This window comes from Carassius auratus, chromosome 17 (assembly GCF_003368295.1).
Source record: "Carassius auratus strain Wakin chromosome 17, ASM336829v1, whole genome shotgun sequence".
NCBI lineage: Eukaryota > Metazoa > Chordata > Actinopteri > Cypriniformes > Cyprinidae > Carassius > Carassius auratus.
The window spans coordinates 16222130-16366308 of NC_039259.1; the positions used below are offsets into that span (position 1 = coordinate 16222130).

Sequence of the window (144179 nt, forward strand, 5' to 3'; positions counted from 1 at the left end):
GGCTCGTTGCAAAATAGCCAATGCGTTTAACAGACTAGAAATGAGAAGATCCCCCAATAACCAACAGGTCTGGTGTTTGGGTGCACTTTGGATTCCCTTTAAGCTATAATGGTGATGGCAAGAGAGTGGTGGATAAAAAAACAACGGTATGTCGCATCTGCAACATGACAGGGTACACCAGCGGGAATAAAAAAAAAAAAAAAAAAAAAATCTGGGATATATGCGTCAGTACTATCTGGGAAAAGACGAAAAAAAGGAGAAACATGCACGCAGCAAACTATCCCTGCAGCATTTAGAGACTATAGCTTACAGGGAATCCAACCCAAACACCAGACCTGTTGGTTATTTTAGGATCTTATATTTCTGGTCTGTTAAAGGCATTCGACATTTTGCAACGAGCCTTCAGCGCGTGCTGAGTGAGCGAGCGCCTTAGGGGCCGTTCACATATCGTGCCTAAAAACGCATGGAAAACGCTAAGCACGTCTTTCTCCTTTCCAAAGCGCTTGGGCAGAAGCGCTCATGAGGCGTCTGTCTTTGCTAAGCAACAATGACGTGCTCTCTCCATGAGACGCGGAAATTTCAGCGAAGGATAAATGGATTTGCAGCTCTAAAAATCGCTTGCAGTAGCTCTGCTACTAAATTTATTTCAAAATTGCAATCCATATACAACTATGATCAGCTGATCCTTCATCTTGGCTGAGCTCTCAACGTTGTTACGGGAAAGGATGAAGCTGATTGGTTAGTTCTTGTCACATGACCCGCGGTGCGCTTGCGGCATTCTGAAAAGTTGAGATGTTTTTACATTTTGCTGTATCTAAAACGTATCGAACCGAACCGAACCGAACCGTGACATCAGTGTATCGTATCGAACCGAACCGTGAATTTTGTGAACCGTTACACCCCTAATATATATATATATATATATATATATATATATACAGTACAGAATATAAATATGACGTATTTTCAGTTGTTTCATACTTTTTTGTTATGTACAGTACAGACCAAAAGTTTGGACACACCTTCTCATTCAAAGAGTTTTCTTTATTTTCATGAATATGAAAATTGTAGAGTCACACTGAAGGCATCAAAGGCTATTTGACCAAGAAGGAGAGTGATGGGGTGCTGCGCCAGATGACCTGGCCTCCACAGTCACCGGACCTGAACCCAATCCAGATGGTTTAGGGGTGAGCTGGACCGCAGACTGAAGGCAAAAGGGCCAACAAGTGCTAAGCATCTCTCGGGGAACTCCTTCAAGACTGTTGGAAGACCATTTCAGGTGACTACCTCTTGAAGCTCATCAAGAGAATGCCAAGAGTGTGCAAAGCAGCAATCAAAGCAGAAGGTGCCTACTTTGAAGAACCAAGAATATTACATATTTTTGGTTGTTTCACACTTTTTTGTTATGTATATAATTCCATATATAATTCCACATGTGTTAATTCATAGTTTTGATGCCTTCAGTGTGAATCTACAATTTTCATAGTCATGAAAATAAAGAAAACTCTTTGAATGAGAAGGTGTGTCCAAACTTTTGGTCTGTACTGTACATAACAAAAAAGTGAAACAACTGAAAATACGTCATATTTATATTCTATACTCTGAGAGAGAGAGAGAGAGAGAGAGAGAGAGAGAGAGAGAGAGAGAGAGAGTGTGTGTGTGTGTGTGTGTGTGTGAGAGAGAGAGAGAGAGAGAGAGAGAGGTGTTCAGAGAGGAGTCTGTTGGATGTTTAGCTGTTATTTGTTTTATGGACTCAATGTTGAAAATGTAAAACATTTCAAACACTGTTGGCAGAAGTGAAAAATAAATAATTTTAGGAAGTTACAATTTTGTTTGATTCCATGATGTATTTTACTGAACATGAGTATTTACAATGCAAATCCAAATTATTTTAATTTACTGACAGTTACTTATATCTTGTCTTTTAACTTTATTAAGATCAGATTCTGCAGGTAAAATAACAATATTAAGGTGACTTGACTTGGACTTGACTTGACATAGCTTGTGACTTGACTTGACTTGACTTGCCAAAGAAAAAAATACTTGGGACTTACTTGAGACTTGAAGGTTAAGACTTGAGACTTACTTGAGACTTGCACATGTGTGACTTGGTCCCATCTCTGGTTTAAGGTACCAGAGGAGGCCATACACATGCGTATTTTGAGGATTTATGGGATATATATATATATATATATATATATATATATATATATATATATATATATATATATATATATATATATATATATATACATATATATATATATGTGTGTGTGTGTGTGTGTGTGTGTGTATATATATACTTTTTAGTGTTCTGAGAATTCAAAATGCTGTTTTTAAACACTCAAATGGGCATCGATAAACAAATACCTAAAGAATTTGAGTCCTATATACTGTATACAATCCAATAATTCCAATAATTATATTTGAATACTCAATACAGACAAATGGGTTTAGATAAACACTTTTCAAATAGTCTTCTGAATATCTCAACATGTTCAAATGTGTATGGATAAACAGCTCTTAAAATAAACAAAAAAATCTTAATACTTTTATCACAATGCATTAAATTAAACAAAAGTGACAATAAAGACATCTAAAGGTAACATATATATATATATATATATATATATATATATATATATATATATATATATATATATAAAATTATATTAAATGTTATATTAAATTATACCAATATTTTACAGTACTACTTCTTTTTAGTACCAATAGTTGTATTGCATCTATCTTTAAAAACACTCTATAGATGTTTAAAACAGTCTTTAAATACTTATAAATTCAAACAAGTATATATGGATAAATACTTTTAAAACAGTCCTTTGGGTAAACACTCAAATGTGAATAGATTACACAGATTAATAACAGTTCTTTGAATCCTCAAAAGCATTTGATATATCTAAAATATATAATCAGAGTGTTTTTGTTTTGTTCTCCACCTTCCTTTCTCTCCAGAAACACTTTCACCATCTCCCACTGGCCTAAGCACATTGGATTCAGTAGTTTATTTTTCATTCAGTAATAGTCCTAAAGATAGCCACTCATTCTGTGTTTTCTGATGGCAAGGACTCCCAAGAGATTGATTTTTCAAACATACACTAAATGAAGCAGGCATGATGACGGCATAAAGGTGTGAAGTGAGAGCTTTTAGAGAGGTGCGAATCATTGTCCGGCTCCAACTACACCATTGAGATATTGGTGTGACTCTAAAACTACACGCTTCCCTGGGGATTAACACATGTTGGTGCATTAAAACCTGTAATGACAACACCCTCAGAAGAAAGTAGTAGTGTCTGAATGTGCTGAACATGACAGAATTACCATAGCAAAACTGACATACAAAAATATAAGATAGTTTATACAAAAAAAGCTAATTATGAGTTCTCACAATTATTATTATTTTTTTGTTGTGAGCTTGTATCAGTCCTAAAATTCTAAATGTTTGCTCAGAGAGATATAAACTCTTGAATTGTGCACTAAAAAGTCACAAATAGTTTTGCACTTTGTCCTACTATTAACCTTTAATTCTGTAGCTATCAATTCTGAATGTCACTGCATGTGACTTACATCTAAATTACTATTTAAATTAAAATTACTATTTTCTTAAGTCAGCAAACCAAGACAAGTCTGTCTATTTTCTACATCATCTCTAAACTTTTTCACAAAAACCATGTACATCTAGAGGTTAATTCAAATGAAATTTCCAAAGGCTGAACCAGTGAAAAAGTGCTTTTCCCTCAAGAGAGCCCAAATTCTCTTACATAAGACAACATTGGCATGTTTTTGAAGCAGGGCACAATTCTTCGCTGCCTGTTTATTGAAACGGTCTGAGCTTAGCCTGAATCAGTAAGATTAGTATTGATCCTTGCGAGGCAGAGTGGCAGTTAACTAAGAGTGTTCTGACTCGCCTCAAGACTAACTGCACTTTTGTTGTCGCTGGACTAATCTCAAGAGCAACTCACAGACAATGTGTTTCATCTAAGCCTAATTAATGATTGTGTGCTCCATTTACAAGTCTTTGCATAAGCAAGCTCTTCTTTAATTACACCAAGTGATCAATGCAGGAACCAGAAGAGGCCTGACAAGACCAGCACCTGCTAACGATTGTCATGTCATGCCGCTCGCTGTATTCTCTAGTCTATATCTTGTTCATTACATGAATAACTATGAATATTATTTGAAGTCAAGCCAGTTCATTGCAGCAGTCTGAACAAAGCATAAAATGGCTAAAAATAAAAAAATGCCCTGAATCCTTTAACTTGCGCAATATCATATTTAACAGAGTCAGAAAGGTGCTGAACCTTTAATACTGTTGTCGCTGCCCTAATATTTGTTTCACTTCCAAATGCTTGAAAATTGGTTTGAACTTTACACATTTAAACAGGAGGTGAACACATGCATGCACAATAAGGTCATTCACTTCTGGTCTATTTCCAAAGCAATAGTAAAGCCATTTTTTTTGTGATTACAGAGATTAAATCTCTGAATAAATGTGTTTTGGCCGTTTCATCAGAGTTGGTCTTATGGGAGAATTATGAGTGTCTAAGAGGGCCTTCAAACGGCATGCTTGCTGTACAAAATCGTCATGTTCTCTTCTAATGGAATTTCACAGTATTAAATGAACTCATTCCCCACTGCAGCCTGAGAACGCAGAGGAGCGGCATACATGCCCACTGGATTTATTGTTCTTTGGTCATGCACACTTTTTCTGCTGTCTTTGGTCTTTTTTTATCCCTTCTCTTCATCTACAGTATTTTCTGTCTTCCTTGAACTATATCTCGAGATGCTGGTAAGCCAGAATGCCTGAGCTGTTGTAACTGTTCCTCTTATCATGTTAATATGATCAAATAATGCTATAGGTAAAAAACAAAAACAAAAGTTGTCTGGTAACAAAAGGTTTTAGGCTCAAACCCCAATACATGCATAATATTTACAGGGTGGGTTTCAGTGATTTGCTATAATAAATAACATTTATTATAAATAATAAAAAAAAAAAATAAAAAAAATTATATATATATATATATATATATATATATATATATATATATTTATAAACACACAACATACATTATGAAAACATATAGAGACGGATAAAAAAAAAAAAAGGTCGGATAAATGCGGTAAGCAGTGTTTTCTTTACCCTCAGATGTGGCTGGAAGGATTACATGAATATCATCCTCCCAGAGTTTCCTTGGGAACACCATATACAGATACCAGACATCTGAAACATTCACAGGGACTCTGGATCCCCTCGGGTAACCTCACCTGATGGAATAATAGGTTGCGATGAGAAAAGTCACGGCTGCAAAAGACCAAATGAAGATAATCCCAGGGGAAAATTATTCTTTGGGAGAGCAGTAATCTCCATCTCAAATGCTGGGTTTTACCATGCGGAGAGCCAAAAGAAAAGTGGCTCCATCCAAGCCTGTGCTGCAATCCAGAATCTATGATATTGCACTAACAGAAGAGCCAAATTGGAGGGGGAAATGTAATGTGATTTCCCATTAGCAGATTAAAAGGTCTTTTATGGCTGCCGTTGCTCTTAAATCTATAGCTACGCTTAAACCACAGCATCTCAACACAACCTAAAAACGTCAGCAAAATGCCATACGAATGTGGTTTCCTTTTCCACTGCGATGCAGATGGTTTAAAAGTGATTTTCACACGTAAGCACCACCCTCTCTGAAACACAGAATATATATTTTCAAATAATAAGGATGATTTAAAAAGAAAAATAATAATACAATGTTACAAAGTACATTTGACACTTTGTCATAAATGCACTAAGAACAATACTATACAATGGATTTAAAGGAATAGTCAACGTAAAAAATTGAAAATTTGCTGAAAATTTAATCACCCTCAGGCCATCCAAGATTTAGTTTGTTCAACAGAACAGATCTGGAGGAAATTTGCTCACCACTGGATCATCTGCAGTGAATGGGTGCCGTCAGAATGAGAGTCCAAACAGCTGATAAAAACATCACAACGATCCACAAGTAATCAACACCACTCCAGTCCAATATTTAATGTCTTGAGTAAGGCAAACATTTTTAATGGATTTCAATGTGAGAAGATAATAGGGGATTCACTTTTCCGTAGTGTTAGTATAAATTATAGGTTCAAATTTTAGCTAAAAACATACGTATTGAAGAATTTGAGTCACTTGAAAGAATGATATATATATATATATATATATATATATATATATATATATATATATATATATATATATAGCTTTATTGTGTATTGGTGTACACCCAAAGCACTTTACAATGCTATGGGGTTGTCTCTCTCACTTACTTTATTATTGATTATTATTATTGATTATTGTGATGTTTTTATCAGCTTTTTTATCAGTGCCAAATACCATTTGAGAACAGTTATGGACGTCCCACTTCTGTTTGGGGCTAATTCAAGACTGAACAGGGATTTGAGCAGATGAACAGCAGAGAAAGCAGTGATACAAGCATTTGAGCATTTAGTAGCAGTATATATTCTGCCTTATGTGAGTGTATGGTCAAGGTAAAAATATTGGTATAATAAAAGATTTGTAATTAGTCACAAATACAGTGCACCATGATATACACACACACACATACAAGAATTATTACACCACTACACAAAACTGGAAAACTGGATAGATAAAAGCGACATGAAGTATAGTACAGTGGCATAAATGGTGTACTCCCCTTCATTCATCCGTAGGGAAGTAAAGTGATTACATTCTGCTATGTGGGGCAATTGATTGTGACATTTAATTTACTTTCCATGCCTTATTTCTTCCCCTCACTAAACCACAGCAACAAAGCCATTGATAATATAATGACTGGACAAATCACATACATCAAAAACAGCACATTCTTATTTTTTTTTTAAAGAAACATTGCTATAAACAAGTATGCTATTGTTGATTTGCACAAGCTTTTTTTGTGGTGGGGGGGGGGTGATTTCAGCAAAAAAGCACAGCAAGCAGCATCAAAGTTCACATGGTTTGAGTGCTTTTTAAGCTTTGCATGATAACAGATTCAATTGTATGTTGATATTCTCTGAATTTTTTTTTTTTTTTTTTATGTGCATATTTAAATTCAGTGCATTTGTGATAGGTTACAAATCAAGGACCATCAACATTTGGAATTATACATTATAGTCATATCAGCAGAACATTTACAATGATTTTTCTCAGAGTCTTTAAAGTTTATTGAAGATGGATATTCTTAAATATTGTGGTTCTCACTGTTACACAATTCAAGAAAAATTATCTTAGGTAAAATAAGATATCTTGTGATTAATAGAGTTGTCTGCCGCTTAAGGGTTTCGTTTTAGAAACAATAGAGCATAAGTCACACAATGTGGAGAACCATAAAATAATAGAGTGTAGTTAATTGGGGAAAACATATCGTATGTATAAAGTTCACTCAATGGTCATATTTTAAGTGATCTCTAAGTGATTAGCTAATTAAATACCAGTGCTTTGCTTGCACAGTAATAGCAAACTGTCCGAAAACAAACCAAAGAACACACCTGAAGCTGAACTTCTACTTCATCGGTCACCTTACAGCAGCGCTGAGCATCTTTTTGTACCCACTGGAGGCTTCAGACCTATTATCAGGGTGATTACATTTGGCAGCTCCAGCCTCAGCTTTTTGATCAAGATGGATGGATGCATTTTATTATTTTTTTTTATTCTGGGCAGACACAGGCTTAACGTTGGCTCTGGGTTTGCTCACAGAGGTCGAGTCTAATTAAGAGATGGAAAGAAAGTGATAAGGAAAAAGCAGCCATTGTCCTTTTCTGACTCAGCAGAGAAAGATGGAGAGAAACTTCTGACTCATCAAGAGAAGGAAAGACAAAGCAGACGAGGAGGGATTGAGACAAAAGTACATAATTGAAGTGAATATGATAGCAGTAGCAATAGTAGTATCATTTAATCAAAAAGCACATTTATTAAAACATAAAACTAAATTTATGCGCTAATCATAATGTGTAATTCACATTAAGATTTTATTTAATTAATAAACTAAAAAAAGAATGCACAAAATGTCATACTGACTACATATAAAGGTTATTTTTAATAGACATTTTGGGCCTCACCCTTCAGCTCAGCTGTTGCTAACCAAGGCAATTTTCCTGACATGACACACAATAGCACATCAGATAAAAGGATAACACAACAGAGATTGTAAAGAGCAAATATCAAGGGGACAGGAAAAAAATGTAATAATGCACTTACACAATTTGAGTGCATCCCATCCACAGAAATTATTAATTACAAGTTTGCACAGTCCCTGGAAACACACTATAGCTGCAATTGGAGCCTGACAGGATTAACTGTGGACACAGTAAATGACACATTATTGTGGATGCTGAAGCTGGGATTCAGCAATTTAGTTTCAGCTGTGAGCTGAGCAGAGAATGACGTAGAAGAGACTTGTTGAGCAGATAACGTCAATCATCTGATGCTTGGCAGCTAAAATCTGCTCTCTAGCCTGAGGGCATTAGTGTGGTGGGGTTTGGACTTCCTGACTGCTGGCTGTTGCCTTCAGCCTGGGGGAAGTGAGGGCTTTTCTGTGGTGCTCTGCTCCTGTGGCCCTTCGACTGGGGTCTAACCTGAAAAAGCTGGCCTGGGAGGGAAGAACAGGGTGTAATTGATCCAAAACTTGCCCTATGGATAAAAAAAATAAAAATAAATAAAAAACGACTTGCTGTGATGTACTCTTTAACACCTGATACAGGTCTAGCTTAGAACATTTATCCCATTACAAGCTCTTGATTGTACTGCATACCATGCATTCAGATAAAACCACTTGTAAATATAATTAAGAAAAAAATCTGTAGAGTTATTTTTATTATTATTTTTATTTGTAGACTGTTATGCATTTCATTTACATTTACACATATTCAAACTTCATACATTGTGATCAGATCAGCATGATCAATGTCAATGCAATTTTTATTTAAAATGTCGGAGCATTTTCTGGAAATATTGACTTAAATTCAAGTTAACACAGGATCATCATTTGAGTTTGAATGATCTATAGAATCAGGGATATTATTTTTATACCGAACATTATAAGAAAAAAAATCTATATAGATACATATATATATATATATAAAAAAAGACAACACCACAACAAAATTACTAATGGAAAAATAAAACAGAAAATATACAAATAAAGTCTAATATTTCAAAGTATTAAAACCATAAGTGTATAAATGGTACTAAAATAACACTGACCAGAATACAGAAAACAAGTCATAAATGACTTTATTTTCCTTTGAAGCTTGACAGCTCCTAGTCACCATACACTTATCTGTCCAGAACTGAGAAGCGTTAACGTTATTCAAACTTTCATCTGTTGTGCTCCACATAAAAATGTTTTCATTCCCTGATTAATTAATTCAGTGTGACTCAAAATTGGCACAAAAAAACATAAGATAAAAAATGAAACCCACAAACAAACACGAAAAGTAAAAACACTCAAATTTATTGATCTGGCATGACATATAAACCACAGTTTCAATCAAAAAAAAAAAAAAGAAAAAAAGGCCCAAAATAAATAACTTATATTTTTTATTTAATTTTGAAACTGCTCTATTAAAATGTTTAATATGTTCAGAAATCCAAAGGAATGTAAAATGAAGACTTTCCATAAAATTCCGCACAGAGGTGAAGTGCACATGGCAGCTGTTCACATGCAAAAGTCTGGGATGCTGCATGATGCAAACATACTTACAGTACTGTGAAAAATATCATTTGGTTACTTTAAAAGAAACTAAACATGCATGAAGCATTTGCTCACACATACTGATCACATGAATAATTAATCACATGATCAGTCAACTTTCATGACTATGGCTGTTAAGTATGGCTGCCTGTTAAGTAAAAAAAAAAAAAAAAAAAAAAAAGAAGAAGACTTTTACTTTCAGCTCTTACTAAAAACAGTCCATGGTCAACCCACAATGCACTTGGTAGTGTGTTGAGTTCAGTACAGAGGGGGTAATGGCTTGGTTACGGCTCTCAGGTTGTGTTGGGTAGGCAGTTGAGGAGGTAACAGACCCATCTGGCCAGCGCGGAGCTGCGGAGCCACTGCACAAGTTCATACAGATCTATCTGAAACAGAGACCAACGCTCAGACAGAGAGATCTGCAGTCGCCTGGTCCGAGATTTGGTTTTACTCCTCTTGTGTCTAAAAGAAAGGCACAGAGACACAGAGAAAGATAAGAAAGACTAAGATCCAGTAGACGATAGGTGAGATTACACTGGTTAAAGTAAATGATTCAGATTGTGTTGGCTCAGGCTTCGTGGTATAATTGAGGACTTTAGAAAGACCACACTAGGTCATGTAATATTAACAGTGTGTGTGTGTGTGTGTGTGTGTGTGTGTGTGTGTGAGAGAGAGCAGTGTCAAGGCCGTAGTAAGTGGGATGTCCTTGGGGGGAAAACAATGAGTCCTCCACTCTCCTGAATGCATCTCACACTGTCAAGGCGAACAGCTTTGAACGGACAAACAGTAAGTGAAATCACATTAATTTCCTTACACGTTCCTTCGGGAATAAGAAAGACGAGGTGAGTGAAAAATAAGGAGAGGGCAATGGTGAAATGCGCTCTAATTTCTGAGTATACAAACTGTACAAATCTTTTTGAGGTGGACAAGTTTGACTTTTCATACAATAGGTGCAGTGTCAGGTTGGAGATGTCACGCTGATATCATTTCCACTATCTGACAGGAGCACAGCGACAGCATGAACAGAATACAGGCTGAAAACAGAAAGCAGGGACTGATGGGAACCCAGGAGTCAGTAACGAATCGACACCCGTCCTATTTGGCCAGAAATCTTGCAAAAATGTCAACAGTGACTTGTTGCATGCTCGGCACACAGGGTCTAAAGGTTTTTGCCAGACCTGCCAAATCTAGAAGAATTGAGCTGAGAAAATGTAGCACAAAATATTTCTTACTAGTCATAGATCTAGTATTATTTAAAAAATATCCATATAATACACACACACACACACCTTTAGGTTGAAAGGCTGCATTATTTGAGTAAAAATACAGTAAAACTATAGTCTGTTCCCACCTTGGGATTAAAAACAAATTGTAATTGCAGTCTGTGGCGAGTGGGGCGGGGCCGAGAGGCGTGGGAACGAGGAGTGAGGCCAGGTGTAGTGATTGGAGATGAGCTACACCTGAGCCCCACCGCCGTATTGAGTCCCACGTAGGAGATGGAAGGATATAAAACTGGAGCGACGACCGTGAAGGACGAGAGAGGACCAGGCCTGGGACATTACTTTATGTGTTTGCTTTTAATTTATGCGCGTCAGTCGCCGTGAGGGGCTGACGCGCTGTTTTGTGTTTATTTTTGGATATTAAAATGAGTTTTGATTGTGCGCCGGTTCCCGCCTCCTTCTTCCCGATGTATATGGAGATGTAATCATTACACAGTCTTTTATCTCACATTTCTGCAATCCCAACTCCCCATCTGAATTTCCCCTTTGCAATTCTAAAATATAAACTCGGAAATGTGAGATATACTCATAATTCTGTGATAGAGTCAGAATCACAATTAGGGCTGGGCGATATATCTAACGATATGATCATGCACATTTAGTCAGTAAATCTGGTTCCTTGATTACCGCTAAATCGCCATCACCTGCTTTCAAATGGAGCAGAATTTAATAGACAGAGCCGTAGATCACTGACCAGCTACGCAATATCGCTTTTATTATCGAAGACGATTCATCTGCAATAATAAACGCAATATTGCGTAGCTTGTCAGTTAGATATATCACCCAGCCCTAATCACAATTACCATTTTTTATTTAATGGCAGTAACTGAACTGTAAACTCAGAATTAAAAGAAAAATTCAGCATTATAACATACAAACTCACAATTATGAGAAATGTCAGAAATGTGAGATAAAAAGTCACAATTTATTTTACTCCATGGTGGAAACAAACTTCCAATAATAAAAAAATATTGTGAAATATTATTACAATGTAAACCTGCTTTCTATTTTATTTATTTTTTAACTTAACTTATTCTTTGAACTTATTCAAAGCCAAGTATGCATGTATACATTTCTATTTATTCATTCATTCATGGATTTTATTATTAAGATTTTTTTTTTTTCGTAAACAGACATTATTTTTTTCAGGATTCTATTATAAATATAAAGCATAAACAGCATTTATTTGAAATGTAAATCTTTTACAACATTATAATGTCTCTACTTTTACTTTTGATCAACTTAATCCATCCTTCCTTGTATACATTTTTTCCAAAAAATATCTTACTGACCCCAAACGTTTGAAAAGTAGTGCGATGTAAGTAATTCCATAACCAAATTTCACATGTGGCACTATAGTTAATTTTAATTCCTGCAAGTATATATTTAGAGAATATATTTAGAAAGAATCTTGTGAATTAACATATTTAATATATCAAAATGAGATATAGTGGATGTTGTCACAGCTGAGCGGGAGATGAATTATTAACCCTGCTCAGCAAGAGGCCTTTCAGTTTGTCTGTCCCTGCCAGCAGACAGAGAATGACAGAAAGAGTGAACCCAGCATGCACCTCCAGTCCTCCTCATTTCTCATTACCATGGATGTGCCCGAAACCTGAAAACGACTACTTTTACAGGATGCAGAGGCATTAATGCACATTTAAAACTGATATATCATAACATCCTCCCTTCATCGGGTGGATTTTCGAGAGCCGCATAAATGCTTCTTCACTGCGTATGATATCCAGCAATCCTATGTGGGCAGCTCAGTGGTCGGTAGAAAGAATAAAAATGGAGTCTGATGGAGGGGTCGAAAAAACTTAACATCAATCGTCTAAACCTAGAAATAAGTCTTGAGTAGTCTTAAACTATTTGCTTGGTTATGGCTAAAGCTCACTCGAAGTTGCATTGATATTGTGTCAGATTTACAGCAATTATAGAACCGCAAATCAGAGATTTTCCTTCTGTTCAAATACTCTTTCTTGGAAAGTATTTATTTCTAGGGAAGCGATCACATTGCCAAAGTACATCACAGATAGATTAAAAAAAAAAAAAAAAAAAAAAAAATCCTTTCAAGTGGGTCACTGTTTACTTAAAAAAAAAATAATAAAAAAAAAAAATAAAAAAAATAGGAAGCAAGCAAATTCTGAGCTTATAATAACTTTAAATAAGAATGCCAAAAATCATTAAATTAAATGTTTAAAAGATTGGTAATGCAAATACAGTAGTTAGAATTGTCATTAAACTCCTATTATATTTTAATAAACATGCAATTCAGATCTGTTAATCAATAGACAGGCTAATATTTGGAATTATTAAATGGAAGATATTACAAAATGTCGAAATGCTAAAATGTAGGACTTTTGTGAATTGTAATTGTGAATTCTGCTTTAAAGTGGCTTACTGCATATGACCCGTCACCAAATGCACGCACTGATTAAAAAAAGGGTAATCAGACATGCAAAAGGAAAAGAAAAGAAAAGATGCTTTTTTTCTTTCTAATTTTCTCCAGACACCATTAAGTATTCTGAAAAGCGCAGGCACACCTCCAGAACCGTGATCACATGGATTGCATTAGTCACTTGTACAGTTAGGCTGAATATAATACTTAACAGTGTGAGGCTACAGAATGACTGCTAATGTCACTTTGCTTTCATGGGGAGACTAAGAAAAATATCCTCATTTCTTCATGACGTTATTTCAGTGTCTGTTTCAAAGAAAAGTGAGTGGGTTGTGTAGACTACAAAGAAAGAACAAGACTCGTGTTTCTGTTCTTTAAAGGAATAGTTCATTTAAAAATTCAAATTCTGTCATTACTTACTCATCTTCATATCGTTCCAAACAATAACACTGTTAGTTTTATCCACGAGACAAAAAAGCATTAAGTTTAAGTCATTTTATAGAGAGTTCATCGTCAGCAGAGCTCCAGAAAATGATAAAAACACCATAAAAGCACTGTTTTCCAAGCCATCTTACAGATTTTTAGCATGCCATTTTTGAATTCTGGATGCAGACACAGGTTAGATGCAAGCTTGTTTTATTTTTACTTTTTTATTAAGTTTATATATATATATATATATATATAGCAGAGCTCCAGAAAATGATAAAAACACCATAAAAGCACTGTTTTCCAAGCCATCTTACAGATTTTTAGCATGCCATTTTTGAATTCTGGATGCAGACACAGGTTAGATGCAAGCTTGTTTTATTTTTACTTTTTTATTAAGTTTATATATATATATATATATATAACCTTAGGCCTTACAGGTCTAAGGTTGAGTAAATGAATGCAGAATTTTCATTTTTGGTTGAACTATTCCTACATCTTTAAAAACCTAACTCGTCGTAATAGATGATACTGCAAACATTTCAGCTCACATCAAACTAAATCAGTGTGTGATGGTCCGGTTACTTCTCTAGGTCTGTCTTTCTCTTTCTGCTGTTTCTGTGAGCACAGCAATTGGTAATGGATTTTAGATTCTGCATTCTGCACTTTGCTGCCATTTGGTTTTAATAAAGAGGCGCTGAGGCAGACGACATTGAGTTTCATGTCTGGGTGCTTCTCTCTTTCTGTATCGTGCTGAAATCCTTTACGAGCAGACGTGAGTGTCTTTGCGCTGACAACCGTCAGGAGCCCTCCTTCAAATCTGAACGATTTTCTCCTCCAATCATCGTGTTCTTCATTAGAATGGTGAGAACAAATCAATTTGATCACTGCTCAATGCTGTGGAAAGTACAATGTAGTACAATATAGTGACATTCCTTTCAGGGTGGGGGAGGCTGTGTGTCTGAGTGCATTTAAATGCTCTGTGAGGTCCCACAGAGTCCGCTTAAATGAACGAGAGTTCCTGCGGCGCATGGGATAGTGTCTGTGGGTTACTGGTGTGAGAGAGATGACACTGTCTTTGAGCATTGAGATTACATCAGGGACTTTAGCTCCACAGCAGATCATGCAGAGATGAGCCAATGAGAGCCCACTGAACAGAGAGAATGAGGCATTTAAGAGCAGACACACTCCTAATGTGTGGGAACCGGTTCGTTCGCCTGCTGCAACTCTAACCTTGTGACTATTCAAGAAATGTGGCATTGAATATGGCAGAACCTTACTATTGTAGAGAAGAGACTTAAAAGAAAGAAAGGATTAATATATATGTGAATAGTTCATTTGCAAAATGAATATTTTTTTTTCATTGTGCCTTCCAATTTATCTTAATCAAACTGCAGTTAGGTTATTTTAATTAGGTTAACAAAATAACAAAAAATACAGATAACGAACACACAAAAAAACATGATAATAATAAAAAACATGATTTTTAAAAATGTTTAAAAACATATCTGCTTTTGCAAATAAACTCCTCTATAAATGTAATTTATATTATCAATATTTCAAATCAGTATTAAATAATTATTAGACATTTATTTGAAAAAAAAAAAATGTCATTTTATGAGTATAATTATTATTCATTTAAAAATAAAAAAACTAATCCTTGAGATGCTAAAACTAAGTTTTCAGAATCATTACAGTCTTTAGTGCCATATGATCCTTTAGAAATCATTCTAATAAGCTAATTTGGCTTCTCAAGAAACATTTCCTATCACTACCACAGTTGTGCTGCTTAATATTTTTTGTGAAAATCATAATAAATGGTTTTTTTATCTATCTATCTATCTATCTATCTATCTATCTATCTATCTATCTATCTATCTATCTATCTATCTATCTATCTATCTATCTATCTATCTATCTATCTTATCTTGAGAAATGAAATGGCAACCACTTTATTGTCGCTGATGTCTTACCTGGCAATAGCACGAGTACAGCAGCGGGACATGTTGATGAAGGAGCTGGAGCTGGCTCTAGTCTGCAGGATAGTCTCGATGCCTCTCAGCAGGTCGTTGGTTTTCAGAAGCAGCAGCATCTGTCGGGGAACCCGGTTCAGCAGCTCACTGATCTGAGGGAGGTACAGCGCTGCATTCGTTCGGATCTCCACATCCTGGGAGGCAAAACAAAACAGTGCTGTTAGAAAGTTACACTATTTTAAGACAATATTAATTTGATTATACTAAACAGAATGAACAGGATATTCTTAAAAAATGTGCCTTGATGAAAGTCACTCAAAGGGGTTTGTAATGATATTTAAATAAATAATGAGAGAATTTAATTTTGGTGCTAGTCTTTTAAGCAGCCTACATAAGAGATGATCTCTAGCCTTGCTTTTCTAAAGGTATGCCCACCTAAATAAGTTATTAAAATATTCAGTATTAGGGGGCAGAGTGCAGAGAAGTGTGTGTGTGTGTGTGTGTGTGTGTGTGTGTGTGTGTGTGTGAGAGAGAGAGAGAGAGAGAGAGAGAGAGAGAGAGAGAGAGAGAGAAAGCAGGGTGCAGGGAAATGGAGTAGCTTATTTCACAGACAACTGAGAAACTAAGTGCTTGAAACTGCGACTGTGAAGATTAGCTATTTTGGCTCTGTCACTTCGGCAACATCAGCCCCCTGAGTTGCTACTCCCGGCAAATTTTTATTAGTAATCAGGCATGAAAACCTCCCTTCCTTCTCCTGCTCGATTGGAAAAATAAGATTCCACAAGATGTAAACAGTAGCCACATTCAAGTCCAGTCTGTAAGCAGATCTTTATACATGTGCAGTCTCTGACTAAGCAGTATGCTGTAATTTACCTTACTCGATGCATTATATATATATATATATATATATATATATATATATATATATATATATATATATATATATATATATATATATATATATATATATATATATATATATATATATATATACACTGTATATATACACACACACACACACACACACACAAGCATTGATAATAAAAAATGTTTCTGGAAAGACAATTCAGCATATTAGAATTATTTCTATGTGACACTGAACACTGGGTTAATGGCTACCAAAAATTCAGATCTACCATTACAAAAATCAATCACATTTTACAAGATATTGATACAGAAAACTTGTAATAATATTCAACAATATAGTATTTTTGGTCAAATAAATTCTGCTTTAGTGAGCGTAATAAAAAAAATATATATTTTCCAAAAATTGACCACAGATGTAACATATGTATATAAAATGGCACATGCTACATGGAAAATAGCTGAAAATGAATAATAATGGACAACTCAACATACACACCGACAGTACAGACAAAAAATACTTACTGTTATGAAAATCTGTGGACTTTTTCTGTGGAGGTTTGACAACAGCGTTAATTTGCATTAACAGCTATTAAATCCACTGTCCAGCAGACCAAGTGATTAAAAATCACAATTAACAATCACAAACCTCGATTAAGGCAATTAAACTTCATTTAGTCTTTGCAAAAGCACAAGCCTATAGTACCACAAAGTGACAACGTTGTAGAACACGAAGAACAAAGAGCTGTATGACTGCAAGATTTGATTTAGATTTACCCAGAATGCAAAATGTGCTTCATTTTAAAAGGCCCACTGACATAAATTCCAATAATGTCTTACTTTAATTTAAAGAGCCTATGAGCAAAAACAAAAAAGTGATACTTTGTTGTACGAATCAGCATCCTAGTGGTTAAATATCTTGACTAGTAACTAAATGGCTGCATGTTGAAACCCCACAAGAACCCGGGGTTGTTCCAGATAATGTTCTTTTGAAACATGTTTGAAGTCTCTATAAACCAAAATGATAGGGTTACACTACATATGGGTTGTGATGGCACTGAAGTATTTTTTGCTCTCGGCTGTGCTGGGGTGTGGTGTGAAGAGCAGCCGAAATGAATGTGACAGTAGGTGGGTTCGACTGAACATTTCAGACACCCTTTGTCCTGTCCTGAAACAACCCCACTTCTCAGAGTATACACATACTCGAAAGAATCACAAGGATGGAAGGGACCAACAACCCGAGTGCAAAACTCATAGGGCCCTATTTTAATGATTTAAACGCAAAGTGTAAAGTGCATAGCAGGTGCACTCAGGGCATGTCCAAATCCACTTTTGCCATTTTAGCGATGGAAAAACGGTCCATGTGCTGGGGTGCATTTTTAGAAGGGGTTGTCCCTGTTCTGTTAAAGAGTAATGGGCGTAACATTCAATACACCGCTAAGAATGTCATCTCCCATTCCCTTTAAGAGTGAGATGTGATCGCGCCAGTGCAGATCGCTATTCACATGGCAGAATTTGTTGGCGGAAAAGCTGAACGCTTCTCAAGCGAAGAAACTTCTCAGCTCGTGCGCGAAGTTAAAAGCGCGCGAGCAGATCATGTTCGGGACAAGCAGGAATCCACCAAAGCTCGGTGCGATGAGTCAGTTAATATATATGTGTGTGTATTGGCACGATTGTTCAATTAAGCCAATTTCATTCATCATTATAAGTAGTAATATGCTGAATTGCAAATAGGTAGCCTAATTCTAATACACGCAATGACTATCCATCATTACATTTTTATATTTATGTAGCCTACACAATAATATTCTTTTACACTGTAATCCTTTTGTTTTTAATATTTGGCATGTTTGTGTGATGCGCATCCCTGTGTGTGATAAGCAAAGTCAACACGCACTGTGGACCCGCCCAGAGGCGCATTTTCTACCAACGCGCTCTTTAAATAACAAAAAAAATATATATATTGCACCATTGACTTTAGACCAGGTTTGAGTTGGTCTATGGCGCAGTCTGCTTTCAGGTCCTTAGAATAGCAATGCACCAGCGATGCTCCTGAACACACCACTTTTTTAGACCAGCACGCCCAAGGGCACACAAATGGGCGCAAACGCATTTGCTAATTAAACGACGTGACGCTGGATGGGAAAATGCGAACGTTGCCAGACTGAAACTAGCAAATAAAATTGCGCTGCGCCTTGCGCCGGGTGTATGATAGGGCCCTTAGTGTTCTTCAAAATTAGATCATACTACCAATATATAATAATAATGTATTATATTAAGATCTAATTGTTTATGCAAGCAGCCCCTGATGGTATCACATGGGCATGGCTCCCAATTTGGCATCGACCTGGTTGTATCTGGCTCTATTTTACCTCAGGGCTAATCTATCCTGAGAGGGCCAGGAGCCAAGAGACATGTCTGGGGCCTGCAGAGACCCATGAAGACCCCCAGCAGTCCAGGACCCACAACAAGCTGCTGCAACAGCCAGGACAGGTGTAGAGCTGCCTCAATGCCAAACACATGTCTCTGGAATAATGGAAGTGTACCAGCAAGATGAGAAAACAGGCCCAGAGGAACAAAATGATCAAGACATAATAAAGGATAGATAACACATAAAATCCACCCAGACCAAATATAGAATCAAAGCTGAAAACCAAGTCATTCTGGACCATAAGTGCATTTACACATCACCGCCCATATTTATATATGAGCCTATCAGGAATGGAAACCATAATTTAATAATTGTAGTTCCTTTTAGCCAAATAAGTTTATTTCAGTAATAAATACACAAAAAGTCTTGCAAAATTTGTGTTGATGCTATTGAGACAACATAAAGGAAATGCAATAATTGGCCTTAACTACTGACTATATTAGACACCAATACTAAAACATAAATGTGAACACTATTCATTCATTTTTATGTAAAAACTTTAGCTACACAAAGCCATACAAACAATCCCTCAAATAAAAATAACTCACAATATGTGCAGCATCATTGTAAATTGTATGCGCTTTGGTTTTAATTCACTCAAAAGAACCAACTTGGAGTCATATGCTCAGAAATTGGAATGCACTGATTTCACTGTATGGTTTTGATTCACTAAATCAAACCGATTCATAAGTGTCACTTGTTTGGGAATTGGGCTAAACTGTTCAGACTGTATGTTTTTTATTAACCAAAAAGATCTGTGGATTCTAGTTCAGCTGAGGTTTGACAACAGCAGTTAAACTAATTTGCATTAACAGCTATTAATTCCACTGTCCAGCAGACCAAGTGATTAAAATCACAGTTCACAATTAACAATCACAAACCTCGATTAAGGCAATTAAACTTCATTTACTCTTTGCAAAAGTATAAGCTTATAGTACCACAAAGTGACAACATTGTAGGACACAAAGCACAAAGAACTGTATGACTGCAAGTTTAGATTTAGATTTACACAGAACGTATGTTTTGGTCACACTGATTCCCTAAAAAGAACAGATTCATAACAGACACTTGTTTGGGAACCGGATTGCATTGTTCGCACTAAATAGTTTTTGATAGACTAAAAAGAACTGGTTCCTAGAAGTCATTAATTTAGGGATCATTTGGACTATACTAGCTGCACTTGATGGTTTTGAATCACTAAAGAAACCATCTCAGAGTCTATAAAGAGTCTGACCACACTAGGCAGCGCCTGCTCTACACTGTAGATTCAGTACCGGCTAAACACTATTTTACAGTGTTTTGTCCAAACTTAATGCATGAATGAGAACAATTAATGAACACATGCTGGTCTGATAAACAACAGCAACAAGAACACTAGAACAGAATGTAAGCTTATCACAACAGAAGCTGTTTATATCTAGAAGAACATTACACCGATAATATAAACTGGTCATGCAAATATTGATTCAGACCACTTTGGGCATTAGAAACTAATGTATTAAGTGGATATCAAGCATAAACTGCTATGAAAGTGTATAATGTAGCCTCTTTCAGAAAATAAATTGAGCATTTTTATATCAAGGAACATGTGCCATGACTCAATCTTTGGATTAAGTTCAGACGGAAGCCTGACATAAAGGTTAAATCCTTTTCTAGAAAATCAAAATGAGTGATGAAGTGCAAACTGTACAACCACAGTCTAGATACACAGCCATTGGTCAGAGTCAGAACATCTGAAAGGATTTTCATCACACATTGGCAATCACCTAAAGTAAGCAGCAAAGCAGGTCAGGGTGTCAAAATCCCAAACATGTTCTGTTATAAAAGGGAAGTCAATGCAAAGACAATTTCCCAAAAGAGAGTTCCCAGAAATTACTTTGGTTCCTTGGCAGGATAAAAAGTATGGTCATCCAAGTGCACTCCAGCAGCAACAGCATTTTAATAACTGATTGCTGTGCTATGACTTGAGCTTTGAAAAACATGTGCAAGCTCCATTTTCCTGTCCATTTATCTGCTAATCCTTAAATCTCAATCTCTACAATTTCGTCGGAGGGGTGGGGGGATTAGGTGCTAAATTAAGTGGATTTAAATTTGCTATCGCTTGGGTGGGATTTACAGGCGCCGGCAGCAGAAGCCGGCAGAAGTGAGGGGTTCGGATTAAAATAGGACACTGAACACTTGGTCTATGACCTCAAGCTACTGCTCCAACATCCAACCCATATGCCCCCACATCTCTCTGCATATATAACCCACCACTTGCAGCAACAATAAGACAGCGACACATGCGCTCCATCCATGTGCACACATTCTCTTTAAAGAAAGACTAACTTGACAGACTCACTGCTTTGTTTCCTGTGGTGCAGTATAGCTGGTTATAGTCCAAGACTGACTATGAGCCTGTTCCAATGTTCCCCATCTCTGGACTGAGTCAGTTCGGATTAAAAGTCTTCTATGAGATTGCCACCCCTCATTTTTTTGGACAAATGTAAAGCCCATACCCTAGAGTTTACTTTGAACTGTGCAGATTTTGTTCATTTTACATGAATAAATAATTACATATTGAAGAATTAATAAAAAATGACATTTTCAACTAGCGTTCTCTATTTATTTTCTATTCTTTCAACTTGTTTATATATTTAAAAAAATGTTAACCCTCTAACACTAGCGTTATCTACTTTATCTCGATTCTATCTTCTTGTTTTAAAAAAAATTTACAAAAAAATTGCTACAAGACTTATCACATAACTTGGTTTTAATTGCTTCTATTGTCATCATTTGTAAGTAGCTTTGCTAAATGTAATTATATATATATATATATATATATATATATATATATATATATATATATATATATATATATATATATATATATATATATATACATACATACATACATACATACACATACACACACACACACACACACACACACACACATATTATATTTATAAATTCATTATTTATTTATTTATTTATTAATGTTTAACATACTGGCTTGCAAGTAAATTTTTATATTTACAAAAGCAACTAGAAGTATTTTTTTTATTACTATAAAACTTTCCATTACTTCTGCAGACCATTTTACAATTTTCCTATATTTCCAGGTTTTTCATGACCGTGAAATGCATGGTAATTGTGTTGCGTGTGAAGGTTCACAATAATTTTGCAAATTCAAAAATGAGTCAGCCAAAAAAAATCTGCCATAAAGCTTAATCTTCATGCCTTTCAACCTAAGTTTTACATTTTATAATTTTATTAGTTTAATTTACTTGAAGAGTAACTCAGTGTAACATCACACATTATACTTCTTGTCCGTATTTTTCACATGCCTGATGACGCATTCTGCCTTTCAGCAGCCGTGCACAATATCTCTGCTTTCGTCTTCTGCTTTTGAAGTTAGTCTGCACATCAAAATTCAACTACAAGGCATCTCTCCACTTTAAAGACGAGGGGTAATCATGAGGTAAGTCACCCTGCTGCTCAGTTCATGCGCCATTGTCCCCTGATGACTCTTGGGTGGACGTGGTGCACTGCATAAAAGGGTCAATCGCTCAATGTGGACATGAATTGGACAAAATCAGAGAGAGATTGACTGTGTTGTTCTACCAGCTCAGACAGCTGGAGAGAGACAGTCCTGATTAGCCATGCCTTTCTCTATCCCTGCCTGTTCTGTACAAGCAGAAGTTGAGAATATGGTCATGTCCTAGCGGCCCTCCCTCTGGGGATCTTGGTGAGCAGTAAGAGAAGGCCCAGGACTGCACATAACTAACCGGCCAACGGAGTCACTACCCATCAAATCAGTCAGAATTCAGGAGCATTGAGATTGATAGTCAGGCCTCAGTCGAATACTTAATGAAGAAAAATTCACAGCTGGCCCTAGGAGGAAATAAGGCAGAGGACGTTAAAATAACAATGCAACAGTCCTTCTGCATATTCAAGAGTGCTTCAAATACACATTCCATTTCATCCCCATGAGGAGTCAAAATCACTACATAAAAGGATTAACCGCTTAGTGCTCTCAGCTCTGCAGCTTTCTGTATCAAGGCACTGAGGAAATGGGTCAGTCTGATCAAGAGAATGGAGGGCCATTGGGAGATTTGGAGAAATGTTGGCGAAGCCACCTTCTGATCTGAGTAAAGGCCTATATGCGGTACAAATAAGCAAGAAACATGCACAAAAAGATTTTAAAACAATGCATTTCTATCAATCTTTTAAAAATATTGCATTAAGGATTATCAGTTATTCAGACATTACGTTGATATTTAAGAGAGAAGTAAAGGTTCAGGGAATCTAAACTTTTTCAAAAGAATGCCAAAGATCTGAAAAGTTAATAGTTTGTAAATATAATACATTAATGCGTTTACATCAACTAAATCAACATAGTACCAGAACTGTTTATTGTAAAGTAGTAACAAATATACCACATAAAAAAAATTTGGCATACTTACAAAAAACAAAATTGAACTTTTGAAATAAATAGTGCAAATATGCAAAACGACATTTCTGAGATATATAAAAATGTAAATGTTTATTGACATTTATAAATGCAAAACTGCATAAACACTGGGCCGCTAACATATACAATAACTGGATGATGCAGAAACAACACATTTTTAATGACTTCAAAGTAGTAACTGTGTCTGAATGCTTTAAAGAATAGAAAAAAAGAAGAAGAAATTACTCAAAAGTTTGAAGAGAGACGAGGTACAGTACTTTTCTATTTTGCAAAATGGCCCAGAGGTACAATAAATACCAAGCTGACTTGGCAAATGTGACACTGGTTTCTTGTGGCCAAATGCTGATAAGTGCAAACAGACCCTGTTCACTTTTAAAAAATAAAATACATTTCCAAACAAAAGGCTAAACCAACAAACCTTGAAGTAAATTTGTTCCACATTGAGACAATATGCCTGAGACCTTTCAAGCATTAATACCAAGAAAAGCTATGGAAAATATCTGGGTTATGATTTGATATAACTGTGACCATCCGACTTCACAGACCATAGAAGAAACCTCTACTGTAAATGGAATTAAAATGTCACGTCTTTACTCATCCACTGAGAACGTACGCAAGCATGATGCTTTTAATGCATGTTTACGAAAGCTGCGGCTTTTAATAACGTCAGTGGGGTTAGTAGTAGTCAAGATTTATGATTTACTGCGTACATGAAGGGAGGCTGGTAACTATTACATTTTTTACACATCAAAAAATTATTTAACTGCTTAAATGCAAGCTCGCTGGATGGAGGGCTATTTAGAACTCAGCTTTCTGACAGTAAGCCACCCCAGGACAACCCAACTTTCTACAGCTGTCCGCCAAATAAAAAGGCCCGAGCCACTCAGAGGAGAGCTTAAGCTCTTTCTTTTAGCTGAGTGTGTGCCCCTGTCACAAAGCCTGAAGCTCAACATTAGCTACTGAAGGGTACTTCAGAAACAGAGGCCCAGACTGAAACAAGCACACTCAGGATTTTGTTTGTTTGTTTGTTTGTTTTCCCACTCTTTCTCTAAAGCGGGAAAAAAGGTGAGACTGGCAGGTCTGAAACCATGTAGGGATAGACTTTCAGAACTCACCCTTCTGTTAACTCTGACTCTCCTCCTCTCTGATGGACAAATAAAAACAACTGACCACGGGAGACCTGGACATGCTAGCATATAGGTTTATATAGCAGACAGGTCAAACACTCTCTCCCTCAACCATATGCCGCTGCGGGGCAGACATTATGAGACACGGGTCTGATCAGCGAGGACAGTGCTATGAACAGCCAAAAAAACTCTCCCCTGGGATAAACACAAAACCAATTGCACTGGAGGGAGGCTATTCGTCCTGCCACCACAATTCATCATTCACATATAGGACTTTAAGGGCTCTATGCATACAGAGTATTATTAGCAGGGGGTAAGAGTCCATGCTTTCCAAAAAAAAGCTTAAACTTACTACAAAACAAAACACACATATATATGATTATGTAATTTTTTTATTGTATGTAGGTCTATGTGTTATATATATATATATATACACACACACACAACTAAAATTATATTACATATATATATATATATATACATATACATATATATATATACATATACATATATATATATACATATACATATATATATATATATATATATATATATATATATATATATATATATATATATATATATATATATAACATACATTTATTTTTATGAAATTAAATGTTTAATCAATGTGTTTCTATAAAATTTCCTTAAGGTTTAATATTCTTATCTTTCCATTTGTATGTCTTCTCTGTCTGTCTATCTGTCTTCGCTTTAAGGAAAATTAAAAAATTTAGCCGAGATGATAAATCTTGGCTAAATATATTAATATACAGTATTAATATAAATTAGACATGTCTCATCTTCTTTCCATCTTAGCACTTACAGTTAAATACTTGAAATAAGTGATGCACATGAACATAAATTGTCAAAATAAAAACTTTTGGATTTCTTACAATTTTTTTTATTTATTATTAGTTTTAATATTTCTTTTGATTGACAGTTCATGCATGTATAAAGCTCATTGCCCTGACCCTCCTAATTTCTGAGCTCTATAGATGTCCTGAGCTGAGAGATTTCAAGGAAACAGTCGTTTTACATTTTAAGAACATGCTGCTTTTCTCTGCTGTCAAGAACTGAAAAACACAGTCAGACAAAACAATCCATTTAAAGATGGAGAAAGAATGTCAGAAAAGACGAAGACTTTAGCACATACTAGATGAACAATGCAGGAACTTGCATTTAGGCGGTCATATCGTTTCTGAGAAGTTTAAAGGGCAAAGCTATTATGTTCAATTCCATGTTCTCAGCAACATTTGAGAGGGTCAACTTTGTCAGACACATTTTCCATCACATACAACTCATCGCTCATTCTACAAAATGACTGTCACACAAAGAAAAAAAAAACTAAATAAATATGTTTCTTGGATATTGGAAAAGTGATCATGATATTTAATATAATCATTATTAAAATAAATTATTAAAAAAATAAATATAAAAAAATCTAAATATATAATAAAAATAAACTATCTATAGAGTTAGAAAGGCAAGCAGTGTGATGCCAGGCAGACAGGTAGTGCACTCACATTCACTGCTCAAGATGCCCTCTGGGTCTTTGTTTTCACTTAGAATTCTCTGGTTCAAAGCTCAGTAGTTACTTTTCCATTTTAGCATAAACCCAATTTCAGATAACAGACCCAAAGCCAACAAAAAACTTTGATTAGGACTGAGGAGAAACCTCTGGAGACAGAGGTGTTTGCAGAGGAGGCCTCTCTTCATCCGCCGGAGGAGATCGATTCAAAGGAGATTTTTTTTGTTTCACCTCACTAAGCAAAATCGTAGGTCACCCCGACTACATTCACGCGATAAGCTTCATGTTTACGTACAGAAAAATGCTTCACTCATCACAAAGCATCTATAGAAAAGTCCTTCCATGCTCATGCTTTTTTTTTTGATAACTCCTTCACTCATCCCTCTTCCTATGGCTCTATTCAGCCCATATCTATGATCTACAGACAGGTTATGTCTCTAGCTCTCACTTCCTCTCAATCTTTTCCATCTCTTCGCCCCTCCTTGCCGTCTTTCTCCAGAAATGATTTGAGCTCTCAATTCATCCACAAAGCGAGCATTTCACCAGCACAATGAATGTAAATTGCATTCATTTCAATTTCAGCACTAATGTTCTTGATGTTTGTTCCAGTTTCACGGCAAAACAAACAAAATGGAATACAGTTCCGTTTGGTGAATTGCAAGATTAGGATTTAGAGCATATTTGTAGCCAAGTCGTTCTGCCATCGCTGAGAGAAACTCTAGTTCATTTGGCTGAGGTCCCAAATATTATTATGCTCTGTCTAATCAGGCATGTAATTAGACCACAACAAGTATAAAAATATGAAAAGAAAGACATTGAAAAATGCATATATGAACATGATCCCAATATCTTTAGGTAATTGCATCTATAATTTCAGCATGTGGTGTCAAAGACATGGTCTAGCTGAACCTCCTTGCATTTGTGCATGTTACACATCAGTTCTAGCACCTGTGCATTCTTTATGTTTGTATAATGAGTTAAATATCAATATATAAACCTGTGTTCAGACATAACACACACACACACACACACACACACACAGTATATTCAATCAGTATATATATATATATATATATATATATATATATATATATATATATATATATATATATATATATATATATATATATAAAAATCAAGGACTTACAGTACAGGAAGTCAAATAAAGACAGTGAATGCATAACAGCATATTGTAGGTACAACATGCTGAAATAAAAAAAAAATATATATATACATGTGTAGTTAATAGGACTGTGGTTTCTGTGGGCAGTGGCAGTGCTGGGTAGCAGGTAATTGCTGAGGCAGACCTATGAGAGGCTGATGGAGAGAGAGAGAGAAGCCTTTTATCTGTGGAGGTCTGGCAGACGAGGAATGCAGGTCCTCTAATGAGGGGGCAGGCCCATATTGACCAGCACTCCACTTCACTTGCAACACTAATGGTGTGTGTTTATCAAAATGTTTGAGTGGTTTTGCCTTTACTGCACTTCAAATACAGAAACCTGTAGCTCCAGTTGAGTTTTTGTGCTTGTGTGTGCGTTTTCTTTTCATGTGGACTGTTGGAATGAATGTTGCTGTCGAGAGGGAAACAACAAAGCTGAACAACAGAAGTGGTGGTTTTTGATATTGATCTGATATTGTGGTTGGTTATACAGAAATATCTGGAAACACTTGAATGAATTTAGGTTTCTCATGATCTTAACAATCTTTTGATCTGAAGACTAAGACTTAAATGCTTAAAATTAGTGTTGCTGTCAAACATAAATAGTGCCTACATATAAATGTATTTTACAAAATTAAAAAGCTATAATCTATATATATAAACTAATAGGAATAGCAACAATAGTACTAATAGTAAATTTATTACAGAATATTATAAAATGTATAATACAAAAAAAATTATCAAAAATATTATATATATATATATATATATATATATATATATATATATATATATATGTAATTATAAGTACACACACACCTTCATATATACATACATACAGACTTACATAAACACACACACACACACACATTTGTTTTGGTGAAAAATGGGGACATCCCAGAGGTGTAATGGTTTTTATACTGTACAAACTGTATATTCTATTGCTCTTCACCAACCCTACACCTAACCCTAACCCTCACAGGAAACTTTGTGAATTTTTAATTTCTCAAAAAAAAAAAACTAATTCTGTATGATATATAAGCGTTTTGAAAAACGGGGACATGGGTTATGTCCTCATAAGTCATAAGCCATTACATAAATGTCACAGACAAAACACACTGCATGCATCAAAGCAATGAATTTGATTAACTGACAACATGCTGGATTCTAAAGCAGTAAATATTCCTAGGGTATTCATATTATTTTAGCATTTAATGACCACGTGTCAAGCTGAATGCTGATTGGAGATTTAATGAAAGTGCATCTCTATTCAGTGTGAGAATGACAGAAAGGAGCTTCTCTGGTGCTACCGCTGGTTTCTGTAGAGACAACTGCATTAATATTGATAGCTCTGTACAAAGCAGGCTGGCTGTGAATAGGAAACGCACTGCACTGGACACAAATACTTAAATACTGAGGGCCCTTCAGATGGTCCGGAGGCACCTGTGATCCAGAGCTCAAAGCACTGTTACTAAAACAGACACCAGCTCACACACAAACATATGCACTTATACTTTTGAGGATTTCTCATTGACTTACGTAAGACACACCTCTGGAAAAGCTGACCCTACAAAATGAAAATCTGTTAATGAATTGAATCACTCACAAGCATATACTATTGACTCTCTTCCTAAGAAAAGGAAAATGTTCTGTTCTACTCATGCTGTCAATCAAAACATCTCAGAAGCAACAGATGCCCAATAAGAATTCTGAGAAAAATGACAACAGTGGCAATACACATATCTGAAGAAAAAAATGAATGGTTTAATGCACATGGCTGAGTTATATAACAATTCAAACCTTTATAATTTATTTTGGTATCTTAAATACTTAGTATTTCTAGACATTTGTGGAGTGCAGAAATGTCCACCCTGCTAAAACCGATGACAAGTCTGCTTCCTGTCAATCAAAATCACAGCAAGTGCTCATCAAGTGCTCATTTTAGTATATCAAAAATGATATACTAAAATATAAAGAAGTAATTTGGTCTCAGAAAAACAACTGCTGCAAGAAAGCGGAGAAGGACGTTTTTTTTCTTTCTTTTTTTCTACTTCATAGCTACACCAGTAAACAGCTTTAATAACTCTAAACTTAAACAGAATACTGACTTAGTGTCCAGCTCTGCAGTCTAAGTGAAAAACTCTTTCAGTCAAGAATGAAAAAGATTACCTTCACCTGTCTGAAAAGTACATACTGTCCATGAACACTAAAAACTAAATCTACAAGCACACTAGAATTTTCTCTTAAGTGTAAGGTCCAATTCTTGCCATTAACAAACCATGACATTAAGTCAAGTCAAGTCACCTTTATTCATATAGCGCTTTAAACAAAATACATCAAAGCGTCAAAGCAACTGAACAAGATTCATTAGGAAAATAGTGTGTGTTAATAATGCAAAATGACAGTTAAAGGCAGTTCATCATTGAATTCAGTGATTTCATCTCTGTTCAGTTTAAAAGGTGTCTGTGCATTTATTTTCAATCAAGTCAACGATATCGCTGTAGATGAAGTGTTAACATTAACTATGATTTTTACCTTAAACTTCTAATTTGTTGCTTCATTTGCTGTAAGGTAGATGTTGAGTTTAGGTATTGGGTAGGATTAGGGATGCAGAATAAAGTATATGCTTAATAAGTACTAATAAACGGCCAACATAATAACAGCATGCTAATAAGCAACTCTTTTACTAGTTAGTGAGAACTGGACCCTATACAAAAGTGTTACCACATTTTTTTGTACTACATGGTATCTTAGAACTATACTATATACTAGTGTATATCCCACTTTAAAGAACCTTTTTAGAGAGGAACCTCTTCCTCTCTATCTTGTCTTCTAATCTGTCTAATAAACTTGGTACTGTGTATTATGAATATTATATGAATATATATGTTTTTCTTTGTTAGAAATTACAATACACAAATAAAACAAAAGCATCCACTAAATGCATAAATGTAAATGAAAGGTTCCATGGATGATAAAGAAAATTCATTAAACCATAAATGTCAATAAGTCCTTTATTTTTAAGAGTATATTTCAATACAATCTGATCCATTATACGTGCACATGAACTAATTATTGAACTGAATACTTGGGTACATATTTCCTGGTAATCTGATAAATTACTGATAAACCACTGGTAATGAGTTAGGACAACAGCAAAGGTAAAATAAAACAAAAATATGGCACAAAGGAAACTTTTTAAAAAGTGCATGGGCCAGTGACACCATGGGGGATTGAAATCAATCATGATTCATTCTATAAAATAGATCACAGACTTCTTTAACATCATCTGCTAAATCAGACAATTTAAGAAAAACCTCAAAAATGGACAAAGGAAGCAAATTAGCACATGTCTCGCACTGTACAGAATTGCTCGATTTCATTCTTGATATCGATAAATGTTATTAATCTTTTAGGTTTAACTATGTCACATAATAAAGTGAAAAACTTTTTTTGAAAACATGCACCGTTTACAAAATACAAAGAAATAAGATATCACCAAAGGCCCAGTCGATTTGTAAATAACCCAGTGGAGAAGCAGTCAGTGGATGGAAACAGAGTGTGAGGTCAGATGAGGCGAGTGTGAGGTGTGTGTTTGCATCTGCTCACTCTGACCTGTGAGGTGAGCCATGCGGACAGCTCTCCAACACTCAATAAACCTCGACCATAAATATGTTCCTGAGCATTGCTTTAGACCGGCTGAATTTCGAATTATTATTCACATTGAAAACAGATGTGCTGCTTAATTCTTTTGTGGAAAAAAAATATTTAAATAAAAAAATCTTACTGATCCCGAACTTTTGAATGGCAGTGTACAGTTTATATATATTTATGTTAATTTATACATGAAAAACTAAATAATGTCTACTTGACAAATGGTGGCGATTTTGCTCTCTCTGATTTCACTATCTGAATTAACAATAAAACCCTTGCACAAAGTATATTAAGAATTCGTTGTCTTCTCTTCTGGAACATAAAGCATGAAGCTCTGTTGTTGTAGTTTTTTTAACGCCCATTATTCTGTGCTGGCAATACAATGTGTTCTTATCTCTCCATTCTTATGCAGATGAGACAGCCTCCCTTTCTGCAAATGCCACAGCTGTACATGTGGAATCCGCCTTTATAACTGCCTGTAATTATGGCAGACCAGACTACTTCAAAACATCCTGGTAATTTGATGATGTTGGGGGGAGGAATGGCTGCGGCTTGGAGAATCAGACGCTTTCAGAGGGCTAGGGAGAAGGGAAGAGGTACTACGCCCCGCTAAAAAAGCACACCCAACACGAGTGGCCATGGCCATAATTATCCTCGCAAAGGCTTTTGGGTAATTAATCTACAAAGAAAAGCCACCTGCAGGAAAGTGCACTCCAATGCCGCACGCTGAGATGACTGACTAAATAGGCCTAAGTGGAACGCTCCTAAAACTGATGGGGATCAGAAAACAAGCAAGCAGCAAATCAGCTAATAGTTGAGTCAAACACTGGTACTGTATCCTGTTTGGTTTTGTCAAATTAAATAGAGCAAAATAAATCAAGTTTCACATATGTATTCATGTAGATTTGAATTCAAATGGCTTACTTATAGATGACTATAGAACAGAATTCATTATTCATCATTAGTATATAAACACTTTATATAACTTTAGATAAATGTAAAAATGTTAATGAATACACATTGAATGGTTTACTTAGAGATGACTATGCATCATACACTAGAACAGACGGAATTATTCAGTACTATAAAAACACCAAGCTTTTATGATATTTTACACAATGATTTAAACATAATACGTGCTAATAAATACAATTTAAATGGCTTAGTGATATATAATAAGCTACAGAATTTATATTAAGAAACTGTATACATTTTTAGTACTATAGAAAGAAAAATATTATAGTTTTTTAAACAGTATTTAATAGTTTTTTCTAAAGAGTATTTAAGTTATAGTAACAGATTGCATCGACAAAAAGTATTTTAAAAATAAAAGATTTACATTTATATGTTTAAACCTTGATATGCATAGTCAACTAACAAAACCAACACACATTTTATTATTATTTATTAAACTTATATTTAAGTCTATATGAAAAACAAAATCATAATATAAAGCTTAGTGTGTATTTTATACTAATGCTAAACATTTCCGTTCTAATATGCATACTGAAAGCTTAATATTTAACTATTCGTTATATGTTAAGCCTATACTAATATGATAGCTTTAATGTGGTAACAAATAGTGTGTAAGTGAAGACATCTCTGATATTATATGCTTGTGCGGCCCAAACTGTTATACGTCCCGTAAAAGGTTATGCAATAAAAGTATAAATAAATGTCCCTGACACCCTCCAGATGGTCAAACGTCCCCCACAGAGGCCAGCTCCGGCCAGGCCTGGCCTTCAGAAACCCTCTACTATCATCACACCGACCCAACAGCACTACTCTGGCCACGGGGCCACCAGGCCGGCCACCTGGACAGTAAGTTATGCAGTTTTAATGAGGACAGGTGAACCCTGTTCAGAAAAGTGGTTAACAGGTGTTATTGTGGCCCTTTGCCACCACTAACAATTAAATAGCACTTCAGTTTTCACATCTCTAATGTTGTTCAATATTGCCTGCAGAAGGAGGGGTGTCTTATGTTTTGACCAGTCACTGGTATAGACCCGTTTCTGACAGGAATGGAAATTAGGTTGTGAGGGATAAAAGTACGGTGTATTCAATTGGTTGTTTTGCTGTTTAACAACATAATGATTGTTCAGCTGACAAAAAGTCTTCCTTGGGGGAAAAATATACTTTCAGTAAACAAAAATTCCATTTAGGCTAACACTTTTGAAAGTCCTGAAAATTACATGATCTACGGTTTCTACAGATTTTATGATGGAAACCTGAGGACCTTTTTAAAACCTAATAAAGATAATTTAAGAATTAAATGAAAGGGGGCACAATTTGTCAAGTTCTCTAGATGTAAATGTCTAGGAAGCAAACGATAAGTTGTAACAGGAGTGCTTTAAAGATTGAAAATATACCTTTCAACTGATATCCATTACTTAAAAAAAACAAAAAAACAACAACAACAACTGAGACTAAATAGCTCTGATATCAACCACAGAGAAATAACTTTTACTGTACCTTCTGATCACACTGGAAAAAAAAAAAAAAAAAATTTGATTTTTCCTTGTGCAAATATCTAGATACATTTACTTGAAAAGCTGAAGATAACAACTCGTTTTCATTTAAACTGATCAAAATGAAGTAAGCTTATGATTAGATCAAGAAAAAATAGGGAAAATAGTTTTCATACCCCACTGACATATTTGTTCTTGTTTTAAGCATAAACACTTGCATCTTGATCTAAGGATTTATCTATTTATTCATGATGGGAAAACAAAAGTACTGAGAAATATATTCATTTGCAATTGCTGCAATATTTAAGGCCATGAGTTTATGAATTTAAGACTTTCTGCTCTTATTTAATATACCATATCGATCAAGTAGCAACTGTTCTGGGAATAAATATAAAAAATACACTACCAGTCAAAAGAATGGACAAACCTTTTTTTATCCTAATCTTAAAAAATATTTAAAAGCTCAAACTATTACACTTTAGTGCTTCATATTAGTTTTACAGACAAATATGTATTATGCATATGTATAAATGGCTCTATGCATGTATGAATTATTCAAAAAGGTTGCTACTCTGGTTTAGCTAAACTGTAAAATAATTTTCTTTGGACCACTATATAACATTTGTGTTATTTTATATGGAAAACAGTATTAATAAAGAATAAGTAGGTGTGTCAAAACTGCTTATCAATAGAGTGTATCAAAATACCCTCATACATGCAAAATAAACGGTATCAGTTTTGCTTAAAGATTACCTCAGACTGAGTGACAGGTGTCTGGCTGATGCCAGTGTTTACTGACGTCCAGGAGCGGGCAGTGAGGACACAAGCGAACAGAGGATAGAGATCCCCTGAGCCCAGACGCCTGCTGTAACGCTCGATGCCTTTCAAGTCTCCCTTTATCAAACTCTGCCACAGTCTGCAGTAGTCCAGCCTGAAGTCCTGGTTCAGCACCTTGGACAGAGACACAACTTGTTATGTTTGTGTTTGTGGCATCTGAACAAATTCTTCTAAGTAAAAGAGTGACAGTAGAGTTACCAAACGAAACCATACAATTAATGAATGTCCTCAAACTGGTTTCTCTAAGCCCAAAAGATATTTCTACCTCAAATTTAGTGTATTGGTTGAGCTAAAATTAATGGATCAAACTAGTCAGGATGTTCAAACAAACAGAGCAATATTTTGATAACCACGTTTTCACTCTTTAAGAAGGTAAAAAGTTTAATATTTTGAATTATTATAATTTTAATATTTTCAGCTGACATTATCCTTCCTACGTCATTCTTATATACTGACTTGTCCAAACTCCCCCTAACTTCACGTTTGATAAGAGTGAGAGGGCCCCTTCATCTCTGCTTTCAGCTTTAATTTCTTCTTATTATTTATTTTGAAAATGGCGGTGCTGCTTAATATTTTTGTGGAAACAAAACTTTATTAGGACTTTTTGATTAATAGAGAGTTCAAAGGAGCAGCATTTATTTAAAATAGAAATCTTCTGTAAAATTATAAGTCCTTACTGTCAGTTTTGATCAATTTATTGCATCCTTGCTGAATAAAAGTATTAATATCTTACTAAAAAAAAATATCTTACTGACCCCAAACTTTTGAACAGTACATGATGAACAGTCACAAAAACTTCACCATAAACTGATAAATCGAAATATAGATAACTATCAAGAGTCTTAGACGGCTGAGTAAATGGAAACTTGTGTTTCATGAGGTTGTTAGTATTACAGAAAGACAGATTAGATTACTTGATTGCTGTTAATGTGAAATCTTGTGGGCCTCATTAACTGCTTTGGGTTAAATTAAAGGCCAGTAAATCCCTCATTGAGACAAACAGAATTCACTGGAATACCACAAGGACTACATCATTTTGCCACTCCAAATAAATTAACTCCGACACAACCCATGGCTTTCAGCAAACTTAACATGACATGCCATGAATTAGCATTTTGGACCGAGAAAGTAACCAAATGTCATTGCTAGAACGGCTTCCTCATATTTATCACCACATTATCTCCATGGGTTTATTTAGAGCTGCCACATCTTCTGGGAATACAGAAGTTCAGTGAACTGCAGGAGAGTATATTCTGGTGTGTTTGCATATCTGCTTGTAATAAGAGAGAGGTGGAAATGTGCACTTCTTAAAACACACTAGCTTCGGGACCACCTAAATGAAATGCTTTTAGTCTGCTGCGGCCTGAGTGCACAGCTGACCTGGGAGCCAGCGGGTGAATAATGGGGTGTAATATGTGATGAATTTGCTTCTACGTGGAGTTTGTGGAGGCCTTGGCCGATGTCTTACCTGATAAAGGCCATGATCGAGTAACACAATTTCCGTCTTATTGCTTTCAGGACACTTTCGCACCAGCACGTTGCCAGGGTGAGGATCGCAGTGCACGAATCCGTTGACGAATATCATCTCACTGTATATCTTGCCTAGATTCCTGGAGATCTGAGGAAAAGGAAGGAGAAAGTAAAGAAAGAGAGATATAAAAAAAAACTGTTTAGATACTAGATACATGTTAGAGAACACAGATACTCATGCTGTATAGCAGCTTTATGTGACAAAGATTTATTTAAATACTTTGTTGTTTTGTTTAATCCTATAATGCACTATATTTACATATATATATATATATATATATATATATATATATATATATATATATATATATATATATATATATATATATATATATAAATTATTCAAACGGCACACTTATATTTGAATATGCATATAACATTAGAACAGGAGGAAGTATAAAATGTTAGTATACAAATGCACACTAAGTTTTACACACACACACACACACACACACTATTGATTACTAATATTTGATTACTAACTATATTTTATATATAAGTATTTATTCTAAGTAATAAGCAATAAAAATTGTTTAATATATTGCAAATAAAAGCACTTTAAGTACACAAAAATAAGCACTGCTATATAATGCTTACATCTTCATGTAAAGTGAAAAATGTCTGTCATTTTTTTGTTTGTTTATTTTAAATAACAGGCCAGGGGTAGCTTTAATTTCATCTGATTTATAGGTAAAATATAAAAAAGTGGAGTATATAACACTGATTAAAATGATTAAAGCAATCCAAGTAATTGACCTAGAAGCATAAAAAAAAGACTTGCAACTTTTCAAAATAAGAGACCAAAGAAAATTAAGAAATGGCAGAAATTCAACATAGTATAAACGTCCACTTCTATGTAGACATTTAATATTAGATGAAACGTTTTCCCGAAGATGCCGTGGCCCCAACAGATGAGAAAGTATTTATTATAAAACAACCCCCGATGCAATTATTCCACCCACTCTCACTCTTTGAAGATAAGTTGTGATAAGCATCTCCCCTCAGCTGTGTTATAATGCAGAGAGCCAATGTGAAGTAGGATGAGGAAATGTCAGCATGAAGCACAAAGAATAAATCAAGCATCTATTCATACTCCCCTGGCTGGTGTCCATTTACAGTTTACCCCAATAATTGAAATTTATTAATTGTTTAGCTTAATTGTTTCGTTTCTCATTTATTTTCATACAGTAATTACAGGACAGCACAAATTCCTTTGCTGCCTTGCAGGAACTGGTATTTTCTTCTGGAAATGCAAATGTAGCCATTTTTTAAATTTATGCAAATTAAAAAAAAAAATCATTGGAATGTGGTGACGCATAGGGCATTTTATTGTTGTGAGTTGATGTATATGCTGTAGCACGATACATACTGATCATGCCCAGACAAACATGCACGTATAGGAAACATGCACGTATAGGCTGCACACACATGGCTGGGAGTTTATGAAGCCTTTGTGAATTGTTGTGATTCATTGTAAATTGCTTTTCAAGATTGTGTAGCTTGCGAAAGCGTTGATCTAAATCCATTATGCCATCCAAAATGTAAAACAATGACAGTGTGGTGTGACTCAGACACAAGAGCCGCTGCTCTGAGCTGTATGAATGTCCAAACAGAGGCTCTTATGAGAACAGACAGTCGTAGTCAACACTGGTGGTATATCAAAACAGAGATTGCAGATCATTAATTAATTAAAAAGTTGCAAAAATAAAAACAGTTGTAAAACTGTTTATTCTTAAAGGGATAGTTCACCTTAAATTTTAAAAGCTCACCCTTCACTTGTTCCAAACCTGTATGAGTTTCTTTCTCCTATAGAACACAGTAAAGGACATTTTGAAGAATGCTGGTAACCAAACAGTTGATGGTAGCCATTGACTTCCATAGTATTTTTTCCATACTATGGAAGTCAACTGTTGAAGGTAGCCACAGGTTTGGAACATCTTTAGGGTGAGTAAATGACGGAATTTTAATTTAAAAAAATTCTTTAAAACTCTCTCTTGATAAACTTCACCATACTTCAAAATCAACAGATTAGCCCCTGTTATTTGTGCAAAAAACAAAACAAAGTATCAATATTCACTAAAGTGCGTAAAGAATGCTGAAAGGTCAGACAGTCAGACACCTAAGTAACCCAAAGCTTACAATAATAATCACTATACTAAAAGCAAAGCATTCTGGGATGGCAGAGGACCCCTAAAGGCCTGATTGGGCATGCATAGACAGCAAGAGGAGTTTTAGTATGCTAATAAACACTTTAGGATGCAGCAGATGAAAAGCTCATCAACAGTGCCCTTGGAGGGAAGACGCAGACGAATATCCCCAAGGCAGGGCGCGTTGCGAAGGGTATGCAAAAGGCAGATTAAAAGGAGTTGTGTGGACCAAAGTGAACTTGATGCAAGAAAAGCGAAAGTGGGTGAGGCTGTTTAAAGGTGAAGTGAGTAGTTTTATAGGTCATTGCTTGGTGGACTTATCTGATTGTGAACAAATGTGTAATGTCTTATATCTGTTGCTACAAACAAACAAAAAGGTGGCAACAAATGCAGCTTGCAGCTCATGTTCTGCCCATGCAAAAAAAAAAAAAAAAAAAAAAAAAAAACAAAACTACAAATTTGCCATTTTATGCCATTTGCCACTAAGAAAAGTAGAGTTGCCTACACTTTTCTGCCATTAAAAGATCCAGTTATTGTTTAAATGTGTTCAAACTTATACATTCATATATTACAAATTTTTGGTATTTTCTGGCAGTCACATCTCAAAAGGTCAAAAGTCTCTTATGCTCACCAAGGCCTTACTTCATTGACACACACACACAAAAAAACACTTAATATTGTGAAATATTATTACACTCTAAAGTATCAGTTTTCTAATTTAATATATTTTAAAATATAATTTATTCCTGTAATGGCAAAGGTGAATTTTCAGCAGCCATTTCTCCAACCTTCAGTGTCAATCTTAATCTTCTTGATCCTACCTGAAATCATTCTAATATGCGTATCATTTTTAAAATATGTGAAATTATGTAAAGGTTAAAAAAATAACCTTTTGCATTTAAAATGACCAGTGTCATCATTTCACTTTAAAAACAGTGCAAAAATGTAATCAATATCTCACAGAAAGAAAAACAAAATGCCAAAATGATCAATTTCATCCATTGAGGAAATAGCCAGAAAATCAGGAACCGTATAAGGTCACTGTGCCCCGTTAACCCCAAATGTTGGAGGGAGGCCATTGCTACAACAAATATTTGCCAATGATTAAAGAATGCGTCAATGAAGTGCAAAATTAGCTTGCAGCATTGCAAATAAAGGTCCTGTCTATCCTCCAATTCCTGTTCTCTCCATGCCTCTCTGCTGACTTTCCAGGATCCCTCTCCGCTGTCTTCTTCCGCTGGGGTAGAAGTGAGTGCATGCAGAGAATAAATCATATTTTCTGTCCCATTTCACCAAACTGATGAGTCCGTTTCCCTGGCAGCATCAGCGTGCCATCCGTGGGGAGACGACGAGGGTCCAGGCTGCTCTGACAACTTCACCAGCACTGCATATCAAAGAAGCTGAGGGGAAAAAAGGGGGGCATTCCTGCCAGCGGCCAACACGTACACATACCAAATGAATGTGTGTCTGACGTGTGTTTGAAGTTTCAGCAGAAGGGGGGCTGGTGAACCGATCACACGAACATGTGGAATGACTCAGCAAAGGATTCCTTTAATGCTGGAGTCGGTGGTTTAGAAGGATGCCGTCTTCATACGTCTGCTGCTATGTTGCAAAGGGGGGTCCAACCGGCCAGAGATCAGGGACGGGACAGCTTCTTTCAACAGCATGCTAAAAATAGCTAGCGGATGGAAGCGTGAGACGACTCCCACCTTCCTTTTGAACTCGTTTGAAGATGTGGTTCGTGTCACAGGACACAAAGAAATCACCTGCCAGAGAAGCTCTCTTTGGGGACAGAACGATGCAGACGAGAGAGAGAGAGAGAGAAAGGTGTCTTTGTGCGCATTCGTGCGCACGTGTTATTACCTGCGAGGCCAGCCTGAGCGGATGATGTCTACCTGAGCATTACCTGAACACAGCTTGCCTGTCGCGTCGCACTAGATTGAATTTTTTTTCAGAAGGGCCGATGCAATTACTCCTACTGGGGCTCTTGACACCGAATAAAAACGCTCCATATGGACTTCTTCTGCCGGCCGAATGAATATCATGCCATTGTGGCAGTGCAGAACGATGAGAGGGATAAAAAAACATCTGAAAGACTTTCTCTCTTTAAGTGTCTGGAAAAAAAGAAGTGTTACAGACATTTCACACAGTGAAAGCTGTTTTTTGTCTGACACTCTTAAAAATAAAGGTTTCTTATTGGCAGGATGTTTCTATGATTAGATTTCTACATCTGTGGAACCTTTCCATTGCACAAAAGATTCTTTAAAATGGAAAAAGGTTCTTCGGATAGTTCTTAAAAAATGGTTCTTTTAACCATTGGTTCTTTTAAGAACTGCGGCATTGATATGAAAACCCCTTTTTATATCTTTCACATTTCTGAATGAAACCAGATAGATGAGTACAAATATAGAAAATGATTTCATTAAATCCTTCAGGACTATTATAGTTTTTATCATTTGAATATTACTTTGAATCAGTTTTTATTTTCTAATTTTTAACTTCCAATTAAATTTTGTTGCTTGTTTAGTATGCGTGTGTGTATGTGTAAACATTTTATCACTTTTAATTTATTTTTAGTTTGAGTTAATCAATAATCTTGGTATTATAAAGTATTTTCCTAGGCAGAATTACATGCAAATATTTTACTTTTTCATGCAAAATTAGACCTGGAACAGGCATTAAGACAGTAAACGGTGTCAATTTTGATTTCAAGCTGACACACGAAACAGGAGGAGGAAACCATAATGACATGAAGCTCAGATCATAGTTGTTCTAAAATGCATAGGGTATTAAAAACTGGAATGGCTAACCCCAAATGACTTCTGGATAACCAACCAACTATTCACCCTTGTCCCAAGTCCAACCAAAAACCCCAAACACATCCTTATCACTCACATTCTCCATCCTGGGCATCTGAGCTGATTACATCTGCTTATTTATGGAGACAATATAAAGCGAATGTCATTGGATTTAACTCTAAAAAAGCTGATTTATTTAAACCTTCCTGTTGTAATCTTGGCCCTGTGCTGATCAATACAGGGCAAAACAAAGAGAAAGGCTTTTAACGGAGTTCAGCACTAAATCTAATGAGCCGCTCTCCGTGGCTGGCACATGTGCGGCTGAATTGGCAGATCTGTGAGGGAGATAAGAAGGTCTGGGCTTCTGGTATAATCATTCTCTCTCTTTCACAACCCTGCAACACAACATACACAAATGTCTATGACAAAAGCTTTTAATACCGGCAGCTCTAACTGGCCTTTCTAGAATTTATGTATTCTTCAACCTCCAGTCACCACAATTTGATGAGAACAGAAGCTTTGAGAATTTAATAAGGAGTTGGGATAGAAAACAATGCTCAGATATAATATGCATCTAGGGATGCAATAAATATTAATATGTTGGCTGATACAGTCAATAATTATTCTGTTTATTAAAACAAGTAAGTAATCATAATTACACAAAAAAATAAAACAAAATGGATATTAATTTTGAGATTTGCAACAGAATACTTTCAACTATTTATTAAATAGCTAAAAATAATAAAATACATTTATATATTTTTTAATTATACAGATAAAACTTATTTTTATAAAACTTAAAATAAGCAATAACTATTTTCATGGTATGAATACATAGACGATTCTAATTCTATACTAATTTGTCTGAACAACAAACTAAAACTATTGTTTTAAAAGCTTCAAGTGGATTCATGGATTTACAGGCATCATGTCACTATAATACACACTATGGAACAAACAAAACTAAAATGGAAACAAATTGAAACCATTAAACAAAACTTTTTCTTTATTTTAAATAAAATACATGTAGATAATATACTTGTTTTTTTTAATATTTAATTAAATTTTTTATTTCTAGTCGCCAAGGCAGCATTTCCCTATTAAATAACTAAAACTGAAATAAAAACCATTATTAGTCACGTGTTTTTATTTTTATTTTTCATTTCAAATGGCCCCTTTAAAAACAATTATATTTCAACACTTTCTTTTTGTAGCTAAAATTTCATATTTTCTGAAGAAGGTATTGTGAGAGGTTGCTAGGAAGTTGCTTACTGGTACAAAAAAGGCAACAACAACCAAAAAAATCTAATAATAATGCCTCAACATGGCCATAATAAATGCCGTACATTTGTAGTCCTCTACACATTTATGACGTCTGGTCCGGTCTGATTGAGCGTTATGTGCGACTACGATGGTTGAGTGTAGTTCCAGGGCTCAGTTAAAGGCCCGGGCTGAGCGTCAGGTACTGAAAGGAGTGTTTGTTTCAATCTGCAAGCATGTCATCCACTCTAAGACAAGCTGTCTTCTTTAATATCTCACCTCCGCTGCGCTTGTCAGTCGGGATTTCCTGTTAGGACGCCTCTGTTTGACCTAAATACTGACAACCGCGACGCACACATAAACGGAGCCAGAGAACGGCTCGTTCCGGCACCTTGACACTGTCTTCTGCAAAGGGAGGGGAAAAAAAGGAAAAAAAGCATGCGTTCATAATATCAATTATACACTGTATCATTATCCACAAGTCCCTTTCAGCGGGAGGATAAGCCAGCGCAGGCTTTTTGTACTGTCAGCGCCAAGCACTGTCGGCATGTAGAAACACGACTCACAGTCACCTTAAAGAGGACGAGCGGTCTGACAGGCAGAGTGCGGCGGAGCTGGGAAAAAAAAGTCCTCCATTACAAGCCGCTAATGCATAACAACACAGAGCATTACTGAGAGGCCATTTACAGTCCTCCATCCCATTAATCAGTGACCAGTGGGAGAAAGAGTCACCAGCACCGCAAACAGTTGATCTCAAAGGGATGCCGTCGTTCAATTATGGTAATTAATTACGTCTTTTCTATTTGTTATCTGGTGGGTTGGACAGGGGCGACAGTGAAGAGAGAGCTCAAGTGTGTTGCAGCAGGAGACGACCGCTGGAGAACCATTCTTCACTGTCACACGTCAGTGTCACAGTTATTGTGTTTGATTGGACGACGTCAAGCGCGCACTGAAATATGGCGGAGAAACTTCACAGGCTCCTTTTGTGAGGGTGTTGGTAAACAAGTGGATAGTTGTTAAGGGATAGTTCACCCACAAATGAAAATTTACCCTCACCCTCATATTTTTTTACAATGTGTTTTTATTGCATTAAGCAATGTAGTCAATCACATTGACTTTGATAATGTCAAAAACTCGTTTGATGGTTTTGTTTTCACAGCATAGCTATGTTTACTGCAGAAGTATGAGGCAGCTGAGCCGGCCCATAACGCACATCATAACCAAACGTTATGTGATTGGCTTACGGGAATTGGCAGAATTTGGTATTACCAGGCTAACCACATGTATGTCCAAACACATCTTTATAAAACCCACTGCATCACTTGACCGAGCACAAAAACAAGGGCAATGTAGCACAAACTGATCCAACAGTAAGCCTAAAACACTTCTGAGGAGACAAAAAACAAACATGAAGTGGTTCCAAACAGTCAAAGATTTGGTTTGATTCAGAAGATTACAGTCTTTCGCAACTTATTATTGCGGTAATGACTCTTTGAGACAAACCGAATCATTTTAGCGTGCCTCACAACAGCGTCTCTCAAAGGGGACTCAACTTCCGAGGAATATAATCGAGTTTGAGGATTTTAATAGGCGCTGGAAATGAAGGAGCAACACTTGACAAGCGGCTTCACTCCAGCGCTGGCTCTGCTCTGTGTGACAGCTGTGCGTCTTCACCTCCTCATTACATACTTCATAATAATCACATAAATAATATCAACACATGCGCACACACTGCCAGGCTCAGTCGGATCATAAAGAAAAGCGCACTTGTGTGAATGTAGTTTATATGATTCCGCAAAACACACCTCTTAGCAAAGTTTGTTTTTGCCAAGTTTTTACTAACTTAGAACTTATCACAGTTTACACCACCACAAATTGATTCTTTTTTTAAAGACCAATTTTTATGCATCACTGCACACTAGTTTAGACATGTATGATTTGTCAAAAATATTCCATTGATCAAAAGAGATCACTTTTATGTCAAATAAATGCTGATTTTTTTTTTTTTACTTTCTATTCATAAAAATATAAATAAAATAAATCCAGAAAAAATTATCACAGTTTCCACAAAATCATTAAGCAGCACAAATATTTTTAAAATGTATAATGTTTCTTAAATGCCAAATCGTATTACAATGATTTCTAAAGGACATCTGAAGACTAGTAAAGGCTGCAAAAAATTTGGCTTTATCGTCACCGGAATCAATTATATTCTGAAACTGTATTTTAAATTGTAATAATATTTCAGTTTTTGATCAAATAAATGCAGCTTGATTGCACACAAAACTTTTAAAAACTTCACAGTCTTTTCGTGAGGCTGTTGGTAAACAAGTGGATAGTTGTTAAGGGATAGTTCACCCACAAATGAAAATTTCAAAATTTTAAACTTTTCAACGTGAGTGTATATACATTGTACATAATCTTTACTCAAAATTCACTTATAAATGACAAAAAAAGCTCAAAGCCAACACAACACATGTAAGCAACACAGATTTCAGTCTCTCTCATGTGGTTACTCCATCCTGTCCCTTCTTCTCAGCATTTCCTGTCATGTTTCAATCCATTTTAAAAACGAATGCCAAAATTAAAATAAAATAGAAATCATTAATGAATGAAATTAAAGTTGTGACATTTGCCAAGTATGGTAACCCATACTCGGAATTGGTGCTCTGCATTTAACCCATCCAAGTGCACACTCACTGAATGAACACACACCCGGAGCAGTGGGCAGCTATATATCCAGAGCCCGGTGAGCAACTGGGAGTTCAGTGCCTTGCTCAAGGGCACTTCAGCCATGGGTATTGAGGGTGGAAGAGAGCGCTGTTCATTAACTCCCTGCGCCTTCAAATCCTGCCAGCACCGAGACTCGAACCGGCAACCTTCTGGTAACTAGTCAGGCTCTCTAACCGTTAGGCCACAGAATATAGTATATTACTATACATATACTATATTCTGAGAGAGAGAAAAAAAAGAGGCAGAAAATAAGTGGGTAAAGAGAAATACGAACACTACAAATATTTTAAGGCAAAAACATTATCAGGGTTGATTCACCCTCCAGACTCAGTCTCTCTCAGAGCAGCATGGATTCTGTAACAGATCCAGGACCTCCCTGAGACCTCATTGGGCTGAGGAGGACTCTCACAGCAGCCCAAAGGCTCATGTGGCTATTTAAAGAGCATTCAATTCTCTGTGATGTAGGAATCACTGCTAATAGAGATAATTCCTCGCATTGCCTGACCCACGAGGATCGGCCAGATGGGATTTGACTTGCCACACTCACAGGCGCACTACAAACACACTGGTTACTAGTTTACACCCTCTTAGCTACCTGCTAATAGGTGTTTATTTACAAATACAGCCACAACCATGTCTTAATGCACAATACAAATAACATTTCTTACAATTAGAATTTTTGCTGCATCTGGATTGTAAAAATAAAATAAAATAAAACATCCCGTCATTCCATGCACGTTTGCAGAACACAGAGAGAAAAGTCCATTCCAGCCATCATCAATCTTTTGATTACTTACACGCCAGCTCCCACACAGAGGCTCGCAGATGCCTGAGCCAGTTAATAATTCTATCCATTTTCAGGGGTAGACTCCATCATTTATTTTGTTCTGTATCTATCTCATCAGCTGTCTAATAACTCTCATCATCATTGGCTAATGCCAGAGCCAGCATTCGGCCTAGATAAAGCGCTTGGCTACACTGTTTGCTTTATTTACTTTTGTGAGCGTTGTAAAGGCAGATCGGCGGCTAATGAGTACTGCAGGAGGAGCGGTGGAGGTTACGGAGGGCAGGAACATCTGTGATGCTGCTAATATAGCATTGACTTTAATCATTACCGCTTATTCTGGTCGCATCTGTGAGGAACATTCTGCATGCGGCGATTCTATAATGTACTCTCAACCTCTGAGAATATAAAGATTTTAAAGATCAGACTCGGCATATATTATGCGTGTCAGCTGCCAGGTACTCAAAGTCTGCTGCTGTCACTTGAAAAGACTGTCAAAACTTAGCTTCTGTCTGATATTATGAACCTGTGACCTCTGCGCAAGAGAGAAACAGAGCAAAAAAGGATAAAACCGGGTGATGGGGCATTTACACCATGACTGACAGCTTGAGGGGAAGTGAGGGTGTCTAGGGAGGTGAGCTGACTGATCTTGACCTCATTTAGGTCAGTTAAAGAAGCTACAGGACTAATTTACCTTGATGGATGAAATTACTTAACCTGTTAAATGTCACCCCGTCCCGAATACGGGACGCCTACGTTGACTATACTATATTACAATCAAATTTAATCTAATCTTGACAAACTATATATCGTTGGAAAGGTCTAAGACTCCCAAATATATATTTTACCAATATTTTTTGTTAAAAATTATGTAGGAAAAGTAATAGATGACTTTATGACAAGAGTGCACCCTCAGAAATCTACATTACAAAAAGAGCTTTGACCTTTGTTTAAAAAAAAGACTTCCTCGTTGCCTTTTTCTCTATCACATTTTAGAAATCATCAGAAGTTATATATCACTTGAAAACATAAAATCTCAAAATTCATCCTTCAAAACCCATTTTAAAATCAGACATTGCATTACCACGTAAATGGTACATCAAAATCATGTTACAAAATGTTTTCAGTCATGAATTATTCAAATTTATGTTTGTATCATGCACATTCAAGTCTATCTTCAAAAACGTGAGTGACAGTTAACAGGTTAAAGCCACGTTATTTTGCACTTTACTAGGTTTCTTTAAGCTGTGCTTTTTTCAGCAAAAAGAAATTACATTATAGAAAAAAAAATATATACAATCGAAGCCATCTATACACAAAATGTTCATCTGATGTCCTCTATGTGAACACACAACCCTGCTCAGCACCCCAATTTCTCATTCTAACATTTGTCAACATATGTTTTGGGAGCCAAAAAATCCAATGACAGTATGAAATCTAACACTGATTGGAATTTCACACAGCTTATTTCCCAAAGGGTCTTTCCCTATTTGCCAGGATTTCCAACCAACAAACTGAAATTTAATAGAGTTTATAAAATTAGCATGTGCCCAGTTTATTATTCGAATGGATTCATTGATAAACACATGCAAACTGACAGATAATGGAAGTACAGCATCCATCAGTTAAAGCTGAAATACAATGACAATGTGTGTGTGTGTGTGTGTACATTTGTGTATAATATAATATTATAACTAATAAAATAAATTATGGAAACATTAATAAGAAGATACAAATATTTGACTTTTAACATTTTTAACATTTTAACTGTAATAATACACAGAACTACAGTATTCAGTATGGTTCCACTAACATTTCACTAAAAACATAAAAAAAAAAAAAAATATCCATATAATTTAAGGGTGGCTTAAGTGTCTTCTCTACTGTATATACATAAATATTTCATTCAAATGCATTTCTGATTCATTTCTCTGAATATAAAGTAAAGCTTTTCACGCAAAACCTTAACTGTGGGTGCGGTTTAAGGCACCAAAAATATGCTCTTCACTTCAGGTCCCGCTGCTCAAGATGCCCTTCCAGAGAGCAGACTCATTTCCTCATGCTGCCTCCAGCTCTGTTTCCCACCGGCTCTGCTAACCCCCCACAGCTCTGCAATTTCAAAATAAAGTGTCTTTTTAAGCAAGCGGGCTGTACTGCCTTTTCAACCTGTTCCAATGGAGAACGTCTCTTTAGCAAAGCCCCATTGAGCGGCCACGTGGCACGCTTGCTAATACCACGATCACTTTCATTCCCCCGAACCTCTGAAACCCTCTTAAAAGTGCTCAGATGCAGACGCGCACACGCACGCATGCACAACGCCACATTAAAACGAGAGAGGGAAAATATAAGCGGAAGCGTTCGCTAAATTGCTCCACTCCAAATGAGTCTGATGAACCGAGCCCTTTGATTGCATTTTCAAGCTCTGCATAAAATTTGTACGGCATTTTCTTTTAAAACACATCTTCATTTGCCACACTGTACCGGGAACATCAGTTAATCAGTGCCGCCCATAACCCAGTCCGCTATCTCCAAAGAAAAAGAAAAACAGCTTGGCAGAAAAAAAATAATAAATCCAAGCAGTGGTTGTGTGACACCGCGTAAAGGAAAATAAATGTTATGGCACTCGTGTGTACGTGCAAGTGCGAGTGAGAGGGGGTGTGATAAACGCTTGATGTGCCATCCACCCGCCGACCGTTCCCTCCTCCATCTTTCAAAGGTGTGCGTGCCCTTTAAGCACGGCTCGGTGGCTTATGAGACCGGTTTCAGGCCGTGTTTACCCGTCTGTCAGGCTCACTGATGCCTGGGTGTACAACGATAAGGAAAGGTTGCCGTTTAAAGCCTCAGCGAGCTTTGCAAAACAAACTGGCAGCAAATGTGCATATTAATTCAGACAGACAAAACAGGTCGGAGGAAATATAATGACAGAGTGACACAAACAAAGCAGGTGCTAAAATGATCCCATTTAGTCATTTAACAAAAGCCGGTGCGCTTGCACGGCTTTCAGTGGCCGTAGTCTTTCTCCGCTTTTTGAGTTTCTAACCATCTCATCATCTATCACGCTGCCCACTTTCCATATTTCCCTCTCTTCCATGGATGAGCGATGCATCAAATCTGGGAATATGATGAAGGAAGCTGCTAGTGAAATAACTGAAATAGTGAACAACAAGATGAGATATTTCAGTGAACAAGATGGAGCATCCATGTTTATTGAAAGTGTTTTGAAGAGATTAGAGATGTGTATTGTAACTGTGTAAATTTTAAGTGTGTAAATTTGGAACATGTTGGGGTTCAGACATTATATGGACAAAAATTGATATTTTTTAATACGAGAAAGACATAGGTTTTGAACGGTCCCCAAATACGAGAAAGACAAAGGTTTTGAACGGTCCCCAAAAGATTACAATATACAACATTGTGTGTGTGTGTGTGTGTGTGTGTGTGTGTGTGTGTGTGTGTATATATATATATATATATATATATATATATATATATATTACATAACAGCTCAATAGGTGTTTTTTTTTGGCAGTTAGCTTGATAATTGTGTTCAACAAATGTAAACAAAGCTCTGTGCAACATACCTAAGACTATTTATGAACTTATGAAATAATCAATGGATGAAATATTTTAAATATGCACTAGACTACCCAAAACAGACTTTCTTTCTTTTTTGACTGAATTTCCAGCCCAAATTTGTCAATTGTACAAGAGACTGTGTTATAAACATTTGGAAAATGTTATATAAGATTTTGGTCAAACCACCCACCCATGAGCATTGCAATGATGAAAGCATTGCAAAATTTGTGATTTGCATGTTAGGAGGAATGAAGTTCACATAATTCTCTTTTTATGCATTTATCATTTTTTTTAAACTATTTCCAGCTAGCTGACAAAGTGATAACTCTAACAAGAAAATGATAATGCATTGGCAATAGTGTTGTAAAATATCCCCACGTGAACAGACGCTGGTTTAATCAATAATCAATCTGGTTTAATCAATAGTCCATTAGAATTTGCTTCTCCGCTATCGCCTAGTCCTCACAAAAGTCGCATCCTTCAGTTTATTCGTCTCTCTGTCTTCCCCTGGCCCTGCATAACTACAGATTAGCTCACTCAGTAGGGCCTCCATTCTGACCGAAGCCTCTGTGTGCAACTGCATTCACCCTGAGACCAGAGTCACCTTAACGAAAGTGCAAAATTAAAAAGGCGCTCGCTCTCGCGGCGAGTCCTTGTGCTGACAAAAGCGGCGGAGTAGAATAAATTGCAGCCACGACAGAAAAACAGTCTGTGATATAAATATGAAAAAGAGCCTGATTTAATTTAGTGCTCATCTGCTAAGGGCTAGAAAAATGAAATGAAATTTGAGAGGCATAATTCATCAAACCAAGCAGCCTCCAATTCAGCGGTGTCAGAGCCTCACGGAACAGGGCAAAAGAGAAACGTCTTCAAAGCTTCCAGAACACATGGGATCAAACGTAGCAGGGAACGTGACTGCTTCATTAGCATTCCCGAGCACTTTTCCATGCTCAAATTTACATCGGCACGGTGAAATGACTGATTAAGCGATCTTGAGTGGCGGAATTGTAACAAGTGCCGTTTGTTGGGCTGCTGTTCTGAGTGTTTCTGAGGAAGTGGTGCTCTGTTTTAGAGTTACCCAGAGATAAGGGCGTCTCTCTTACCTCGTTGACATTGATGCTGTGCTTCCTCATGTACTCTCGGTCATTGACCTGACCGCCCTCCGCAAAGTCCATGGTTAGAATACGCTTGGTGGAAAGATCCCAGTGAATCTTCGGGATCTGGCAGAAAATAAAACAAAGAAGTCAGTTTTTACAGAAGTGGGGTAAGCTGTGCCACGCCTTATTTCCGTTGTTCCAGCCAAATTAGATATGCATCATTTTAAAGTGCCCCTATCATGCCATTTCGAATATTTACTTTCATGAAGTGTAGTTGTGTGTGAATTTAATTTTATTGGAGGATAACCCCTTGAGAAGAAAACATCTCATTTTCGAGGGGGTCCTCAAGATAATGTAAATAATTTCCATAGCTGTACATGTCACAGGGTAACATATCTGCATAATACTCACCTATGGTTTACAATTGTCGGCATAAAACAACTTGCCCCTGCCCCCAAACACTGTAGCTTTTTTATGTCAAGAAGACGCTGTCTTCTGAGTTCCCATCATTTACTGACAACTGCTTCTCTAATATTGCAGGATTCATGCTCCTGAAAGGTGGCTCAGTACCAAGTTTATTTGGACCAGCTAGCTCCACTGTATAGCCGCGTTTCCACCGCAGGAACTTTACCCAGGAACTAGGGACTTTGGCCTGGTACTTGGTGTGTTTCCACACCAGGAACCAGGAACTAAATAAAGTTACGGGTAAAAAAATCCCCCTCAGAAAGTCCCTGCTGGCGAGGTGGAAGTTTTTCAAAGTTCAGGAACTTTCGAGGGCGGGACTTTGGCGCTAAACATGCTGACTGGTTGAGTTCACGCAGCATTGGTTGAGTTTAACCACCATTTATTCGGATCAACATTTTCAAAATATTACTGTTATTGTGTCATGAAATGTAATTTTAAAAGTATTTCAGGCGAGAATATAGTTGTTTAAAAGTCAAATCTGTGGTTTATTTATAAAGACATGTGTGTTTCGCCGATCTCGTAGACGGTGAGCTCCACTCGATCAGCGGGAGCTCAGTCCTCATGCATCCGCTTGAGGTACTCGCAGAGAGCAGCCTCACTTTGGCTAGACCTTCTGATATGTGCCGCTGGCTCGGATGTCTCTTTTGTGGTTAAACATAAAAATATAATTCAGCTGCGGGGTAAATCTAACAGGTTTTCTTTGGTCTGCATTCAATTTATCTATATGTTAAAATGAAAATAAAAAAGGCAAGTCTATAATATTTCGTTTCATTGTAATGGCTGTATATAACGTTACACATATCCCTGAACTAAGTACATTTCTGTAGCTGTTATTATGTTTAAATGAAAACGAAAGGAGGCAGTGGTATTTTAAATCCTATTTCGTTTTATTGTAAATATACTGAGGGGAAAATTGCAGTAGCCAAAGCGATCTGAGTTCACGCAGCATTGGTTGAGTTCAAACACCATTTATTCGGATCATTTTCAAATATTACTGTTATTGTGTCATGAAATTAAATTTTTAAAGTATTTCAGGCGAGAATGTAGTTCTTTCAAACGCAAATCTGTTGTTTATTTATAAAGACAGCGCCTATTTAAAAATGTGTTTCGCCAATCTCGTAGACGGTGAGCTCCACTCGATCAGCGGGAGCGCAGTCCTCATGTATCCGCAGAGAGCAGCCTCACTTCGGCTAGACCTTCTGATATGTGCCGCTGGCTCTGATGTCTCTTTAGTGGTTAAACATAAAATATAATTCAGCTGCGGGGTCAATCTAACAGGTTTTCTTTGGTCTGTATTCAATTTATCTATATGTTAGAATGAAAATAAAAAAAGGCAAATTTATATAATATTTCGTTTCATTGTAATGGCTGCATAAACACATATCCCTGAACTAAGTACATTTCTGCAGCTGTTATTATGCTTAAATGAAAACCAAAGGAGGCAGTGGTATTTTATATCCTATTTCGTTTTATTGTAAATATACAGAGAGGAAAATTACAGGATTCGCGTCGTCGCTGACATCACACTCCCCAGTCTAATGCACAAAGTCTGAACTAACTACCGATGATGCACGTCCAAAATCAGCGTAATTTTTTTTTTTTTTTTTTTTTTTTTTCAAATCAGCGGTACTTTGTATTGAGAAACGCGAGCAGACCTACGTCACCAGTCTATTTGCCTAATCTTCCCGGTACTTTACACCACGGTGGAAACGCAGAAAGCAACAGGTCTGGGGGGAAAAAAGTTCCTGGGAAAAAAAGTTCCTGGTACAAATGTTCTGGGTAATTTCGGTGGAAACGCGGCATATCACAACCTGTAAGTATGATAGATAATAGATGTTACATTTTCTATCGAGTGTTAAGAATATGGAACTATGGCAATGGGTGTATCATTTCTGACAGTGCTGTATGTATTAGACCAATCACAACAGACTTGGCCAACTGACTAATCGGAGCGGAATAGGCTCATGGAAAGGAAGGGTTTAGGAAGACTGAATCTTTAAACTGCTTCAAATGAATCATATTATGATAATCAATGGAAAATTACCTTGCATATATTGCATGATATTTTCAAAACAATATTAGGAAAATGTCCCAATGCCATTCCCAAGTTCAGACATTCAATATTTTGTAACTTCTATGAACCAGGCAAGAAAAAAACATTATATTCAGAACATTTCAAAGTAGTTGTCGTTGTATTGTATTAGCATTTGATTAGTTCAGAGTGGTTTTTAGAGTGTTGCTATGTGGCTGCTAGGGAGTTGAGTGGTTTTATGCTATGTGTTTCCTTGGGTGTTATGAACAGTTAGAGGGTTGCTATACAGTTTTTAGAGAGTTCTAAATGGTTTTAGAGTGTTGCAGTGTGGTTGATAAAGAGCAGATTATTTTTTTAAGCATGGCTGTTCCTAGGGCACATGTTTTCAAACTCTGGGTTGTCAAGATGGTTTAAGAAAAAAAAATAAAAAAATAAATAAATAAATAAATAAATATATATATACACACATACATACATACATACACACACACACACACACACGCATATATATACACACACACACACACACACACACACACACACACACACACACACACACACACACAGAAACAAGGGGGTGGGAACCAAGCCAGCAAACATAACAATAATATGGACTGCCAGTGCCACATAACGAAACCAACAAGTAAAGTCCAAGGCATGGTCCTCTTTCACCTTTCACTGGTTGCCGGGTCTGTGAAACAAAACCAGCCGAACTGCTAATCAAAACTAGCCTCATCTTGTGTTCATTATTTTCTGTCAAAACGACTGCTTTAACCCATTTTCGATTTTCTAAGTATTTCGTTGTTTGTTTGTTTTTGTTTTTTCACCCTCTGATTTTTAAATAGTTGTATCTCGGCTAAATATTGTCCGATCCAAGACTGTTTTTGTGGTCCAGTGCCACATATTACGCACCAAAGATTTATAAGTTTGCTCAAATGTCTAAATCGGAGTATGAGTGCGAGAAGTAGTTATAATTGACTTATTAAACAGCAGTAATTATCTAAACACTGCAAAACAGTTATAGACCCTACTGTGAGCGAACAAGCATTATTAGCATTACAAAAATTGCCAATTTGTTCCCTGGAATCACTATCTGTACTTCCAGACAATGACATAGAGAAAATACGATTCTCTGTGATGGATAATGCCAGATGCTCAGAATTAGCTATAATCTGCACATAAAGCTCAAAGCAGCAGGCTTTCTTGATGGTTTAGATGACCTTCCTTTTCCATACGAAAGTTTCCTGTTCCTGAACATCACTGCTTATCTGGTGCATCGCTCTACCAACTCGCTACTAATTAAAAACTTTCTCTAGATAATGAGGAAGATTTACGTTTTTTTTTTTTTCTTTGATAATTTTCTTCCACCTGATACCAAGGTCTGGCTTTTGCCACCACCTCCGGCGACACACTTTCAGTATAGTTCTTCTCCGCTCTATTTATCAAACGAACGTCAATGATAAAAAATTCCTCCGTTACCGCCACATAAACAGAGCCATTTTTCAGTTCAGTGTCTGCCTTGTGGAACAGCAAAACACTCTGAACTGCCTGCGACTCCACTGCACCGCCACTGCTGTATAATCACGCTTGTTTTACAGGGCGAGAGGCTGATGCAGAGAGCTGGGGATTTATTCCTGACATGGCGGCTTGTGCTCCGCTGTCAAACATTTTGACAGAGCTAATAGTGTGCATTAGAGGCACAAATCTGTGGGTGTAAACCCAGGCAATTCTCATTACCCTGCAGGACCAACCAGGTCTCTTTGCTATTCATTAAAAATGAAAAGGGGGACTTGCCTGGAAGCATTTGGCAATTGTTATGACAGATTATTTACCTTGCAAAGTCTTCTTGCAGGGGAGAAATGTGAGGGTAGTGTGATTCATGACGGCTAGCCGAAACAGTGTGAAAAAGTACAAATTGAAGTTAGTACAGTGTTTAAGTGGAACTTGTAATGTGACTTGCTTCACTTGAAAGTTGACAAAGTTCTCAGAATAAGATGTTGAAATGCCAAAAAAGTCGGAGATTTTTGTTTTGTAGTGCTGAAGTCTGTTGAAATAGAAGCTTTTACTCATTTTTCATTGCCTTCCTGCAGCTTTGAAGGGCACACTACTCTTAGAGTAGTCACTCATTCCAAATGAAAGTAAGAAACTGAATTGTTTCCTGAAGGCCGTTGACAAAGTAAAAATCATTGGTCACTTCAAGAAAGTAATTTTGCCATTTATAAACCTGTCTGGCAAGTACTCGCAATTTATTTTAAAACCTAAGGCCATTTAAGACACTTAAGCCATTTAAGATCTTCGAATTTAAAAAGGCCAATTGTTGCTGTACACCGAAAGACTGTCAATGGTAAAAAAAAATATTTATGCCACACAGAATAACGCTGTCACAAACCTTCAAAAACGTGAATTGCTTGAGCATTTCTGCTATTTTCTCAGCATTTCGTCCCTCATTGAGGAAGTCCAGCTCTAGAGGCATGTTCTTTTTGGCTTCTTCCACCAGCCACATGAAGGCAAAGTCTGGAAACAACCAGTGGACAACCTGAAGAAGAAACTGAAAACAGACACACATTCAGTTATGCTCACTGACTTACCCTTTTCAGGATCTGATCCATTTTTTATGACATGGATTGATTTATTTTTATTTATGCAATTTATTTTATATTATTTACATATTTTATTTTATTCTTCTGGCCAGATGAAACTATTTCATATAACATTCATGCAAAAGATAAAGTACAATTAATCAAGTCAGTTGCAAAATAAACCACAAAATAGTGATGAAGACTCTGATAGGAAAAAAAAGAAGTCTCTGGAAAGGCAAATGCAAACCTTTATTACTGAAGCCCAGACTCTGAATAAGACCTGGCTGTAATGAAGTAATTATATGTGATACAAATGAAATTGTAGGTGCATGGACAAATAGCTATTTGCAATAAAATGAATTAATAAAACTGTTGGTTGAATGATGGACTCGATTTTTTAAACACTAATGGGAGGTGAACAGGCCCCTAGACAGATCGAGCTATACATGGGTGTGTGACAATGACAGAGCGTGTGAATTAGGCATCAGAAGCCAGGCATCGGCAGCCCTGCTCCCTCGGTAATTACCTCCATCACAACAATGTCCTTGGAGCTTTGGCGCTGGACCTTGGGATGTTGTACCTTCACTGCCACCGTCCTCCCATCCGGAAGTACCGCTTTGTGGACCTGAGCAAGGGAGGCGGCCCCTTGAGGCTTTTCCTCAAACTGGATGAAAAGATCGCTGAGCTGAGGAGAGAATTTTATTTAAAGGTTAGAAAACTGGAAAGAGGCAGGAACTCAGGATACACAGAGTACATGGTACAGGAATGCTATAGGTGTTCTGACACTGGAAAACAAGCAGGCAGTCATTTAAATGGCACGTTTATCCGAAGAAAGTTGCAGTACACTCATGGGTGAATTCAATAAGCTAAGAAATTATACACACACAGACACACACACACACAATGCAAAATAATATAATAACCAAGGAAAGCCTGTACCAAGAACAACAGTACAAAATCCTTCACCATCCAAAGTCAAAGCTGACACTTGCACAAGCCCAGTTTCTTCACTTCAATCTAAAATTTTCAAAAATTAAATGTATTGGATGGTTCTCTTTCCAACAATTCCCCCAAAAATGTGTTATACTAAATGTAAATACTGCCTACAAAGAAATGTGATATTCAAAAAGGAACAAATAATTTAATTGCCAGTTCAGTTATAACAGCGGGGGAAATTATGTTGAGCAGGGTGTAAGCAGGGCATCTTGTAAATGCAGTTGGTGAAAAATAGCATGACTGATCAGTATGCCACATTTTCCTGCGATGCCAACTGCAATGAATATTCAACACAGACACAACAGGGGCAGTGGAAGGGGATGCCAAGAGGAAGTGACAAATTTCTCGTTTGTGTGTGCACAAGAGGAGTTAACCATAAATAAATACTCCAAAAGGAATATCAAGCTGTTCTGCTCCGAAACGACACATTTCCAAATGTGTTTTCCTACTCCAAGAGATACAAAAAGGAAGTATGTGCTGTTAAAAACAAGAGTCGGTGGACCTTTGAACACTGAGTGCCAAGAAATCCTAGCTTTCATGCAATTAACGTCACCTGGCAACCCCTACACAAACGAATGAGTGCAGCAGATGAAGGTCAACTCAAATCTGGTTGTTCGTTTTATAGAGTGGCTATCTGAAACCAATGGTTAAGGTTTGCACACATTTTGGAATTCGTGGCTTGTGGCGCTCAGTAGGTGAAATTATACAACAGAAATACCTAATTGTGTTCAATATATGCATGAATCATTCTTGTATTAGGCGACCATGCAGTTCTATATGATGAGCTTAGTGAAAGTCAATGGGAATCAATAATAACTAATAAAGTATACTATACTACTAAATTATACACAGATTTTTATACTAAGAATTTTACCCAGTATTTTGTGTGCCTTTGATTTGCTGCTCAGCAATGCAAACAAAATCAACTATGAGCACTAGCCAGGTCTCGTTTGGTTAACTAAATGTACTGCTTAAGAAGCCCATCTAAAATCTGACAATATTTGAGCTGTATAAATGGCAAGTATCTCCATTAAAAGGTCTCGTTTGTTCATTATGAGCCCAGAAACTGCCAGCTCCAATTTGGAAGCAGACAAATTTTAAAAACAGAATTAAGAAAATAGAGTGAATGGCTCTAGTTTTAATCTGATGACTAAGTTAGTGGATATTATCATCATCCAGGCTGGACTTCTGCCATCTATATCAGCTGAGCAACATGGGGCGGACTAGAGGAAGCTCCAGAGAGAAAGAGAGAAGCATGATGCCAGGGTCTGCTGTCTCAGGTGAGGGACCATTGAGGAACACGCTTCTCACCTTATGCATTCACCCAGAAACTTCCCCTGCAAATGGCTGTGATCCAGCCTGTTGGCATCTGGACGGCACCCAGGATAAGTATGAGTAACATGCAAAAGAACAGAGCATGAGGTAGCTGTGAATATCACATACCGAGCTTTGCTTCTCTGAATGTGTCAATTCTTTAGTGACACAACCAGTTAAAAATAGATTTCTTTGTGTCATGATTAAGATCAGCCAGTTCCTGGAAGACATAACAACTCTAGAAATAAATGATATATAGAAACACCCCATTTCCTGAGCAGAAATGAATACTTTTACTTGTGAAAACCTCTAATTGGATTCCAAGTTAATCATAAAAAATTACATTTACTTGACAAAGCCAATATCTAAAATTAAAGCTTATTCTTCTTCTCATGAGACCTCAAATTTTTAGGCATAGGCTATCCACCAATGTTGGCACAGACCTCCAGAAATAATCATACATGGTACGGCAGCAAAGTTCCTTGATTATTAAGCCGGAATGAGTGTATAGTTCCTAGTCATATCGGCCTAGAAAAATCGCAACTTCATTTTACGTCGGTCATAGTACACGATATAACTACAGAAGAGTCAAGTTTTAAATAGGACAAATATCAAAACTCTTTGGTCATTTCGGAGCGAGATGCTAACGGTCTAATCAGATTCAATGATCTATGCTAAGCTAAGTTAAAAGTGCTACCGCCAGACCCGGAGATCGGATGAACGGATTCAAAAACTGTAAAACTCAACTGTTTGACTCTAGGGCAGTTTGATAATTCCTTTAAAATTCCTTACTAACATAGGAAAATATACTAAAAACATGCTGATGTGTATTTTTGATGTGGTTTATGAAAAAGTCTAATAATGGGGTCTGAGGTGGCCTAATACTGTATGTCTAATATGGTCTGTCTGAGCTTTAATTTGGTCTATCTGACTCTTCCTGATTAAAACCTTCACACTTTCAGATTAGGCATTGTCATGCAAACATCAAATTTTGTCATCACACTTCCCACCCCGAACACATTCTAATTAGTTATAATTTCTATACACCAAAACCATATGGCCAGGTTTTGAGGGATAAAGTCTAGCATACTTTCCAAGAAAGCCACCTTAGAAAATAATAGACTGTCTGACCATCATGTAAAATATGAAAAGACGGTTTGTTTTGTTTTTACTGTCTGGAGGCAGGTTTATCTAAAATAGCTTCTACAACAATAATAATTCATTCAAATAACACAGCACAGCAGGTCAGTCCAAAATTGTACAGACAACACAGAAGAAATGTGCAGACTTTGTGATCATAAGATCCTGTCTGTCCAACAGTAAAAAAAGCACCTATTGTTGCACAGACAAATCTCGGTAAACAAAACGAAAACAGGTTTGCTCCATAATGTCTAGTTTATGTGCTACTTAAGTGCCTAAAAAGTCACTAAACTGGTAAACTTTGACCTTTGACTTTATAGATTTAATGGATTTCAGACCTATGACTGTCCATCCTCAAATATTCACAGCAGCAGACCAGATCCCAACGATAGATTTTATCCCTGCAGATGCAAAACATCACTTTTATGTAAACTCACATATAATGCGATATATAGTTATTATATAGTCTGTGAACAGACTGTGGTAGAGCACTCTTATAGATACCTTATTCCAATATTAAAAAGAAACACTTCATTATTAGCCTATTTATAAAACTTAACTAGCATAAGTGGTCACAAGTCAGTTTTACAGGATGTTATGCCAGTTATTTGGCCTTCACATGTATAGCAAAACAGATTTAGAGCAACACCAAAAGACACAGCAGGTGGACATGGTTGGTGTCACCCATCCAAACTCAGTATTTTGTACACAGACAACCTGTCTGGTTAGGCTGATGTGAACCTGACCATAGCTAGTTTCTCAGAGGGACCTTCCAGCTCTCCCGAGGCACTTCTCCCACATATGACCAGCACTTGCCAGTGCACGAGTTATGCAACCATATCTCTGGAGAAGCTCTCATTACACCACAGCCATGCAAATGAATTTTATTTTTCAGTGTATGATTCGACATAGAAATTTTTACAAAAAATGGCTGATTTTTACCTCTATATAAAATTTATATTGAGATTATACACTATAGGTAGTGTATTGCTTTATAAAATGACAGTTCAACCTTCATTCTATGATGTAAGAGTCAAGCAAGATTTTACATCAGACACTGGGCCCCTGCTGAGTCACTTCTTTCGCATCTGTCATTCAAAGACTAGAGAGGGCGGAGCTATGATAGGCTCCTCCCATCCCAGCTCCATTCTTCTCACTGCGAGACAAGAAAAATGGAAGCAATTAGCTACAGCAGAGGTCAAGATGGAATCCCTAGAGAGCTGTAGTCATTAGACTAGCCTGGCTCTTGTCATATGCAATATGCTCAGCCCACAGTACTACAACAGAGTTCGTTTCAGGGGCCGCTGTATCAAACCTCAATTGTGCGGTAATTCCCTCTGGAGTTGTGTTTCAACATGTCCAGCATTGCAGGCAAAAGCACAGGTCTGGCATTTGGATTTTCATACCATTTCGCTTCACTGTCCTTTCTCATTTTTGTCATTTTGTTTTTGCCAAAGCGTTCACGCAGTTGACCCAGTTTGTCCTTTCTGAAATGATCAGATAATCAGTTTTGTCTCTTTTTTTTTTCGTGCAAGCTTATCTAAAGCCACAGATGACTGGGAGCACAGATCAGCCAGTGCCTGCGATGGCCTGATAGCACAGTGTGACCTCTGACCTCCCGCTGAGCAGCCGGAGCATTATTGTGCCTCACTGTAATCACAGTCAGCTAAGACTACCGCAGAGGGGTTACACAAACAGAGGAGAAACCGGGTGTAGGCAGCCCTCAAAACAACTAAAGCCTACCTACTGACTGACCAATGAGGCCTTGACATTCATTCACCTGTGAACAAATTTAGATGTGCAAAACTAAGTAAAACAAAAATAAATTTATAATTTTGTTACATAAAAAAATATAAAATAATATAATAAAAATAATATTAATCCTTATTGCTCGTGGTAGGATGTTCTGGGTGACTGATTGCCATGGGGTTGCCATGAAGTTGCTATGTGGTTTTAGCCAGTTGTTGTTTCTAAAGAACTCTAGATGGTTACTAGATAGTTGCTTAGTTGACCATGAACCAAACTATGGTTCAGTTTCCTTATTTAAATGTAAATTTATGAAATGTTCCACTCATTTATTCTACACCAGGTGAAAACCTAATTTAAGCTCTTGGAAAAGTAATAGCCTCAATCCTAGCAAACACCAGTAATAACATTTCAAAATATGCTATGTGCATTAGCTTTAAATGTAGTTTTAGCTTTAGATTTTGATAAACAACCCACACCAACCACACTAAAACTAATAGCATTAGCCAAAAGATCAATCATGTTTAAATGCGAGTTTGTGAAACATTTGGAATTAAGCAGATTTCTGCATGAATACTTCCTAATAAATATAAGAGGTTTACAAATGTATATGTATGTGTGTGTCTAAAAGCTATAAACACCTTAGACATCTTAGATGGCTCAAAGATAACTCACCATGTCTGCATTTAGACACATTCAGACAACCTGCACTGAATAAAAAGAAGAGAAGCCTTGCTTTACTACAAGTCACAGTATTTACTCCAGATAAATCCAATAGTTTTCTTTTTAAGAAAAGCCCAGTAGCATTTTTATAACTCAGTTTTCCATTATTCTTTTAGAGAAATCCTTTCTTTGTGGACCGTTATTATATATTCTCCAGAGAATGGTGATCTATTCTTAATTACAAAAATACAAAAACTTGTTGACCAAAATGAAATGCCAACAGGCAAGAATTCCTGTTTAAATGCAAACTAAAAACAGTTTCCAAACTTTATAATTACCCTGAAACACATTATTGATGAAGGGGTGATTTGAACAAAAACAACAACAAGGATTTAAAAAATAAATACATTTCAGAAAGTTTCAGAAGCTTGGGGTCGGTAAGGCTTAGTTTTTTTTTTTTTTGGGGGGGGGGGGGGGGCATAAAAGAACAATTTTATTCATCAAGGATGTATTAAATTGATCAAATGACCATAAATACATTTATAAAGTTACAAAAGATTCCTAAACCAATGTTGCTCTTTTATCTGAGAATTTTTAATAACATTGTATTATGGTTTCCACAAAAAAATATTAAGCTACACAACCATTTTTATCATTTATGTTAACAAATACTACTTAAGCATCTAATGAGCATATTAGCATTATCAAGGGTCATGTGACACTGAAGACTGGAGTAAGGGATTCATTCCTCTTCCTTCAAACTTATTGGATTGCAGATTCAAGAAAGTGTCATTTTAGTGTTACCTGTCCAAGAAGAAATGAACCTATACTTTATCATTAAACGGAACTGATCGAGATACACAAGATGAAAGTCATCTTGACCCAGGACTGAATTTGTGCTCTCTGGTGGGGGTGGTGTACTCTAAAGAAGCACAAGGCAACATCTCGCATTTGTCACCTTGTCTTCTCCCGCCTCCCGCTGCCACAATCCACAAATAAAGAGCAACAAACCACTTAAATTCTTCCCTTGCCATTGCCTGTACTTTTGTGAAATTATAGAGGAAGCAACAAAGGCAAAGGAGCTGTCTCCCATGCTGAGCTCCGTTGGAGACAGGGCAGGCAGAACTGTGCACATAATTTTCTGTCCAGAAATCACTGAATGTTCCCAGGCAGGCAGAGCTGCAGATTCAGCCCTTTTCTTGAGATCTTCAGGGTCAGCATCCCAGCTCTTCAAGACAGAGAAACTGTGGGGGTCACGGACAATACCAGAGCATTTCACACGAGTGACACCTCACGGTGTGTCCTACCAGCACACACACTCGGCAGTGTGTCAGACACTCAGTCGCTCAGCAGTCCACCTACAAAACTTCATAAATCACTTTCATCAGCTCTAAATTTCTCTAACTACATGAGTTCTGATAAAGCACGAACACATGTAAATGGGTGGCATATAAATGTGCAGCTGAGTGGTCATGTGTCTTAAGTGCTTGTTATAAATGGTCAAACGTGAACGAGTCAGTCTATTGTTGGTTATCTGGCTCGGCTCAGTGTTCATCTTCAGTTCTCTCTTCACAGCAGTTCAGTCAATGTACTGTTTGAGTGCATGCATTACTCCAGGATATTGGTTTGTTTGAACTCAGAGGGAGTGTCAGCCACATTAAAAAAAGTTAACATCTTAAGTCATTTGTGGATTAATGCGTATTAGAGAAGCGAACCGTTTAAAACCAAAAATGTATTTTCGATGCTTTAAAAAATTCCAACGGTGCCCTCTGATGTCCCATGGACTACTTTGATGATGTTTTTCTTACCTTTCTGGACATGGACAGTATACGGTACACACAGCTTCAATGGAGGGACTGAGAGCTCTCGGACTAAATCTAAAATATCTTAAACTGTGTTCCGAAGATAAAAGGAGGCCTTACAGCATAATGGTGAGTTATTAATGACAAAATTTTCATTTTTGGGCGAACTAACCCTTTAAGTGATTAATTAATTGAACAAAATCTTCCACTTTTAAATGAATACATATACCATTTGCTAAGGCTGCATGAAATTATTAAAACCATTTAAAAACCATATAAAAAAGCATAGTGCTCTTGTGAATTCAATTTGATTTATTCTGAAGTTATGATTCTATTGTTTTATGTACATTATGTACATTATGTACATTAAACTGTTTTGTTCAATAAAACACATGATTGCATTTGATATGTAATTTGACCCAATTTCTATTACCTCATTCCTATCTGTATTTTAAGTCATTTTAAAGTCTATTGCTCGCTTAGGGCTATTTTTAATAACACTAAAAATGATTTGATTACTCGATTATGAGTCAGAATAATCGTTCCAAATACTCCATTTTCAAAATAGCTGTTAATGACAGCCCTAAAATGGACTTTTCAGTTCTATACAAACAGTATGTCTATTAGAACTACACTTTACAAACAAATACATACTATTACCTACAATTACTAATGTGATCAATATATTGATAATTAATTGAGACCATGAAATATTGAATGAGATCCATATATAAAATAGGGGTCTCACTAGGGGTCTTGTTTGCATTGTCACTATCGCAGTCTCATTCCCTTACTTCCTTTATCTTTATCTCTGTCTCTCAGGTTTCAGGGATGGGTGAAGAGCATCTTCGAGTGCTTTTTCTAAGAGGCTTCCTTAAGAGGGGCCACTGAACTGCATGCAGTTTGAGACTCCAGAGCAAAGAGTGAAAAGAGAAAAGCATAGACACAGGAGAGAATTGATTACGCCTGGTCTGGCGTTAACCACCACTGTGCCTGGCTCTCACGAATCCCATTCAACTAATTGCACAATAATTGCACACGATAAAAGACCATCTCGAAATCAAGGTCTCGCCAGAGTTACTCCACAAAAGACTTATTTTTCTTTTCACACATTCTTCTCAGAGGTACTCGTTTCAGTTTCTAAGTGAGGTGCTGTGAATAAAACATAACATATTGTGAGTGATCGCAACAGCTAATTTGCCAAACTCTCTATAGACTGCGGAAACTCCCCAAGGAAGTTGTTACTCATTTTTCTGGCAGTCTGCAAGCTTGTGAATCTCTCGGTTGCAGGCTGAAACTCTGCTCGTAACGTCTGACAGGCCTCTCATTCACATGGCGGCACTGAAACGACACCGCTGGCCCTCAGGGAGCTCACTCACGCACCCGGCATTGGGAAAAGTGACGCTCCCAAAGGCTTCCAATCACCAACCGCATATGCCATGACATACATTACCCTACTGCTGCAGCACTGACAGTCCAGACTCCTTGAGGCTATTACATCTCTAGCTTCCTGCAAAGAACAACTTGGAGTAGACACGATGATTTGGAAAGGTTGCAGATGGGTGTAATTGCATGATGCAAGCAATCATAACACTCAAGCACGGCCTAAAGAGCAAGAATGCAAAGATTTTGGAAGGTCCGTACGGACAGCAATAGAATCAGATGCTGGTTTCAAAAAACAATCGTGAGGGCTGAGTGTTTCTGCAGCCTGAGGGCCTGCTGTGATGAATGATGACGTTTTTACAAGAAGCGTTTAAGAGCCAAATGTTTCATCTGGGAGGTTTTAAAAGCAAATGAACTCAGATCCCTAGCCCTGGGGCAACTGGCTAATTTGATGCTTGGGTCGCCATTCATTTTTTGCTACTGTGTAGGAACAGTGCAGGAACCAATTATTAGGTACCAACATTTTAAAGCTTTTTACTCATTTTTATTAATAGAAACTGTAGGGAGTATATTGTTACATTGCAAATTCTAGGGGTATTAAATCAGCCTAGAATCTTCTGCTTTTTAAAAAAAAAAAAAAACGACATTAGTGTTACAAATAAAAACTTGATCAAATGAGATGAAGTACCTTTAATTTGCAAAATATAAAATTCACTAGATTTTCCAAATTGGAATTTACTCATTTGTTTCTTGTTAAGTTGACCTTGAGAGTTGTAAACCCAATAAAATGTCCAAAATGATCAGCTTAGTCTAATTCAGAAACAGTTGAAGTCAAAAATTACATACACCTTGCAGAATCTGCAAAATGTTAATTACCTTCCCAAAATAAGAGGGATGATACAAAATGCATGTTATTGTTTATTTAGTACTGACCTGAATAAGATATTTCACATAAAATATATGTTTACTTATAGTCCACAAGATAAAAAAAAGGTTGAATTTATACAAATTACACCGTTCAAAATTGTATATACACTTTATTCTTAAAACTGTGTTGTTACCTGAATGATCCACAGCTGTGTTTTTTTGTTTAGTGCTAGTTGTTCATGAGTCCCTTATTTGTCCTGAACAGTTAAACTTCAGAAAACCCTTCAGGTCCTACAAATTATATTACGAACCAGTTCTGGTTGAGGAATCAAAAATATACAATGTGATCAATGCAATTCAATTTATAAAGACACAACTCTTTGGAACCAGTTCTTGTAATTAACAGTTCATGAAGATGAGGTACAGGTAAGTAAAAAATTATATGTTCAGTGATGCCTATATCAAAATGAAGCACGTCACAACTCTTTACAGAACAGCTATCAGAGTAAAAAATTGTAGACACAATCATTACAAAAAAGATCAAATAAATATGAATCAGAGTCCAGCTATTAAACACTGGTTCTCAAAATAAACATGCAATACTTAAAACAATATACTCAACATCTATGGGGATAATTGCTCTCTCTTATCAAATTGGGCATTTGTCAAAAACTTTAAAGATTCAATTCAGGCAAAACAGACAAATATTACTATTGTTGGCACCTTCACTTTCTATTTAAAAGTAGCCATTTTTTTTGCGTTAAAAGTCTAGTCGTGAAATGCTAATATCCATATCATTGGTCCTTCCAATCTATAACAGGGGTCGGCCACCGCCAATAACCCTTATATAGCACAGTATGGAGCCACATGGTACAGCGACTTCATTTACAATTCAAAGAGCTTCATGTTCAGCAGAATGTTTCTCATCTGCATGCTTTTATGTTGTACACAGTCATTTTGAAGACGTTTGGCAGGAATAATAAGGTTTCTTACTCAATTGCATATGTATAATCACAAGTAACATACTCTTTTTGATGATGAGTGCCATACTGCTGCCTCTCCTGACACTATAGTGGCTGTAGTGAGCTCACATTTCTCCAACGTCACTGAGGTATAATTAAATTATTATTTTTCACTTTTTCAACTTTAGTTAGTCTGTAATGTTGCTGTTTGAGTATAAAAAAAAAGATTTGCAAAGTAACAAAGCTCCAATTAAAAAAGGAAACATTTTATTTAACAGAAATCACTTTCCAAAAACAAACGACTCGTTTGGACTACAACGCATATTTTCTGGGATTTGTGATATCACAAATATCGATGAATGGGACGAGACCTGGTTGAGCTGCACTAGCGAAGGCAACAAGTGTTTTCACTATATCGGAGACACGCTAGCTTTTCCAAGGCAGACGAACCTAGAGTGGTTACAATCATCCGGGTTTAATTCGCACTCAAATTGATTTGAATTTTACGCAATATTTACACTGAAGCTCGGAGGTAACTATGGTAAGGGACAGGCGCGGAGTGCTGCAAATCACATCACACATTGGCCCAGCTGACCAAACACAGCACATTTTGTATTTTAGAAGTTTTTGAAGTATAATGTGCTGGGAGCCTGTTCCATTACACCAACAAAACAAAATCAAGACTTTGTAAAAGACCCCTTTAAAACTTGTAATAATGAAACACACAGCTTCTCCACGACATGGCGCTGGCGGCAACAGCGGGAATATAAGGTACACATTCTCTCTTTGCGTGAACATTTGGGCACCATTATGCAAATCTTTCCACATCGTGATGCAGACATGTGGGGGGCGTGTTAAAACGAGCCGTTTTAGAAGGCCGTGGAATTTTATAAAGAATATCTCTTTGGATTTGAGACTTTAGACTTTGCAACTATACAGATCTTCTTTATGCACCAAGAGCTTATAACACTCCAAAGAGAAAGGAAAAACTGAAGTCGCATCATATGACCCCTTTAATAGTGCTTTTCACATATCACCTGGGAAGTTCTAAATCATTTCATGGATACATTTGAAACATCCTAGATCTCTTAAAGTATGATATGTCAGGTTTAAAATATGAAAAACCAAGAAATAGCATGTCAGCATGAAGCTATCGAACGGTACCATACAAGCATGCATGAAAAGTGTCATAATTAGTCATTACTTGTGCAGCTAAGTACATAACCTCTTCTCAATCTACTTCAGAAATGAACATTGTGCCAGAAAATTCAGCCTTCCCTGAGAAATGTAAGCCTAGAGCAAAAATGTAGGGTCTTTGAGGAGGCAGGACCCTTTTGCAGGGAAATTAGAAGATGCCTTTGACCTAAACACAGAAAGCTTGGAAATGACAGGCGAGCCATAGAGCGCTGTGATTGTTTAGGATGTTAATTACACCGAAAGAAGCTGTAAAACAAGCCACACGACTCTGCTCCATGAATAGGGAAGTAGGCACAGCTGGGATGCTTATAATCAGAGGCAATGCGGCAAACAAAAAAAAAAAAAGAGAGAGATTAGTGCTTTGGAGATTAAATATTATCTTTTCACAGCACTAAATCAACTTCTCTTGGAGCCCCATTCACTCACACTGACGGGTATCTCACATGACTGACCTTTTTTTTTTCATGTCACCTGCCTTCTGTTTGGTGTTTTTGGTTTGACGATTTGAAGCAAACAGCCTTTGGAAATGTTAGATTATGTATGTGTAATCTCTAACATCAATCTCACTGTTCAGTAACTCTGAAATCCAGACCAAATGTGTTAAAACTGAAGATTTCACCCAAAAATCTATTGCAATCCTTTAATTGTCCGTATGTTGCTCCATAAGGTACCCATAGCAATCTACACAACTTCTGTGCTAGATTCTGCATGATCTGATGGCTTTGTATAAGAAACAGACCATTCAAAACTTCTCAGATACTTATTTACTGATAATCTTACATTTTTGAATATCCAAAATAGTTCCACACAAGACAGCAGGTTTTGAAATAGTACATCGTTTTCATTTTTGAATGAACTACTCCTTATTATTCATGTCTATACCTGTACAGAAGTGGAAAAAATAGGTACTAGACATTCTATACTTTAACACTGAGATCGAAATGTCAACACAAAATAATTACAAATACTCAACAAAATACATTTTAGGGCTCATTTATAATAATATACCATAGGCATAATTAAATGCTGGATTTTTACTGAAAGCTAATACGTGGATAACTGGTATAAGAAAAAAAATCTATAAAAGCCTAATCAGAAAAATAAACATTATACAAATCAAAAGCGATATTAGAATCAATCAACTACTACCTGCGCAAATAATAAAATAAAATAAAATAAACACAACTAATAAAAAAACAAACAAAATTAAAGCATTTTTTTCCTTTTTCCTAGTGAGAAGTTACACCTAGTCTTGCAGACCTATATTTCAACATTTTAAAAGTGAAAAAAAGTGAAGTGACATTCAGCCAAGTATGGTGACCCATACTCAGAATTTGTGCTCTGCATTTAACCCAACCGAAATGCACACACACAGAGCAGTGAACACACACACACACACTGTGAGCACACACCCGGAGCAGTGGGCAGCCATTTATGCTGCGGCGCCCGGGGAGCAGTTGGGGGTTCGATGCCTTGCTCAAGGGCACCTAAGTAGTGGTATTGAAGGTGGAGAGAGAGCTGTTCATGCACTACCCCCACCCACAATTCCGTCCGGCCCGAGACTAGAACTCACAACCCTTCGATTGGAAGTCCAACCCTCTAACCATTAGGCCACGACTCCCAGAAACAGAACCTTTTGCAAGGTTCTGTTTGTAAAAGCGAGGTTTGGTGAAGTTCAGCCAATTAAGGCTACAAATCAAGTGTTCACAAATGGGGATTCTCCTCCACAATCACACATTATATAAAAAAGGCCTGTAATTCAACATTTTTTTTAATGCTTCTTTCCTGCGTTATTTTTCTGTTTGGTACAATGCATGGTGGCATTCTCATGAAATGCACTTGCAATAAAAGATGGCATGAATCCACTTGACATGGCAAAGGTTTGTAGACAGACGAAAGCTTTCACAAGGGCACCATTACAGCCACTGAAGCTAATACAAAAGAAACGGTAACGGGGAACAACTTTCAACAGTCGACTGGTTTGGCATCGAACCAGTCTCACAAGAAAAAGATATGCAATCACTTTTAGCAGTGTTATGGTCCTATTCAGAGCAGAGCCAGTGTGTTGGGTGGATGAATGGCTTGCTAATGGAGCAGATATTCATGCTGAGGAGATGGAGAGATAACATTCTGCTGTGGGGCTTTTGGGAGAGAAACTCTGGTGAGTGAGATAATGCCGTGTTTATGGTAATATTTTAATCTCTTATCGTGCTAGAGGAGAAACCCAGAGGGTATTTATCAGCTTTTGAACTAACGCACCACTGCTTTATTCATTTTTTTCATCTTTTTTTTTTTTTTTTAAAGGGAAAAAAACTATTTTCCCATCTTTGTAGTGCCCTATCAAAAGCAACAAGAGATGATTTTTGCTCTTTCCGCTTTCATGATTGATGTGTTATTTTAATATTTCATTTTATAAATGTCAGTTTTGTGATTAGAAAAGCTAGTATTTAATGTAAACGAAAAGGTTATACAGTAATATTATTGGCTGAAAATGTACTTAACCTCAGACCATCCAAGATGTAGATGAGTCTTTTTCTTCATCTAACCAGATTTGGAGAAATTTAGCATTACGTCACTTGCTCACCTCTGGATTCTCTACAGTGAATGGGTGCCGTCAGACTGAGAGTTCAAATAGCTGATTAAAAACATCACAATAATCCACACATTTTCAAGACATTAAATTAAGCTCATGGGAAGTGAAAAGCTGCATGTTTGTAAAAAACAAATACATCACAAAGGTATTTTACCTTTTAAACCATCACTTCTCAATAATCCTTAATAATGCATCTTTCAGTGAAAAAGTCCAGCCCCTGTTGTCCTCTCACAACAAAAAACACCAATACATTAGTTTAGAACTGTTGCAAGTGGTTTTCACTTGATCTGTGTACACTATATTTCTCCTCTGATTCAGAGGAAATTATTTAAAAAATAAACATTATGGATAGAGGCATTTTAGCTGGAAGCAACAGTTTTAAGCTAAAATGTCTTAATGATAGAGTTATTCGTTACAAACGTACAGTTTTTCACTTCACAAGATGTACACAACTGATGCTCTGGAGTTGTGTGGATTGCTTGTGGATATTAGTTTTTAATCAGCAGTTTGAACTTTCATTCTGACTGACGGCACCCATTCACTGCGGAGTATCCATTGGTAAGCAAGTGATATAATTTTTTTTTTTTTTTCGATGAACTAGTCCTTTAAACCTTTCAACATAAAGCTCCTTAGTGATAAGTAAGGCGAAACAAACATGAGTCAATCACCTCTACTACTATATTGTATATTTAAAATACAAATTATATCATATTTATAACTGTATCCTCATTAATGAACTTCTTAAATGTTTATGTTGAAAGTCTGGAAAAGTTGTTGTGGTGTTTGTTTTCGCAGAGAGTAAGGAACCGTCTCGAGATGCACCACAGAGCAGTGCAGTAGGGTCTTCTCTTCAGAGCCGAGTGGACAGATTGTCGAGTCATTTCTACGGCACACTCCAGATTCACACTGTAGGACCACATATGCCACCACAAATGCTACAGTTCCGTTTCATTTTTCATTGTTTATGACTTCAAAATATACTTGCAGGCTACAAATAAACTTGGCTGTTCACTTTATGATGAAAACGCACATCATTGTACTACATTGGCTTGGTGCAAGGCTTTTGCGATATTAAATAGCAGAGCTGCATGTCCACTATATCTACAGTGACACAGCACAAGAGAATGGGTCCAAACTGAAACAAATGAGAGAAAACTGGCTACTATAAAATAATAATAATAATACAAAATAAAAAAATGTTAAACAGACAACATCTTTCTACCGTGTTATCTTTTTTTGGCTGCACGCAACATGATCAACATAGTCCAGTTCATAAATATGACTCTTATGAGCTCTTTTAACAAATCGGTCACAACGTCTAAAAGTTATCAGTTACAATGAGTACAATAGCAAATTACTCTAATTTGCCAGAGCTGTTGCTGAAAAACATAGTCTATTATTTCTAAAAAACAAATGGCATTAAAAATTATTGTACAAACATGCTTCCTGAACACTTCCCCACCTGTGGGGAAGTCGTGGCCTAATGGTTAGAGGGTTGGACTCCCAATCGAAGGGTTGTGAGTTCTAGTCTCGGGCCGGACGGAATTGTGGGTGGGGGTAGTGCATGAACAGCTCTCTCTCCACCTTCAATACCACGACTTAGGTGCTCTCTCTCCACCTTCAATACCACGACTTAGGTGCCCTTGAGCAAGGCATCAAACCCCCAACTGCTCCCCGGGCGCCGCAGCATAAATAGCTGCCCACTGCTCCGGGTGTGTGCTCACAGTGTGCGTGTGTGTTCACTGCTCTGTGTGTGTGCATTTCGGATGGGTTAAATGCAGAGCACAAATTCTGAGTATGGGTCACCATACTTGGCTGAATGTCACTTCACTTTCACTTTCACTGCCATTGGTTGAAAAACAGACAGTGGTACCCAAAGTCATATACAATATAACTACTATTACATAACTGAAACATTCATATTTGTATTGTTAATATGTGTGTGTATTGAAATACACACTCATACATAGGCATAAGTAAATCAAAGTTAAAAAAAAATAACTACATTCAAAAACATGAGCAGAAACCAATGCTTCATCTTTTTTTTTGGAAAACAAAGCTTGGTCTTGGGCCAGTGTGTTGGTGTTGATGTAAAGGGTTTGGCATGGAATGGCAGTGATTGTAGAGAACAGCCCATATGGATACAGGAAGCACTGGGACAGTCTGCACTCTGCGAGGGTGGTAACCACTGAAGCAAAGAGGGCTGAGTCTGGATATTTACAGGATCCAACAAATCACCAACACCAAAGCTGTCCAGCCACCCACATGCTTCTCTACTACCATACTCCAATGCCAAAAAAAAAAAAAAAACACATGCTCTTTTCTCAGACCCTCATGCTGATTTTATAATTTATAAATTATAACTGCTCAACTGGGTGTTCATGGATCAAATTTTGACTCAACCTTCCACAAAAAACAAAAAAAAATTGGATTTACAGTAATGCAGTTGCAATGGAAGTCTACGGGAGACAAAAACGTTTAGTTTTCTTGTAATGTTTTTTCTAATCTCTTATTATTTATTATTCAAGTTTTTATGCAGAATGTTTATGTTATAAAATTTCAAATAATTTCAAAACAGTTTATGTTTATTGTGGTGCAATATCTGATTGAAAGAAAGAAAGAAAAAAAGAAAAAAAAGCAATGTAAAAAAAAGAATGAACAAGCAAAAAACTAAATGAAAGAAAGAACAAACTGAAAATAAAAACAAACAAAAAAACTAAAGAATGGACAAACATGAAAAAAAGGAAAATTAACAAAATAAAAACTGACACAAAAGAAAAAGAGCAAAAAACATACAAAAGAAAGAATGAAAAGAAAAATAATTACGAACGAAAGAAAACGAAAGAAAGAAATAATGAAGAAAGAAAAGAAAAAAGAAAGACATAACGACTGAATGAACAAATCAAAAAAAGAAGGAAGAGTATTGGGGCCGGGTGATTAATCACAGCTGCCGCCCCAGCGAGTGTTTCGGTTCATCTTGCTCCTGCAGCCTCTGCGTCTGTGCTGCTGAAACACGCCCCGTATGATGCCACACATCCAGCACATCATTAGAGGAAATGATGCACATTTACATGCTCGGCTGGCCGTTGTGTCATTGAGAATGAGGCAACAGCGGTGGCGCTTTCTGAGGGATCCACCCCCTTTCCACAGCACTGATTCCCTCGCCCGATCAAGCGCACACACTCACAGGCCACTCTTAGGCTGGGACTCGCCTGCCATCTGTTGTTTAATGGTCTCCTGTAATGGATCCCTGCCCCATGAGCCCAGTCTTTTCTCTAAGGGACAAGCGCAGACCTACAGGCCAGAGAGCTCACATTGCACCGGTAGATCAGAGACTCACAACCTGGCTGAAGATGAATGAGGTTACATGGTCCAAATGAGGCTATGGTTACACAGTGGACTCTAGCTGGAAACCGACAGGATTCCCATCCTGCACAATAAACAAGAACCCTAATATGACTTCATCATCATATTTAAGGGTCCTTGTTTAATGTGCAGAAAATATAGTCATTATTAATATTTATTATATAATTTAAGAAACTAATACTTTTTTTTTTCTAAAAAAAATAATAATAATCTAATCACTGATTAAAATGGCAGTAAATACATTTATAATGCAACAAAATATTTATATTTCAAATAATACAAATACACTGTTTTAACAAAAATATTTAGCATCACAGCATCAATACTTATAATAATTAGCAATGTTTCTTAAGCACCAAATCAGGTGACACTAAAGACTTGAGTAGTGGCCACTTAAATTTTAAATAAAAAAAAACACTATATTTCTAATTGTTCTCTAAAATGTTTTTTTTTTTAATTATATATAAAAAATACACACACACACACACACACACACACACACACAAACAAACAAATATAAAGATGCATCAACAATTGACAAAGCATACGATTTGAATAGTATAAGCATAATTACATATAAAAAGGTAAGAATAGTGACATTTTAATTAAACAAACAAATTTTACTTTTAAACAAAACTCTGTCCCCCTCAAGGGCATAGCTGAGTATAGCATGGTTCAGGAAGTTTGCAAAAGAATATTAGGAGAGGAGGAATAGAGATGGGATCTATTTATACCAGGCTGACGGAGCGGTTAAGAACTTCATCTAGTAGCTCAGATGGCACAATTGCTCAACTGAGGGGGGATTTGACAAGAAGCTACGTGTCGATTAGAGATTATATTGCATGCTCCGGTGCAGAAAAAAAGTGATGATGTGACCAAACAGTGACATTAAATACAATATTGTGGAAGGGTCTTACAGATAGATCCGATCTCTGGACTCGACATGAACCTGTGCAGGCGAGAAGATATTTATGAAGGTGAGTTTTTTTTTTTATATATCAATGACAGCTTAAAGAGCATTTCTCTAGCAAATGACAGAAAACTAGTGTAAACCACAGACTTGTACATCTGTCTTTGCTAAAATAGAGAACTGCAGTGGAGTGGTAAAAACAAATGTGGCCAACCTCTCTTGTACAGCCCACTGTCTCACAAAAGGTTAATTGAGTCTCCTTTGGTTAATGAGTGGCAAGGCCTTTCTTAGGTTAACAAGCATATGGAAGCATTTCAGATCTAACCATCTCAAGTGAAATTGTGACTGGCCACGCAAGACCTATCTAAATGTGTGGAGGTGTAAAGGCAAAAGCATATGCCTCAGCAGATGTGGAGGAGAGCATTTTCATGCGAGAATATATTACACTTAATACAATCACCTACAAGAATTAACTCCATTTTGACTATAGGATAATATATAATAGGACGACAATGATAAATCGTGAAACCAGTAAAGTGAATTAATGGTGTTTCAAAGACAAAAATCACTATTAAAGCTGCGTTCTTGTCATATCGTAATAAAGAGATGACAATACCGAATACGTTATGTGATACACGGTCATATGGTCCAAGTCGTAGCTTTTAGAACATTCTGAGTTTACAAGTTGTAATTATGAGTTCTGCAAGCACTTAACGGTTTGGCGCTAATAGTATTGCTATAGAAACGCATAGTTTGCCTAGAAGGTCACATGTCGTCATCGCGGAATCACGATATTTACAATATGTTGTAAATGCATCTAAAATTACTCATAGTTAGGATAAAGGATTTCAAAGTTTGCCCCTTTTCTGGCATTAACATCTCAAATTGTGCATCGTGTTTCGCTATTACTTTTCGAAGCGATCACACTTATGATTTTTGTCTTGTGGGCAGTAAACTGGCAAACAAATCCCCAAAAAAGTAAACTGCCAGAGAAATCCAAGTCAGGCGTTTTCTGGCATGGATAAAATCACAAAGTGCATATCTTAATGCACACCATTACTTTTCTAAGCGATCGTGCTTACAATTTCATCTTGTGGACAATAAAACTGGCCAAGTCTGGCCTTTTCTGGCAGGAATATCATGTTATATTGCATATCTTGTTGCGTTATTATTTTACTAAGTGATCACTATTACGATTTTCATCTTGTGGAAGATAGAAAAGATGATTCTATCTATATTCACTTTCACTATCATAAAACCGGACTAGAAACTACCCCCCCCCCCCCAAAAAAAAACAAGACCAGAGAAATCTAGCATGAATAAGGACTCATATTCTTTGTCTTGTTGTGCAATTATTTTCTAAGCTAGTGCATTTATTAAATTTAGTTTACACTTTCTTACATTTATTATTAAAGTTTACAACCACCTCAATTCATACTATTATTTATTAACAAACAACCCCTAAGGCTCATGGTTGACAGTGCTTGCTCAAATTGTTGTGTGCGCCCTCTTTCCCCCCAAAGTGAGCTCAAAACTAGGTAGCGTTGAGTAATTGGCTCCATTTTTCACCAGAATGTGATAATTACTTTTGATAAATATTTGCATAATTGAACTACTAAGTGCCTCGTCCTTTTTTCAGTCCCTCTACCCAACCCTCCCTTATACAGTGTGCTGGAGGTTAATGCTGTTCACCAGCACATAACGTTCCTGAAGGCTTCTAGAAAGCCATGCAATGCAGAAGGATAATAGCTATTCTTTTGTTGTGTGCTGAGAGGTGTCATGCATTAACAAGGTCACAATAAAAGCAGAGTATCGCTATCACATGACAGGGAATTTATTACAAATTGTATGTATTTTATATAGAATATATAAATGTATATACATGTATATTCATATTAATATACAAACTGAGTGGCTTTCTACTATACCAAGAGTGTATAATGCAGAGGTCTGGCTCTATTAGCTGGAAATCTAATGGAACAACATTTCGGTTGCTCAGGGGCTTAAGGAATAGTGAATTAAAGAGATAGAATGAAGGCAAGCTGAGAGGAAACCAAAACCAGTGTGTGTCTTCCTCCCCACACCTTTGCGATATCAATAATTCCTTATCTAAATGGATCCAGAGCCACCCGTAACAGCTTTTTGATTTTGTGAGACCATGCCAGGCCTCATAAATAAATATGAGGGGAGGTGGGGGAATTCTGGGATGCTGTGGTTTACCTCACAGTGCAGGAGACTCTCACTAAAAGCCCTGGCAGAGACTGTGTTTGAAGGGCATTGCCAACCAGTCATGGAACAGAACAGCACAATAGATACTACAGCCCAGTGGCGTATGGTAGACTTCCTGTGAAGATTCCTTCTCTGGGTTTGGCTTTTTTAGTCTGCTGTAAACTTATATATGTATATGTATATTCATTATTTCTATGTTTTAAATTCTGATGTTTACATAAAAACTAATGATTACAAATGAATAAATAAAACAATTTATATAATTGATAAACAACATTATTTGTTAAACTCAAATTATAATCACACATACATAAAAACTAAATAGTAAAACTGCTACACTACATGCATACATACATACATATATATATATTCAATTCAATTCATTTCAATGAATTGAATTGAATATATATATATCCTTTAATTTTTCATAGTTGTTGTTTCTTTCCTCCAAATTTCCCTGAGAACACATGACTATGCTTTTCTCCTCAAAGAAACGTCCCTACTAAATCCGGATGAATAATGTTCATTAAAAACACTTGCGCTGACCTGACACAGAGCATACAGAGACGCATTATTCTTACACCACATTAGGAGCGCAAGCCGCACCTAATCTACATATCCACACACTCTCGCACAGAAAAGATAATGGAGTGAACGAGAGACAAAAGGAGAAAGCCAGAGAATTGGGGGGACTTTTATTGTGACACAGAGGCAGGCAGATTATTCTCCCGCCGCACTGAGCCCAACGAGCCGTGACGGCTCCATCTCCAGTTCCCGACACACAAACAGCAACGTCTCAAATGCTTCTTACCTCACAGCACACACACATACGCATTAAAAAACCCTAAACCTCCACAAGCCAGTCGCGACCTGGCTAGAATTACGTAATGTTGCAGTCAGTGTGGATGTCATACAGCAGGGAGGGATGGGGATTGTGAGAGAGAGAGAGAGAGAGAAATGGGAGGTGGGAAGGCAGTGAAGCAAGAAGTCAGACTGATCTATTAGAGCTAATAATTACAATAATAAAACTGTAAAGATGCAGTCATCACCCTAGAGGCGTCAGGTTCAAGCATAGCCCTCTCAAGGTCAAAAGATGGAGGGCAGCTCTTTAACTGTTACCTGCTCAGACTCCGGCTGAGTGATTACAGGTTTGAAATGTCCTTCTTACTCAAGGTCATTCAGCCAGAACTGGGAAGTTTTGTGACCTTGACAATACCTAAGATACTCAAACGCAACAGGATTTGCTATTGCCACAGTGTGGGAATGCATTAAAAAGACTAGATTTTTAGATGTTCGGAAGAAGAAAACTTGCTAGGTTGTTGCTTAAAGGAATAGTTCAGCCAAAAATTTTAATTACTCACCCTTAAGCCATCCATCATGTACAGGAGCATGTTTCTACATAAGAACAGATTTGTAGAAATTTAGCATTACATCACTTTTTTACAAATGGATCCTCTGCAGTGAATGGGTGCCGTCAAAATGAGAGTTCAAACAGAGGATAAAAACATCACAATAATCCATCCATTAGTGAGCAAGTGATGCTACATTTCTCCAAATGTGTTCCGATAAAGAAACAAACTCAAATAAATCTTGGACATCTTGGGAGTTAGTAAATGTTCATTTTGAGGTGAATTATTCACACCATGTGACTTGGGTACCTCCTTCAATGCAAGATTTTCTTTCTTTATTCTTAAAAATAAAGGTTCTTTATTGGCATCAATGATTTCACGAAGAACCTTTAACATCCATGGAATATTTCCATTGCAAAAAATGTCTTTATATTAGAAAAAAAATTTCTTTGGATTATTCAAATGTTCTTCAAGAAAAGTTTTTTTTAAGTTAAGTTAAGGGGAACCAAAAAAGGTCCTTCAAGAGTCTCACTGTAAAAACTCATTTTTGGAACCTTTATTTTTAAGTGAATAATTTCTCAGGTAAAATGATATGTCTGATTGATTTGAAAAGTAACAAAACACCTCTTCTCAAAAAGGCAGCATCATTTGAATGGCCTTGTTCCTGTGTAATGTGAGAAAACAGCCGGATGGCAACACAAAACAATAGAACACAAGCTGACAGATGATTTGAACAGGTCATCTTCAGAACAGAACAATTATCTCCACCGAAATTTAAATGCCTGTCAAAACATTTCTGAGAGGGAGCACTTTCAGGATGACTGCTCTGACGAGAGGCGCACAAAAGTGCTGACAGAAGAGGACAAGGGAGACCACAGCTTCTCTCAAATGACATTAACCCTGCTGACCCACAGTGACCGAGACAATTATTGAATAACAGCCCGTCTCTCACAAGGAGCAGCATGCAATAATGACTTGAGAAAATGTGATTTGCATCATTAAAATCAAGATAAATGAATAAACCAACATTTACAATTCATTTCCAGATTATTTCCAATTGAATATTCCAGAAATACGTCATGAATGGAAAATCAAGTACAGTAGTTGCTGAAATGCCTAACTTCCTTACATCACTCATTCAATGCATATACTTTGACAGACAGACAGAAAAACAAACCTCTTTCCCCAGGTCTTCTCGTATGACCTGCCTGATCTCCTCCATACTGCTCTGAGGTGCTCTGCTGTGCAGGACCTTCAGCGTGTTGGTGTACTCCTCAGGCAGGAGGTAGTCCAGGGCCCCCAGGTGCTGCCCTACTTTAATGAAGGTGCCTCTGTTCGCACAGCACAAGTCCCGGAGCCTCTCTGCCGAACGGCTGTGAACCTGAAGAAAGAGAAACAAATGAAATTCATGAACTAGACCAAAGATTTTACCAATGAATTTCTAATTTAAATAATTTCTAGTAGCTCTCCTAATTCTTATTAATACTCCACTACCATTCAGAAGTTTGGGGCCAGTAAATTTGTTTTTATAATGTTACAAATAAATAATTATTCCTTTTTTTATTATTCTGTGCTTTTAAACTTTGTATTCATCAAAAATCCAGAAGAAAAAAAAGTAACAAAGTTTCTACAAAAATATTAAGCAGCACATCTGTTTTCAACAAATTACAAATAAATGTTGACCAACAAATCAATATATATATATATATATATATATATATATATATATATATATATATATATATATATATATATATATATATATCCCCTATGGCTATGTTACCCAAAAAAGGCACAGCAAGAAAATCTAGAAAAGACAACAACCACTGTTCATTTTAATTAGCATATTATTTCGCTTTTATTTAGAAAGGACAACATAAAGAACAACATAAAAGAAGCATATTTTGATAAGTTGCCTGAATCATTGCTACCCAAAAAAAAAAGAAGAAAAAAAAAAGAAACACACACACACACACACAATAGGTTCCCTCCCCATCATCTCATTTGTCTTAAATGCTGTTTAAATGGGATGTCAGTTTTTACGGGGGTCTTTGTGCTGTCCCGTCCCAACACCAGCTGGTGGAGTTGATAGTACTCTTGGAGGGACGTCCCTTTGGGACCAGAGCAAATAAACTGCCGTGAAATGAGCTCTCTTAACCCTCTCACCCTGACAAAAGACAGTTTTTGTGCTCCAAATGGGGCCGCATATGAGGCCGGTCGTCCGATTCGAATCATCCCTCAAAAGACAAAGTCCACATGCACCTAATTATACTGGGTGGGGAGTCTGTATGTGTGTGTCATCATGTGTGCGCAGGGATTAAACTGGGCTGCAATGATCCAGAACGGTGTTCAGCACCAGATTAAAAAAATAATTACAAATTATTGGTGATCCTATTTAATTTTTTTTGGTGGTCACAGTCCGTATTGTACATTTTGGTTTTGATCAATTGTTTAGGTTTATGTAAATATATGTTTGTTAGTATAGTGACAAAATAGTTCCAACAGTGATAATTATGCTTTTTTGTATATGGAGAGGTCATGCCAGTTTGTCGCCTATGCACCACAATCCCCATACATTTTAGGTCTCCTCCACCTCCAATATTTTAGTTTAACCACAGTATATATTTTTTTCTTGAGTGCTTCCTCAGGCAACACCCCCTCAGGTCCAAAAAACTTCTTTGGATGGAGGTGATATTTCTGACAGGATGTCAAGGGGAGAGTAAACACACTTCTGTCAGGCAGGATTTGCTGTTAATCCTCACATGCAGTGGATGGGAGATTTAAAGGTTGTCCTATGGGCATTTTCTGCAGCACTGTTCTAGCTCAGCGCTGCCGCCACCGACGGCAGCCCGGGCTGGTCGGCTTTGCGGCATGCACAAAACCCCATTTTCCATGCCCGGAGAAGCCAATAGGATGTGACAGCTCGGAGATAATTACGAGGGTGATGAGAAGACACTTTATTTCGGCAGATACAAAACATGTGGTTCTCGCCTTCCCAGCCCAGAGCCCAAACAGGCTTTTGATGGAAAGGATGTGTCGAGGAGAAAGGCAGGGCTAATAAGAGACGAAGGAGGCAGTAATAACAGTCATGATCTCCGCCTGCTCATCTTCAACACCTCCTATACTGGATCTGTGGAACCAATAAAGCAAAGTGGGGGGACGGCGGCATGGGAAAAGGGATAAGAAGAGGAGGTCTACCCTTTTTTAGTCTTTGCTGGCTAAAAACCCAAGGAAAGAAATCTGTGCCACCTGCCATCTTACAGTCCTGGCACTTGTAGACGCCATTGGCAGGCAGACAGACTTTCCAACCACCCGCGGCTACTGCAATCGCATGGCCAGTCCACTAGGGGCAACCTGGGGGAACGTGTTGGCTTTTTGCAGGGAGTGAAAGCGAAGCCACACTGGGATTGGTTGATTTGCAGCTGCACTCGTGCAACGAGCCTCTGTGGCGATCCATAGCTTTTAAAGAAAAAATAAATAAATTATTAGGATCCTGAATTTCTGTGCATTTTTACATGCTAATTTTCAAAACTGCACAGAAAAGGAAATCCAGGCAAAAAGGCACTGGTTTCTCCAGAATTATTATTTTTTTTATATATATGAAAAGGGCAGCATTTACTGCAGCAATTTACTGCGAGCCAGCAGAGAGCGAAATAACACAAGAGCGCTCTTCGTATCTGATGAGGTGTCAATCTTGTCTTCCATCAAGGCAATGCTGAAGAGTCTTTTGTCACAGGAGTTGTTCAGCAAACACAAGTGTGACAGCCAATCAAGTCCTCAACGCAGCACGGGGGAGGCACAGGAGAAGCCCTCCACACGTTCAAGACAGGCAAACTCAGCAGAAAGAGCTGATTTTACGTGGGCAGGGGAGAGAGAAAGAGCTAGATATAGATGAAAAGGTCAAATACATGGAAGAACAGACATGCAATGCTTTGGCTATGAACTCTGGCAAACTAAAGGCACCTGACCAAGAAGACTACTGGAGTATTATGGGGGTACAAAATGTTCCCTGTTGGAATTTGTTGGTTATATCATTCAGTAAAGAGGTTTCAACCTTTACGACTGTAGAAATGAGCATAAACAAGGAGAAAGTGCAACACTACAACTTAAATCAAACCTATTAAACATGTTGATAACTCTTAAAGACTACTTAGAGATCATTAATCAGCAGCTATTTGGCTATTTTTAACTAAACATCATTCTTTTTTTTACTCAATTTAGTTTACATAGTTTTTTTTTTATATCATTTATATTATCCCTAAAATGATGAACAAAACTGTGTCACACTTGGGTCTGTCTATTAACAAACCATTAACTATGACTTTTGCCTCAAATGAACTCCTAAAGTTCAAGTTTTAAAATTTTATTTGTATTATGTATTATGTATAAAAAGTTAGGTTTTAGTACCGTATTAAGACCACAGAACTTGAAAATAATAGAACAGCAATATGAAGTATCAAAGTATCAAATAGAACAAAGAATATAGCAAATGTAGCCAACGGCCTTAGGTTACATCTTTCATATATTTTCATACTGACATCAGCATCAGTCAATAAAAAACCCAAACAAGCCAGACAAACTGCTTACTTAAGACAAGTCAATTTTGAAAACTGGTTGTTCTGAATATCCCTAAGTGAACCACCACGCTTCTCTTTTGGTGTGTACAGTCTGTCAATGCTGCTCTGTGGAGTCAACGAGGCCCTGTACAATTAATACCCAAGTAGAGCAATTCCCAATACCTCCCTATCACCTCCTCTGCTGTTCTCTTCCTCCTCCCCAAAAGCCCTTCCTCCATCCCTCTCTCTCTCTTCCCACAACCCTTTCATCCGTGGACAGAGCGGCACAAAGCCGGAGCTCTGACAACTCTCGTAATTGCCACAGACATTAATGACATATTTCAGCGGCAGACAGAAGCCATTAGATGGCCTTTGAAAAATGCTTTGTAGGACCATCATCAGAGCATGTTATTGCCAGGGGACTAATGGGGAGGCAGCAGAGGTTCCTCTTATGCTATCCCTGCTCTCACTGTGCACAAAACACCAAAGAATAATGATCAGTCTCACATCAAAGGAAACATGAATTAGCAATACTGTCACAAACTTGACACGCTAAGACGAACTGTTAACCTCAGCGCATCAATAAGGCAAAAGTGCCGGGTCAAATTGGCATCAAGTATAAATAAGTACAAATATATTTAAAAATCAATATTTATCACATCATTTAAAATATCAAACTGCTAATAAAATTTCATGGAACTAAAAGTTGATTGCTCAGCATTAATAAATGCAAATACAAATAAACACATAAATGCATGCACAAATAAATAAGATGTGCATACTAAAAATAATAACTAAAATGCATTAAAAGAAAATCCATGCACAGCAAATTACAACATACAGTACACTACAAACAATCTAATGGCTATTAGTGTGAAACAAACACTGGCATAAATATTCCAGACACTCTAATTATAGACATTACAATATTTCTTGATCTCAAGGTATATGGAATTCTCCTTATGGACAGTCTGTCACCGAACTGAAATTATACGTACATTTCTTTATTATTGAACGTAGAGTAAATGTGGCACATGAAACTAGACAATTTTTATTTCTTTTTTTTTATTCAAAGTTCTTGTTGATAAAAAAGAACTTATCACAGACACAAAATAAAGCAATACGTGAGTTTATAATAATGCAATTATGCTGGATAATATTTAATACAAATCAGTTCGCAAATTCATAAATAATGAAAGATAGGGGTGAAAAAGGTCCAGAGAGAACACTCTAAAAAAGCTGGGTTGTTTCAACCCAACTTTGGGTCAAATATGGACTAACTCAGCTGTTGGGTTAAATTCTGTAATTAAATTTTTAACCCAAGAGTTAGGTTAGTCCATATTTGACCCAAAGTTGGGTTGAAACAACCCAGCATTTTTTAGAGTGAATATTTCTGAATAGAAAAGAATTTAAGAACTAAAATTAGCTTGTAACAAGTTCACATCATTACTGTAACATTTAACCTTATAAACAAAAGTTAATAAGATCTTTTCTTAAATAGGTAGCACATGTTACGCTAACATGCTAAGCTAACAGCTTGCAAAATTTCACATACGGCTACATGCAAATATACATAGAAGATGAAAAATATATAATTTATGTTCTTTATGACAAAATTGCACATATTGCACAACCTTAACAAGATACAAGCAAATTTCCTTAGACTTGAAAGTAAATGAAAACATCCCGTGTCATGTTATAATATCACCTCAGAGACATCTGACAGATATGGTGTTACAGCTAGCTGAACCACTCATTTTAAGTGAGCACTTCATTGACATTTTTCTCATATTACAAACATGTTTTGGGGGTAAAAGTGCAAATCAATGACCTCTAAAATGCTGGAGTCATGTATTACAGCCCTATTGATCAAGTAACCAAAGAATCGCACCTCCAGACAGCTTTAAACCTGAAGTCAACCAAACCAGGCATTATAAGCATAGCAGTGATAATAACAAAGCTGTGTCCACTCATTTCTCTCTCTTACTTGCTTAATAAAGTGATTTCATGTATATGAAAGGTCTACATGAAGGAAAGCCACAAAAAGATGGCTCACTCTTCTGTGATCACTGTCGTTTGAGGTGAAAAGACGTTCTGTGCACTTCCATCATTACACAGCGGCTTACCCAGTCACTCCTATTGTAAGCAAAGTGGACCGACATGCGTTCATAGAAATTGCATCTACTATTGCCAGGCAATTATTGCTTTACATTGTGACTTCATGAATAACTCGGAGGGAGCAGGCAATTTAGCGGCTGCCCAATCTCAGAAAATTCCCAGCAGTCAATAAATGCACACTAGACCATTAAAAAGCCCCTCTTATTCATCTTTCCCCCCACCTCTGCGAGCTGCACCTACTGCTGCCCATCTCACTTTTTGAAATTGCCTGGCCAGATGGAGGGCTGTGGGGTCTGTTTGGCTAGCTCCTGGCGCTAGCAACAAATTAACATACAGTAATGAATTGCCTGAGTAGAACAGAGATGCACTTAGCCCTTTAGTGGTGATGCCATCAAACAAATGGAAGTTTCTCTCATTCGTGACAGACCTAAAACAAACAAAACCTTCATGGATTACTCTGCCCTTACGATTTAAACATATGCTTCATGCTGTTAAACACGAGATCATGTGTTCATCACCTCCGTTCAGTCTCAATGCAAGTGCTAGAAATATCGGCAGGGATTATTCAACTTTGGTAAGGGCATGTCTTCCTGTCATCCGTACCTAAATTTACAGCCATGCTGTGAAGCCCCTTTGCAACTTCTGAAAGGAGTCTTTTTCTGCCTGGTGGGTTTTCAATGGATTCAGATGAGCTTGCTATTATTCCAGACAAGCAACAGTGATTCTTTAGTTAAGAGGTTAACTGGCCTATTTGTCTAAATCCACCAAGAAGAAAGATTAGCCCCGATTAAAAGGATAAGATGAGGTCAAAGGGCAACATCTGAAATAAATACAAAGCAGTTGCAGTGCTAGCAAATGGTTTTCTTTATTAGGCTAAAGACATGCATATAAAATTTAACCACCATTTCTTTCCATATTTTATGTACAAAATAGTGAGTGAAAACAGATTTCAGATTCTAAATCTTGGGTTTCGATTAATCATTATTAATCATTTTGCAGCCCTAATTATAACATTATTATCATGTGCATTACGACTTTGTCCATGACTTTTTCAAATTCCTTAGAATAAAGTATTGATATTTAAAAGCATGCAACCTAAAACAGACATCATAACCTGAGAAATATTCACAGCTACCACATGCTACCACAGCCCTCAAGAATAGCATGCCATTAGCAGCAGACGCATTGCACTCAATTAATAAAAGCAGACATCCCAGATTACATCTGCAGCAATAGGGGTTGAATTATGCAATCCCACACTTCAAAACTGAATGCTCTGTGAGCCAATATATGTGCCATATTAGCTTCCCTTTCCCCTCCTATTCAGGATGTGAAACTTAATGCTGATGTGTTTATTTGTTGATTTATTAATTTATTTAGACTCAATTAAACATTTAACAGTGCTACTCTACTTTTTCAGTTTTTGTCTCCCCACCATCATCATCCACAGATTATGTGGGAAGTCTGAAAGCTAGAAGCTGGAAGGTCAGTGAAGTGCTGCAATAAGCAATTTGAAAATCAGGAGACATGCCACAATCAGTGTGAAAGCTTGTCAGTGGCCCTTTACTTTGATTGCATTTGTTCATGAGACACATGAGCCCCTATAGAGCCAACTATTGCTTTAAAAAAGAGAGATAAATAATGTAATTGTGGTAAAGCACGTTAAAACATCAGTTCTGTTGCTAATCCAAAAGCTTAAGAAATCTGAACCAATTTGACTTTTAAATGCATAATTTTATCCATTGACCAACTGAATTGCAAAAAGTAACGAATGCAAAAGTAATGTCAAAAATGTCCATACCGTCTGCACATGTACAAACAAACAGTTTTCAGTGCTGGATCTGTAAAACCCCTCTAAAAAACTTAATTTGAAGTTGTCTCTGTTTATTACTAGCTTTGCTGGGATAAGAATGCAATTTGCATTTCAGAATATGAGAGAGACGATTATCAGAAGTGAGAACTCGACAGAAGAATTGAGACAGAGGCTAAAGCATGCTAATGTACCGGCCGCATATTCATTACTGCAGCCATTTCATGCACTGGTGGAGCCCAAGCAGCATCTGATTTACTGTTCTCCTCGGAGAGACAGCACACTATTCCGTACCTCCTCAAATCTCCACTGCTCAGAGGAAACCTAAGACGCCATCTTTTTTTCCCCTAATGCTAGATATCCCTTAATATAAGACCTGCAAGTAAAGAGTTTTAAAAATCTTTAAAAGAGATGATGTTTGAACAATTACAGAAACTACTAACCATTACATGTTCAAGAAAATTCCATTTGTAATTTTAATTTTAAACAGTTTTAGTATCTTTCCCAGCATTTAAGGCAATGACCAGTAAACAAATAGGTACACAAAGTTCTTTAATAATTGTGGAAGGAGAAATCAGATTTCACCCCCCCCCCCCCCCCAAAAAAAAACAAGACAGCAAAGCAAAAACGAAACAAAATAAAATGTAAAAAAGAAACTAAGCAAAAGCATACAAAACAAAATCAAACAAACTATAAAAAACTAAACAAAAACAAAAGCAAATTAAAAATTACGGTGCACTTAAAGTGACTTGTACGGTTTACTTCGTTTTGTCGTGGCCACGACATAATAGCTTGTGGGAACATGATAATATGTTGTGGCCACGAGATATTAATTTGTGGGAACGTCATATTAACTCGTGGGAACGTCATATGTCGTTGCCACGAGATCATTTTGTCGAGGTAACGACATGTATTTCTTGTGGCCATGACATATTATCACGTTCCCACAAGTTATTATTTCGTGGCCACGACAAAACTAAGTAAACCGAACAAGTTACCTTACGGGCAACGTAAAAAATAACTAAAACAAGCACCTAACAAAAAAATAAATAAATAAATAAAACCCTAAACTTAATAAATACAAAATCTTTAGAAATTCTGTAGGACTTATTTACCAAGTATACGTGAAATCAGCTAATAACTACAAAAAAAAAAGATAAGTATTAAACCTATCCAAAAAAAGAGAAACAACAAATAATTAAATTCACAGTATGAGGGACTGTATCTAATTCTGAAAAATGTATTTCAACATATCGGAGTAAACTGGTCTATTTTAGATATCAGCCTTAGGCTATAATCATCCGTTCATTCACTGGAGGTGCAAAGGTTGCCAAATATGACATTCAAGCTGGAATACAATTTCTTTACTTTTCTTTTTTCTTAATAATGCTGGTCTGTGCTAATCAGCAGCATGTCCTTCTCATTTAAAACACATGGCACTCAGAATATGCAGAAAGCAATGACAAACTTACAGAAGCAGTCTTAGACAAATTAATCACGTTTCAAACACATTCAAGTATGTTTAAAAGCAGAAGTGATTGAAAACAGTGATTATTAGGATCAAGGTGGAATTCAGATCCATTAACTATCACCATTGGGCCCTTGAGAAGTCACTTAACCCAAGGTTACTCCAGGTGGACCTTATAATAAATATAGTATATAACTAGTAAACAAAGCATCTGTTAAAAAATTTCTTGTGTCCAGCAATGGTGACAAAACATTTATACACTATGGAACCATTTTGGATCATGTGATCTTTTGCCATGTGACAGTTGCATGCAATTATTACATTGATACAAGTGATACTCAGTACCACAGTGCATGGGATGTTTTCAAACTTCAGGCATCAATCACACCTTAGCAGTGTTTAAGAGGTTGAGAATCTGTTAATAAGCATCAACAGAGCGCTCAAGTAAAGCTTTTTACTAATTATTATACTCCACAACTATAACAACCCAAAATATGAAAGAAAGACTAACAACTGAAATACATTCACTGCAATACAATACTCATTTCCAGGTTAACTATTTAGCAAACCTATTTTTAAATGAACCAAGTGTGTCATACTGTACACCCTTTAAATCACAACATACAATACCAGTAATTTGATTAAATAAACATTTTCTAAGATATGTTTCCCATACAATCACACACACAATGCTGGGAGAGTTGAACGTTTCAAACTCAATAACACTTGTGAATAATTTTATTCTGAAATCTGAGTTAAGTTACACTACTGGGGAAGTTAAGGTTTTTGTTCGTGTTTGTCGCTTATGGCCACCAAGGCTGTATTTATTTGACCAAAAATACAGTGAAATATATTGTTACAATTTAAACTGTTTTCTGTCGTAATATACCTTTGATGGCAAGCTGATTTTTTAGCAGGTATTAAATCCAGTCTAAAATCATTCTAATATGCTGATTTGGTGGAGAAGAAAAAAAAAAACATTTCTTATTGTTCTAAATGTTAGTTGTGCTGCTTATTTTCTTTGATTAATAGAAAGCTCAAAAGTACAGAATTTATTTGAAATTGAATTTTTTATATATTATAGTCTTTACGGTCACTTTTGACCAATATAAAGCATAATGCTGTATAAATTTCTTTCAAAATAGAAAACAAAATACCTTACTGACCCCAGACTTTTAAATGATAGTGCAGGTTATATGTATTTTTTTTTTTTTTTCAATTTACAGTTCAATTTACATTCTGTTAGTCGGTAAGTTTTATTACACTTTAAACAAAAACTGAAGTTTGAGATTTTAAATTTCAAGAATGAGGAACATTTGCATGCATATTTCACCACCTTGCAAAATCTTTCCACCCACAGTGTGCTCAAAAGCTGCAAATTCTACCTAAAAATACAAACCGTACAAAAGATTTATCTGTCCGAGCTTCTGCTGGTCAGCGCAGATCGTCTACCGCCAAGAAACAGTAATGGACCTTTAAAAGACTCCTGCTTTTTCACATCACGAGAGACCACCATTAATTAATGTAGAGTGAAGCTAAAAGCCAGGAACTACAATGAGTGCTTTCTCCCTCCATTGCAGCTAATTATCTGGCTTTTTTCTAAAAGCTTTGAGGTAATAAATTCCAAAAGTGTAGATGGCTGTGCAGACCAGGCTTTTCTATCATCCACAGTGACTGGCAGACAGCGTTCATATACATATGCTACCAATACAGCTTCCAAATCTGCTATTTACGGTGGACCACTTATAGAAACCAACTGTCTAAATGTAAGGAGCAGATAAAGAACAGAGAGAGAGAGTGGGAACATAAGGCAATTTAGCTTTCAGCCATGTATAATTTTCATGTATGGCCCCACCATGCTTCAGTAGTCTAGAGCCCATTTGTGCAGTGAAACATCCCCTGCCGCGACTCCAAACCAGTCCAGAAGAGCCAGATCACATGACAAAGCATCTAGACGTCCATTAGGACTGCAATAAAATTGTCAAGCAGAACTATTGATGGTACGACATCCAAATTGTGATACAGATCTAAATGACCACGACAACATTATCCACCTAGAAAACTAAATTGCTATGTATGCAGGCTTATCATTACCTCTCACATTTCAAGTTTATTTGTCACTCGAGACATATACAAGAATACACTGGAATGAAATAATGTCCCTTCAGGTCTATGGTGCAATTACAAAAGGAAATTTTATACACGAGAATACATTTTATAAGATACATGTGAATTCTTGTCATTATTTTCGAACTTACGCAATGCTTCAAAACACCGCATAGAAGCAATTCATGAAAAAATTGTTGTGACACTTTCCCACTATTTGACGCCATTAGCAATTTGTTTTCCTCTTAGCATTTTGGTACCAACCATGTTAGGCAAAGAGGGACTGCTAAATTACACTTAAAATGGCTAAACTGTGAACAAAACAAAAGTCTGGATCATTTTCAAACACAAGCTGAAGTGTTATATCCCACAGTTGTAACTTAGCACTGCATAAATTTTAGCCATCCAGTGTCCAAATAAAAACTAGGCTGAGTTACCCTGCACAAAAGTTCTGGTTTGAAAAGCTCTCGTCGCTAGAATAGCGGTTACTTGACGTCGGTTTAATTGTTTACATTTTTTCATAGAGTGGTAAATTATTGGTCATTCTAACTGGTGATCGGAAAATAACATCGGAGCCAAATGACGCAGGAAGTCAGAGAAGTTTAAACTCCATTCACCTTTGGCAACAAAATTATTATGCTACTGTAATTATTACTGTGCATGAGCAGTTACTTGCATCACTCTACACTGGCAGCTGAAGGTGAAGTGTGTAATTTCCGCATTGCCAAAAGCAATTTCAAAAATAATGTTTTCAAAACCATCTGCCATTGGTTCAAACAAACAGACAGTCCTGCCTTAAAAACTCACACCATTGGTTAATCTAATGCTACTGGTCAAACACTGCAATTACAAATCAATACTGTAAATATTAGTAAAATATGATATCATCCAAAAACCCCAAACTTTACCTTGAAATGTGATTTTGTAAACTAAATTGTTGAATTACCAGAAATGCATGCATGCATGCCACCTGCAATCTGAATGCAGTTTACTGCGAAACAAGCAGATAATGTGTTTACCAACTGCATTTTTTAATACATCCGCATAAATACAACTATGAAGCCATTTATACAGATTGTCCACTTAGTTCTAATCAAAACAAAAGTTATAATAGGTGTCAAATGTAAAGCAGGACAGGCTGGTGTATGACTGGATGACTCTCCAAGACCCCCCGAGAGCAGTGCCAATGTTAATAACGACAAACAGCGACAAAGCCCATTAAGAAAATGAGATCACCCTCTGTGCGGTGACGACTCCCTGCCAAGAGCCCATACAACAGGCCCAGGCAGAGTCACACATAAAGATGCCCATCACCTCTTCCTCCTCCCTGATGCTGTAAGAGAATAGCTTCCATGGCTCCTACTGGCCTACATGCTTACATAATGAACAACCAAAATGAAAATTCTCTCATTAATTACTCATCCTCATGTCGTTCCAAACCTGCAAGACCTTAAACTACGCTTCTTTAACGTGGTAGTTCCTTGCTGTCTATGCAGGGTCAGAGAGATCTCAGATTTGATTAAAAATATCTTTGTGTTCCGAAGATAATTATTTCTGAGTTAACTATTCCTATAACAGTAAACAAATAACAACAAAAGAAATAATATAATATATATAATAATATATATATATTAGTATAATATTATATTATAGTAAAAACTTAAATTATTGTTGGACGAAAGATAAAAATCTAGCAATTCTATTATATTTTGCCTAAAGACAAACACAGACTATATTAATAACCAGTAAGATTTTTTTCATCATTAACATAATGCAAAAACATCCCATTGTCATTAATTTATCATAAATACAATAGTAGTTGTGCGCATGTGACAATTTTTAATTGTAATTAAAAAAAAGTCTAAATTTTCTGTATGCAAAATATGCCATTTTGGCATTTATACCAAAATATATAATTTTTGACCCAAGTTTGGGGTCAGTACAATATATATATTTACACACAAAAAATTTTGTATAATTTAAAACAATTCATACTTTTATTGAGAAAGGACACATTAGATTGATAAAACAGTTAAAATAAAGGCTTATACATTTCTACAAAAAATATATATTTCAAAGAATTGCTTTTATTTTGAGCTTCTATTCATCAAAGAATACTGAAAAAAATATTTCCTCAAAAAAAAAAAAAAAAAAAATCAGCTTTGTCATCGCAGGAACAAAACTGTAAGAAACATATATAAATATATATATATATATATATATATATATATATATTTATATCATATTTATATATAATTTTTTAGAACATGTATAAATATACTAATATTTTTTAATTGTAATACAATACTAATATTTGATCAAATAAATACAGCCTTGGTGAGCATAAGTGACATTTTTAAAAACCTTTGTTTAGTTACCGTTATTTTTTGCCTTTTTTGATTTTGGGATGAATTCTGACTTGGACATGCTTTTGTGAGGTTCACCCATATGTTCAATGTTTCTGCCAACACTTCACAGCCCTACAGGACATGATCCTCAGCTCCCGCTCTAGAGCAATGAACTGGCTTGAAGATCTCAAATCCAGGACAGTTGCAGGTGACGATAAGAGCTGGAGTGTTTGGCTGTGGTTGAGCTGTAAGGGTAGAGCTGGGTATCTTGAGGGGCCACTGAAGCAGGACGCAGCAGATATCAGGGCTCTGAGCATCTGTGGGGTTCTCCAGCAGCCCGTCACCTCTATGAATACCCACCAAACCTTGAAATTTAAAGACCAAACACAAACTCATACACACCATCCCTCAAACTTCTGAGTTTCTCACACATCAGGCTAACAGTTCACATACCTAACAATAGTCTAATATTAACAGGACAACTGCATTGAAACATCTCTAAGAATCTGAATGAAACTACTATGATGTACAAACGTGTTGGTCACATTTCTGCCAATATTTGGACATTGCACACTGACATGACAAGATGATAGTCATGAATTCAACTGTCATGGATGGCAGCTTCCAAGCTGTTTGAAGCAATAAACTCTTACACAGCAAACCGCCAACAACAAAACCCATCAGACCATAAACAGACATCAGAGTAGATGCCATTTTTACACAACATAAAAGAAAATAAGGATCTGAGAGACAAAATCAAAAGGTTGTCTGCCCCATTTACTACATTTTAAGTTCTGGTTGGTTATATATATATATATATATATATATATATATATATATATATATATATATATATATATATATATATATATATTTTTTTTTTTTTTTTCAGTTCAGGTTTTCACCTTATAAATCAATTTATTAATAATAATAATAATAATAATAATAATAATAATAATAATAATAATAATAATAAAAGTAAACTAAATTAATTTCAGTGCATCACTAATACATAATAAAAAAAAAACAGGAAATATAGTTGTATGATGCGAAAAATAACAGAGTACATATTTAATGCCGTTTATTATATATATATATATATATATAGTTTTTTTTTTTTTTGTGCCAATTATTGAGCGTATGGAAGTTAATATAAACAATTAGTTATTGATTATGAGGTGCATTTTTAGCTCTGCATTGGGAGGGCTAGAGCTTTCTGGCTTTCTGCAGCAGTAGTGTTTCCACAGCAGCTGCCAAACCTCAAGCTTAGAATGACAGCATAGTGAACATGACAGAAAAATTAAGTATTTATGTGGGCTGCTTGAATTGGGGCTGTCAGCATTCCTACAGACTCTGGCCGTGATTGAATGAAAATGTTAAACGCCTCAATTTCTCCCATCATATTCCAAGAGGGATTCCAACTTTCTTTCTTTTTTCACCCAGGGTTCCAATGTGAGAAAGCCCTGAAGGATTTAAGTTATGTATACCCATATTTACATATGCCTCTCAGATGTGTTTGTTCTTTTCATACTTTCAACATACTTGCATAGCAAAGACAAGCTCGACACACCAATGAGACGGCAGAGGACCTTTAGCCAGTGCTGCCATCTAGTGCATGCAATGTTAATTACAGTCCAAGTTACACAACAGAATCATACATACTTTAACTGACTCCTCACTCAATTCAAGTCCCAATGCAAATAACTATTCTTTTATAAACCATACAGAATTAATTGATTAAATTGTGAGAAAAAAACCTGTTTCCTTTCTTCATTTACCTCATTTTATAAAATCCTAACTGTTATAAAATTATCTATGTGTGTGTGTGTGTGTGTGTGTGTGTGTATTCCATATAATATAAGTCTCCACCTTAAAATACTGAATCATATACCAACGAAATAACCCAATACTTTCCTAACCATAAAATCATATTCTAGAATTTGACACATGTGCCCAAACTAGCACAATTTATTAAATAATTACAAATCTTCATTGCATCTTCAAAGTTATTTCTCTGTCATCCCGTTTGCTCTCCATTCCTCATTTCCTCAGTGGATGCATTTGCATGACACGTTCCAGATGTAACGTGAATCAGGCGGTGTGAATACTGCCTTAAATATGTTTACAATTCCTTCACCCTTAATGGCACAGCTGAGAAACTCCTAAAATCAACACGGTTTGTCCTCAATCTATGGACACATTCTCTCACCGCCTGCTCGTGGGATTCATTTTGAAAAGAGGAGTACAATGCAACATCTGTGTGACTTTTGGCACGCTCTCTCTCCACCATTTCCTGACAGTGAATCAGCATCTGATGGCGGCGCAGTCATAATGAAATGCACCGCTCTCCTCCCGGCAGCAGCCATCAGCTCCCACATTATCTGATACCCGGCTAGATCATTTGTAGTGCTATTGAACACATCATCTGCCTGAATCTCAAGCTTGTCACAAAGTACAAGGACGCCAATTTGTTACAATGTGCCCATAATGGTAATCCAGGCAGATCGTTCCACGCAGTTACTCCATCGCCCCAGGGAGAGTTCCTGACCAGCAAAACCCATCTGAAGTCTATGTAGATATGGCTAAGACAAAGCTGGCATGGTTAGTGTCGGGGAAGCTATTGTGAAGCTAAAGCAGCTCAACTATATATCGAGCTAAAAAGCAGTTACCTAAGAATACTAACAAAACATTTAAGTCAAACAACAGGGCTAAAACTGCCAACATTAGACTTCAACTCCGAATTTTGCATCACAATTCCACAGATTTTGTGCATGTTTATTTCGCCCAGGCTACAGCATGAAATAATGAGTTCACGAATACAACACTTGCAGTTGAAAGTCTCCTATTTTAATTCCTCCCTTCAACACAACCCAGTTCCAGTGGAATCAGAACAAAAATACTTGTTCAGAACAAATATAAATAGTATACACAGTAGAGCACGTCTCTAGCAATGCCAAGGTTGTGGGTTCAATTCCCAGGGAACACATGAACTGATTTAAAAAGTATACCTTGCATGCAATACAAGTCGCTTTGGATAAAAGCATCTGCCAAATGCCTAAATATTCTGTAAATAGGCTATACAATTAAATTATGCAATTAGATGCAATCAAAGTGACAAAATATGTTAAAACAACTGCCATTAAAAAAACACTTGCTTTTTAAGATAACACCTTTATAAATAATCAGATGAGACTTATGATTCTTATTGAAGACTAGTTACTGAGCCAATAAATAAACAGATCATGATAATGTATCTATAATTAAATTAAACTTACTTACTAAACTTATTCAATTTATTAATGTACTTGTAAAGTAGTAGTAGTAACTTATGTAGATTTAGGGCCAAAATTAATTGATTAATAGCTGCTTTACCAGTTAATTAATTACATGAGCCATGTAAATAAACAGACTTGTTCAAATGAATCAGAAGTGTTTTGCATCAGCTCACTCTGCTATAAAGCTGTGGATGCAAAGAAATGTTGCGAAATCTAGTAAGATTGCATTTTGTAATGTTACAATGCTACTAATTAGTGGAGTGGTAACGTTCTTAAAGCATTTTAAATAATCTAAAGAACCGTTTTCAGCTATAAAGAACCTTTTGTGTGGAAAGATTCCATAGATGTTAAAAGCTATAAGGTTGCAAGTTCACAAGTTCATCCATAAGAACAAGACATAATGCTCACAATCTAATAAAAACAGTTTATAGAGCACAAGATGTCTTGTCTTGCAGTTGAAGTACCTGTGCAGCAAAAACAGAATTCTCAAAACTGATTTAGATGATGATGTTAAACAGGTAAAGTGGAAGCTAATTGGTTGCTGGAACATGAAACATGGTCTATGTAAGACAGGATAAGCTTTTACCCTGTAGCTATAGACAACAGGGGTAAGGTGAAATAAATTTGTTACGATTCCACTGGAACTGGGATGTTTTGAAGGGAAGAATTAAAATAGAAAGCAGTAATTTGCAAGTGTTATATTGTTCTGCTCATTAATTAGTCATGATGTAGCCTGGGGGAAATAAACACGCATGAAATCTGTGGGCCGGTGATGCAAAATTTGGATATTTTATATTAAGAATTATAAACAAATAAAACTCACAGCACTTTGACTCAGTCTTACTCAAAGTGCAGCTATTTTCACATGAGTGTCCATCTGGTGTGCACTCACTTTTATTGACGGCGCATTTGGTGCCCCATTACAACTGATTCAGCTTTTTGGAGACTACATCTGGCGCTCTGGCTGTTGTTTTGTATTTTTCTTCACTTTGTCTTCTTTGATGAAGACATTTTAGCTTGCTGTTTGATTTGCTCCACTTAGAGTTGAGTGACATGGGGAAAAACGGACAGAAATTTCAGCTTATTCGTTCACAACTGCAACATATCCAGTACACAGCGCCCTGGAAAAACTCCTAAGTAAGAAGCCATTAAGCACACACCTTTATCCAAAGTAACATTCTCCCCTGGAAGAAACCTGGGATTAAGTGCCTTACTTAAGAACACAATGATGATGGCTTAGGTAGGGGCCTATGATTTCCGCAATGCTGAAAACACGGACGGAGTCCCAGAATCCAGTTCTAAAAATGAAATTGTGTGTCTCTGTGTGAATGAGTGGCACAGTTTTGTCTGCTACACAAACTCAAGCACGTGTGACGGTTATGGTGTTTTCAGCATCTGCCGTCTCACTATGACACTCCATGTTAACTTCATCTCCAGAGCTGCTCAAAGAGATCAATTCATGATAATTTAACCATTACATAAAACTGTTAGGTTTAACCTAGAGAAATAATGACTGAAATGTATTAATGCACTTTACAGTAGAATGTAATTTCCCAATTAATAACAATACAGTTCATGAAATAATAGTAACTTGATCCATGTCTTAATTAAAAACCATAAACCTCCAGCAATTTGCTTGTCAAAAAATTAAAAAAGAAAATGTTCAGATTTCAATTGATTAAATATCAGAAGATTACTTTTAAGAGATTAATTACTTAACATTTTATGCATTGATTTGATAAACATTCTTTTTTATATGATTTGCAAATCATAGAATATGCCACGGAATATCTAAACTTTTACCATTTTTCATCCAAGTTTAAACCGTAAACCTCTGTTGTCTAGCACTTTGTTTGCCCCCCCCCAAAAAATTATAATTTCATTTGATTACAGTTTAGAATATTAGAATTATTACTTAAAAAAATAATAATAAAAGTGGTCACTACATGTGGGGTTCAAACCAGCAACCTTTTGGTTTCTATTCAGGATCTTAAACCACTCTACCACACCATCCTCTCCAACTGTTACAAATCAATGTTCCAAATCGTAAAGCTTTTGAAATTACTGGCTTCTCTTTTATCTCAGCAAGCTAAAGATTTGGCCGTAAAAACGGAATCGAAGAGTTAACCAAGCCTTTCATTCAGTTCCTTTAGTCCGTCCTCTCTGACATTGCAACCCCTCCCGTGCCTCCTCCTATAACGCCTGCACTTGTCAGCATGTCCATGACGATCTGATATGCATTATTCATTAGGGCTAAGTAAGCTACATTTAATTTCCAAATCAGCTGCTCACATTCCCTTTAATGATATGCTAATAGCTAAGGAGACTCAATTCCCATAGCAGCAGTCCCTCAGACTGGGAAAGTGTTTAGGATTGCATAATCGTGCCATGATAAGCGTTGCATTAGCCTTTATGTTTTCCTGTTTGCCGTGTCCTGTTCTATCTCAGTCAGCAGAGTTAGCAGAACAATTATCTCTGGAAAACATGAGGTGTGCTAGTGCACATGCATATATGTGCAGAGCTAAGTGCTTTTTATTAGCTTAAAGGTTTTAAGCTTCAGGAAAACACTCTGTACGCCAAATAGATCTTGATTTAAAGCAAACGGAAACTTGTAATTCACAGGCTAATTTACATTTCAAACGATATGGCTTTGATTTTAGCCTAACACTGTTACATAACTTGAAAACGTTTGATCTTTTATACTAGCCAGCAGAGAAGCCAGTATTCCACCACACCAAAGGTGTTTAGCATATATGACTTGCTTTTCTTTCTTCAACTGATCCTTTTCTTTGGCATTAGCCTCTGGAGAGAGGAGAAAGAAACTAAATTGTTTTCATTTTCACAAAGTCTTTTTTTTCCAATTAATTTCCAAAAAAAAATAATAATAAAATAATAAACAAAATAATGTATTATTATAATTTATTTTTATTAAATAAAAAATAAAATCACAAGCATATTATATAAATTCATTTAGCAGAGACAGTTCTTTGGTATCTTAAAGACTTTATAGATTCTAAATAAGCTTTAAAGGCTGTTTGAAAATGAGCAAAATAGGGTTTTAAGTTGCTCTATTTAGTTTGATGAATATAAAATGTTCCTAATAACAAGAACAGATGAATAATAAATGTTTTCCTTCAATAAAAGTCATATTCATTTGAATGAAGTAAAACAAATGATCACTTTAAGAATAGGATGCAGTTCATTTAACACTTAGAAACTGACATTTCAGACCAAAAATATAGACAAAAAATCAACAGGGACATTCAAAAAATAAATGCACAATAGACTCTTTTTTTACAAGTACGTATTGTGCTACAAATAAAACCAAACAAGTGTCCTTTAAAATTTCTCACAGAATATATCCTGTTAAAGAAACAGTGTTTTCATCTGGATATAGATTACAACTGCTCTTTCTTTATTTGTAAAAAAGAGTTATGGAATGTTGTTCAGTACTGGCTCAAAGTACTATGAGTATGGTATGAGTGTCATCATTCCTCTCAACCAATGAGAGCATTTGGGGTGGGCCTAAGACTGCAGCAGCGATCACACAAAGCACTCACGACTTCATAAGTGGGAAATAGCACGTGAAGATAGCAGAGAAGTGCTCTCCCTCAGCACAGTGGAGTGCCTCGTTTTGTTATCTTTGTGGTTTATTATTTTGAGTTGTTTGGGACACGGTAACAATGAGCCCTCTCACAATATATTGCTTTACAGATCTATCACTTCTGCCGCTCAGAAAGGTTCATGCAATCACGCAACCCAATTCAACCGCTCTCTGGCCAAACTCTTCCAACTTAGCCAGGGACGGCTAAACGAACCGTTCCCGAGCGCGGAAGCAAGCAATCACACTAGTCAAACGAACCACACTCAAAAAAATAACTTTGAACGAACATAAAAAAATCATGGAAAGGATTTCCACATGATTAATTTGCTTTATTTCAGCATTATGCAATTCTGTTACTCCAATTTAATGTACTTGCGTTGGGTCAACTTAATTTATTAAGGTTGATTCAACTTATTTACTATGGTTGGGCAAAGCTTAATTTAATAGTATCAGCCCAACTAATTTGCAATGTTTTGGACAATGTTTTTAATAATTAAGTTCATTTTACAAAATAAGTTTAAGTAAACTTAACAAACCTTAATAGAGTCAACAAACAACAATTGAGTTAATTGTACTAGAAAATGTTAAATAATGATGACATAAAATTTTAATAATGCCATTTTAGAAATGCTACCCCCTTGCATTAGGATTATGAGCAGCATATTAATATTACTCTACATTCAGACCTTTCTATAATTACAGCTTATCAATTATATCACAAACATATTTGAAACACAAAGCAACATTACAAACTGTTTGTTTCTTTGTTTGTTTGTTTGTTTGTTTGTTTTATTCTAATACTTCCTAGAACAACTTCATTGCTATTCTGTTGTATTACTCATCTACCTATCTAATGGTGCTACACTTCTCCAAGAGGGTGACAGAATAACAATTACCCATAATACACTGCAGAAATGCTCAGCCAATGAAATGCTAGTCTGTGTTGGTTTCATTAATCTGTTACTTTTACGCAACAATGTTATGTTGGCTGAACAAATAATTATTAAGTAAAGGTGACAATACACACTTTTTTGCTGAATGAACTAGATTAAATCAAGTTCACATTGTTAAATAATTTTTTAAGTAATAATAACATGAACGGATTAAGTAAAATTGGCAAAGGTGAAAGTAAATTTTTTTGAGTGCATGCTTTCGGGGTCAAACAAGTATCAGGCACGGTTAAGACTGCCTAGTGTGAGTACGTACACCCTTAATCTTCCGAACCCTGCATCTGCACTTTCCCATCAATTGTTGTCCCACGTCGCACTATGTTGCGTTGGATCTCGCGATAATGCAGGTCTCAATATGAAGGTGACTGTTATAGTGTTATGATCGAGGCTCTGGACTCTGAGCATAACTTGTTTTTCTATAAACTATAAAATAGTTTATGTAAAAACGTTAAAGCCCTGGCACTGGCAAATAGCTTTGGTTTTATATTTAATTTGATTACATTCATGTTATAAATTCAGATTAACAAGAAATATTTTTACTGCTAGTATGTAAGAGGAATACTGCTATAAAAAAGCACCTTATTTGTTTATTTAAACTGTTGGCAAACAAAATGTTGTTGCACTTTTGTTCATATAGCAGTACTTATAAATGATTATTGAATTTTGTGCATAACAATGTGATTAATCGCGATTAATAGTAAAAAAAAAAAAAAACAAAGTCATGCGATTAATCAAGATTTTAAAAAATTATCGTTGCCCAGCACTAATAGATATATAAGATGTGGATGAACCGACCATGTGGAGAAATAGAACTTCTAGGACTGCGCATTATATTTCTTTGACATCTTACATTTTCAAGGTTAAAGCGAAGACAAGCAAGGTGTTAATATAGTGTTAACAATTGCATCTACAGTACATTTATTCCAGTCAGCAGTTTCCAAACTTACTAGTCCTTCTGACTTTCATAAGGGCAGAAACAAAGTTCCTGAAAGGCGACAGCAACCTGGGGTTTTCACTCAGAGCTAGGGAAATGAATATATGGCTCTTCCATATGTTCAGTTTTCCCGGCTGCAGCAAACCTATGAACTGATGAGCACAGCATTGTTCCTCCATGTGTGCAATCCACTTCTGCGTCCTTCATTTTCACTCTATTTCCCAAAAGTAATTTCATTAGTTCAGATCTGGAGATGATAAATGGCACCTGTTGCACTTCGCAAGATAATTATAAACAGTTTTAGAAAGTAAATGCCTAAAACCCCTTGTTACTACTTTCGTCTGATGTAAATGTTTGCGACAAATGGGAGATGCCGTTGATTTATTATTTTAATGCATCAAGCATGGAAAGGGGTCTTCCCATCCTCAAGTGACCTTTAATGACAACTAACCAAGTCGATGGAACTCCAAGCCGCAATTTCAAGCTGAATCATAGAGAAAATCAAGACCAATGATGTTCACAAAATCAATTTTATGCTAACTTCAAACCCTGGCTCATTTGCATGTCCATAGCAGCCCGTCTTCCTGGCTGCAATGAAAATACAGTATCGGTGCAACCTAAAAAATGATGATAAATTAGACGTCTAAGAGCACGCCTCAAAAATCTCGAAAATCTCAGATGACCTTCAGCGAGCACCTGCACATTAATCATCCAGTGATACGGCCAGCATTTCATTACCACCCCCCCCCCCCCCCCCCTATGATCGGTGCTTTCTTACACGCCTGTGATCTATTACATCATCGCAATAAACATGATAGTCTAAGTTGGTGGCAGAGCAGAGAGACTCGTGGGTTAGAATGTGGCATAACAGGTGGCCACATCAATAGGGTTGCGAGTCTAAACACACATGCCGCATAAAACAGTTTGGTTATAGAGGTGCACATTTATGGACTCGCCGTAAACAGTTCACTCCTTCAGGAAAAGAAAAACATTATTATTATAGCACCTCGGCCGCATTCTGTTAGAGTGGGTGCTTTTGATTTTGTTAAGGTCTCTGCCAACAAACACTCCAGGCTTGTTTTTCTCTCCAATACTACAAGCCAAGATGCTGACTTACTTGGAACAACAACCTGTGTGAGGAACAGATTAATCATTTAGACAAGGAGGAAGGGAACGGTTCTACAGTGAAAGTGAAAAGAAGGGAAGTAGGAAAAGAGTGCTTTCTCACATCAACAAGTGAGTCTTTTCCCTTAAAAGAATGAGCCAATCCAAATTCCATTTTTCCCACAATCAGATTACTGTCAATCCTCTTTCTTGCTGCTCACCCGGTCAGGAAGTCTCAGCTACATCAACAGGGTGCCACTGCTGAGTTTGTTTGTTTTTAACGTTCAAGGAAAGATCAAAGAGTCCGACCCAAAGCAGACCCCCATAATCCTGCTTTTTGTAAATAACTGGACCCCCGGGGCCAGCTGGAGATCGGGTTTGAAAACTAAAAATCACAGTTACCTTATCAATGTAGTCTTTAGCCAAGATAAAAAGATGACAATGAGAGAGAATCTCCACTGATGTCCCTTCTGCTTCCGTGAGTTATTGCTGCTCTAAACCTGTAATCAGTCTCAGACCCCGGTAGCGATCTGCTTCAGCAGGAGGGTCATGAGGAGGACGTTTCGGCTTCTCTGGGGGAAGTCGTGTGGAATAAGCCCTCGCTGAAGTCTAATCTGCTGTGCAAATGCTCTGTGAGGTCTTGTGAAGGACTTTGAGACCTCTGCAAACGATCACACTTATTCACAAACATAAACAAATGTACAAAAATGCACATACGCAAACAAAACACCAACAACAACAAAAAATGAACCTGTAAACAAACAGTAACTTCATACTATTGCTCAGACAAACTCCCTGGGGAATAGAGGATGATGCTCAGTCGTCCTTATATAAGTGAAAAATGGGGGGAAATGCTGTAAAGGTGGATACCTTAACAGCAGGTTTAGGACAGTGTTCCACCTGTTTCCAAACAGACCACTAAAAAAAATCTAGTTTGAACATCTGGCTATGATATTAAAAAGGCCATAGTACCTTAACTAGGGCCTCAATAAAAGAGCAAAAAATATATACATATAATTTACTAATTAAATACGTAATAATAAAAGTCAACACTATATGCACATGCTCAGTACCAACACAATGCTGATAACAGAAAAAACTGACTTCACTGATTTAACTGATGTTAGTTGACCAAAAATGTAGTTTGAAAATATAGGGGGAAAAAAAGAAAAGAAAAAATCAGCAATGCATCTTTGCAGATTTTTGCACTGTAGCTTTCTGTTCATATTGTCCTATCATAAGTAGACAGCAAAGCAACTTATGAATTAAAAATGAAATGGCTATTTCAAGCACAAATGTTTTAACTGCATTTTAATAATTACTTTTAGCATAGTTTTTTTTTTTTTTTTTTAAATGGGTCCAGACCCAACAGTTTAGGACCACTCATTCTGACTCAGCAGATTCTGACACATTTCGACACTTTATATCTGTGATATTCACACAATGATTCACATCATCTCCTCAGAATGTTCGGAGGGTAATCGGTCAGCCAAGATGGGACACATATCCTCTCCTCAACGAAGACCCCACACAGGGTGCGATATCATACAGCTAGACTATTTTCTGAGCAGTGGGTAGAAAAAGTGCATTTTACAGCAGAGCCTCTCAGCATCAGGGAAAACAGATTACCTCCGTTTGTGCTCCGATGCCCGTCTGACAGCGGCAGCGCCTGGTACACCTGCCCTCCGACTTAGAGTGCATGCATTATTCAGCATCGCTAGAGCTCTGCATGTCACCGGTGTTGTCGTCTAAAACTGCAGGCATCCATGTGCCGTAATCAAAGCAGGCCGGAGAGCAGCTTGTCTCGCTGCGATATCCTGCAGTTTCTACATGATAGTTTTTGAGAGACTGGGGGGGGGGGGGTCTGGAAAAATCTAGTTTCGAGATTCACCTAAATTTTTGTGCTTTACCTAAACTTGCTAGTTCAGACATACACGCCCCACAGAAGCTTTCTTTATGCAAATGAACGACGCCTCATGGTGCCATCCCAAATAGACACAAAATCACTCTGCATGCTAAATGACTAAATGTAAATGGTTTAGGTATAACTGCTGCTGGTAGTCATTTTAAACTACAACGGCAAAGTGTAAATAAATATTTATAATAATAATAATAATAATAATAATAATAATAATAAAAACATTACATTTAATTTATAATTGAGTTAATCTGTTACTTTACTTAATAAATATAATTATAAATATAATACATTATATACAATATAAATATTAAATGTTAAAATAACTTAAATTTAGAAATTGCATGCAATGCAGCATTGTATGAGACAAATAAAATGATGAAATAATGCAGAGAAACTGCTCTCTGCTTGTCAGCATGGATTTATACCTAACATTTATTGACTGAATTAATGTCTATCATTAAAAACATTTGTCAGCTGTAACAAATTATCAAATGCAACTTTAATTTGTTTTAAATTAAGTTTTAATGAACCGCGTACATGTACCAACTCTTCAAATGGTTACTCTACTCCAAAAAGAAAGAAAATGTAAATGGCATCTGCATCTGCAACTAAAAATTATTTCTAAGGTGAAACAAATCAGGCAAGGCACTGCAGGCTGGAGTTTGGGTGCCACCGATGTTCTCCGGTGGTCTTTCCAAAAGCAGATAACAGATGTAATCTCTCACTGCTGGGCTCCTTTCAATAGAGCCACACTGACATTGCAGGGGAAAAAGTGCTTTTCCTTACTATTCATAGAATACATTATCAGGAGACATCAGCTGTGGGTTAAAAGGGCCAAAAGCATCTATTTAAGAAACACCAACTGTGGACCCAGTGATTTCTCGCTCCCCAGGAACTCGTTCTAAGTAGTCCATTTTGTCACCTTTGACTGCTAATTATGTGTCAGCACAGTGGGAGAAATGGGGAAATGCATGTGAATATAATGCAATATCCAACAGCAAAGATTATATGACGTAAGAAGCATGGGAATGTCAGATCTATAAGTCTTAGACTGGATAAGCCAAACTGTGATATTTAGAGTAGAAGACAATAGCTCATGGACTCAACGGTCAAAGCGCATTTTATTTAACAGACCAAACTAATTGGTGCAGACTGTCAGCATATAGGCTTGAATTCAATGATAGGGAAATAATCATTGTTCTAAGTTACTGATTTGGTGCTAAAGAAGCATTTCTTCTGATTATGAATCTTGAAAACAGTTGTGTTGATCAGTTGAATGTGTCCTTGCTGAATAAAAACGATTTATTAAAAAATTTCAGCTGTAACAATCGTGTTGATGTGGTTAGTACAGGGGTAGGCAAGTTCGGTCCTAGAGAGCCGCAGTCCTGCAGAGTTCAGCTCCAACCCTGAAAAAAACCTTTACCAACCTGTAGCCTTAGTAATCCTGAAGACGTTAATGAGCTTGTTCAGGTGTGTTTGATTAGGGTTGAAGCTGAACTCTGCAGGACTGCGGCTCTCTAGGACCGAACTTGCTTACCCCTGGGTTAGTATAACGTGCAAAAAGTAAAACTGTCTAGAATCTCAGCAATCATTACGTCACACAAAATTGAGTAGTGATTTAATGGCTGAGATGGAAAGCACTTGGTAGGCACAAGGAGCAGGTGGTCTGGTCTGCAGAGAGCAGAGGCACGGTTAACTGCGTGGAACGCCCCTCATTACATGAGTCACACGCTGTGGCCATTACAGAGCCGCAACACCTGGGAGCTCCCCCATGATCCCTTGCACTGTTCTCATGGAGCAATGAGACATGCTCGTCTTTCTGCTAAACATCCACCGCCTCCCAAAAATTAATTCAACTTTCTAGTTCCCAGTAATTTGAATTAGTATATTATGAACATGAACCTTGGACCTTGATCCACTAAACACTGAGACACTGATGATTCAACTACCTGCAACATGATTATGAGCTTATGCATTGAAATGTTGCTGGTATTTATTAATACAAATAACAAGCTATCTGTCTGATAGCTTACAAAGTAAAGTGCAGGGGAAAGTAAAGGTTTGAACAATTTCAAATCAGTTCAAACTGTGTTTGAATCAGCACTCCACAATTATTAAAATGTATAATTAAAAGTGTTATTGTGTACCACATTACAGTGATTACACTTTATTTTAAGTGACGTGACGTGACATACAGCCAAGTATGGTGACCCATACTCACTCAGAATTCATGCTCTGCATTTAACCCATCCAAAGTGAACACACACACACACCGTGAACACACACCCGGAGCAGTAGGCAGCCATTTATGCTGCGGCACCCGGGGAGCAGTTGGGGGTTCGGTGCCTTGCTCAAAGGCACCTCAGTCGTGGTGTTGCCAGACCGAGACTCGAACCCACAACCTTAGGGTTAGGAGTCACTCTAACAAAGAAAGGACACCTTAAAATGAAGTGTAACTGTTATATTAAATAATTGAAATAAATACTATGCCACTAAATGATTACAATATTTAATTACTATGGTTTTGTCATGGTACACCGAGGTACTGCAAAATATACAATAGTTTTGCTAATACTGTGCTATGGTAAATGTGCACAACAACATGGTATAGCATCATGTCCAGAAAACATGGTAATATCACAGTAGATTAAACACTCCCCAAAAAACAAAGATGTTTAGGTGTCCACTCACTGTTTAAAAGACTTTTAAACCTGTTAATTTGTACAAATGTCCAGAATGCAGAAAAACAGTAACTGGGAAAAATCAAAGCAAGAATGATCCGAAAACAACCTGAGCCCACTGAACTGAATCGCCTAGTGAGAGAATAATTAGAAGCCAAATCTCTCCTCTATATTAAATCAAGGGCCTGCATTAATTCTAATCAGCGTGTGTAGCCAGGCTTGACTGCGGGCCCCGAGGGGGAAAGAGAACAGCACCCTATCCTCTGCACCCGGGCAATGCAGAGAGTGCATCTGGCTCGGACCCTGCTCTTCAGGGTTCAGCGCTTCCCTCCAGCGGCTGCCATCAGCGCTCAGACTCACACACACACAGGTGAGAGACTGCAACCTTTCCCTGCTCCAGCTGTTTAACTGTACCTGACGGAGCTGTTCAAATGGCCTTTATACACAGGGGTAGAGATGGCACAAGAATTATTGCCTGCCATTTGCAGCTATGATCCTACAAACAGCAAAGCAGATTGTTTAGGGTGTTTTAAGATGTTTTGAAAGCCTGATCAATGCATCAATAATGAGATTGCATGTTGATTATTGACTTACATGCCATCATATTACTTTGAGTAATGTGTTGGCTTGGATGACATTTAATAAAATACAATTGCTGATCAAAGTGCATGTAATTTAAGATTACATAAACACACGCAAAATGCAGAAGTAAAAATCAATGTCATTATATACCCATATATATATATATATATATATATATATATATAAAATACCCATTTATGATTGTACAGGCCTTTTCTGGACCTATTGGTAGCAAACTATGCGGCTGACAGAAGCAGCACATATTTAATGCACTCTATGGCAGAAGTGCTCATTCATCTCTATGAAAATTATTTTACAGGACCACAATATACCTTTCTTGAAATAAAGATTTTCAAGAAAAATTTCTATGTCAGAGCCCAGGGACCCCTACTTTTCTGGCTACACTCCACCTTCCTTTAAAAGAAGTGCAGAAGCCCAAAATAAATGAAATAAAAAATAAAAATGTCCACACAGCAGATATTCCAGGATATAAGCTATCACCATTGAGACAAAAAAAATGTACCTTTGATTTGACAGCCCAGTACTCTTCTGTCCCATACTGTACATCTCTGAGAGTGGTGAGGTAGTCATAACTGATGACAGCCGTCTGAAAACATTCATTTCAGAGACACAGAAAAAAAAAATATGAATAAAGATCTGCAGAATAGAGAATAGAGATAGAACAATCATTTAAAAATACTCAATTTATTCAAAATTATTATTAAAACATGAATTAATAAAAAAATAAATCAGTCAGGTCAGTTCAAACTGTCAATGCAAGACTCTAAAATACTGTGCAAATATCAACGGTTAAAAAAATACTCTTAAAAGTAAATAAAAGTGTGTAACATGTTAAAGTGATATATCAGATGGTAAAATGTTATTTAAATATGATTTCAGTAATATGGTACTAAATGATTACCATGTTTATTTACTATGGAATTAACATGGTACTTTCAAAGAACTGCAAAAGATACAAAGGTTTTAGCATGGTACATTCCAAAGAAAAAGAAGAAAACTGTGAATAAATATTTGCACACGCATTTAAAATATGCTGTAAGTATTTCTAAGTAATTTACTTACTGTGATTCAAGCACAAGTATTACAAATATTTAATATTAAATTTATATTTAATTATTTAATATAAAGTAATTATTTTTCAAATGGATTAAAACTTTAATGAATTCAAGAAAAAAAAAATCATATTTACTGTTGCAGCTGCCCTCCCAAATCTGACGATGCTGAGATCATTGAAGTCCACATTTTTGCTGTACAAGTAGAAACCTGATGATGCGAACACTGCAGTGGCTACAGAAGACACCTTCAGCAGTCGAACAGCCATGTGAGGAGCTGTAAAAACAGAGATCCATCACCATCATCACTGAGTAGCTGCCTCTGTAGTAAGTACTGTATATTCAAAACATCAGCCAAATTATTAAAAAACAACAACAACAACAACAACAACAAACCCTTTAAAATCAAGCTTAGACTTTGATTAATTTCTCCTATTTTAGATTAAGTTTGCAAATATCAATTAAATCATTAACTATTTTATACAATTATTTTAAAAAATAATACATAGTAGTTAACACAGAGTAATCACTTATACAGTGTTATTAAATTTGCTGTTGGCAAAGAATGGGCGTGACACCAAGGTTGTTGCGTCATTGGTTTTGACCATGTGAGATGACCATTAAAACTAATAAATGAACCGGATTACACAATTAAAGAAATATTACATTATTTATCAATTTTATGAATGAAACATCACCACTACACATTTTAACAAAGGAAATCGAAGCACGAGTGAACCCGTTTCATTCATAACATCAGTCGCGTAGTGAAAAAGACGCGGTCAGCTGGTCACAAATAACGTTCGTTACACAAGCACTTGCGTAACACACAGAGAGAGTATAACAAAATAACCACCACCGTTTTATTGCATGTTGTCTGAGTTAATAACTGTGGTCGTAGGTGTATTGTCAGAGAATCACAATAACCTGATTGATTTACTGTACCTTCATTGACTCACGCTGTCATCCACTAACCGGTGTCGTCGCTTTGTGACCTTTCAACTCTGGCGTCCCTGTTGACAACGCAACGTACGTGGCGCGCAATGCATCATGGTCATTGTAGTTTACGATTATATTCAGCCAATAGTTGAAAAATGGCTATCTTTGCCATTAAAAAAAATAATCAACCTTAATTATTAAATATTATAAGATATGAATCTATTTTCAAGCGTGTGAGAAACCAAAACTGCTGTGATTTATTTTACTACACAAATACATTCTCATGATTGAAAGTTAATTTTAAAATTTTCAAATAAGTACCACAAGATTAAATTAACAAAATTAATGACCATATACCATTTTTAATCAAATTATATAACTCAGCAGATGTTCACAGCAATAAAACGCAAAATTATTACAAACACATTCTTCTAACAGAGAACCTCAGGAAAGATATATTTCAAAACATAATATAGGCGTACGCGGTTTCTTTCAGGTGAAGAGGACAGGGTAATGATGGAACGTGACAAGATTTAAGATGACATGAGCTCGGACAGATAATGTGACCGGAACATTAGCAATGTCCTACTAGATGCAGCCTTGAAAAACCTCTAAATAAATTAACAACGCTGATTAAACATTTCATGCATTTGCATAACTTAAGCTTTACATAAAACAGTTATCACTCTTCTATTACATGTAAAATAATAGCTCTTACGGGTCTATTAAAGTAAAAGCAGTTTATTTTAAATAAAAAGTCCAACATATTAAGAATACTTGAAGATTAGCTTACCCGTGGAGAAGAAACTCCACAAATTATATATAGGTCAAACCCAAATAGATGAATTTTATCAGATTCTTCCATTTTGTAAAGACTCAGCCAATGTATTCCCTCGTTGTACTCCATTGTCTGTCTCTATGTGTATTTTGGCAAGTCTTTGATTTTTCTTCTTTTGTGGATTTAGTGGTGGGTCACGTAACCCCTTCAGATTTAGCTTGTACTTCAAAAAAATGTTTAATTTCTTTTTACAAACCAGACAATAAACACCTTCTTGCCCGTCCCATTACATCAGCTGTGACTCAAACTGTTGCCACTGGCTGCGCAAATAATAATATACATGTTGAAAGACTGGTAAGACATCCCATCATTGCATGTGGACCGAATGCAATGATTGGACAAACATTTTATGGTCTTAGGCCTCCACAGAATACTGATATTTTTTTATTTAGATCATTTTAAACTATTGATTGCATTCAGGATGTGAGGAGGCTTTCCCCTATTATAACAAAAATGTTCCTGAAAAAAAAAATTTTGTAAAAGGCAAAATGCTCTAGTACATACAAAAAAATGCTTTATAAATGTTTTATAAGACAAAAAAGCACCGGACAATACAATGACAATAAACACTCATTATATTTTGGCTTCTGAAAAACAGATAAGCCCAGTGAAGACACATCTGCAATAAATACAATTCTGTGTTACTGAAGACATTTTGATGCTTGAAATCAGATCATTTCTGACGTCTTCTTCAGATGTCTTCTGCTTCTTTGTTTGATTTTCTTCCATAAAACGGCTTTCTGTTTTTTTGGACCTGAAGCTGCATTAAAAGAAAAATGGAAAATGATATTTTCAATGCAGATGTCCAAAATAAAAGCTCTACCAGAGACATCTATGGCTTCTTCATGTAGTTCCCAAATAGACACTCACCTTTGCACCTTCAATGATGTGAGGATCCTTTTGTATTGCATTCTGCAGTCCTTCCTCTGTAGTGAACCCTATCCAGCAAAAGCCCCTATGAAAACCAGTCTCTTTATCCTGTTATACAAGACAGAAATCATATCAGCACTACAGCCTTTTAACAAGATGAAACATTATATCTTAGTGCATTCGAGGACCTTATACTTACAAATGGCAGTAGACATTTCTTCACCTGGCCAAACTGCCCAAAATATTCTTTCATTTCCCCTGAAACCGTGCAATAACACACATTAGACAATTGTTTGTTGTACATGCAAACCATTATATTCCATACTAAAGATGCTTCGGAGTTAAGGATAATGATAATGACATTTAATTTACTTGCATGCTTAATGTTAATTTAATCTGATGTGAAATCATTGATTAAACGACATCCTTTACTCACTCGTTGCGACGGTCCATGGTACTTTTGACACAAACACTTCAAACACCTTCTTGCTTGCTGCTGTCGCCGCCATGTTTCGTCCTTGCGAATGAATGAAGCGGTGACCCCGACCACGTGACCGGAAGAAAAAATTTAATCCATTAATCCATGCAATTTACAAACTTGAAATAGTGTATTACGATACATTTTATGTTCATAATTTTTATTGTGTTTGCATTATATAATAAATATGTCTAAATCAAATCGAAGATTGGTTACGTTGACGTCAGAAGTAGAAAGGTCACAAGATCACTGCAAAGATGGCAGCCTCCATGGTGGAGCATGGAGAAGATGCTTTTAGAAAATTGTTCAAGTTTTACAAGAGGAGAAGTCCTCCTCCAGACTTCAGTGACGTGCTTAATTTCGCCAAACCTTTTAATGACAAGGCAAGTCATTCAGTTTTGACGAATATTTTCGTATTCGTTAACTTTATGATGCTAAGTCTTTCCTAAAATGTATAGCATTATTATTGATATGAATCAGTTATTAGAACATTCGATTACCTGTATTTATTAACCAATATATGTGCAGTAATTATTAAACCAGATGAATATTGCCATAATCGTGTTTTTTGACGTCTTTACTTAACTGTGTATATTATTGTTATTTTTTACCCGTTGGTATAATATTTTATGATTTAGATTTAACTAATTTGGCTGTGAACTGTGTTTATTTGCTAATTCTGGTATCAAATGTAATATTAGATGCATACAGAACTCGGCACAAATTCAGTTTTGGCCTTTAGTCATCAAAATTGTCTGCTTTGCTAGATGTTTGCCTGTGAACTTAACTCCACTTCTGTAAGCGAGGAAGATGTTTCCAAAGCTGGTCTTCAGCCGGTAAAAGACTGGAGGGCATTTGGTCTTCATGGATATCCAGGTATGGTTTAGATAGGCTGGTGACAGTTTCAAATAAGAAACAATCTGTATGTTCTCCAGAAAGTACAGAATTATATTGATTTAATTGATATTATATGTGTTTCTTTCACTATATGAGAACACAGAATATTAACATGTGCTACTTGACATGTTGGTATGGGAATCTTCCTTGTTTTCATTTTAACTTTTGATGAGGTTAAATGAATTATATTGTCACTGTTGGAATGCAGGGTTTATCTTTATATCCAATCCATTCCTGCCGGGTTCTCAGCAGTACTGGGTAAAGCAGTGTTTGAAGATGTATCCACAGAAACCCAACATGTGTAACCTGGATATGCATATGTCACCTGTGGAGACTGAAAATATCTGGGAAAAAAGTATAGATATTATTCGGTAAGTTTCTGCCTTGCATTGGCAACTTAGTAGAATATAATTTTATTGCATATTATTTCTGTGCATTTAGGCATTTTTTTTTTTAATAAAACATATGTGTATATGCGTATGTGTGTATGTATATGTGTGTGTATTTTGAGTGTCTTGAGCATTTTTCATCCCTGTTAGATGTTTTCCTTGTGGCTATGTCTGTTGTAATTTTCCAGGGACCTAGATGGTAGATTTGAGCATTTGCAGTTTGTTAGATCCTTTTTTTAATCTCAAAACATTTGTGTTAATGGTTTGTGGTCCTGCACTACACCTGATCCATCTCACACTGTTCCTTATCTGAATGAGTCTGTGCATTATTCCAGGAAGAAAGGCTGTGGGAAAAGAGAGCCCAAAACTCTGCTAGAAAAACTGCGCTGGGTAACACTGGGTTACCACTATGATTGGAACTCCAAGGTACGGCATGAACTCTCTTATGTGCTTTTTACATGCTTTAGCTGTACGTCTAAAATTACATTTAATTTCATTTTATTTTATTTATATAATGTCACATTATCAGTAATTACAACCATGTTACAATGAAGTTAAAGAATCCTGTAAAAATGTGTTACAGTTTCCACAATAAGCATATTGGAATGTTTTCTGATGGATCATGACACTGAAGAACATTTCTATCAAATAAAAACAGCCTTGGTCGGCATAAAACATTAAAAATAGACATTTTAAGGGTAGTGTACAGTTTTATAATTAGGCTAAACATGACCAAATACCAGTTATACTGTTATCATACTTTTATTAAATTATTATCGTTCGTATATTTACTTGTTTTTAATGCATGTCTTTTTTATTTATTCATTTATTTTATTTACTGTTTATCCTGGAGAGAGAAAGATAGGGACAAAACATAGTCCTGGATCTTATTGGCATTATTTGAACTTTTCAGGACATTTCATCTCTAATTGTACAGGCCTGATGTCTGCCTGTCTCGTTTATATGCTAATTACATAAAAGTGTTTAGTCTTCTGTCCTATTAAATCAGTCAGGAGGTGCACACCAGATTCATTAGCTTTGATGCTAGTTTGACACCGCCGAATGTCTGACAGCAATCTGTGAATTTTAAGCAGAGACTCTTTCCTTTTCCCTTTAAGTAGAACTGAAGGCTGAGGCATTCACCCCACTCAGATCAGACGTGTAAGCCGCTAATTCAGCTCTTTGGAGAGGCTTGTGTTCATATGATTGTCCATTGATTACACTTTCGTACATAACTGCTGTCAGTGACCCACTGCGAAAGCCACAGAGGAGAAAGAACGCTGCAAAAGCTCTTTTAACAATTATGTCAATCATGATGTTAGTTAAAAATGTTATGTTTAAAGGGCATCAACTTATTTATGCAGTGGAATAAACAGTATTTTTTTTTTTAGTTTATATCTCATAGTTCAGACATTTCTTCTCACTATTCTGAGTTTATTGTTGAAAAAAATGTAATGTGAAATATAAAGAGAAAGTAATGTATTTTTTAAATTCTGTTTCATAAATAAGCTTCCATACATGAGGGTGGTATAGCGTACTGTGTATTGATCTAGATTAGCTATTGTGCCCTTGAGCAAGGAATTTAACCCTAGCTTACCCGTACTGTAAGTCACTTTGAATAAAAGCCAATACTAAATGACTACCTAAAATAAAAGGCTTACTCCTATAATAAAATGTCATTAACTCCATTGTATGAAGCATTCAATTATGCCTTACTTTCGTTCTGCAGACTTACTCTCCAGACCACTACACTCCCTTCCCCAAGGAACTTCACTCGCTTTCTCATAAAGTGGCAGCAGCCTGTGGCTTTCCTGGTTTCAATGCAGAGGCGGGCATTCTCAACTACTACCGATCTGATTCCTCGCTTGGAATCCATGTTGACGAATCAGAGCTCGACCATACCCGACCTTTGTTGTCTTTCAGGTGAGGAATATATATTGCTCAAATTTGAACTCCATTTACCGACTTATATTAATACTTATGAGTGTGGAAATCATGGGATTGATTACAGTTCAAATTAAGACAAAAAGCTTAGAACTAGTACATCACTCTGAAGAAGAAAAATTTGCGTTATGCCACCATTCAAATGTTTGCAGTCAAAGATTTTTTTTTAGAATAAATTAATTGGTTTTTTCAGAAAGTATGCATTATTTTGATCAAAAGCAGGAATATAAATGCTTTTCCTTTGAACTTTCTATTCATCAGAATAATATATATATATATAAATGTATGTATATATATATAAATGTATGTATGTATATGTATATATATATTTATATATATAATAAATTCTGAATGTCTGTGAATATTGACACCACAGTTTAATTCATACCAATTATTTGTAGTGTTTGAATAGCGATTCCCAGAAAATAATGGTCATTATGACATGATAGTGATGTCACTGTGCATTAATACAATCTTTCTGAAGAAACTCGAAGGCTGCATTGGTGAATGGAGATACAGAGATTGTCAATGTCTAATATTACTTAAAAACTAAAGTGCATGTAGCATCTTTTCCATACAGCATAAGTATCATTTTGCCCTTTGATGTTAGTTTTGGGCAGACTGCTGTTTTCCTGTTGGGCGGGACTAAGAGGGAAGACCGGCCCACAGCCATGTTCATGAACAGTGGTGATGTAATGGTGATGTCAGGACCCAGTCGCCTACTGTATCATGCCGTACCCTGCATCATCCCCAACCCCGCTGGAGACATGCTGCCACCCTGCCTGGGCCAGAGACTAGAGACGGAGGACCATGACATCATCCAAAGTGTGTCAGAAGAGGATTGGGACGTTTGCTCCTGGTACTTGCAGACGTCTCGGGTAAATGTGACCGTTCGACAAGTACTTGCTTCTGGTCAGACCTTTCCAAGTTCACAGGCATCACATTTGTCAATGGACAGCTGTGAGAAATCAGAGGAAGAAACTCAAAAAAATAAGAAGAGGAAAAGCGAATCAGGCTATGAGCATGACACCTAACGTGCCTGTTTTGAATGTCATCCAAATTTTATTTATGTAAGATGCACCTGGTATAAACAATTGTACATATAACTACAAATAAATGCATTATTGTGATCACTTCCCTTATAATGACTCTTCGTTCCAGAGCAGGGGTTGCAAAAACGCAATCACTTATGCGTCAAGTCAACTCAGCTTAAAGCGTAGTACTAAATTTTACCCTGTCATGACCAGCTTCACACACAATACTTCTCAGTCTACAGAATGGCGGTAACATTCAGTCCGGTCTGTGACAGTGTGCCAGGCGCAGGTCTGTTGATTTAAGGCTGGTTGCCATGTTTGCTCACTCAGGGCTGTAACACTAAACAGAGCTGACCTTCAGAGGAAAACCAGGGAGACGGCGTATAATCTTTTTAATCTGGTCAAGCGGTGTCACGACATGTCAAAGCCAGTGTGAGATTGCCTGTGACAAGTTCCCCGAGGGACCCAGGTTGACACTGCCATTGTAACTGAAAACACTGGGGCCGGCATTACCATGGTGATGTAACATTTCTGCCACTGCATCTGCCTCCTGTGAAACGCTATCAAAAGTTCATGTCTACATCTGAGATTTGTAAGATTAATGTTTCTGGTCTTTTACATGCTGTAAAAACAAATGCTAGGCAGCGTTTATCGGTCTGTCTTTGGGTACCGAGGTGCAGTCAAGGGGGATGTTAGTTGTCACCTGGTCTGCTACATCCAGAGGCTGTGGTGGGTGGTGTTATGATGGAACTTTCCTGAAAACATGGTAATACTATGGTATTTTGGTATATGAAAGTGACATGACATACAGCCAAGTATGGTGACCCAGACCCAGAAAGTGCACAAACACAGCAGTGAACACACACACCGTGAACACACACCCAGAGGCACTGGGCAGCCATTTATGCAGTGGCTCGAGGGGACCTCAGTCGTGGTATTGCCGGCCCGAGACTCGAACCCACAACCCTAGGGTTAGGAGTCAAACTCTCTTGACATTAGGCATAAGGGTATATAGGCTACTGAATGAGTACAATATTATCGTACACCAAGAATAAATACTGTTGTATGGTTCATATACTATGGTATTAACACACTATGTCCAAATAAAGGTGATTTCACCATAGTATAATTTCTAAAACAACATAAGACTATTGTGATTTATGGGCTATGGTTCCTGTATCATAGTATTTACATGGTACTAAAAAGCACACCATTGTATTATCATGGTTCCTATCCCAATTTCCCAAAAAGATAAAATTATACTATGGTTATTTGATCCATACAAAAAGAGATGTTAATAATCGAAATATTTTGTGGTACTGAAATTCTTATTTTTTTTATAATACTTTCAAGAAAAAAATCAGTGTAATAAAGTCTTATCCTTAAACTTAAAAATATTGAATTAAAAGTAAATATATATCAAACATATAGGGTCAGCAAGGTTTTGCTTAGATTTTTCGTTTAAATAAATTAATATAATTTTAGAAATTGGCTATTTTTTTTTCATCAATGACTTTTGAAATCAAACATGACTGTAAAGATATTTTACAGTCTATTTATATTTTGTAAAATATATATTTATAATGTTACAAAACAGCACAACTGTTTTAAGCATTAATAATACAAAATCAGCAATTCTACAGAATCATGTGGCACTTAAGACTGGGGCAATGACTGCTGAAAATGTAGCTTTGCATTACAGGAATAAATTAGGCTTACAGTCTTTACACAGTATTTCTGTTTTTACTGTATTTGTCAAATAAAAACTTCTCTCAAAATGATCCTAAACTTTAGAATGGTAGTATAGATCTACATCTTTCATTAATCCCTGAAAGTAGCTTACACCAGTGTTTACCATCCTGCTGTTTTGCCCTGCATGTCTATTTCAGGTCTTTAAAGCGATAAACAGAATTCCTTTAATATTAACCCAACTGTCCTTCTGAGACCCCGGAACTGTCTTGTGTGAGTACAGCGCTGGATTAATTACCTCCTGTTTTTGCTTATTGTATAACTGCGGGAGGCAGCATGGAATAATAAGTAATTGGTTTTCACGTGGCGGTACACCGGCCCTTTAAGAAAGCCACACAAACAAACACTTCTCCGTTAACCAAATCAAATGTCGCTTACCGCTGAGACGTGATTGTGATTATCCTATTTTTGGGTTCACCCAAGTTCCTGTATAATCACGTCAAAGGAGAATATATTTCAATTCTGAAACTGAATTTATCCCTGCTCGTTAGCTAAAGCTGCGTGTTCCACGAGTGCCCATTAAGTGAAATTCTCAAGTTTCCTAAAATAAGTCAAAAGGACATTGAACATAACATTACGTAAAATGCTATTAAACGCCCACAACTCAGGAGAAGCATCAAGTACCGTATGTAGAAACAGCTAGTGAAGATGAGGAGGTTTTCCTCTTCTAGCACCTCACGCACGCCAAACGGCTTCTAGGTACCACACTCATTCAAAGCAAGCAAGACCCTGCCCATCTCAGATAAAATTAGACGCTGTCAGGATGATGTATGTAGTCATATAATTTTTATTGGTGCCACTTTATCTGCTCTTCCTGCTGGCACCGTGTTTCTGTCCTGTTGTTGCCCTCCCGTTTTCCCATTACTCCGTCATTACCAGTCACTGGTGGGAGTGCGAGAACCGATCGGCCCTCGATCCACCACGGCTCTGTCTTAAATCAGCTGAAAGAACGAGCGCGTGGTGTGTTACTTTAACGCAACACTAAATTTAAAGCAAAGTCTGTCACCTCCAGTGGTGGACGAAGTACACAAATCAAGTACTTGAGTAAAAGTACAGATACATATGGTAAAATATTACTCCAGTAAAAGTAAAAGTACTCATTTTTCAATTTTACTCAAGTGAAAGTACAAAAGTACTCAATTTTTTATGTACTTAAGTAAAAAAGTACTGCAAGATAGATGTTTGCAATTTTATATAGGCTACTTAATTTAATTTTATATTAGCACATTTTTTTTTATAATCCTACTGCTCAAAATACCTTGGATTTTTTCAAAATAACCACTATATGGAGTCAAGATATATTTTTGTTGTTGATTTGGACTACGCTGATGAGAGTAATGTTCACTGTGAAGCTTACACTGTGATTTACCTGAGAGAAAACAGAGCTGACCATCTGATCTTTACCAGTAAGAACAAAGTATTTTAAAGTTAGTTGTTTTACAGAACATCAAAGTTACAGTACAGACCAAAAGTTTGGACACACCTTCTCATTCAAAGAGTTTTCTTTATTTTCATGACTATGTAAATTGTAGAGTCACACTGAAGGCATCAAGGTCTATTTGACCAAGAAGGAGAGTGATGGGGTGCTGCGCCAGATGACCTGGCCTCCACAGTCACCAGACCTGAACCCAATCCAGATGGTTTAGGGGTGAGCTGGACCGCAGACAGAAGGCAAAAGGGCCAACAAGTGCTAAGCATCTCTCGGGGGAACTCCTTCCAGACTGTTGGAAGACCATTTCAGCTGACTACCTCTTGAAGCTCATCAAGAGAATGACAAGAGTGTGCAAAGCAGTAATCAAAGCAAAAGGTGGCTACTTTGAAGAACCTACAATATGACATATTTTCAGTTGTTTCACACTTTTTTGTTATGTATATAATTCCACATATGTTAATTCATAGTTTTGATGCCTTCAGTGTGACTCTACCATTTTCATAGTCATGGAAAAAAAGTAAACTCTTTGAATGAGAAGGTGTGTCCAAACTTTTGGTCTGTACTGTATATATGACATCATAATAAGGCCTGAAGTTAGAAAGAAAATTTTAAGGAAAAAAATAATAAAATAATTTTCATAATGATTTTTTCCTACTCAAATCTTGTCTGTGGTTTAAAAACACCTATGGCCAAATGGGGTGCATCTCTTCCCACTGATAATTACTGTAGTTACCATGTTCTGAACATCACATCCTTTCTTTTCTAACCATATATATATATATATATATATATATATGTGGCTGAATAAAAATATTTGGACATTATTTATAAAAATTACATCAACTTAGCACCAACAAGCTTGTTAGCTAGACAGTTAGCATCAGCTAACAATATTTACTTATTTTCAGTACGATGAACATTCATGTCTGTCTACTCGTCTAGTTAATCCAAACAATATACATATGTATAACGTTACTGTCGATAAACAATATAAAAACAGACGCCACAAAGGACATTTTAATTAAACTGTTAACATTACGGCAGCGGTGAATTTGAACGTGCACAAATTATTGTATTTAATCTGTGTTATTTTATGGGTTTTTTTGTTGTTGTTTTTTTTACCTAGAATTGATGTGTCTGCATCGTCTGCACTCGAGCATTTCAGTGGGCTTAAATAGATCACTCTTTACAATGGATTTAGTTCCCAAACAACTGACAGTTTTGACCCAAATACGATTTTCAGTTGCAATAATTAATCCAAAATTTCGATATTAATAACTTACTTTTAGCAACATCAGATGCACGCGCGCTCACAAGATCTCCCGGTTCTTACTTCTGGGGACTCGCACTAAACGGTTCATTTGAATCAGTGAGTGGTAGACTCCAGAACAGCTGCAATCGGATCATTCTAATCATAGATTTATGGGAGGCCCTTTCAGCATAAAAACGTCCCAGCGTTACTCGTCGTAATTATATTTTTACTAGTAACAATTCAATTAAAGAGCTCTATAATTTAATTTTTACTAGTAACAATTACAATTATAGAGCTCTATAATTCAATTTTTACTAGTAACAATTATGATTGTAGAGCTCTCTAATTGAATTATAGAGCTCTGCAATTGTATTCTTACTAGTAACAACTGAATTAAAGAGCTCTATAATTCAATTTTTACTAGTAACAATTCCAATTAGAGAGCTCTACAATTCATTTATTACTAGTAAGAATACAATTGCAGAGCTCTGTAATTCAGTTGTTACTAGTAATAATCCAATTGCAGAGCTCTACAATTCCACTAGAGAGCTCTCTAAGTCAATTGTTACTAGTAAAAACTGAATTACAGAGCTCTCTAATTGTAATTGTTACTAGTAAAAACTGAATTAGAGAGCTCTTTAATTCAATTCTTACTAGTAACAATTCCAATTACAGAGCTCTATAATTGTATTATTACTAGTAGAAACTCCAATTCATGAGATGCAAAACAGATTGCAGATATCCCGCCTACAACAGTGCGTTTCAAAATAAAAGCCCTGTAGCGTGGTTCTAAAGTATCCTGAAATATTTTACAGACTTAGGTAACATTAATCATGTTCACATTAAAGCAAAATTAAGATGATGCCTGAGATGAATATTTACAGTGTTTAGAATTGATATGCAATAATAGAATGATTGTGTTTGTTGTTTAGTAAAATAGAAAATATTAGGCCGAATAGTCTTAAACTTTTTTATAAATTGTGACTCGAGGTTAAATCTAGCCTAAAGTTTTTTTCAAGTTTTTTTTTTTTCTTCTTCTTTTTTTCTCATGTGTTTGTTGTTAAGTAAAATGAACAAGCGAACACTGAGGAATTCTGACTGTGCATTTAACTCTTTTGTATATATAAAAATATATATTATCGTTAGTCTCATATCATAATTGATAAAAGTTATATTTCAATGTTTTTGGTAGACAAGAAAAAACAAATTTTTTAGAAATCACATTGTTATTTTTTATTGATATTATAACAGTACATTCAACCAGATGTGTGAACAAGTATGCAAAAAGAAAAAGATCCATCATCAATTGCCTAACCAATAAAAGTGACTTAGGCAGAATATGCCATGACTTTCTCTTACATATAAAATGCAAACATAACAAAACTTGTTTTACTCTCCTAAATGTAACCAAGATGTGTAACTTGTGAACCCTAACCAAGTTGTTTCTTATTAATGTCTAACCTTAACCACTGTTTTACTTTTCTACCCTTAATCAAAGTTCCACTTAGGTGCTGTGCAAACATAACCAAAGTTTTTTTTATTCTCCTAAATATAACCAAGATGTGTAATTTGTCCTGACGGCAGTAATGGAATGGGACTGTAGGCAGTCCAGAGAGCCATTCTTTCAGGAAGGTCTGGTCAGCATCTGATATGGGCACACATGGGCCAGTCTTGTTGATCTCGGGTTTACATGGATCAGTTTTGGATTTTAACCATGATCCGATGGTTCTGGGGGCGATGCAAAGTGTTGAACAGAAAAGATTCTTACACACAGGTAGTTTACGTCTATCTGCCAGTTGCAGGTGGTATAATAGGGACGTTCTTCTCCAAGATGCAACACCACCTTTCTTCTGTTTTATGGGCACATTTTGGACTAGAGTCTGGATATACAGCTTGCGTGTCTCCCAGAAAGGCATGGACCAGAAATTGTTGAAGATATCTGTTCCATGCTCTTCTGTCAGTTTCTCTGACTTTAAGCAGTGATGTGATGTGCAGGGTGGGCCCATGGTCTTTGGTGGTCTCTCCTGTCCCATTGGATTCTTCTAATTCTCCCCCTTAAGACGCTTCTCCTTTATCAGCTCTCGCTTCACATATCTGGCCTTGGGCGCCTATGACGTTGAACAGCAGAAGTTTCAAGTACATCTCCTGCATCTCCTTCACTGACAGCTCCTTGAGCTGTGTCTGTATCACTACCATTATCTGGGCTGTCATCTTTCTCAGGTGTATAGTCCTCATCCAAGACAGTGTCATCGATTTCACTATTTGACGATAAATCAGGATCTGATTCTGCTCTGGAGGCTTTACTGGCTGTTTTCTCTTCTATCTGTTGCCCCATGTCTACGCCATTACCTTCTTTCTCAGATCTGCTCTCATCTAAATCCTCCAACTCCACTACATGGGTATCAACTTTATTTCCTGACATTAAAACAGAAAATGGAGTGCTGTTGAGTATTTTAACTCAGTAAATCATGTTAAATTCATAGGTCCACTGCAAAAAAAAAAAAAAAAAAAAAATCTAAATCTTACCAAATACTTCTTATGTCTAGCCAAAATGTCTAATTTATATAAAAAACTATTTTACTTTTTTATTTTACTATTTTTACTTTTATTTGCATTTAAAATAAAAAGTAAATGCTTGAAAAATTACTTCACTTTATTTTTTCCAGCATCTTTGCATATCTGAACCCTTTCCAGCAGTGACTGTATGATTTTGAGATACATCCTTTCACATTGAGGACATTTGAGGGACTCAAACACAACTATTTAAAAAGATTCAAACATTCACTGATTCTCCAGAAGGAAACAAGATGCATTAAGAGCTGGGGGGGTGAAAACTTTTGGAATTTGAAGATCAAGGTAAATTGTACTTAATTTGTGTACCGGGAAACATACAAGTATCTTCTGTTGCTTACGAAGGGCAGAACTAAATGGAAAACAATTATATTTCAACAAAATAAGAAAAATTTGGCCATCTTCATTGTGTTCAAAAGTTTTCACCCCCCAGCTCTTAATGCATCTTGTTTCCTTCTGGAGCATCAGTGAATGTTTGATTCTTTTTTAATAGTTTTGTTTGAGTCCCTCAAATGTCCTCAGTGTGATAAGGTGCATCTCAAAATCATAAAGTCACTGCTGGAAAGGGTTCAAATATGCAAAGATACTGGAAAACTGAAGAATCTGCAGGACCTTAAAGATTTTTCTGAAGAACGCTGCTCAGTTTAACTGTTCAGAACAAACAAGGGACTCATGCACAACCATCACAAAACAGAAAGACAGTCGAGGATCATCAGGTAACAGAACACAGTACTAAGAACCAAGGGTTCCCAAACTTTTGAGTGGGGTTATTTTAATAATTTCAGCAATTCTTTTGTCTTGTGGACTAAATGTTAATATCTTTTATGCACAATATCTTACTCAGGACAGTACTAAATAAAAAATAACATGCATTTAGTATGATCTCTCTTATTTTTTGAAAATTACTCATATTTTCACAGATTCTGCAAGGGGTGCCCAAACTTTCGATCCCCACTGTAAAAACATAAAAACTATCATATTGTATTATTTGTCTGATGATGTTCAATTATCAATCAATTCATCCATAACCAAGAGAATTACTAGATGATTTTCATTATCATTATTATTACTATCATCATTATCATAGATTTTGGCCTTTATCATAGACCTTTCAGTGTCCCACATCAAAAAAAATTAAATGTTGGGTTTAATTAAAAATATTATGTCACCAGGTTCAACACAATTTGTTTAACTAATCTCAACAAACAATAATTTAGTTCATTTTACAAAAGATGTTAAAGTAAACCTAAATTAACAAACCTTAGTAGAATCATCAAACAACAATTCAGTTCATTGTACATGAAAATTGTGATTAATGATGACAAAGACAAATTACTGATTCCACTTCAGAAACACTGCCCCCTGCAATAAGGATTTTGTAAGACTTTAACACCGAATCAGTAAACTAGAGTGCAGTCACCCAATACAATTCAACACCATCATTGCTTCTTAATTAAGATTCGTCAAAGAGACCTCAAACAGACCACAAACACACGTTTTAAATGCAATGTTACATTTCTAATAGAGGTGGGCAGATCGATACTTATATCGATAATATCGATACCAACGTTGGTATCGGTATTGATCGATACCAACGGGAAAATATCGATACTTAAGTTTCAGTTTCTCTCGTTTTGCGACCGGGCCGTGTTTGTCAAAATGCTGCTGCTGTCACAGAGCAGAGCAAGCTCTCAAGAGTGCTGCTCGTGCTCGACACTGCTCTCCTCTCCCTCTCTTGTGTTGTACCGTCACGTGACTCACCACTAGTGCTACCACCAGCAGTCAGGCGCGCGCACCGCTCAGCCGCGCATTTCTAACAGCAGTCGGTCAGAGGCAGAGAAAGAGGAGCGTTGTATGGCTGTATTTTCAGGCCGATCTACCCTTTTTGTGTTAGCTGTGAAAGGGATACTAGTTTCTATATTTAAACTTCACCTAGATGTGTACCAGACTTAATTATTTTTATTATTTTTCAATAGCTGATTCTCCAAGAGCAGTGGATATTACAAGACGCCTATCAGAAATGATTGTGAAGGACCTGCAGCCTCTTTCCATAGTGGAAGATGTCGGCTTCAGGAATTTTGTATAAGGAGAATTTGTTTTATATTGTGAAGTAAAACTTTGTGACTTTAAGAAAAAAATACTGAAAAGAAGTGCACTAAAGAGGAGAAATTTTTTTTTTTATTAACATGCTACTTGAAAAGAGAATTTGTTTTTACATTTTTTATATTTGTGAAGTAATCATTTTGTAACTTTATTTAAATAAATCAGAAGTAACCAAAAGTTGTTTCTGAACAAAAGCTTTTGTAGTACTGATTAATAACCCAAAATGCAAATCACAAAAACAAATTAAAAGTCATGAAAATTAATTTAGATTTATGTTGAAGACACATCCACCTTAATTATTAAAAAGTATCGATATTGGTATCGGTATCTGCGATACTGGCCCTGTATTTACTTGGTATCGGATCGATACCAAATCTAGCGGTATCGCACACCTCTAATTTCTAACAACTTATTTGTGTGATTTGTTCTAAATTACATTAGAACAAGTTCATTTAATTCAACTGTTATCTGTTATTACTCAGGTACCTATCTAATGGTGCTACACTTCTGCAAGAGGGTGACAGAACAACAATTACCCATAATACACTGCAAAATCCTCAGCCAATGAGATTCAAGTCTGTATTGGTTTTATTAATCTGTTACTTTTATGCAACAGTTATGTTGGCTGAACAAATCATTTTTAAGTAAAGCTGACAATACACACTTTTTTTGTTGAATGAACTAGACTAAATTAAGTTCACATTGTTAAAGTAAATTGGCAAAAGTGAAAGTAAATTTTTTTGAGTGTAGGAAGCACCAGATTGTTTTTAGACAACTTGCACTAAGAGCACTAATATGTCTATAATTTCTTTTATGAATGTGTTATCTGCATTTTCTCTTTTTATTTTGTTAGGAGATGTCCTGGGGGTTTTAAAATGGTATTGTGTTTGAATTTAATGTTTTTGCTACAAATCGCAGATATTGCAGACTGCTCAGCCCTGCCTCTCCACCGTGTACTTCGTCCATGTCAGCTGGAGGCGCCAAAGTTTCCCGCCTGCCTGTTTATATACCCCAGTTGAATATGCATAAGGCACGATTAACATAATGATTTGTCACCGATTACAGAGCTCTGTAATGCAATTGTTACTAGTAAGAATTGCTATTGTAGAGCTCTGTAATTCAATTTGAACTAGTAAGATTGCAATTACAGAGCTCTCTAATTCTAATTGTTACTAGTAAGAACTGAATTATGGAGCTCTGTAACTTAATTCTTACTAGTAACAATTCAATTAGAGAGCTCTGTAATTTAATTATAGAGCTCTATAATCAAATTGTTACTAGTAACAATTAAATTAGAGAGCTCTATAATTTAATTGTTACTAGTAAGAATTGCAATTAGAGAGCTCTGCAATTGAATTCTTACTAGTAATAATTTGATTATAGAGCTCTATAAATGAATTACAGAGCTCTCTAATTGAATTGTTACTAGTAACAATTATGATTAGAGAGCTCTGTAATTCAATTGTTACTAGTAACAATTACGATTAGAGAGCTCTCTAATTCAATTGTTACTAGTAACAATTGAATTAGAGAGCTCTGTAATTCAATTATAGAGCTCTGCAATTACACATATCTTTAATGTGTATTTTTACTAGTAATAAATCAATTGAAGAGCTCTGTAATTCAATTGTTACTAGTAAGAATTCAATTAGAGAGCTCTATAATGATAATTGTTACTAGTAATAATTCAATTAGAGAGCTCTATAATTGTAATTGTTACTAGTAAGAATTCAATTAGAGAGCTCTATAATTGTAATTGTTACTAGTAAGAATTCAATTAGAGAGCTCTATAATCATAATTGTTACTAGTAACAATTGAATTACAGAGCTCTATAATTGTAATTGTTACTAGTAACAATTCAATTAGAGAGCTCTATAATCCGAATTGTTACTAGTAACAATTGAATTGCAGAGCTCTATAATTAAAAATGAATGGAAGTCAATGGAGACATATGACTAGTAATAAATGAATTGTAGAGCTCTCTAATTGGAATTGTTACTAGTAACAATTGAATTAGAGAGCTCTATAATCATAATTGTTACTAGTAAAAATTCAATTAGAGAGCTCTATAATTGTAATTGTTACTAGTAAGAATTCAATTAGAGAGCTCTATAATTGTAATTGTTACTAGTAAGAATTCAATTAGAGAGCTCTATAATTGTAATTGTTACTAGTAACAATTGAATTATAGAGCTCTATAATTGTAATTGTAACTAGTAGAAATTAAATTATAGAGCTCTTTAATTGAATTGTTACTAGTAAAAATATAATTACGACGAGTAACGCTGGGACGTTTTTATGCTGAAAGGGCCTCCCATATAGATTCTAATTCCTAAACGAATCGTTTGGTGCGATTCGCGATCCGATTTAAAAGTTTATTTTGAAAAGATTCAGTTCGTTCATGATGAATCAGACACCGCTTCTGCGTGTCGGAGCACGTGATATATTATAGGGAGTAACGATATGTTTTATGAAATGTAGTGAAGTAAAAAGTACGATTTTATGCTTTGGAATGTAGTGAAGTAAAAGTAAAAGTTGCTCAAAATAAAACTACTCCAGTAAAGTACAGATACTTGAAAAATGTACTTAAGTACAGTAACGAAGTAAAGCTACTCCGTTACTGTCCACCACTGGTCACCTCACACATCCGTCACCGAGGGAGATGAAGCATTGCATTACATTACAATCTACTCCATTAGCATAAAAAAATTATCTATTGACGGTAGAAGATTTTCCCTTTCAGGGTGAACTATGGCAGAAATATGAAACTTTAAGTTAATTCTTGATGTTGCATACAGTTGAGTGTGGTCAAATAATTTGCAGGTAGCCTATGTGTGGGTATGTGTAAAATTATATGTATATGTATATTTGTATTTAAATTTATAATAATCTATAGAAAATATAATTATAATAAAAATGTAAATTATAGAAAATATTAATATATATAATATATTTTTGTACAAAAATGTGTGTGTGTAAAATATATAGCCTAAAATATTATATATATATATATATATATATATATATATATATATATATATATATATATATATATATATATATATATATATATATATATATATATATATATAATTAATTCTTATTATATACTGTAGTCAACATTTGATGTGGATCAAAACATTTTCATCCAAGTTGTCATAAGACAAGAATGGGTATTATTTTTGTTTGAGTACAAATTTGATTAAAGGTTTTGATCCACTTCAGATGTTGATAACTGTATACAGTATATATATTCTATATTTTCTATATAAATGAATATATTTATATCACATTTGTATATAATACAAGGCTGTATAAAATATTTCTATTTTATTAATATTAGACAATGGATGTGTATTTATAGTTTTTATTATTATTATTTTGTTATTTCTATTTTGTCCGCATAACATGTCCTGAACTTACACTTACTTGCTTATTTATTTATCTATTTAAATTTGTTTACTTTTTTGATGGTATGGTGGGTAAAAGTGACTTGGTATTACTTTGTGGTGCCACCACAGTCCTCTTCTTTTTTTTTTTTTTTTAGGGGCAACAGAATCACATTCACATCTTTCTAGGTGCTAGTATCGAGTAAAACGATTTGTCCTCAAGACAAAGAGAAAATGTGGTTTTACCTTCAAAAGCCCTCATTTTGTGGGCTAATTAAGCAACATTAGCTTTGCAAATTGGGGCAAAATTGCATTTGCCATGTCATTTTTATAATCACTTCCATTACCAATAATTACTGCAGCAGTCGCATTGAGATGCAGGACAGTGGCTCATTCTCTTAGCAAAACACTCCCCCTAGTGCCTCCATGCACGATCATTTTAACAAAATCAACACTGAGCACAATGGTCAGTCCTGTACTCCTTCTGAACTTGATTTCATATTATCCTTTCATCGGAATGAAGTTGTTGAGCTTCTCACCTTCAAAAATTGATTGCAATGTGTGTGTGATCTTGTCTACCCTTTACTGACTGCTGGTGTGGAAACTGACTGCTGGTTTCCACACCATTAGCATGCTTAGCTTTTGCCCTTTCTTGGTGGTTTAAAGAGCACCCAGAGCTTGTTAGGACATCTGCTTTGAGTCCTGTGAGGTGAGCTGGTCAGAGACAAGATTTCACCATTGTGGTTAGTCAGGAACGACTGCGCCGGAATACCAAGTGTCTGATCAAATGGAAGTGGGATTTTAGTCATTCTATTCCACAAAGTGAAACACTGTGCAGCCTGTTTATTCATTAGCTATTCATTAGTGGTAGAATTAGATGCTGAATGCACAATTCATTCAAACTTAAATTCTTCAATTAAGAGGGCAATGAAAATTGAAATGGTTCTGTCAATTTGTATGATGGTTTATAGTTTTATGGGTGCAAATGTGTGCTGATTTTAACAGTGGTGTGAGGAGTTGTTATTGTTATCCTTTTATTTACGTTTTCATTTGTCACACAAATGATTCAGATCATTAAACAAGTTTTTATATTACACAAAGATAACCCAAGTAAATAAAAAATGAAGATTTAAAATAATGATTTCATTTATTAAGGAAAAAAAAAGCTGTCCAAACCTGCCTGGCACTATGTGAAAAAAATAATTGCCCCCTAAATCTAATAATGTAATAGGGGACAACCCTTTTCACTGCACTGTATACTGTATGTGTTTGTATTTTTATATACATAATAAATATACACAGTATATATATATATATATATATATATATATATATATATATATATATGTATATGTGTGTGTGTGTGTGTGTGTATTTTTTTTTTTCTTTTTTTGGCTACAAGCTTGTGTATATCTTTTTTTTTTTTTTTTTTGCAGTTTACAGAATTGAATTGAAACAGAAGTAAAATAAACAGTTTAAGTTTTCAGACACCTCATACTCAACCGAGTGCTTGAAATGTCACTGAGTGCTACTTTCCAACACGATTTAAACCTTTCGAAGTTCACTCTCAATGGCCTGTATATTCTGTGGATTTGATTCTTTCGTTTTTTTTCTTTCTCTTTGATTGTGAGGGAAATGACAGATGAGTTGTCTCACGGTTTTGTCTCATCACACGAACTCCAGTCGTGCCCGAGTAACTCTGTGAGCTCCGCGCTTGTGCTGTCTCATGAGCGACGCTGATGGCTGTAGCTACAAGACATGTTTCTCTTTTTTTATTTCCCGCCTCCCCAAACAACACAATGATAATGTCAAAGTACAAAGATGAATAAACCGTGAGTTTAGGGGCAGCTGAGTGCTGAGGCAGAGGGGGCCATAAATACAGTTTTTCTTATGTATAAATCACAGCTTGCCTCTAGTGTCTCTTATAGAGTTGTTTTGTGAAACTATCATCGGTGAAGATGTTGGATAGTTGGGGCTGTTGCAAAGTGGTATATTTTTCAGCATGTGAGCAGTTGTGCTCAAGAGGGCACTGGTTTGAATCTGACCCATGTCACATACTGTTCTTGTTCCCCTTTCTCTCTCTCTTCCTGTGTGTCTCAGTGATGAGGCAAAAACCCATAAAAGTTTGAGTAAATTGTTGATGAGCTGTTAATTCTATAATATTTTTAGGGATGCTGTTTATGCAGAACTTTATCGCCATGATGCTAGGGTGTTGCTATGCGGTTGCTAGGGTGTTCTGTCTCATGAAGCAGTGAAACTAGTAATGTTGTGAAATATTATTCTCATTTAAATGAACCATTTTCTAGTTGAATATATTTTACCATGTAATTTATTCCTGTGATGGGAAAGCTGAATGTTCAGCATTATTACTCTATTACTAAATCATTCTATTATGCAGAACCATATATTGGATATAAAGTTCTCAGTATCTGTATTTTATGCAGTGCATACAATATAAACTGCATATCCAGCCTTTGACTGTATATTCGGCAGTTTTTGAGAAAAGAAATTGTTTTTTTGTTTTTTTATCTCAGCAATGGTTGTTATTACAGGAGACATTGTAGAGGTCAGCAGTCAAATTGCTTTCTGTTTCTCAGTGTGTCTCACTGTCTTCCTTTTCTCCATCTCTTTTCATATCTCTCATTCGTTCTGTCATAAAAATCACAGATCAGGTGAGCAAATGTTCAGACACACTGAGGAGTACCAGCTGCCGTTGTTATGGTGATGTGTGCTCTCAGCAGGCAGAGCCCCTGGCTTCCCGGTGTGTTGATTATGGCCCATTATGTTATTTGCGCAGACATTGTTTTTAATCGGCCTGCACCCGTTGCCATGGTAATGTGGATGGGGCAATGATTTCGAGGAGCTGGGGTCTCACAGCTCGCTGCGGTTTCATACGCTGTTTGTTTACCGGTCACATATTTCAATGTTGTGGTCAGCGGTGAGGCGTGAGGTGAGGTGTATCGGACTTGCACCTGTGTGTGTGTGTGTGTCCGCTCTTGCTCTCAGTGCAAAGGTAGCCATTAACATCAAAGCTCCAGTTGGTCACATGTACTGCATTCTATTCGTGTTTGAGGGAAGTCACCTTAACCAAACTCAAAAATTCAGTTTGCTCAGATTCGAGTCATCTTGGAGTACTACAGAATGTGTATATGTTAATCATTCAGTATCATGGATACTGTCACAAAAAGAACCATGGTCCTACCATGGCTTGTATCATATTAAACACCATGGTATTCATGATATTTACACAGTATCCCAACCACCAAATAAGTCCGAAAAGCATTATGGTGTTACTGTATTTTATTTTATTTTTTAAAAGAATTTAAGGACATTTAAGAATGTCATGTAATTGACAAAAAAAAAAAAAAACATAATACCTTGATGATATCATAGGACATGTACTGGAAAAAAAAAATTAAATGTACATTTACACAGTTTCAAACCTACAAATATGACCCAAGAAATGTGGTGTTACCAAGTTTTTAACATAGTAATACCATGGTACTAAAGTTTTTGTACCAAGGTATTTACTCCAAGGTATTTCCTAAAATTCCACAGTACTACAATGGTTAATTTAAATGCTCTTTATATTCTGTGTCTCCGTCTCCCTCTTTTCCTCTTGGCAGCCTGTAATTTTTCTTTTTCAATCACACTGGCTCCCATGGCAACTCTATCAGCTGAGTAGCCAAGCTCTGTGAAATTGTCCCAGGGCCCCTGTAATTGGGTCCAGGTTAGACGCAGAGAGTAATGTAGTTCTCCAGGAACATTATACTGTATGCAGCGTGGACGGCAGTGTTAGCTTTGATGTGACTATGTTGCCTTTCAAATTATTTGGGTCATAACAGCTCTTATGATAAAAGGCTTTAAAATAAAGAACAAAGGGTTTGTATTTACACAACCACGTGATATGAAACATATGTTATGTATGGATAGATAAGCTGTTTGGATCATCTAGCAGCAGCTTGTTTTTTGGTTTAGCAATTAGTCCTCATAATGACTAATATTTTGCACTGCAATAAATCTAGTTATTTTAGATGTTATCAGTCACATTTTCAAGTTAACACTTTTAGAATATTAAGAATTTTATACAATACTTTTTGCTCCATTGGCTTATAAATATGTATTCATAAAACAAAGAAGCTGTGAAGAAAGCGATAAATCTTTCATTTTATTTATTTATTGTCATTTTATTAGTATTTTCTAGTTTAAATGAAAATACAAATATCTTTACGCATTTGCATTATCTTTTAAATAGCCTCATATTTACCCATGCACTGATTAGAAAGCAGTTTTGAATGCTGTGGTCCATTAGCGTCCCCTAAAGGCCATTTGAAGAGAAATCTAAGCAGATGCTCTTGCTGGGCTTGATTGTGCCCTGAAGACAACCAGCTTAAGCAAAAACATGTTTACACACACGCCTCTGAATCTGATAGTCAGGGAACACTGTGGAAGAACTAAACACTTAATCAGATAAGATACTGTCATCATCTGTGGTTTGCTCTACACAATAACACCAGTTGGCATTTCCATCCAAAACTAGGCCCAAAATATGTTACTGCATAATATTTATGATAATTATTACTATTTTCTGTAAACACCATTGCATAAAGGTTAAAAATTATTTGCTGCTAATAATAATAAATTATAATATCTAAAATTTCAACACTAATGAAAATTCTTCCCCAATTTACTGATCAATTTCAAGCATCATTGCTCCTTTTAAAATAAATAACACTTGGTGGGTTTATTGCAAAAACATATTTTCTTAATTAATCTTATTATGTTGTTTATGCAGAATTACCTGAAAACAATATAAATTTACTGAAAAAGCATAATAGGATAATTTCTGATTATATTTTTGAATTAAATTTTAAATGTTCTTGCTCCAAAATTTCCATGATATATTTTTGTTAGATATATTTTAAGAATTTTGTACATATATTTTTTTTACTGAAAATATGCTATAATTTTGTTGCGTGTGTGTGTAATTTAATAATATATGCATATACTGCACAGTATGCACACAAATAATTATTCAAACTTTTACAACAATATTTCAAACATTAATATATATATATATTTTTTTCAATTGATCAATACTTATTTAATTATTTTCTAACTTTTTTATATGTATGTATTTATTTATTTATTTTTATTTACAACATATATACTCCAGAGGCTTCCAGTCATTTGCATTTGTTTTTACAGAGCACTGTGTGTCATCATCTGATACAGGAAGAGAGAAGTTTCCTTCCAAACGTTCATGTTCTAAAGCAAACAGGAAAGCCAGAGGAAATGAAAACTGGAAAGTATGTGTTGGGGAATCCAAAACACTTCCAGCAGTTCAGCAGTGGCTCCAGTGTTGTGCTGGCTAAAGCTATTCCAGCTTTTCCTTCCTGTAACAAGAAAAGAAGATCTGGAGGTTGGGAGAGAGGAGAATCCAATTGGATGAGCTCGACTGTTGATGATCCTTCATTTCTGCCTATTCAGTTCAGTGAATTCTCCGTTTGGTGTAATAGGTTTCGGAACGTGGTTTGTAATGTAGGCCTTTTTTCTGGTGTCACGTGTGTTATCCCAGAGCGGCAGTGAGGGGGCTGATAACGGGGGTTTTCCACGTGTACTGAATACTCATCATCCATATGACATGTTTCTGGCATTCAACATCATCGTGTGGAACAGCCTATCTCCATATTTATGTAACAGGGATGTGGAGCTACACACGACATAAATCAACAGCCAACATCTTTAGGGGCCAAATTATTATTAGTGCTAAACACTAATAACTTAAACAAACCCTAAATCCAAAGCATTAAACTTAAGGTGCATAATTTGCCCTGCCTCACGAATCATACTTCAAATTGTGCAGCTAACTGAAAAGTGTGCTGGTGAAATATAAAAATTAAAAATAAAAATAAAATAAAAAACATCCCCTAATATTTCTATAAATGTAAAATGTATATAATATATTACACGAATCATGCTTCAATTTGCTGTGTGTACTTTTCCGGTAAAGGGATATTTTTAATATAATATAATATAAATGAGGACAGTATAGTATAATTATTTATATTATTTATAATCATTTGATATTGTTTATTTTTAAGTATTATATATATATATATATATATATATATATATATATATATATATATATATATATATATATATATATATATATATATATATATATATATATATATATATATATATATAAAATGTGTGTGTGTGTGTGTGTGTGTGTGTATATGTGTGTGTATATATATGTGTATATATGTGTATATATATATGTCTATATATGTCTATACATAAATATAAACAAACATGCTTTGAGAAATAATGTAAATACACACCCATGCATGTATATATTTAAGAAAAATATTTAACATTTTTATGTCGAATGTTTTATATATAAATTATATGAATATAAATATATAAATGTAAATATTTTTCTAAATAATTATTATATTTTACATTTGAAAAATACATTTACTTAAGCTATGTTGTTTACAGTGTATAAAATTTGTTTGAAGTTTATTTTGACTAAAATAAATATATTTTTTGTCCATATGGGACTGCTGATATCTATGATTTACAATCGTTAGAATAAAACAATAAAATGTACAATTTTATTTAACAATCCTAGGAACTTCCTCATACACAAAATGAGATAGGCTCAGTTTTCTACGTCAGATGTACCTGACGTGAGACGAATGTACTGAAGGGTGACCTCAGTTAGATACCACTGTATGAATGACACAGCAGCTGGATTGATGAGTTATTATGGGCAGTGACAGGTGATAAACCTGAAGTCGAAGTTTCAGACAGAAACCCCATTTTGATCTCCTCATCTGCACTGCGACGTGTCTTTAAGAAAATGGCTACCTTTACTCAGTATCCCTCTCTCCCCTTCTCTCTCCCACTCACTTTTCAACTCCAATGCCTTCGGAGCCAGTAGCAAACATGAATCTAAGCAGGCGGAGAGAGATATAGAACGCTGTGGTACCCCTGCCTGCCTCTGCAGCCCCCCTCCTCAGAACCGCTTTATTCCCATCAGCTGCATTGCTCTTATCACTCCCTTCCAGATGCACGTCGGGCAAGAGGCTCCATAATTAGGTGGCGAGATCTCGGTCTCCGATCACTTTGGTACGTTATCAGCGCTGACACCAATCTCCTTGAGTGACATTCTACCCAAACGGTTATATAAACCACAGTCCAGGATCAGTGTGTGAAAAGTCAATGCAGTAAGAAGATGAAGTGGGGGAAAACAAGCGTTTAGAGCTTTTATAGGATTTGGGCAACTGCTTTTCTACAGTTCTTTTCATTATTGTTTCTTTTTTTCTTAATTAAACACAGAGCAGCTTCTGTGGAGAAGAAGGGAGAGCAGAGATAAAGGGCTTGTGTATAATGTTTCTGGCACAGATTTCTTGGTGGGGCTGTAGAAATCCTAGTCTGCCTGGAAGAGCAGAGTCAAGATAGCATGTATGGTAAAACAGAAGAACATAAGAGAGGATCTGGATAAAACTGATTTGTGTAACAAAAAACAACAATCCACTCTATGTATTTATTTTTAAATAAAGTCACTTTTTCTTCATATTTAACATCATATTGTGAGAAACAAGTGACACAACTGTAAGCAATAAAATTGCAGTTGTGAGATATTATGTCATATTTGAGAAATAAAGTCAGTTTTGAGGCATATCATATTTAAAGATTTTTGGTCACAATTACAATTGCATTTAGTAGAAATAATATGCCAATTTCAAGAAATAAACTCACAATTATAATAAACATAAGTAAATAAATAAATAAATAACATTTTATTTATTTTTATTCAAATTAGAATTCGATCAATAAGCTCCATGTAATCGAAACATAAGGTTGGATCTAAATATAAAATAATAACATATATATATATATATATATATATATATATATATATATATATATATATATATATATATATATATATATATATATATATATATATATATATATACATACACACACACACACACACACACACACAAATGCATGCATATATATATTTAAGAAAAAATATGTTATGTTTATATATTAAATACGTTTTTATATAATATAAAATATAATAGTATATACATGTTAATATTTCCAAATATATATTGTATGGGAGTGTGTGTATTTTATATATATATATATATATATAATAAACACAGTACACATATACATACATTATACATATACATAAATACATACATGCATATAAACAGAAACTTTTATTTTGGATGCGATTAATTGTTTGACAGCACTTATATATATAAAGAGAGAGGGAGAGAACATTATTTATTTTATTAGTAAAAATAAAATGTTATTTGAGCATAATTTTTCTATTACCTGAAACGCAATGGTCAGTTTCTGAAAAAAGTACAAAATAAAATGTCTATAAAAATAAAATCTAAAAAAAATTATAGAAAATAAAATGGGTTTATATATACACATACAAACACACATTTACTTTTTTTTATACATATTTTATTTTTTACTTTTTTCAGAAACTGATCATTATGCTGCAGGTAACAGATTAAATACACTCATATAATATAATGTTATGTTCACTAATGCTTATCTGTTAATCAGAGATCTCACTACATATTCAAGACTGGGGGCATCAAACCTAATCATTCAGGAAAAAAAGCATCTGTCGACCACTAATGTGAATATCTGAAGCACTGCGTCCCACTCAATGTCAATGGTGCTCACAGCTCTGCCTGTTGTTCATTGAACCTCACAGATGTTTTATCGCAGAGTAATGACTTCAGTGCATGATCCAGTTAGACTATCCCTGAGGCTTTACTGAACTTGTGCACTCATATTTTCCCTGATATTTAACTCTTCATGTCAAAGCCCTTGTATCACTCCCATGCAGGGGTTAACGTCTTCTACAGTCTTGTATTGAACAGAAAATAGCTGTTATTGTTTAATGAGTGAAGACAATACAACCTTACTTGCTTATGCAGCAAGATATTGTGTTTATATTAATTCATTGAAATGATTATTCATTTTAGATTTTTTAAGTTCAAAGTTACATTGACATCATTGTGTGGAAAACAAATGGAATGGCCTTTTAAAGAATCATTTATGTCTTAAGTGTAGTAGGGGAGGGCGTTCCCGAGCTTTTCTCTCTGCAAAAGATACAGGGTGTAGTCTGAGATGTGCAATGCGCTGATTTGGACAAAATTCCTATAGTTTTTTTTTTTTTTTTCTAGTTTTTTTATTTTATTTATTTATTTATTTTTTTAGCATACATTGCATAACATTTATCAACAATACATTCAAAGTCAACAGAACTAATGGAAGAAAAGGAAAGATACTAAAAAATAAATAAATAAATAAAATAAAATAAAAAATACAGCAAATCAAGTATTAATCATTGTACAAGAAAGATCTCATCATATCTCCTCAAAAAAGAAATACATTTTTTGTTATTAATTATTCTTAGTGATTTAATTAAATATTCTACTTCACATAAGAATTCTATAAAATTAGGTTTTTTCTTAAGAATTCTTTGTTTGTGAAAATAGAATTTTGCTACAAGGATAAGAAAGTTAACAGATGATTCTAAAGATTTGTTTGGGTTTTCAAAAAAACAAACAACATCCTTAATGAGTAAATTACAATTCATTTTAACTTTAGAAAAACAGTAAACACTCAAATCTTTCCAGAAAAGTTCCTATAGTTCCTACCTAAAACTACAAGACTGGTGATGTAAGAGAGACACCAACTGGCCCACAGTGTTTACTCCACTCTATAGCAGAGTGATATATACTGTCTCAAGTTGCTTTGAATAAAACCATCTGCTTAATGTAATAAGTATAAATGCAATAAAAATGGACAAAAATTCTTAAATTAAATTAAATGTAAAATTAAATAAAATGTAAATAAATTTAAATAAATATTCTTGTATGAAGAACTGATTTAAACTGATTTTATATAAAAGTCCAGTAACACAAATGTCTGTTTTCTCTAACAGTGATGTTGTGTGTTGTACTGTGCTTGTAAATTAGTATAATTTTGTGAAAGTAATTTAGAATTATAATTGGTATTAAAATGATAATACTTAACCTTATGCACGGTGAAGTAGCTTAATAGTAGCCTAATATTTGTAAACGTGTATGTGAAAAGAGGAAATACATGGATGCAATCGTGGATGTGTTAATCTTGTCACGCTCTTCTTCCTGCTTTTGTTTGCCTGAATTTAAAACCGAGCCCAAAGCTATTATCTTAGATTGTTCACATTTTATAATTGATCTGATATCATTTACAGCTGCGAGCATCAGACAAAAATCCGAGTTATGCAGGGCCAGACAGGTGAAACACACAAAGGTTACTAGAGTTCGTTTCTCCCAGTATCAGCAGGAGCGAGCGGAGGACCACGCCCTTTGCTCCACAAACCACGCCCGGTTTCTTAACTCTGCGTTCTGATTGGTGGGCGCGACTAACGGGGAGTTAATTTCCGGTATGCGGAGGCTGGAGTTTCAGGTTTGTCGCTTATGGGTTTCGGGGTAGCGGTGACGCGCGTTGCCCTGATCACCGACTAATTTCCATCTTTTCGTCTTCATGCATTAGATTGTATGAATTTAGTCTTAGATAAGTATGACTGAGAGCGAAGGGAATAAAAATGAGGATTGTCATGCAGCGAATGGTGTGAAACCAGGAAGAAATGGCATGGTGAAGAACCATCATCACCATCATCAGTATCAAAAGCAGGAGAAGGTGAGGCCAGATCATGCATTGAGATCATTGAATCCTGCATTGCTAATATTTCATATCTGTTTGTGCAATATGCTGCACGATGAAAATGATGATGTGTGGTAACACACAGCAGCTCTTCTCAAGACTGTGTGCCAGGATTGTGTTCCGTTAGTGCATGACAAGCGGTTTATGGCATGATCACATGTGATAAAGTAAAGTTTGACAGCCAGATGAGATTTAGACTTTCTCCTGAAAATATCCTTTTATGAGCCCTGGCCATGATGATGTGGCTAATGGGATATTTTCATAAGTAAAAACTCTTCTGAATCAACTTTGCTTGTTGCACCAGAAAGTTAATGTGCAACCTCATGCTGGATTTGCATTAATATAAGTCAAATGCATTGAAAATGGCAGGTCAAGATATTAGTGTCTTAATATTAATAACTATTTTTGGACTTTTAAATATAAACCAGCTTTGAGAAACAGGATAAAAATTCACAGGACAAAAAATGTGACAACTAGTCCCCTTCTCCAAAAAATAGTTATATTCCCTAATATATATTTATATTAATGTATATTTATATGTTTTAGGTTTTAGGACAACTTTGATGAAAGGTTTTGATCCACTTCAAATGTTGACTACTTGTGCATTATCATTTATAATCTGTATGAAGTTTATGTGAATATTTTCATTTATATATGGAAAGGTGTATTAGTATATTTTATGTAAAGTTATAGAAAATAGATCTATAGATTGATCAAAAAAGCCTTATTCAATTTTTTGCATATTATAGTAATATGGGTTTTAGTAACACATTTTAATTTGTATCCCTATTTGAAAATTTGTAATATTCAAACATTATTAATATTAACATCTGTATTTTATTTCATTTATGTGTATAGATAATAAATCTATCAATGGATCGTATATCTAAATAGGCAAATGCAGTGAGGAAGTCAAGTCAAGATCTTGATCTCATGCCAGTGTCTTGTGCGGGTGATTTTAAGCAACTCATGATTCAAGTTAAAGCTCTAGGAATTTCTGTCATGTGCCTCCTGTACTGTAAGTGTTCTGAGTGCGAAATCAGTCAGCTTCATTTACTCCAAGATATCCTGAGCTTTGTTATTGTCACAGCTTCTTTGTTTATCCAACTAATCTGTCTCGTAGCGCCCTATCAGCTCTTTCTGCTTCTGCTCTGATTAACTCTCCATTGTAATGTTCAGCAACTGTTTACAAAGGTATATCACACACATCTAAGTTTTGAAAAGCTTTTATCACACATAGTCTTTTCTTGGAAGGTGCTTTCAGCCTTGGTTCTGAATGCAAAGTTGTGCTGCTGTCTTGGAGCTGCTGGCAGCTCACGTGGATGTCAGTGTTGCTAGACTCCGTGGTATTTGTTAATGGAGCATGACTAGTCACATGTGCCTGCAAATCACAGGGTTTTGAATGAACTGCTTCGTCTGTTTGGTCCTGAAACATGTGCATGATCCTTTGGTCACCATGAGTAACAGAGTTTTTAACAATGAGAGGTCAAACTTTGAAACTGTTCAAGTTAATATGACTTTTGCTGAGTGTCCATGAATAAAGCTTGCCACTTTTTCTGTACTAAACTGTTAAAGTAACCAAAAGGAATCTGTTGTTTCTGCAAGTTTCACACGTCTTGTAATCAGTAACCACAATGAGATGGTACCATGACTTCAGTGATTTAATGGGTATTGCTTTACAGGTTTACCACGCTGCATGCAATGGAGAACTTTACAGCAGGCCATTCATCGAGTCCTTTGAGGAGACTCCCATGCTGGTCGCCGTGCTCACGTACATGGGCTATGGCATCCTCACGATCTTTGGATATCTGCGGGATTTCATGAGGGAGTGGAAAATAGAAAAATGCCACATAGCCAGAGAAAGGGAGGAGCAGAAGGTAAACATTGTCATGTGTGCATAGTAGAAAAAAGCATGTACACTAACGTTCAAAAGTTTTTTTTTTTTAATTAGTACTTTTATTAATCGGGAAAGAAATACATTTTAAAATATATTTAAATAGGAAAAAAAATTAACTGTAATAATATTTTACAATATTACTGTTTTTAGTGAAGTTTTGATTTAATAAATGCAGCCTTGGTTAGCATAAGAGATTTCTTTCAAAGACATAAGTGTCACTGACCTCAAACATTTGAACGGTACTAGTGTACTAATTTTAATCTAAAAATGAAACATTTTATTATAAATAAAGTGGTTTATTGTAAAATTTCTTGGCAGTTTCATGGAACATTTTTAAAGATTAAATTACAAACATTAGAAATGAAGCAGTTTTAAAATTATGAATGCCTTAAAAAATTGTGTAATTTCCGTAAACGTTATGGTAATTTATTGGTGTAAGTTTGAGAGGAAGAGGTTATTTTGTCAGAGGAAGGATATTGTGCAGTTTACCGTTATTGTAAAGTACTTTAGGGCACTGAAAGGTTGAGCTTTGTTTTTCTACACGCCTTTTATGAATGTTATTCTTCCAAAAATATTGGATCCAAGTCAACTTAGTCACCCAAATGTAAGGAGCTGTTTCCATGTAGTAAAAAAAATAAAATAATAAAGTTTGTGAATCTGTTCTTTTTTTCTTTCTGTCTTTTTTGTTTGTCCAGGACTTTGTTCCACTTTATCAAGACTTTGAGAATTTCTACACTAGGAATTTATACATGAGGATTCGGGACAGCTGGAACAGGCCCATTTGCAGTGTTCCTGGGGCCACGTTTGACCTTGCTGAGCGCAGTTCCAATGATTACAACTGGACCTTTGAGTAAGTAGGCCGACTTGAACCTGAACAGGAAAAAAACACCACGTCTTTGACTGTTTTACCTCCCAAGACGAGAGCTGCATCAATCTAATGATTATAATATCAAGGTCACTTTCAAGCCAATGTACAATAAACTGGAGGGCTTGCTAGCGAAGGGACTTGATTGTATCCTGAAATATGAGGTTAAAGAGGTTGCATGAGACTTACAATCCATTCTAGGGTCGTGAGGGATTAGTTTTGGCTCAAAAGAACTCTTATACAAGTGTATTGTGCTCTTTCAGGTACACTGGGCGAGTGGTGAAGGATGTGATAAACCTTGGCTCGTATAATTATCTGGGCTTTGCAGAGAACACAGGCGCCTGTGCCACAGCTGCTGGAGAGGTGACGGTGAAACTTGGGGTGGGCGTGGCCAGCACTAGACAGGAAATGGGTGAGCGCTTATTAGTACGTACTGTTGCTTTTTGGGAAATATTTGGACGTAAATGTCCATAAGGCACATTTAAGCATTATACATTGGCATGCAACTCATTCCATGTACCATTTAGCTTTTTTGTGTTTAAAATTGTGATACACAGGATAGTGGAATGTAATTATTATTATTTTTTTTATTATACGTTTTTAACTTTTTCGAGATAATTTTCCAGGATAAACTGTGTAACAGCTGAAGCGAAGCATGCTAATTAGAGAACTTTGGCTAGATGTTAGATAATATTAGAAAAATATTGGGAAAGCTGTCTCCAACATTGGCAGCATAATTTGTATAACATATTATCGCAAAACAAGAAAAATTTAGGGCGGGAGCAGGGTTGCCAGGTCTTCACAACAAAACCCCCCCAAGTGCTATTCAGAACTAGCTCAAAACTTACTGGGTGGTCCCATGGGGTAAATACAAGTTTTTTTTTGTTGGGATTCTTCTGGTAAAATTAGCATTCCAGTGGATTAATATCACGTTCTTGGGGTCACTTTAACCCTCGGACATGAAAAAAAAGCTGGTGTTAAAGTAAACAAACTCCACTAGAAAACCGTGGACTTGGCAACACTGGGCGGGAGGCTTGGTTTTGTCTACTGCTTGTTGATTAGATTTAGACAGATCAGTTGAATGCTAGCTTCCTGTTGACTGTAAGAAAGGGTCAGGTTTTAAGTGGACTAAACAAGTAGTTTTCACTGTAGTTTTCACTGAACAGTTCAGTTATGACATTTCGATTAAGATTTGTTTTAAAAGTGAAACATATAACATAAATGAATTGTTCACCAAATGATCGATAATATGCGTTTAGGACACAGACTGAATTTTGATCTAATTTCATGCTGTATTTGAATCTAGTTATTTTAAGGGCTTATGTGGGAGCTTTCTAGGTTGACTTTACTTTCGAAATAAACACAGGTGTTGCTTCTCTAGCTGCTGTTTATAGTAAGTCAGTGTTTGCATGCATTAGTTGATTTATTTGTGTGATTTGCATAGGCAACCTCGACAGGCACGAAGAGTTGGAGAAACTGGCGGCGTCATTCCTGGGAGTGGAGTCTGCTATGGCTTTTGGCATGGGGTTTGCAACCAACTCCATGAACATTCCTGCAATAGCTGGCAAGGTTTGAAACACTAGACCATTTGGTTTCCTCACTATCTGTCTTCTGCTTTGCCAGCTCCTCTGTCCCTATCTCTTGATGTGATGAACCACCTAGACAACTCCTAAAATTCATAGGAGTGTCAGCACAGACGGATCCCGCCTTGACCTATCAGTGCTTGTTTAATTAATACATAAGTTTCTGGTGTGTGAATGTTTTCCTTTGTTGGTTTAAGCACAATGGGTGGATATGTCATATTTTATCACCAGATTACTGTAATGGTACAAATAGACAACCGGTTCTAACTCAAACAGTTTGTGTGGCTTGCACAACAGAATGCACTTGATAATCGCCACAGGAAACATGCGCTTAGCTGCAAGTGCACCACAGAGATTTCCCAACCTCACTTCCTGTTGCAGGCCAAGAGAGGTCTAGTGATTTGGCACTAAAATGCCCGACTTTCCAGATTTGCATGATCGAAACTGATTTCAAAAGATGCGAATTATTGTGCAAGTCGCACATTACAAAAGCAGAGACAAAAGAAGCAGCAAAAAGGCTTTTTTAAAAGGTTTTTTTTTTTTTTAAAGCTAATTAAAAAAAAGTATGAATTTTAATATATACTACTATTCTACTAACTTAGTCAGTAAGTGCGTGCTTTTATTAAGCAAGGATGTACTGTATTACATTTGATTGTATTTCAATTTCAAATGAATCCTGTTCTTCAAAAATCAAATCAAAAAGTATTAAGCATCACATCTGTTTTCAGCTGTGATAATAATAATAAATGTTACTTGAGCACCAAATCATCATAT

The 144179-nt window shown here is 36.1% G+C and overlaps 4 protein-coding genes across 5 annotated transcripts in view; 2 read left to right on the forward strand and 2 right to left on the reverse strand.

Annotated features, from left to right (window-relative positions):
• Positions 1-9571: 9571 nt before the first annotated feature.
• On the reverse strand, positions 9572-109428 carry adck1 (aarF domain containing kinase 1). The gene is made up of 11 exons (XM_026286084.1): positions 109347-109428; positions 108539-108678; positions 107852-107935; positions 79049-79252; positions 55881-56039; positions 55165-55323; positions 50285-50401; positions 35822-35971; positions 34270-34467; positions 15827-16020; positions 9572-10208 (listed from the first exon to the last, which is right to left on the reverse strand). The coding sequence occupies exons 2-11, from the start codon at positions 108668-108670 to the stop codon at positions 10040-10042; spliced, it is 1566 nt and encodes a 521-aa protein (XP_026141869.1). The 5' UTR covers positions 108671-108678; positions 109347-109428; the 3' UTR covers positions 9572-10039.
• A 1116-nt stretch (positions 109429-110544) lies between these two features.
• On the reverse strand, positions 110545-111620 carry slirp (SRA stem-loop interacting RNA binding protein). The gene is made up of 4 exons (XM_026286086.1): positions 111485-111620; positions 111248-111306; positions 111049-111156; positions 110545-110938 (listed from the first exon to the last, which is right to left on the reverse strand). The coding sequence occupies exons 1-4, from the start codon at positions 111555-111557 to the stop codon at positions 110870-110872; spliced, it is 309 nt and encodes a 102-aa protein (XP_026141871.1). The 5' UTR covers positions 111558-111620; the 3' UTR covers positions 110545-110869.
• A 138-nt stretch (positions 111621-111758) lies between these two features.
• Positions 111759-115894, forward strand: alkbh1 (alkB homolog 1, histone H2A dioxygenase). The gene is made up of 6 exons (XM_026286085.1): positions 111759-111909; positions 112294-112402; positions 112632-112794; positions 113148-113238; positions 114542-114735; positions 115367-115894. The coding sequence occupies exons 1-6, from the start codon at positions 111784-111786 to the stop codon at positions 115788-115790; spliced, it is 1107 nt and encodes a 368-aa protein (XP_026141870.1). The 5' UTR covers positions 111759-111783; the 3' UTR covers positions 115791-115894.
• Positions 115895-138791: 22897 nt separating this feature from the next.
• The window catches only part of sptlc2a (serine palmitoyltransferase, long chain base subunit 2a), a 20531-nt gene continuing 15143 nt past the window's right edge, over positions 138792-144179 (forward strand). For both annotated transcript variants that reach the window (XM_026286087.1, XM_026286088.1), the window contains exons 1-5: positions 138792-139036; positions 140743-140937; positions 141653-141807; positions 142086-142234; positions 143267-143391. In XM_026286087.1, the coding sequence (XP_026141872.1) occupies positions 138917-139036; positions 140743-140937; positions 141653-141807; positions 142086-142234; positions 143267-143391 (744 nt within the window). In that variant the 5' untranslated portion in view covers positions 138792-138916. The remainder of the gene's footprint in view (positions 139037-140742; positions 140938-141652; positions 141808-142085; positions 142235-143266; positions 143392-144179) is intronic.

Bases quoted from the DNA above. Each gene is read 5' to 3' on its own strand.
- adck1 (XM_026286084.1), bottom strand. From the start codon at position 108,670: ATGGCTGTTCGACTGCTGAAGGTGTCTTCTGTAGCCACTGCAGTGTTC. The intron at 79,253-107,851 runs GTACATTTTTTT...CTCTTTCTTCAG, and splicing joins ACTGGGCTGTCAAATCAAAG to GTTCACAGCCGTTCGGCAGA. The intron at 35,972-50,284 runs GTAAGAGAGACG...CCTTTTCCTCAG, and splicing joins ACAGCATCAATGTCAACGAG to ATCTCCAGGAATCTAGGCAA.
- slirp (XM_026286086.1), bottom strand. From the start codon at position 111,557: ATGGCGGCGACAGCAGCAAGCAAGAAGGTGTTTGAAGTGTTTGTGTCA. The intron at 111,307-111,484 runs GTGAGTAAAGGA...GCACGGTTTCAG, and splicing joins ACCATGGACCGTCGCAACGA to GGGAAATGAAAGAATATTTT. The intron at 111,157-111,247 runs GTAAGTATAAGG...CTTGTATAACAG, and splicing joins AGAAATGTCTACTGCCATTT to GATAAAGAGACTGGTTTTCA.
- alkbh1 (XM_026286085.1), top strand. From the start codon at position 111,784: ATGGCAGCCTCCATGGTGGAGCATGGAGAAGATGCTTTTAGAAAATTG. The intron at 113,239-114,541 runs GTACGGCATGAA...TTCGTTCTGCAG, and splicing joins ACTATGATTGGAACTCCAAG to ACTTACTCTCCAGACCACTA. The intron at 114,736-115,366 runs GTGAGGAATATA...CTTTGATGTTAG, and splicing joins CGACCTTTGTTGTCTTTCAG to TTTTGGGCAGACTGCTGTTT.